General features: G+C 43.2%; 5 protein-coding genes across 5 annotated transcripts; all 5 read right to left on the bottom strand.

Moving 5' to 3' along the window:
- Window positions 1–53,533: 53,533 nt before the first annotated feature.
- On the bottom strand, window positions 53,534–54,332 carry LOC121404993 (GTP-binding nuclear protein ran-1-like). The gene is made up of 2 exons (XM_041595479.1): window positions 54,006–54,332; window positions 53,534–53,908 (listed from the first exon to the last, which is right to left on the bottom strand). Exons 1-2 carry the CDS (start codon window positions 54,330–54,332, stop codon window positions 53,534–53,536), a joined length of 702 nt encoding a protein of 233 aa, XP_041451413.1.
- Window positions 54,333–73,205: 18,873 nt separating this feature from the next.
- On the bottom strand, window positions 73,206–95,370 carry LOC121404989 (GTP-binding nuclear protein ran-1-like). The gene is made up of 2 exons (XM_041595472.1): window positions 95,109–95,370; window positions 73,206–73,881 (listed from the first exon to the last, which is right to left on the bottom strand). The coding sequence occupies exons 1-2, from the start codon at window positions 95,295–95,297 to the stop codon at window positions 73,273–73,275; spliced, it is 798 nt and encodes a 265-aa protein (XP_041451406.1). The 5' UTR covers window positions 95,298–95,370; the 3' UTR covers window positions 73,206–73,272.
- Window positions 95,371–123,800: 28,430 nt separating this feature from the next.
- Window positions 123,801–125,187, bottom strand: LOC121404992. The gene is made up of 2 exons (XM_041595478.1): window positions 124,841–125,187; window positions 123,801–124,774 (listed from the first exon to the last, which is right to left on the bottom strand). The coding sequence occupies exons 1-2, from the start codon at window positions 124,926–124,928 to the stop codon at window positions 123,801–123,803; spliced, it is 1,062 nt and encodes a 353-aa protein (XP_041451412.1). The 5' UTR covers window positions 124,929–125,187.
- Window positions 125,188–130,341: 5,154 nt separating this feature from the next.
- LOC121404991 (GTP-binding nuclear protein ran-1-like) lies at window positions 130,342–131,139 on the bottom strand. The gene has a single exon (XM_041595477.1). It carries the CDS (start codon window positions 131,137–131,139, stop codon window positions 130,342–130,344), a length of 798 nt encoding a protein of 265 aa, XP_041451411.1.
- A 5,348-nt stretch (window positions 131,140–136,487) lies between these two features.
- LOC121404990 (GTP-binding nuclear protein ran-1-like) lies at window positions 136,488–137,285 on the bottom strand. Its single transcript, XM_041595476.1, has one exon. It carries the CDS (start codon window positions 137,283–137,285, stop codon window positions 136,488–136,490), a length of 798 nt encoding a protein of 265 aa, XP_041451410.1.
- Between the last annotated feature and the right edge of the window lie 6,894 nt (window positions 137,286–144,179).

Here is a 144,179-nt window from a genome sequence, read left to right as displayed (position 1 = left end):
GAAGAAGACGATTGTGACGTGAACGAACACCTATATTTTTTGGTGGCGTGGCTGCTGCCGCAGCGTTGTGGATTTTTCGAGTGAAGATTTCTATGGCATCTTCAATATCTTCTCCAGAATTGATTTCGATGTTTAGCTGAATACTTCTCGACAAGTGATCTTGAAATTTCCTTACGTTTGCATTCTTCGGGAGTAGTCGATGTCTTGGTGTCAAGGCTATTTTTGAGCCTACAATTCCCAACTTGATGAACACTGGTGTGTGATCTGAATTCAGGTCGATTGCTGAAAATGTATGTAATCGTTCTTTATCTATGCCCGCATAGATTGCAAAATCAATTGCAGATGGTTTCTTTCTTCGATCATATGGGTAGTGTGTGGCTCCTCCTGTTGCCAGTACCTCGTAACGGCCTTTCGAATGAATAGCTTCCATAATAGCTCTGCCTCTCTTGCAGCTACGAACGCTGCCCCACCATTGATGCTTTGCGTTCCAGTCTCCGCAAGCTATGAATTTGGCGCCAGCACACTGTTTCTCAAGATGTATAAATAATTTTTTGAAATGTGTGCTCATCCAGTCAACAACAGGCGGGCAGTAGACAGGTGCTATAGCCACGACCTCGTGTGCTGTAGTTCATGGGGGCACCTGGATGGAGTTTTCAGATATTGGCTCAGTGCATTGCGTTTTCAAGGGGGGGGAAAAAAAACCAAGGGGAGATCAACATTTCAGGCGTGTTTCAATTATCATCATTACATCAATGTCATACCTTTTCATAAAAAGTTCCAGTTCTAGGGCTTTGTTACCCAGGCCACAAGCATTCCAATATGCTATTTTCAGGTAGTTGTGTGATGAATCTATGGTATTTAAAGTAGCGGCATTTATGTTAATATTATCTATAGAGGTGTGTGTGTTGTCTGTTATAATGGGATGAGTATTTGTAGTATTTATAATATGGCTAGACTTTTTTTTTTTCAGATTAAGTGCCGGCGATGCGTGCACATTAGGGCTTATGGTCAATGTGACCTTTCAGCTTTTCTTTATTTGCTCACAAGAAAATATACTGTTTATACAAATATTACTAAAAATACCGAATGTCACGGATGTATCACTCATATGGTGATTTACATAGTTTTTTTACATGGTAATAATAATATACAACACTGACAAAGCAGAAAAGTGGCAACACCTGTGCTTTGTTTACATTTAGTAATTTAACAATTAATACAAACAGTTTAACAGGCTTATTCTAAACAATATTATCATTACATTTTAGCGGGCGTGTCTTACGATGCGCCCCCCTCCACCATTGGACTAACAAACGCCTGGGAATTTGAAGTTGGCCCGACGTCAGTTCCAGCAGCCGCATCTCAATGGGAATAGGTGGCCGCAAGTGCTCGAGTGTCGGCAAATGGCCAACTTGTAGCCGCCTCGCCTGCAGTAATAGCGCATTGGATTGGATTAGTGATCGCCGCCTCCGCCTCTCAAGAGTGCCAGAAACCAGCGATCGTCGTTCTCGTTTAGCACATCTTCTAGAGGCATCAGCAGCTCCTCTAAGCGCAGCAGCAACGACCACAGGCAGTGCAGGCAACACGCCCACAGGCAGCATCTCTCCCAAAAGGGTGGCGGGCTCAATTGGGTCGTGTCCCAGCAAACCAAGAGGGGCCAGCAACGCGTTTGTAGGATCGATGTCATCCGTTTTGCCATCAATTAACATTCGTCTTTTTCCAGGTCCCGGACTACTAGCAGCCTCAGGATTTGTTGTCGTTTGGAGGGCAGTCAAACTCGAACCAGCATCCATGCGTACTGGTCCCGGTACAGGAATCCTGGTAATAGCAGCTGCAGGCGGCACAGCCTGCATAGGCAGAGCGCCCGTGTGTAGCGCAGTAGACATCTTCAAGTTTGTCCAACGGCCATCCATCAGCATGCCAAGTGACGTCTTCTTTGGTGGAGGTTCAAGCGGCCATTCATCGCAATCTACCAGTGGGGCGTCCATTGCCTGCCAGCAACGCTTCAGTACCGTCCGGGAGTTCTTCTCAGCATCGTAGTTGATCTGTGAAAGAGAGTTAGCAAAACCATTGCCAAGCAATGTAGCAGCAGTACACATGTCTTCATCTATATCATTTTCCAGCTGTCTTTGCAGGCGTTTTAGCTGCTCCTCAAGCAGTTGTTCTGGAGTTGGAGGAGGTAGCTCGTGTGGCTCCAGCGGGGTCATTATGAGTCCCTGGATGTAATCAGGCTCATATTGGATCTTCTGCGCCATATCCACTCTTGAGATTTCGCCATGTCTCAGCATCCATGCCATATGATTGACCCAAATCATAGACGGTCTTTCCTGTTGTATGCCAAGGGATATGGAGCGTTCTTTTACTAGCCTTTTCCTTTCATTCACAGCTTCCCTAGCCAGTGTTTCCTTGATAAGTCGCTCGCGCTTTGCCTCCAATTGCTCTTGGTTGATTAATGTCGGTAGCTGCTGCTGCTGTTGGGACGCCTGTTGTAAGAGCTGTTGTTGTATTGGTAGAATATGATTTTCTAACTGCTTCATGTATCTTGGTCTGTTCAGCCTCTGCGGAATGAAAGGATTAGTAATCAGTTTTCTTGCTTCCATGTTTGAGTGTTGAAGTAGGGAGGCAGCCATCCTGCCACTGGCATTGTTATAGCATTCTTCTGTAGAGCTTATGTTGTAAGCATCCCGTATAAACTGATTCCTGGTATATCTGCCAGCCATCGCAATTTTTCGTATTAGCTTGTTTTGTGCGCTACTTACTCTGTTGAACTTTGTATCACATACAAGAGCTCCCCACACTGGTAGGGCATATTGCCATATTGGTGCGATTAGCTGTTTGTAGATAGTCATTTTACAATCCTTAGATAGCCGACTCTTCGGTCCAATGATCCAGTTGAGTTTAACAGCCGCTCCTCTAACTTTTGCCACAAGCTGAGTAGTATGTGAGTGCAATACAAGCTTTCGATCCATGACCAGGCCCAGATAGCGTTGCCGAGGTTTATTAGTGATGGCTTTGTTATAGATTTTTGGGGAAAGTTCACTAATACCATTAACGGAACGGCGCGTATACAGGACGTGGACTGTTTTTCCCGCATTCAGGCTGATGCACCACTTATCTGCCCAGGTAGTGAAGTGCTTGAGGTATTGTTCGTTAGCATTTATCGCACTTCTAGCCAACGGTTTGGAGCATAATATGATTGAATCATCAGCATATGTCGATAGCATCATGTTTCTATATGTATCCGTGGTGAAGCTATGATTGGACTCCAGTAGTTGTGGTAGCGGCATATCAGAAGCGAAAATTGTATATAGTATGGGGCCAAGGACGCTACCTTGGGGCACCCCAGCGCAAATTTGACCAATCCTCGAGCGTGTTTCATCCTGTCCATTAACAAAGAACGTCCTGTTTGATAGGTAGCTTTCAAGAGTTTTGTAGTAGGGATATGTGAGTAGCTTGGCCAGTTTTAGTAGCAGTCCCTTATGCCATACTCTGTCAAACGCTTCACTGATGTCAATGAACACCGCAGAACAGTACATTTTCTTTTCAAATGCATCAAGGATGTATTGAGTAACTCTGGCTAGCTGTTGTTCTGTGCTATGTTCCCTCCTGAAACCGAATTGATGGAAGGGGACGGCCTTTTCAAAGTCTTCACATTCAAATAGTCTATTGCTTAACAGGGTTTCGAATATCTTTGAAATCCCTGAAAGCAAGCTAATTGGTCTGTAAGAGCTGACTTCTGCTGCATTCTTGGCTGGTTTTTTAATCATAGTTATGGCAGCACATTTCCACTGTTTAGGAAAGTGTCCATATCTTAGTATGCAATTATAGATGTTAGTCAGGAAAATAATGGCCGTCTGTGGAAGCGACTTAATAACTCTGTTGTTTATCTGATCCATTCCTGGGGCTTTTCGGTTCTGTAATGATTTGATTATTAGTATAACTTCATTAGGTGTTATAGCTCTAAACGGTGGTCTATTTTCTTTGTACTCATTTTTATTACCAGCCCCTTGTCTCTGTAGCCAAGCAGGAGTTACTAGTAGTTTTTTGGTCAGAATCGTTGCGTTGAGTTCCTCATCTACCGTTTTTCTGAACTCTTCGGTGTTGGTGTATTTTGGCATGAACCTTCCCTCAAGGTGCTCAACGAACGCATCTACCTTTTCTTCATTGCTTTTTGTCCATGTTATTGCTTCAGTTTCTCCATTACTGTTACATTTTTTCAGCGGCCAGTTTGGTTGCGGCTGTCTTTTAAAATTGTTTGTTAGCTGCCAAAGTTTTTGCATCCTGTACCTGTCGTTTGCGTCGATCTGTTTGAAGAGGTAGTTTGCTTGCTTATTCTTCGCTTCCCGAATGTATTTTTTGAGTCTAGCGTTCATGGTATTGTAGATTTTTCGAATACCTGGTAAAGGCCTGTGAATTAGTAGTTTTTTTATTATCTTTTTATATTCAATTAATTTTTTTGTTTTGTTATCTAGAAGAAGACGATTGTGACGTGAACGAACACCTATATTTTTTGGTGGCGTGGCTGCTGCCGCAGCGTTGTGGATTTTTCGAGTGAAGATTTCTATGGCATCTTCAATATCTTCTCCAGAATTGATTTCGATGTTTAGCTGAATACTTCTCGACAAGTGATCTTGAAATTTCCTTACGTTTGCATTCTTCGGGAGTAGTCGATGTCTTGGTGTCAAGGCTATTTTTGAGCCTACAATTCCCAACTTGATGAACACTGGTGTGTGATCTGAATTCAGGTCGATTGCTGAAAATGTATGTAATCGTTCTTTATCTATGCCCGCATAGATTGCAAAATCAATTGCAGATGGTTTCTTTCTTCGATCATATGGGTAGTGTGTGGCTCCTCCCGTTGCCAGTACCTCGTAACGGCCTTTCGAATGAATAGCTTCCATAATAGCTCTGCCTCTCTTGCAGCTACGAACGCTGCCCCACCATTGATGCTTTGCGTTCCAGTCTCCGCAAGCTATGAATTTGGCGCCAGCACACTGTTTCTCAAGATGTATAAATAATTTTTTGAAATGTGTGCTCATCCAGTCAACAACAGGCGGGCAATAGACAGGTGCTATAGCCACGACCTCGTTGTTGCTTGTAGTTATTGCAATGGGGGCACACTGGATGGAGTTTTCAGATATTGGCTCAAGTGCATTGTGTTTTAGACCCTCTCTAATGTACGTTGCTACTCCACCACTTCTTACAGAAGAAGGGTGAGAGGCAGCATATGAAACATACCCACGGAATTCAGGGATGTTTTTCCTTCTATGGTTTGTAGTGAGATTCAAATTTGAGTTCATGCGTGTTTCAATTATCATCATTACATCAATGTCATACCTTTTCATAAAAAGTTCCAGTTCTAGGGCTTTGTTACCCAGGCCACAAGCATTCCAATATGCTATTTTCAGGTAGTTGTGTGATGAATCTATGGTATTTAAAGTAGCGGCATTTATGTTAATATTATCTATAGAGGTGTGTGTGTTGTCTGTTATAATGGGATGAGTATTTGTAGTATTTATAATATGGCTAGACATTTGCAGAATCATTAGCAGTATTAGATGTATGTTTATTTGATGAGATGAGAACATGAATGAGGTTTATGAGTGTGTCTAATTTATTACCCATTTCATTTACAACAAGCAGATTTTGATGAACCACATGCATTAGCTGGTTTTCCATATGCGTGGCTTTCGGTGACTGATGTTGCTGCTGCTGATGGAGCTCACTTATCCTAGTCTCTGATTGTTGTTTGTGCTGCTTTTGTTCTCTGTAAGAAAGATTCTGTTTAATAATGTTTGGATGTAGATTAGGCGTATTAAAAAGAAAAAATTTGGGAGGGGGGGGTGGTTGTTGTTTTTTGTTTTTTGGTGGTTTTGTGGAGTGGGGGGGGGGAGGAGGGGGTGGGGGGGGGGGGGGGGGGTGGGGGTTTTTTGGGGGGGGGGGGGTTGGGGGGGGGGGGGGTGGGGGGGGGTGGGGTGGGGGGGGTGGGTGGGGGGGAGGGGAAGGGGGGGGGGGGGGGGGGGGGGGGGGGGGGGGGTTATTTTTTGTTCCCCCTTTCCCTCTAGCTCCAGATCGGAACCTAGTTGGCGGCAGAGTATGACACTAAACTCAAATACTCCAACAGGGCTGGAGTAGAGAGTAAGGATACCATCACCTGACGTTCTATTTATTTGTACTTTATACAGCACATCTTATAAATTAATTAACGTTACAGCTTACAAAGTTGCTTACTACGGATCAGTGGGACATAGGTAATTATATACAAGAGTGATAATACTAATATACGATAGTATCGAAAAAAGTTATCGAACATTCTGCGTCTCCATTGCAGTGAGATGTTCTTTTGTTTACATTAATTAATAATAATAATCTTTTCATTTCAGTGGACTCGATGCTTAAATATAGCCTTGCTGCCTAAATACAGCTGTGCGGCAGTGGTGGGCTCCATCCAGCTGCTGCAGTTTGCTTGCATCGCACAACTTTGGACAACATAATTGTCGAAAGAGTGCCGATGCTTGTGCCGCTGTTTGGAGTTCTTGTTGGAGTTGCGTGCTGTTGACATTCCCGTCGCTGGGCTTCAGGTATGTGAGTAATTTTCTTTTTCTTTCAGGTCCTAGGATCCAGTTGCTTCGCGGAGGTTATTGCGAGGGCGTCAGGCTGCGTCTCGTATGTGGAAATTGTGACAATAAGACTGTTGGACTGCGCAGTTTGAGGACGCTGTCGGATTGGAGATTTTTCGTGCTGCCATCTACTGTCGCTCAGCTTCAGATAAGTTTACTTCATTTGTTGTCTGTGGAAGAGAATAAGCTTGTGGAAAATTATCTCTTACAGGTGCCGCTGGGACATTGCTGCTGTTCCCGGTGGTGAAAGGATGACTTCGCCTGGAGTTGTGTAATGCCTGGAGGACGCTATTCTGGAGTTCTTGGAGGTTGGCCTGCTGGAGCTGGTCATCAACGTCGTCTGGATGGCGTGCTGTTGCTGTAGGTCGTTGCAAACCCGGGGGGGGGAATTTGGGGGGGGGGGGGGGGGGGGGGAAGGGCACCATCCGGGGCAGATGATAGCAGATCGCCTCGCTGATCTCGGCTGGTTGGGGGGGCGGGAAAACGCCCCACCCGGGGCAGAGAATAAGCAACCGCCTCGCTGTTCGTGGTCTGGAGGCTTCCCTTTTAGGAAGGAGGGGTTGATGACAAGTCTCCTTGCCAGGTAGTTGTCATGTTGGAGCAGCCTTTCATAATAGTTTCTTGTGAGATTAGGGGGGGGGGTTTTTTTTTCCGGGGGGAAGAAAGGGGGGGGGGGAAGAAAAAAAAAAAAAAAAAGGGGGGGGGGGGGGGAGAAGGAACCCACCGATATTATACCTTTCTTGTATACAGCACATCTTATAAATTAATTAACGTTACAGCTTACAAAGTTGCTTACTACGGATCAGTGGGACATAGGTAATTATATACAAGAGTGATAATACTAATATACGATAGTATCGAAAAAAGTTATCGAACATTCTGCGTCTCCATTGCAGTGAGATGTTCTTTTGTTTACATTAATTAATAATAATAATCTTTTCATTTCAGTGGACTCGATGCTTAAATATAGCCTTGCTGCCTAAATACAGCTGTGCGGCAGTGGTGGGCTCCATCCAGCTGCTGCAGTTTGCTTGCATCGCACAACTTTGGACAACATAATTGTCGAAAGAGTGCCGATGCTTGTGCCGCTGTTTGGAGTTCTTGTTGGAGTTGCGTGCTGTTGACATTCCCGTCGCTGGGCTTCAGGTATGTGAGTAATTTTCTTTTTCTTTCAGGTCCTAGGATCCAGTTGCTTCGCGGAGGTTATTGCGAGGGCGTCAGGCTGCGTCTCGTATGTGGAAATTGTGACAATAAGACTGTTGGACTGCGCAGTTTGAGGACGCTGTCGGATTGGAGATTTTTCGTGCTGCCATCTACTGTCGCTCAGCTTCAGATAAGTTTACTTCATTTGTTGTCTGTGGAAGAGAATAAGCTTGTGGAAAATTATCTCTTACAGGTGCCGCTGGGACATTGCTGCTGTTCCCGGTGGTGAAAGGATGACTTCGCCTGGAGTTGTGTAATGCCTGGAGGACGCTATTCTGGAGTTCTTGGAGGTTGGCCTGCTGGAGCTGGTCATCAACGTCGTCTGGATGGCGTGCTGTTGCTGTAGGTCGTTGCAGCAGATCGCTCGCTGAGGCATATTCGCCTGTCTGTTGGGCCGGCTGTAAGCGCATCATCCTGGGCAGATGATTAGCAATCGCCTCGCTGTATCGTGGTCTGGAGAGTCTTTGCAGGATGCAGGGGTTGATGACAAGTCTCCTTGCCAGGTAGTTGTCATGTTGGAGCAGCCTTTCATAATAGTTTCTTGTGAGATTATTATATGTTTCTTCCACTGTAGGCAACTGGAGATCTGCATGGATTAAGCTGTTCCTGACATACCAAGGCGCATCGACGATAGCTCGGATAGCTCTATTTTGAATAACCTGGATCTTGTTCATGTGCGTGTTGGATGCAAGAGAGCCCCAGATAGGAAGAGCGTACTGCCATATCGGAGCTACTAGCTGCCTGTACAGCAATGTTTTGGCGCGAGTGGATAATTTGCTCCTTCTTCCAATGAGCCATTCCAGTTTCTTAATCCGAGCTATTGTTTTTGTAATTACAGCTTGGATATGCTTATTGAAGTTGAGACCTCTGTCTAGTTGGACTCCCAGATACGGATACACATTTTTGTTGGCCAGGTGTTGCTCGGAAAGCCTTGGAGATGGATGCTGCAGCAGTGTAGATGTTGTTGAGAGCGTATGTAAGACATGAGCCGTTTTTGTGTTACTGATCGTAATTCCCCATTTTTTAGCCCATTTGGCAGCATCAGATAGCAGCTTCTCCATGTTGGTGATGCAGCTTTTTATGTTGTAATCCGACGCTAAGTAGACTGCATCGTCAGCGTATGTAGCAAGCATATTGCAGCTGTATCTGGGTGGCTTTGGTATGTCGCTAGTGTACACATTGTACAGCACAGGTCCAAGAACACTGCCCTGTGGTACTCCAGCTGCAATGTTCATTGTGGAAGAGGTGACGCCGTTGCAAACAACCCTGAAGGATCTGCCGGTTAGGTAGCTGGTGAGGATGCGGTGAAGGCTTTCCGGGATTAATCTCTTCAGTTTGCAGAGGAGACCTTCGTGCCACACTCTGTCAAAAGCTTCCTGAACGTCCATATAAACTGCTGAACAGTGCATTTTCTTCTCGTGTGCCTGTAGGATGAACTGGGTGACTCTGCCAATTTGCTGTTCTGCTGAGTGCTGTTCACGAAAACCAAACTGATGGTTTGGAATAGAACTAGCAAAGCTGCGTACCTCAAACAATCGACCCAGTAGGAGGCGCTCGAGAAGCTTAGATAGCCCAGAGAGAAGACTGATTGGCCTGTAGGATGCCAGCTGATCCGGTGGTTTGCCTGGCTTCGGTATCATGGTGACCGTGGCAGTCTTCCATGCTTTTGGATAATGGCCAAATTTGAGAGCAGCATTAAAGATGAGCGTCAAGTAAGTGATGGCAGAGATCGGCAGTGCCTTTATCGCTCGATTGCAAATGCGATCAAGCCCAGGTGACTTTTTTGACTCCAGTTTTTTAATTTCAGCTTCAACCTCGCTGATGGTGAACGGTCTGACCTGCTCTTGCTCTGTTGGACTGGGTAAAAGGAGACCTTCTTCAATTTCCCTTCTGTCTTCTGGTTCTGCTGTAATTCTTGGAGTGAAGCGTAGTTCCAAGTGCTGGGCGAAGGCTTCTGCTTTTTCTTCCGTGCTTTTGCACCAAGGGTCATCAAGAGCTGGACATCCGACTGGAACATGCTTGCGCACAGGCAGATTTGGGGCAGGTTGCCTTTTGATGTTGTTTGTGATGGCCCACAGCTTCTGCATTCTGTACCTGTCCGCCGGATCGATGCTTTGTAGTAGCCTGTCAAGCTTTTGTGCTTTAAGCAGCTTGACCTGTTTGCTGATGCGATTAGTAAGGCTGTTTAAGGTAAGTTTAATGACCGGATTCCGAGTTTTCTGGTACATTTTATTAACGATCTTTTTTGCTTCCAGCAGTTTGAGCGTACGGCGGTCTAGGTGCAAGAGATGAGGACTCTGTTGGCAACAAACAGGCTGGGCGGCATTTAAGGCAGCATTTTCGATGTTCCTTTGCAGGATATTGACCGCATCGTCGACATCATCTCCCGAGAGCAGCTCTGTTTCCAGGTGGACGTGTTGATCAAGTGAGTTTTGGTACCTTCTGATATTGGCACTTTTTGCTAATAAAACTTTTCCTTTTCCAGCTTCAGGTCTTTGGAGGAGTCTGATGATTTGAGTGACGTGGTCGGATCCTAGTTCTGGAGCCGCGACGATTTGAAGAAGGTTGGAGCGAATACCTTGGTACACGCCAAAGTCAATTGCAGATGGTGTATGCCTCCGATTGTTGGGAAAATGAGTTGGGGATCCAGTGGCCAGGATATTTCGACCGCTACCCTGAACGCTTCTCAGAAGCGCAGTGCCACGCCTGCAGGACCTAGCATTACCCCACCATTGGCTTTTGGCGTTCCAATCACCAGCAATAATAAAAACTCTACCCAAAGAATCAAACAGCTCTTTGAACTGGACCTCAGTCCACTCGTATGTGGGTGGGCAATATATGGCAGCAACTCTCAGTGGGCCACCCTTTGGTCTGGGCAGTGAGATGGCAGCTATCTGGAGACGATCTTCCGAGCAAGGGAGCAAGCTGGAGTGCGCAATGCACTTCCTTACGAGAACAGCTGCTCCACCTTGCCGGCGATTTGATGGGTGATTAGCGGTGTAAAGATGGTATCCGTCTATATTGATATCTGTGTTAGTATTTATATGTGTTTCGCACAACAAAAGTATATCAATACGCTGATTGGATAGAAAGGCTTCGACTTCCATGTGTTTATTGGACAGGCCTGCTGCATTCCAGAACGCTATCCTAATTTCCTGGGTCTTGTTAGGCATTTTGAGGGTCATTGACTCGTAACTCGGCAGGAAGGCGAGCAATGAGAACGCTTAGCATGTTCTCCAGCGATGCCATTCTTGCTTCAAAATTGGATCTAGGTTGCAGAGAGACAGAGGGGGATCTATTTTGCCCTTGATGTTTTGCAAGAAGGAGTGAGATAAGCTGATCCAATTTATGGCTGATGGTGTTTAAATTAGCATGGTTTGCTCTGCTTTGGCTACGATTAGTCGACTGCTGTCTATTGACTGACTGCTGTCTACGGGCAATGGATACATGTTGTGCTCTGGAGCGGGATCGACGTTGCTGCTGTTGGATTGCTGCTACATTTACTTGGCGACTTCCTCTGGCCACATCTGCATAGCTATGCTGGTTGACAGTTGGAGCAGGCCCTGCTTCAGAGCGCTGGCGACTTTTTTGGCGATGGCCACTAGGCTGGCGTTGTCGGCTTCTGTGGCGAGTTGAGGGCAGAGGTAGCACCGGCATGCCTAGTCCAGCCAGCAGCTTATTGGCGCGCTGTACCTCAGTTGGCGCTCTTCTGCTTTCTGCATTTTTGAAGGCAATGCAACCTCTGTAGCTGGCCGCATGGGCGCCTTTGCAGTTTGCACATTTGGCAGGCACAAGGGCAGATTTCTCACATAAAACCGTTTTATGACCCAGTCCGCACTTTACGCAGACAAACTCACTCCTGCAATATGCTTGCGTATGCCCTATACGCTGGCATCTATGGCATTGGACGACAACATTGGATCGTCTTTTAACTTCGACGCGTACCCGTTGTCCGCCCATATTGGTCAGCTTAAGAATCTCCACATTATTCTCCTTGGGAACCAACTCAACCTCAAACAGGTTCATTGCCTGACCAGTGTGTCTCCGCTTGAGCACATTTATGAACTTCACAGCGTGACCTGATGCTGTTAGTAGTTCTGTAATGTAAGCTGTGCCAGTGGAGTGATGAAGATCGCGAATGACGACCCTGTAGCCGCGTTCGGACCCAAGCTGGTAAGTGTATGACGGAATGTTCGTGCTTTCATCATCGAAGAATTTTCTCAGAGTTCTAAATGCATCAATGCTATTGCACATGATGCGTAATCCTCCTACACTTGTAGTTTTAGTGTAGAAGCTGCCTTCACCAATTACACTTCTTATTTTACTCATTGTTTCTAAGATGTTCTCCACTTTTGGAATAACAATCGGTGGAGGTTTTTCAGGGCGGATGACTCTAGCGGGAGGCACCACTGTGGGCTCAGTCTGAGCTGAAACACCGGCTCTAGCGTGAGCGGCTGCTTGAGAAACGGTTGCTGCAGGCATTGCTGGGAACTCACCGTGATTGGCGTCAGAGGTGTCCATCAAAATGTCGTCATCAAGCTGACCATCATCATCTGGAGCAAGGAGATTATAGTAGTTCTTCTGTGGGCTAGAAGCAGCTACTTTTTATACCCGTACTCAAAAAAGAGTTAAGGGGTATATTAGATTTGTGGTAAAAGTGGATGTGTGTAACGCAGAGAAGGAAACGTTTCCGACCCCATAAAGTATATATATTCTTGATCAGCATCAATAGCCGAGTCGATATAGCCATGTCTGTCTGTCCGTCTGTCCGTCTGTCTGTCCGTCTGTCCGTCTGTCTGTCTGTCCGTCTTGTTGAGCGCCTGGATCTCAGAGACTATCAAAGCTAGAGAAACCAAATTTGGTTTCCAGCCTCATGTGATATCACACTGCTACAAGTGTATTTCAAAATTTCGCCCCGCCCCCTTCCGCCCCCACAAAGAACGAAAATCTGTGGCAGGCACAGTTTTAAAGATACGATAAAACTAAAAACGCAGTATCGTAGAGAATGACCATATCTACCAGACTGCCGAATCTGAATCAGATCGGATTATAATTATAGCCAGAATGAAGAAATTAATTTTCAGTTGCTTCCCCTGTCCCCCCTCCCGCAAACGACAACACAAGTCATTTTCCTTCTCGCTCGCACACTCTGCCGCGTTCAGTGCGCGAGCAACCCCTAGCGGAGGAGATGTAGAATCTAAATGGTACATGTATAATCCACATGTTAGATGTAGAATATACATAATATATGTAATAAATGTAAATGTAAAATTTTGTTTAATTCTCAAATTTAAAAAAATCAGCGGCATGGCACATCCGTAAAGAACAGTGCAATGGTACATCCCGACAAACAGGAATCCCACCGTGCCAATTTTCTTCATTTGCGGTGACAAACTGGATGATCCCAGCCACGGTGTCGTCCGCTCTGGCGCCGGCCCATCATGATTTTCTCTGAACATTTGCGGCATGGCACCGCTTGAAGGGGCAGCCATCACGTGCCCGGGTTCAAGCCGGCGGACGACACGTTTGGCCCGGGCCAAAGGTGTCAGCGCGGCGCATGTTCAGTCATGATGTCTTGAACCTTGAACCGAGGCCCACGGGTACTTGGGTCGTTGGCTGTTCCTCTGTCTGTGTGCCGCATGGCACCTATGAAAGGGGAACAGCCATCAACAAGTGCCCGTGGGCCTCGGTTCAAGACCAAGAAGGACACGTTTGGCCGGGGACGGGCAAAGTCTGCCAGAAAGCTCACCAGTCACCACCATCGGCGAAGTCCATCCAGTGTCGGGAATTCCGTTTTCGGGCATTTCAGGTTCCACCGGGTGGCCATCGGAGGTCAGGCATGTCACCATCGAGTGCGTCGACTGGGCCGAGAGGATAGGGGGACTCAGGCAGGACTTCATCGACGGCGTTGCAGTGTCATTGAGGCTCAAGCAGGACCCCATCGACGGCGTTGCGGTAGCATCGGAGCTCAAGCAGGGCATCGTTGGCAGCCCGTTGGCGTTCGAGAAGCGGCCGAAACTCTGCAACCTGGGACGAGGCGTTACTCTCGAAACGTGCTCAACGTTCCGGAATCCGACCTGGCTGACGGTCTGCCGGTTCTGCTTGCGCTTGCGCCTGCAGTTGACACAGTAGCAAGGCTGCATGGAGGGACTGATGGATGTGAGGCTGTCGCATGACGTTGGTGCCGTTGGCGGGCCCCCTCCTTCAGTGCGGTCCCCCGGATTGATAATGGCCCGTATTTTGGCCTGCATCCGTTCGTTCATCAATCTCAAATTCTCCATCTTCCTTTTCAGAAATCTCTTCCTGTGCTCCTTTTTAGCAGCGGAGGACTCCGAGGGCCCCAGCTGCTTTGTCGTGGCCTCTTTTCGGCTTGGCCTGACCGTCTCAATGCCAACGACCGTCTCGTTCAGCAGCTGGTAGCTATCGTTTAACGCCTCCACGTCCCCTTGGTCCCAGGATAGTGCGCTCCAGCTCGCGACAGCGGACATCTGATTTTCATTCTGATTGATGAGAACATCGTAGGTCAGCTCGGTGATATGGGTGGCACGACTGTTCGTCGCCGACAGGTACACGAAGCTGGAAAGGTGCACCTCCCCCCTGCGCTGGGCATGTGCTTCTTTCTAGCTCCAGATCGGAACCTAGTATGGCGTCAGAATGGTATGACACTAAACTCAAATACTCCAACAGGGCTGGAGTAGAGAGTAAGGATACCAACACCTGACGTTCTATTTATTTGTACTTTATACAGCACATCTTATAAATTAATTAACGTTACAGCTTACAAAGTTGCTTACTACGGATCAGTGGGACATAGGTAATTATATACAAGAGTGATAATACTAATATACGATAGTATCGAAAAAAGTTATCGAACATTCTGCGTCTCCATTGCAGTGAGATGTTCTTTTGTTTACATTAATTAATAATAATAATCTTTTCATTTCAGTGGACTCGATGCTTAAATATAGCCTTGCTGCCTAAATACAGCTGTGCGGCAGTGGTGGGCTCCATCCAGCTGCTGCAGTTTGCTTGCATCGCACAACTTTGGACAACATAATTGTCGAAAGAGTGCCGATGCTTGTGCCGCTGTTTGGAGTTCTTGTTGGAGTTGCGTGCTGTTGACATTCCCGTCGCTGGGCTTCAGGTATGTGAGTAATTTTCTTTTTCTTTCAGGTCCTAGGATCCAGTTGCTTCGCGGAGGTTATTGCGAGGGCGTCAGGCTGCGTCTCGTATGTGGAAATTGTGACAATAAGACTGTTGGACTGCGCAGTTTGAGGACGCTGTCGTCGGATTGGAGATTTTTCGTGCTGCCATCTACTGTCGCTCAGCTTCAAAAAAAGGGGGAAAAAAAAAAAAAAAAAAAAAAAAAAAAAGGAGGGGGGGGGGGGGGGGGGGGGAAAAAAGGAAAGAAAGAAATTTTTTTTTTTTATAAGTAGGAAAAAAAAAAAAAAAAATAAATAAATTTTTTTTTTTTTTTGTTTTTTGGGGGGGGGGGGGGGGGGGGGGGGGGGGGGGGGGGGGGGGGAAGGGGGGGGGGGGGGGGGGGGGGGGGGGGGGGGGGGGTGGGGGGTGGTGGGGGGGGGGGGGGGGGGGGGAGAGGGGGGGGGGGGGGAGGAAAAAGTTTAAAAAAAAAAAAAAAAAAAAAAAAAAAAAAGGGGGGGGGGGGGGGAGGGGGGGGAAGAAAAAAAAAAAAAAAAAAAGAGGATGGGGGAGGGGGGGGGGGGGGGGGGGGAGGGGGAAAAGGGGGAGGGGAGAAAAAAAGGGGGGGTGCCCCAAAGGGCATCTCGGGGGGGACGGAGTAAACCCGGCCCAAAAAAAACCCAGGGTGTTTCGAATCACAACTCCAAATTAGCCTCATTAATAAATTTGGCCAATTCTCTAAAAAAAAGTGGCTCCCTTGTGAGCAATAGCTCCTTAAGATCTTTAAAGCGATGAAAAATCTTATATTTTTTCCTGATAATAGCATGTCGTTGGCAGGAGAAGATTGCATGTTCCGCATTGTCGAGAACGTTGCATACTTCGCAAATGTTGGTGTTTCTGGCTTTGATTTTGTGTAAAAAAACGTTATCATAGGTTCGATTAATTAACAGTCTATTTATGACCTTTATGTTTTTTGCACTCCAGTCGAGAGCCCAGTGCCATGGTTTGACTGGAATTTCATTGTAAATTGACGCAAAATAAATTCCTTTGGTTTTTGATATTTCCTTGTACTCATTGTTCCAATCCGTCTGAACTTTTATTTTAACTTTTCTTATTACTTCATCGAATGTTAGGGGTAAATTAAATAGTTTGCCTTCATTAGTGGCTGATTTGGCTAGTATATCAGTCTTTTCATTAATGGCAATGTTCTTGTGACCGGGTATCCAGTGCACAATAAAGTTGCTCGTGAAGGAATTGTCCATGTTGAGGTGGATTTCGTCTGTCAAGTATGAATTTGATTCATTTCTCTTCAGAGCCTTTAAGGCTCCTTGACTATCGCAGAGAATTACAGTTTTACTGTATCTTTTTATATTTGATATCTTAACTGCCGTTAATATACCAACAAGCTCTGCAAACACAGATGAGGAACTATTTTCAGTCCTAAACATATAGCTAAAGTTACTAGGGTAATCTAAGATACCTATGCCTGTCTTATCACCATTGATGGATGCATCAGTGGAAAGAATATTCCATCCACCTGACACCCATTCTTCAAGCTTAGCTTGATATATCACATTGCATTCTTCGTTTGAGATGTCAGTTTTTTTCCTGTCAAAGACTGACAGACAAATTAAGGCTTTGGGACTATGTTTGTAATTCTTGGCTTCATTATAATTGTCGAAAAGATCACTATATTCTTGGTACACAGCTGTGTAGGCAGTCTTTGCAGTGGATTTAATAACATCATTATACAAGGTCGGGTTTAGAGACTTTACTTTCAGTAGTTCTCTGACTGTGAGAATTTTAGCTCTGTGTTTGGGAGGTATAATACCGGCCAGAGCAAAAATCAGATGCGTAGATGTTTTTGGAGGCACACCCACGCAACGGCGAAGACAGTCCGTCTGTGCAGTGTTAAGAGACTTGCTGTTGCTAATGTTTAGATTCGAAAAACTAGTAATGGCATGTTCCTGCTAGATCTGATGAAGGATTTGAAGATGTTGGATGAAACCTTGGGTTTGAGTCCCGCTTTGATGGTAGTTACAGCATGCAACAAAAACTCACTTTTGTCTGATTTGTCCCTGATTTTTGCAATATGCAATTTGTCTGACATGTTGGCACTAATGATCCTGCCTAAAAAGGTAATTGACTCCTTTATTGGGAAAGTGATATTATTGCATGTAACTGCGATGTTATCACGTCTTCCCCTACTGCAAAACATAACTGAGGATTTGCTGGGGTTGAAATTAAGGCCTAGATCTTGACAGAGAAGGTGAAAGTCGTTGATCTTTACCTGTAAGTTTTTGCTAGCATCATTTATGTTGTTGCCTGTTGAGATGATGGCAAAGTCATCAGCAAATTGAATAATGGACGTATGTGAATCATTGATTTGATGAAGTCTTTTGGTGTACAGATTGAAAAGTAGAGGTGAGAGACAGGAGCCTTGAGGCAACCCACCATTGATTTCTTTACTGAAGTTACCCAGTTTTAGGAATCTAGACGAAAAGAAATTGACAATCCAGTCAGTATATTGCGTGGGAATGTGTTCATAATCCATTAGCATTTGTAGCGTTTGAAGATTAACGCAGTTATATGCATTATCAATGTCTACTACTACAATTGCAACGAATTTTCCCCTTTTCTTCTCACAGGCCGTGGTGTTGATGAGATCATTTATGCACATGGCTGCTGATTTACCCTTTTGGTAGGCATAAGATCGTCTGGGCATGCTGTTACATTTTTCTAAGAACATATCTAGGCGACTCTTGATCATAAGATTGAGAGTTTTAGCCAATACCGAGATGAGAGAAATAGGTCGATAGTTTTGGTAGATATGGAGATCCTTACCCCTCTTTGGGATGGGAATGACTTTGATTGTACGCCATTGATCAGGGACTCTACATTCTGTAAATAACCTGTTGTATTCTTGTAAAAGATTATTCAGTGCTGGGCTCCTGAGGGCTCTTATCATGTCATATGTAATTCTATCTATTCCTCCCGCAGTGTTTCTGCCCCTATTGAGAACAGCAGACAGGTCACTTAAGTTAAAGGGATTGATGTTGAGTGAAGCTGGCCTGACAGAGAAGGTATGAACTTTAGCCAACACAGAGACTTGGCTTTTAAGAAACTCAAGGTAAGGCAAGGACCATTCTACACTAAAGCTGGAATTAACGGGATCATTAAAGGACTTAATGTTTCTCAAGAAAAGCCAGGCTTTCCTTGAGTTTGGCTTTTGATTAAGTACATCGATCTTGCGGGCGTAAGCGTTTCTTTTCGCAATTATTACTGCCTTCTTCCATTCTACTCTCAGGTTAACCGCTTTTATGTAGCTTGCCAGACTTGGAGCTCTTTGAGCCTGGATCTGTGCTTCGGTATATTTAGTGTACAACAGTTGCAGTTCTGGATTCCACCAAGTCTTGGGGCATCTATTGTTGTTCAAGGAGTAGGTGGAGGCCCTAATGTTGTTTGTGAAGCTTTCTGTGATGTTTGAAATGTCTCCTGATGGCGTAGCACCTGTTAGCCTTCGAAGCAGTCTATTCTTAGCAAGAAAGAACTTGGGCTTCTCTTTGCACTCCGGAATTTCTATGGAAATAGGATGATGGTGACTGCCTCCAACAAAAATTGAATTGCAGCTCCAGGTGACATTATCGCTGCAGTTTGAAAAGGTCAAATCCAAAACTGAGCCACTTTGACTGTCGATGTGCCGTCTAAAGGTGCACTTTCCATCGTTCAAACAATTATAACCGGAGTTTCTCATATAGTTCTCTAGGAATCTACCTTTGGCATTGGTGACATTGTCACCAAAGCAAGTGTTTCTGGCGTTAAAATCCCCAGCAAAAATCACATTGCTCCTGCCGTCCAGTTTTTCAACTATGGTTTGAATAGCATCTTGAAAGGTGTTGGTTTTCATGGAGGGTTCAAAGTAGACTGAGACAATGGTGATATTTTTATTGAGGTTGGATGTCTTGGCGATGATAACATCGTGCTCTGAATTAAAGGCTTCCTTTTTAAGCTTAATACCTTTTTTAACAGCAATGGCTACACCTCCGTAGCCATCATCTCTATGTTTTTCCAATAGATCGTAGTTGATTAGATTTCTGTATGACATATCGTGGGAGAAAACTTCTGAGAAGATGGCTATGCCATATCCACCAGAGTTCAGAGTGTATTCTATGTCATTTTTGTTGTTTTTGAGTGATTGTACATTAAGCTGTAAAATCTTAATGGACATATTAGTGGATGAGGTTTGTATTGTTACCAACATCATGTTTTCTATGTTTCGAACTGCTCTGTAGGAATTTTCCTTTGATGTTTTGAATTATGTTAGTTCCGTTTGCTGACTTAAGCAGTATGGGAGTGACTAATTCAAGAATTTCCTGAACTATGCTACTACTGACACTGCTAATAGTGTCATGATTTTCTTTTCTTGGGAATTCATATGTATGATCACTAGAGTCATTTGTGTATGACTCCAGTGAGTAGTGCGGTTTTTGTTTCTCAAAGCCTACAGTGCGTTGAATCACTCTGCTGCTATATGAATGTTTTTTTAATACCTGGTTGGCTTGTTCGTTATTGCTCATAACTTGCGGTATTTGCTCACATGAATTGTTGTTGTTGTTGTTATTTTTATTTATCATTTGAGGAAAGTTTTTGTCATAGTCTCGAATCTGATCATAGTTTTGTTGAAAGGAAAATTGCTTTAGAGCTTCCTTTCTGGCCAGTTTCTTAATGGCCATGATTTTATTTATGTCGCCTTCTTTGGCCCACACCTGACACTTGTTCCTCTCAAACGCATTGTGCCCATCACCTTGACATAAGATGCACTTGTTGGTATTGCAATTTTCGTTGCACGTGTTATTGCCACATTTCTTGCATCGCTTTTGGGACTTACAACGCGAGGCTGTATGACCCAAGCGACCACAGTTATAGCACTGCCTAATCGCAGGAATGTAATGTGTAACCTTTAGCGAGCAAATGTCATAAATTTGAACGGACGATGGAATTTCGGTACCTGCAGATTCATTCATTTCGTTCTTTGTTTTTCTAAAAATTCTTTCAACTGTGTTTATCTTAATTATTGAATTAAGATTGTCCAGCAGTTTCATCTCTGAGATATTTGTTGGAATACCCCTGATGACACCCACAGACTCAGTGAAATTTTTCGGAATAAATATATCGATGTTTAATTTTTTAAATTCGTCGTTTAGAACCATCTCATTGGCTTCGTAAGGGCCACTGAAATAAAGTTTATAAAGAGTGGCAGCAAGAGGGGTTATGCGCTTGAGACCAACAAGATTGATGTGTCTGATTTTTTCAAATAAGTATAGGTCGCTTTTAATATTTTTGTTTTCGAACAAATTGCTTCTTTTGGTCGATAGAAGTACACTTGCCTCTCCTTTGAATGACTGCTCATACAAATTAATCTCCTTTTGTTTTTTATCGTCTGTTTGCACATCTCTACCAACATTTACATTAGTATTGGTGCTGGTGACGGAGACAGGAACATTCTTGTCCAAATCATCCTCCATTTTGTTTGTAGGTAGAATTTTATTTTCACCTTTTATTACATTATTCGATTCTGCCAGAAATCTTTTTGAATCAATTTTTCTGTCTGAAACGGATTCAGACAAACGCTTAGCGCCTGACGCCAACAGCTTGGCGTCAGCCATCTTCACTGGTGGCTTCACCAACCTGCCAACGACTTACCCTCTTCGTTTATTTAAAAATAGCTAAAGTCGCGCACAAAAAGAAAACGTATAAAAACAAGGCCCTTTATTACAAGAGCGATTGCACAAAGAAAAAACCCGAATGGAAGGAATGAAAACGAACACTGAAAGGGTGCCCCCTGATAGGTCTGTCACACACGGTTGCCAAAACGGAAGTGACGTTACAGCTTACAAAGTTGCTTACTACGGATCAGTGGGACATAGGTAATTATATACAAGAGTGATAATACTAATATACGATAGTATCGAAAAAAGTTATCGAACATTCTGCGTCTCCATTGCAGTGAGATGTTCTTTTGTTTACATTAATTAATAATAATAATCTTTTCATTTCAGTGGACTCGATGCTTAAATATAGCCTTGCTGCCTAAATACAGCTGTGCGGCAGTGGTGGGCTCCATCCAGCTGCTGCAGTTTGCTTGCATCGCACAACTTTGGACAACATAATTGTCGAAAGAGTGCCGATGCTTGTGCCGCTGTTTGGAGTTCTTGTTGGAGTTGCGTGCTGTTGACATTCCCGTCGCTGGGCTTCAGGTATGTGAGTAATTTTCTTTTTCTTTCAGGTCCTAGGATCCAGTTGCTTCGCGGAGGTTATTGCGAGGGCGTCAGGCTGCGTCTCGTATGTGGAAATTGTGACAATAAGACTGTTGGACTGCGCAGTTTGAGGACGCTGTCGGATTGGAGATTTTTCGTGCTGCCATCTACTGTCGCTCAGCTTCAGATAAGTTTACTTCATTTGTTGTCTGTGGAAGAGAATAAGCTTGTGGAAAATTATCTCTTACAGGTGCCGCTGGGACATTGCTGCTGTTCCCGGTGGTGAAAGGATGACTTCGCCTGGAGTTGTGTAATGCCTGGAGGACGCTATTCTGGAGTTCTTGGAGGTTGGCCTGCTGGAGCTGGTCATCAACGTCGTCTGGATGGCGTGCTGTTGCTGTAGGTCGTTGCAGCAGATCGCTCGCTGAGGCATATTCGCCTGTCTGTTGGGCCGGCTGTAAGCGCATCATCCTGGGCAGATGATTAGCAATCGCCTCGCTGTATCGTGGTCTGGAGAGTCTTTGCAGGATGCAGGGGTTGATGACAAGTCTCCTTGCCAGGTAGTTGTCATGTTGGAGCAGCCTTTCATAATAGTTTCTTGTGAGATTATTATATGTTTCTTCCACTGTAGGCAACTGGAGATCTGCATGGATTAAGCTGTTCCTGACATACCAAGGCGCATCGACGATAGCTCGGATAGCTCTATTTTGAATAACCTGGATCTTGTTCATGTGCGTGTTGGATGCAAGAGAGCCCCAGATAGGAAGAGCGTACTGCCATATCGGAGCTACTAGCTGCCTGTACAGCAATGTTTTGGCGCGAGTGGATAATTTGCTCCTTCTTCCAATGAGCCATTCCAGTTTCTTAATCCGAGCTATTGTTTTTGTAATTACAGCTTGGATATGCTTATTGAAGTTGAGACCTCTGTCTAGTTGGACTCCCAGATACGGATACACATTTTTGTTGGCCAGGTGTTGCTCGGAAAGCCTTGGAGATGGATGCTGCAGCAGTGTAGATGTTGTTGAGAGCGTATGAAAGACATGAGCCGTTTTTGTTTTACTGATCGTAATTCCCCATTTTTTAGCCCATTTGGCAGCATCAGATAGCAGCTTCTCCATGTTGGTGATGCAGCTTTTTATGTTGTAATCCGACGCTAAGTAGACTGCATCGTCAGCGTATGTAGCAAGCATATTGCAGCTGTATCTGGGTGGCTTTGGTATGTCGCTAGTGTACACATTGTACAGCACAGGTCCAAGAACACTGCCCTGTGGTACTCCAGCTGCAATGTTCATTGTGGAAGAGGTGACGCCGTTGCAAACAACCCTGAAGGATCTGCCGGTTAGGTAGCTGGTGAGTATGCGGTGAAGGCTTTCCGGGATTAATCTCTTCAGTTTGCAGAGGAGACCTTCGTGCCACACTCTGTCAAAAGCTTCCTGAACGTCCATATAAACTGCTGAACAGTGCATTTTCTTCTCGTGTGCCTGTAGGATGAACTGGGTGACTCTGCCAATTTGCTGTTCTGCTGAGTGCTGTTCACGAAAACCAAACTGATGGTTTGGAATAGAACTAGCAAAGCTGCGTACCTCAAACAATCGACCCAGTAGGAGGCGCTCGAGAAGCTTAGATAGCCCAGAGAGAAGACTGATTGGCCTGTAGGATGCCAGCTGATCCGGTGGTTTGCCTGGCTTCGGTATCATGGTGACCGTGGCAGTCTTCCATGCTTTTGGATAATGGCCAAATTTGAGAGCAGCATTAAAGATGAGCGTCAAGTAAGTGATGGCAGAGATCGGCAGTGCCTTTATCGCTCGATTGCAAATGCGATCAAGCCCAGGTGACTTTTTTGACTCCAGTTTTTTAATTTCAGCTTGAACCTCGCTGATGGTGAACGGTCTGACCTGCTCTTGCTCTGTTGGACTGGGTAAAAGGAGACCTTCTTCAATTTCCCTTCTGTCTTCTGGTTCTGCTGTAATTCTTGGAGTGAAGCGTAGTTCCAAGTGCTGGGCGAAGGCTTCTGCTTTTTCTTCCGTGCTTTTGCACCAAGGGTCATCAAGAGCTGGACATCCGACTGGAACATGCTTGCGCACAGGCAGATTTGGGGCAGGTTGCCTTTTGATGTTGTTTGTGATGGCCCACAGCTTCTGCATTCTGTACCTGTCCGCCGGATCGATGCTTTGTAGTAGCCTGTCAAGCTTTTGTGCTTTAAGCAGCTTGACCTGTTTGCTGATGCGATTAGTAAGGCTGTTTAAGGTAAGTTTAATGACCGGATTCCGAGTTTTCTGGTACATTTTATTAACGATCTTTTTTGCTTCCAGCAGTTTGAGCGTACGGCGGTCTAGGTGCAAGAGATGAGGACTCTGTTGGCAACAAACAGGCTGGGCGGCATTTAAGGCAGCATTTTCGATGTTCCTTTGCAGGATATTGACCGCATCGTCGACATCATCTCCCGAGAGCAGCTCTGTTTCCAGGTGGACGTGTTGATCAAGTGAGTTTTGGTACCTTCTGATATTGGCACTTTTTGCTAATAAAACTTTTCCTTTTCCAGCTTCAGGTCTTTGGAGGAGTCTGATGATTTGAGTGACGTGGTCGGATCCTAGTTCTGAAGCCGCGACGATTTGAAGAAGGTTGGAGCGAATACCTTGGTACACGCCAAAGTCAATTGCAGATGGTGTATGCCTCCGATTGTTGGGAAAATGAGTTGGGGATCCAGTGGCCAGGATATTTCGACCGCTACCCTGAACGCTTCTCAGAAGCGCAGTGCCACGCCTGCAGGACCTAGCATTACCCCACCATTGGCTTTTGGCGTTCCAATCACCAGCAATAATAAAAACTCTACCCAAAGAATCAAACCGCTCTTTGAACTGGACCTCAGTCCACTCGTATGTGGGTGGGCAATATATGGCAGCAACTCTCAGTGGGCCACCCTTTGGTCTGGGCAATGAGATGGCAGCTATCTGGAGACGATCTTCCGAGCAAGGGAGCAAGCTGGAGTGCGCAATGCACTTCCTTACGAGAACAGCTGCTCCACCTTGCCGGCGATTTGATGGGTGATTAGCGGTGTAAAGATGGTATCCGTCTATATTGATATCTGTGTTAGTATTTATATGTGTTTCGCACAACAAAAGTATATCAATGCGCTGATTGGATAGAAAGGCTTCGACTTCCATGTGTTTATTGGACAGGCCTGCTGCATTCCAGAACGCTATCCTAATTTCCTGGGTCTTGTTAGGCATTTCTCGTAACTCGGCAGGAAGGCGAGCAATGAGAACGCTTAGCATGTTCTCCAGCGATGCCATTCTTGCTTCCAAATTGGATCTAGGTTGCAGAGAGACAGAGGGGGATCTATTTTGCCCTTGATGTTTTGCAAGAAGGAGTGAGATAAGCTGATCCAATTTATGGCTGATGGTGTTTAAATTAGCATGGTTTGCCCTGCTTTGGCTACGATTAGTCGACTGCTGTCTATTGACTGACTGCTGTCTACGGGCAATGGATACATGTTGTGCTCTGGAGCGGGATCGACGTTGCTGCTGTTGGATTGCTGCTACATTTACTTGGCGACTTCCTCTGGCCACATCTGCATAGCTATGCTGGTTGACAGTTGGAGCAGGCCCTGCTTCAGAGCGCTGGCGACTTTTTTGGCGATGGCCACTAGGCTGGCGTTGTCGGCTTCTGTGGCGAGTTGAGGGCAGAGGTAGCACCGGCATGCCTAGTCCAGCCAGCAGCTTATTGGCGCGCTGTACCTCAGTTGGCGCTCTTCTGCTTTCTGCATTTTTGAAGGCAATGCAACCTCTGTAGCTGGCCGCATGGGCGCCTTTGCAGTTTGCACATTTGGCAGGCACAAGGGCAGATTTCTCACATAAAACCGTTTTATGACCCAGTCCGCACTTTTTTTTTCCAGTAATGTCTCTCTTTATTTATATTTTTTTTTTTTTCGTTTTCCTTTCTTCTTATCAAGTGATCAAGTGAGTTTTGGTACCTTCTGATATTGGCACTTTTTGCTAATAAAACTTTTCCTTTTCCAGCTTCAGGTCTTTGGAGGAGTCTGATGATTTGAGTGACGTGGTCGGATCCTAGTTCTGAAGCCGCGACGATTTGAAGAAGGTTGGAGCGAATACCTTGGTACACGCCAAAGTCAATTGCAGATGGTGTATGCCTCCGATTGTTGGGAAAATGAGTTGGGGATCCAGTGGCCAGGATATTTCGACCGCTACCCTGAACGCTTCTCAGAAGCGCAGTGCCACGCCTGCAGGACCTAGCATTACCCCACCATTGGCTTTTGGCGTTCCAATCACCAGCAATAATAAAAACTCTACCCAAAGAATCAAACCGCTCTTTGAACTGGACCTCAGTCCACTCGTATGTGGGTGGGCAATATATGGCAGCAACTCTCAGTGGGCCACCCTTTGGTCTGGACAATGAGATGGCAGCTATCTGGAGACGATCTTCCGAGCAAGGGAGCAAGCTGGAGTGCGCAATGCACTTCCTTACGAGAACAGCTGCTCCACCTTGCCGGCGATTTGATGGGTGATTAGCGGTGTAAAGATGGTATCCGTCTATATTGATATCTGTGTTAGTATTTATATGTGTTTCGCACAACAAAAGTATATCAATGCGCTGATTGGATAGAAAGGCTTCGACTTCCATGTGTTTATTGGACAGGCCTGCTGCATTCCAGAACGCTATCCTAATTTCCTGGGTCTTGTTAGGCATTTTGAGGGTCATTAACTCGTAACTCGGCAGGAAGGCGAGCAATGAGAACGCTTAGCATGTTCTCCAGCGATGCCATTCTTGCTTCCAAATTGGATCTAGGTTGCAGAGAGACAGAGGGGGATCTATTTTGCCCTTGATGTTTTGCAAGAAGGAGTGAGATAAGCTGATCCAATTTATGGCTGATGGTGTTTAAATTAGCATGGTTTGCCCTGCTTTGGCTACGATTAGTCGACTGCTGTCTATTGACTGACTGCTGTCTACGGGCAATGGATACATGTTGTGCTCTGGAGCGGGATCGACGTTGCTGCTGTTGGATTGCTGCTACATTTACTTGGCGACTTCCTCTGGCCACATCTGCATAGCTATGCTGGTTGACAGTTGGAGCAGGCCCTGCTTCAGAGCGCTGGCGACTTTTTTGGCGATGGCCACTAGGCTGGCGTTGTCGGCTTCTGTGGCGAGTTGAGGGCAGAGGTAGCACCGGCATGCCTAGTCCAGCCAGCAGCTTATTGGCGCGCTGTACCTCAGTTGGCGCTCTTCTGCTTTCTGCATTTTTGAAGGCAATGCAACCTCTGTAGCTGGCCGCATGGGCGCCTTTGCAGTTTGCACATTTGGCAGGCACAAGGGCAGATTTCTCACATAAAACCGTTTTATGACCCAGTCCGCACTTTTTTTTTTCAGTAATGTCTCTCTTTATTTATTTCGTTTTCCTTTCTTCTTATTTTCTAGCAAACTTGATGTAAATTTTATTCACACGGAACTTATTTAAACTTGGCGTGACACGGTGTTGGACAGCTTGGACCAGACTCTAATGAGGACGCGACACATCAAGCGACAAGGAATTACAACAAGCTACTACGAATAAGGAGGAAAAAGGAGACAGTTAAATTGCCCGCAAAAGGCTATGCCTATCGATAAGGTGGGACATTGCATAGCTGTAGAAATTTATCCAAATTCAAATTCAATTTTTTTTTGGCGGTATTGCGGACTTCGTGTGTTGTTCGACCCCTTCCTTACCCTTGCCACCTGCTGAGGGCAGGTGGCTAGGGATGCAGCATAGGTGCATGTGGGTCGGGCAATATAATATAATACTCGATGTCTTCGAGTATTGCATTATAATGGAAAAGAACAGCTTATACAATTCAAAAATGTTGAATATTATCCCCTTGAAATATGGTCACCAAAGGAAATTTCAATCTTAATTACCGACTCCCAAGGATATAAAGTTCCATTTGAATCGTCATCAGTTCCAATTTTTGTAACTCTCCACTTTAGAAAACGAAAAGAAATGTTATAAATAATGATGTAAGGATTGAAATTTAATCAGAGTAGAAATAGTCATCATGGCGAAATCGTATCAACAATATTATTTAAATCAATGTGGAGGAGGTCTTAATCAGATCGGAAGTCTATATGTTACACCCAGAGTTATTCAGCAAGGTAGAGGAGTCGGAAATTTTTTTAGTGGTCTTTTTAATTACATTAAACCACTATTTCTGTCGGGGATAAACGCTATTAAAAATCAAGCTTCTGAGACTGGAAAAGCTGTAATAAATGAGTTTGGTCGAAAACCTCTAAGAAACATTATCCAAGAACAAAGCAAAATTGCATTGCAAAATCTCTCAAATAAAGCCATTAATAAGTTTACACGATTCCAAAATGGTGACGGTAAAAAGAATAAAAAGAGAAGACCTAGGAAGAAACAATCTCATTTATCATCTAAGCGCAAACATACGCAGTCGAGACCAAAAAGGAAAAAATCCACAAAGAAATTAACTATAAAAGACATTTTTTCTAATTCAAAATGACCAATCATATCGAATGTATGAAAAGCGAACTGGATTTGTTTGAACCACATCCCACACAAAGCTCTATTCTGAGAACTGGAGAAGTTTCATACAATCCCATAGCTTCATTGGACAGTGCCTCTTCAATTGAATTCGTTTGTTTAGGAAATGGTGAAACATATCGAGATCTGTCAAGTGTTTACTTAAGACTTGTTGTACAACTAAGAAAAAATGATAATGGTAGCATTGAAGGAGACAATGTTGGAGTAGTGAATAATATTTTACATTCAATGTTCAGAAGTTCGTCTGTATATTTAAATAATATATTGGTTTCTCAGAGTGATAATAACTATCATTATAGATCGTATTTGCAAACGATTTTAAACTATGGTAGTGACGCCACTGAAAGTCACTTAACCACTCAAGGTTATTATCCTAACTATGGTAAATTATTATCTGGTAGATATGTTAATACCGATGGATCCGTTTTGCTTAAAAATATTTTTCAAAACAGTAATAAGGTTGAACTTTTTGGAAAAGTTAATGGAGATATATTTAATCAACCAAAACTGCTTATAAATAATGTTGATTTAAGAATAACTTTTAACATTGAAAAAACAGCATTTTATTTAATGGAATCTGAAACTGAATCAAATCTTAAGATATTGGAAGCACAACTCTTCATGAACCACATAACTATTAATCCAAGCATTTTATTGGCTCATCATCATGTTTTACAAACTAAAAATGCTATTTATCCGTATAGCAAAGCCCAAGTAAAATCATTTACAATATACCCAGGAAATAATACATTATCAATTGACAACGCAGTTATTGGACAGCTTCCTAATTTTTTGGATTTTTGCATGGTAAAAAACAAATCATATTCTGGCAATCGAACTTGGAATCCCTTCAATTTTGATCATTTTAAAATTCAACGCTTTAATCTATTGGTTAATGGTGTGCAAGTACCATCGCAGGCTCTTGAGTTTGATTTCTCGAACTCTGAAAATGCACAAAGCTCTAAAGGTTATAATATGCTATTCAGATCAACTGGAATAAAGCATTATGATCGAGGCTTGAAAATACAAAGGAAATGTTTGATACAAATAGTTTTATATTAGCATTTGACTTAGGTTAGGTTAGGTTGAAGCGGCTGTCGGGATTGTCAGAGACCCGACACACCTAGGCCGGTTTCGGCCCGTTGTGATACCGCATATTACGTTCCCTTCTCCCTCGTGAGACCCTATGTTATCCATTATCCCATCCGGATGCCCTTATGAAGCCTGCGATCCGTCTGGGACTGATTGTAGACATGTCCGAAATGTCAATTAGAAAAGGAGCGCCCAAGTATTGCAGTCTCCTTCTACTGAGAGCCGGACAGGAGCAGAACAGGTGTTCCACAGTCTCCTCCTCGTCCTCATCTCTACAGCTTCGACAGAAGTCGTTATATGGGGCGCCCAGCCTGCTTGCATGTGTGCCTATTAGCCAGTGTCCCGTGAGAGAGCGTATGACTGAACTGCACCTACTCCTACTGAGTTTGCAAAGCTCATCGGTGCGCTTCTTATTGATGTTAGGCCATGTTTGCCGAGTTATGCGACATAGTGACACGGTTTGCCATCTGTCATTTATTAATCGCTTAAAGTGTTCTTTTATTTTGAGCTTGCAGGTGGCCATTGGCATACGAATATCCTCCTTATCATGGAGAAGGGGGATTGTTGTGCCAGCTCTGGCCAGCTCGTCCGCTATGCAGTTGCTTCAATGTCCTGATGACCCGGGACCCATATTAGGCTGATGACGAACTGATAAGCCATCTCATGAAGAGATTTGCGACAGTTTGCCACGGTGGCCGAGCTTGATGTTATCGCATTCAGCGATTTGATCGCAGCTTGGCTATCACTATAGATATTTATATGAGTTGCCGCAGGGGCTATTTCCTAAAGACAGCTCAAAGCCTCCTTGATCGCTATGACTTCTGCTTGGAAGACACTGCAGTGATCCGGGAGCCTGAAGGACTGTCTTATGTTCAGCTGTTCGGAGTAGATTCCTCCTCCGACCTTGTTGTCCAGCTTTGAGCCATCAGTAAAGATTCGAATGGCTCCCTTTGGACCAGGTGGTCCCTCAAGCCAGATGTTTCTGTGAGGGATAATTGTCTCGAAGGGGGTATCTCTATGCTCTATCGGAACGCAGTAGTCCGTTTTTGTGGGGACGATTTTGTTTCCATTTAGGATGGACGCATGACCGGTGTGATGTGACACCCATTGGTCAGAGTCTCTAAGACGGATTGCTGCCATTTCTGCCTGCTCCTTACCTGCAAGGTCAAGGCTCTGCAAGCATAGGATAGCATTTAGCGCATCCGTTGGTGTTGTGCTGAGAGCTCCACTGATGCATAGGGCTGCAGTGCGCTGCACCTTGCCCAGTTGTTTAGTGATGGTCCCCTTCGATAGGGCTGGCCACCACACTGCGACTCCGTAGAGTAGTATTGGTCTGACTATTGCCAGGTAAATCCATTGGACTATTCTTGGGTTCATGCCCCATCTTAGCCCAATGGCTTTCTTTGCAAGTGTAGAGTGCTATCGTAGCCTTCTTCACTCTGTCTTTGATGCTCAGGTTCCAGCTAAGTTTTTTGTCAATTACCAACCCTAAGTAACTGGCACTGTCACTGAATGAGAGCCTACATCCGTTTAGTATTGGGGGTTGAGGGACGGGATTTTGTATTTGGTTGTAAACAATACAAGTTCCGTTTTAGAGGGATTGATTCCCAGTCCACGCGACTCTGTCCATTCTGAGAGTCGCGCGAGCTTTGCGGTCATTAGATCGCAGAGTGTTTGAGGGAATTTTCCCGAGAAATAATGGCAACGTCGTCCGCGTATGCTACCACCTTGCAGCCCCCCCCTTCCAGGTCACACAGTATCTTATTGACTGCTATGTTCCATAGAAGGGAGACAGGACACCACCTTGCGGGGTGCCTCTGTTGACATACCCTAGACTGAGTGGACGATCCCATTGATGATGTCACTGTCCTGCATGTGAGCAATTGATCTATGAGCATCATCAAGTGACGATCCACTCCCAGGTCAGTCAGGGCCTCTGTGATGGCTCCCGGTATGACGTTGTTAAAAGCTCCCTCAATGTCTAGGAAAGCGATTAAGGAGTATTCTTTGACGTGTAGAGATTTCTCTACCGTCGAGATTACTTCATGGAGTGCCGTTTCCGTGGATTTTCCTTTTCGGTAGGCATGTTGAGCGCCTGACAGCCACTGAGGATTTATAGTTGTCCTCAGCTGCAGCCCTACTAGTCTCTCAAAGGTTTTGAGAAGAAAGGACGATAGACTTATTGGTCTGAAGTCTTTTGGGGTTGTGTGTGAGGGTTTCCCTGCTTTGGGGATAAAGACTATTTTAGCCTTTAACCAAGCTCGGGGGATTTTTCCCACTGTCAGTATCTTCCTGAAGATACTTTGCAGCCAGTTGATGGCCATATCCCCGGCTTTTTGCAACTGAGCCGGAATGACTTGGTCCGGGCCAGGCGATTTGTAGGATTTGAAGCTGTTTACTGCCCAGCTAATATTCCGTTTTGTGAGGATGTGCCCCATCGAGGTTTCCGGACCTTCACTTGGGGTGTCTGCCGGCTCGATGGTCGTACACCCAGGAAAATGAGTATCGAGTAGAATGTGTAGGGAGTCCTCACTAGAGTTAGTCCACGTACCATCCGTTCTCTTGAGGTATCCCACCGAGGGGGATGTTTTTGACAGGATCTTGCGTAGCCTTGAGGCTTCTGACGTGTCCTCAATTTCGGAGCAAAATTTGTGCCAAGAGGCCCTTTTTGCTCTCCTTGTTTCTTTTTTGTATAGGGTTAGCTTACTTTTGTAATTTTCCCAGTGCGCTTCCTCGCTGCTGCTTTTGGCTCTGTTAAAGAGAGTCCTGCAGTCTTTCCGGAGGGTATCTATATGTTTAGACCACCAGGGGGGTTTCTTTTTCCCTCTTGGTTTAGTTGGGGAGCAAGCTGCCATGAAGGCCTTGTTGCAAGCTTCCGTGAAATTGTCCACAAGACGATTGAGATCGTCCTTGAGTGTCAGGGCATTTTGGGGCTAGGGGGGGGGAATTCCTCCATTTTTGCACTATACATATCCCAGTTGGCTTTCCTTGGGTTAGTATAGCTAGTGGGTATGGTGCTTTCGAGCGATAGGATTGTCTCGATGTACCTGTGGTCGGAGAAGGAGTGGTCCTCTAGGACTCTCCAACTTTTCATTATGTCTGACAGTTTGTGAGACAATAGAGTGAGGTCAATAACCTCTTGACGGTTTTTTATGATAAAAGTGGGGTCATTACCCCGATTACCGATAATTAGGTTGGAGTTCAGGATGAAGCTGAAAAGTGACTCACCCCTTGCATTTGTATCCGAGCTCCCCCATTGGGTGTGATGAGCGTTGGCATCGCAGCCTATTAGTAGGCTTGTATCCGACCTCTCGCTGTCTCTGGCAATCTTGCGCACGAGGTCACTGGGAGGATCGCTTTCCTCGTGAGCCATGTAGGACGACACCAGGTTTAGGCGTGTCCCTTGTAGCTCTAGGCTAGCTGCCGTATTGTCGCCATTGCTAAAATTGTGGAGCAGAAAGATATTTAGGTGCTTCCTTGCTAATATGCAGGTTCTAATTTTACCTTCAGTTTGGGCTACAATCAGCTTGTAGTCCTTCGTCGCTAATCCACAGACCCTGCCTCCTACCACCCAGGGCTCTTGGATTAGGACTATGTCCCCTCCGCTTGCGACCAAGCGGAGTATCAGGGCAGCGGATGCTGCTTTACAGTGGTGGAGATTTATCTGCAGAAGCCTCAGAGACTTCATTAGAAACGTTCTCCACCACTGTTATGTCGGCGTCAGAGTCGTCGAGTATCTCGTCCCGACACAACGCCTCAAAATCGAGCATCAGCTCCGTCTCCGAGGAGTAGCTCTCCAGGGCCGGCTCCGGCTCCGGGCTCACTTCGGGTGCCTCGATCTCCAAGGCAACGTCCTGCTCAACTGGGTTGTTGACAGAACGCGCCTCGGTCGCTGCGTCCGACTTGTAGACCTTCATGGTCACCGAGCTGAACCCGAAGTTAAGCTCTCCTCTGGCTGCCTCGATCGGGGCTAGCGATTCCTTATTTAGGACTACCACTGCCTGATTTGTGGGGCCCTTTGATGCCTCCACTTTGACCACCCTCCAGTCTGAGGTTGGCAGTGTGGGGTTGCATCTCTGCAGCATCGTGAGGATCCGCTCGGGCTCCTTGAAAGTGGCCGGTACCCATATACGGGCCCTTGGCCTACTGGGCACCTCGCTCCAGTCCACAGCGACGAGCTTTGCCCCGGCGTAGACCTCACCGATTTGCGCCACCGCAGCTTTGTATAGCTTTACGGAGCGCTCATCCTCGCAGGCTACTACCTTGATGTTCCCCTGGAACCATCCCATGTCTTTGCAGACTGGGGGTGGCCCGGGATCCTTTTCAAGAAGCTCGAAGCAGCGGTCGGCCAGTGCCGCTTCCACCCACTTCCACTGGCTTCTGGGTATTTTCCCCTCCGCGCTGCCTTTGTCGAGAACGCCTATCAGCGTCCTCTCCTTGGCAATCTGCGCGAAGGATACATTTGGTGCAACCCTGGATCGCTTCGCGACAGGTCCGGGCGTCTCTTGAGAGCGCTGCCTCTTCGGTTGGGCGGCCACCTTCTGTGGCTCCATACTGAAGTTGGGCAACACCACCGAGGCCCATTCCACTTTCTTCAGCCAGTCTGCTGTTGGACTGACTTCTTGGCTTGCGTTCTGCCGACGGAGTATGTGCCCAGCACTCCTCTTTTCGGCATAACTAAATCTTTTGGTTTGGACGCTGGTTGATGGCAAGCCATCACCCGCCGCTTCACCAGAAGGTTGAGCAGCCGCAATATTGCTTAGCTGCCCTACCATGGTATCAGTTTTGGGTGTTGTCTTTCCACCCATCCCAGGTTTGGGATGGGACCCACCCGGATTCATACCCGCGTCCTTCACCGTGCAGGTCTTTCCTGCGTCTGAGCGGATCGGGCCAGGCCTTTGGGCCGCTGCCTTCTCCCGCTTGGGATTTCTCCCTGCAGGCATTTGGGGAGTGCCTCTCTCGTTTTTGTTTTTGTTGTTGTTTATATTTTCGTTTTTATCCATATAGTTCCCACGAGCTGCAGAGAAGGGGAACGGTCCACCCGGCAGAGCTCTGCGTTACCCGGGTAAGGCATAATTAGAACAGGGGGCTGCCAAGTCCCTGAGCTCTCCGTTCACGACTGGGCTAGTTTTTATACCGGGCCCCCAGCCAGGCTGACTCTTGGCACGGGTCGAGTGACACCTTAGTCCGGCCCGGTGTGAGGTGAGTGTTGGGGCTGGGATGTGGGTAGGTGTTGTGTAGGGATGGGATTGTGTGAGCTACTTAATGAGAGGCGGCACCACAAGCGCATCGTCAGTGTTGCTGCGTCGCGAACACCCGCTGGCTGTCCGGGACTGCTTATTTCGGTACTCTCCCTCAGAGCCAACTTAGTTGATACTCTTTAGGATGCCCGCTTATTCGCAGCTGACCTACCCACTAGGGTAGGCCGTTCGCTATCCGCAACCTGCGACCCGTCCGGTGGCCTCAGCTAGGCCCCCTCTGAGCCACCTCAAAGCCCAATAGGATCATCGGATCATCGCCTACAAAGTTCCTCATGGGAAAATTTCCGCCAGGAATTCTTAACGTTGTTCTTGCCACAACGGTATTTTGAACAATTGGAAGACCGGATCCGAGCCCGCAAGCAAGTGGCGGGGGAACTGTTCAAAGATTTCCTCATCGAGATACGTCTACTCATGTACCACGCTGGGTACGACGCAACCAAGGAGCTAACCAGGATCTACGACAACGCCCTCCCAGCCTACCAGATGTACGTGCGCCGCCACGAACTGCAAGACTTGTCACATACCGGGAGGACGTGCCTGATCACCAAAGGTTATGTGTGCGTATTTGTATGTTTTTCCACGAAGGCCATTCACTTTGAGGCCACTTCCGACCTGACCACCGAGAAGTTTCTAGCAGCTTTCGCTCGCTTCGTCACTAGACGAGGTTGTCCGCAGCGTATCCATTCCGACAATGGAAAAACTTTCGTGGGAGCAGCAACTGTACTTTCTCGGGACTTTCTAGAGGCGTTCCAGGATTCGGTGGCTGAGGCATATAGCCATCAACGGGTTGCATGGCGTTTCATCCCGCCAGGAGCTCCACATATGGGGGGCCTGTGGGAAGCCGGCGTAAAGAGTTTTAAAACGCTCTTCTACAAAGCCACGTCCACCCGGAAATATACCTTTGAGGAGCTCTCGACGCTGCTCGCTAAGATTGAAGCATGCCTAAATTTCAGGCCACTCTCACCTATGTCCGAAAGTCCAACGGAGTTGCTGGCCCTCACTCCAAGGCACTTCCTTATCGGAGGACCGTTAATGGCGACCTCAGAGCCCGAAATAAAGGAGAACCTCCAGTCGATCATTAATCGGTGGCAGCATTTGAAGGCCCTCAACCAGCAGTTCTGCCAGAGGTGGAAGGATGAGTACCTCAAGGAACTCCACAAGCGCAACAAGTGGCAGACGGATATGCCAAATCTTCAGATCGGCGATATGATTATCGTGAAAGAAGATAACCTGCCTTCTAACGACTGGCGACTCGGAAGAGTACAGTCCGTGTATCCCGGCGCCGATAACAGGGTTCGAGTGGTAGACATTCTTACTGCCCGCGGTGTGCTCAAACGCCCGGTCGCAAAAGTCGTTCTCCTTCCGGGGGAACTCTCATCCCGTACAACAATAACGGAAGGTGTCCTGTGCCTAGCCCGTTTAATAATGCCTCTCCTTGTCTACTTTTCCATCCAAATTATTTTCGCCTCCAAAACGCCCTCGTTTGTTCGTCCAACAGTACTTAGAGAAGTGCCTGTCACCTGTTCCTAGCACGCTACTAATGCTTCTCCGATTCTTCTTTTCCAAACCAGTTCATTTTGCATCAATTATGGAGGCAAGCATGCTCCAAAACGCAGCATATTGCGCGTAGCCCCCGCTGAATTCGGGAAGCTTTAATTCCGGCAGGCGAGGCCGACTCTGCACTATGACTGTAGCTGGGGCCTCTCCAACATGATCCGTCCGCATTGTTGAGCATGGGAGCATTGTGGGCTGCCGCTTGTTCAACTCACGCTTCATGCGAATTTCCAGCATGACCACGCATTCGTCACACCGGGGGCCCACGAACCCGGGACTGCTGTGTACGCTTGGATGTTATAATTGTTATGATTGATTTTTATTTAAATGAAGCTTATATTTATACAAAATCGTTGGGGCGAGTTGCCTCCATGCAGGTGGGAAACAAAGCCCTGTTGCGTAAGGTTCCCACCGTCAATATGCAATATGAGGCGTCAGCTTTCGGTCAGCGGTGGTACCTGCCCAATGCCCGTTACGTAAGGTTCTCACGGTTTAGATGCAGACGCATCACTTTTGGGCAGTGACAATGACCGCCGCCGAAACTGCATCATATTGCAACTTGGCCTTGGTGGTGCTTAAATTGGTTAGGCCAAGCACACTGCATGAATACACTACACCTCCCTTTTTATAGGAATAACGTAATATAGTAATGGAGTTATTCTAAGGTGTTACAAGGTTTTACAAAGTGTGTTTGTGTGTGTTTAAATATATTTGTGTATGTATAAGTAATTTTATATAATTATTATTACATTTTTTTTTTTTCTATGCCCATGAAATGGTGAAAAAGAACCAATTGTTTATATTTTATTTTCTTTATATACTTTTAATCTATTTTTGTTTACGTTTGTGGTTTTATTTCTATCCTTTAATATGTAGTTATTCCTATCGTCTATTCCTATTACCTTATATGGGCCCCTATATTGGTTATGTAGTTTATGACCTGTGTCATTTTTAACTAATACTAAATCTCCTATATTTATTTGTATGCTATTTAGGTTCCTGTCATAATATGCTTTTTGTTTGGTTTTTGCTTTTTCTAATAATAATTTGGATCTATTCGTAGCTATCTGTAATCTATATTTTACTTCCTTATCGTATGCTTCATGGTTGTATACTGGACTAACCTTACCTTCTTCTAGAAAGTCATACGTTTGTGGTTTTTTACCAAAAACCAGTTCAAATGGGCAATACCCATGTACTGTTGATGGTGTTGTATTGTAGCAATATGTAAAGTACTTTAGCCATTCGTCCCAATCATTCTTTTCCCTAGAGATGTACGAGCGAACATACTCGTTGAATGTTCGGTGTGTACGTTCTACTGCACCGAGTGTCTGATGGTGATGGGCTGTCGATGTTCTATGTTTAATTTTTAATAACTGGCATAATTCGGAAAAAATGCTGTTTTTATATTCTGTACCCATATCCGTTATGAGCGTCCTCATAGGACCATAGATAAGAATAAAGTTATTAAAGATACTACTGGCTACGACTTTAGCATGCTTGCTAGGGATCGGTATTGTAATAAGGTATTTAGTCAAATCGCATAGAATTGTAACGGCGTATTCATTATTATTTTCTGACCTTGGTAGGGGTCCTATTGTGTCGATCTAAACCGTATCGAATGCTTTCGCTGGCGTTGCAGTTAATTGCATTTCTTCTTTGTTGTGTTTGAGAGTTTTGTTCTTCAAACATTTGTCACAATGTTTGATATACTTTTTTATATCCCTTGTCATGTTTTTCCAGTTGTATTTTTCTCTAATCTTGGTAATTGTACGATTGACTCCCTGGTGGCCTCCAGTAATTGGGTCGTCGTGGAATTGTTTTAATATTTTATCGATCGATTTTTTGTCTTGCAAGTATGTTGTTTTTGGCGTTAACGCAATTGTTATGTCTGTAAGGTTTTTATTTCCCATTTCTTTAAATTCTTCTACCCGGGTATATTTAAATATTCTGTCTTCTAAGGACAGTTGTAATTTAGTGACGCCTAGATTACCGGCTTCTAAAGTAAGCCTCTTGAAGAATTGTCCTAAGTCAATTTTCTCGTTAATAATCAGGTCATTCACTATAAATTGGCTACAAATTCGTTTTCCCTTTTTGAAAAGTAAATTCGGAAGGGTCAGAATGAGCTCGACATGTCGTTTTACTTCTTTTTTATATAGCGCTTCATATATTTTTGGGACCTTAAGACTTTCTTTACCAGTCGTATTAAGAGTGTTTTTTGTTTTTACTTTTTCGGCTTCTGACCGTGTTGTTACTTTAAGTATTTGGGCTGCCTTGGCAGTTAAGTTTTTTAAATCTGATATTTCTATGCGGGATAGCGCATCCGCTACATAGTTTTCTTTTCCTGCTATGTACTCCACCACAAAATCATATTCTTCTAAATCTAATCGCATTCGTGTTAACTTAGACGACGGGTTTTTCATTGAAAATAGGTATGTTAATGGGCGATGATCTGTTTTCACCAGGAATTTTGTACCGTATAGGTATGGTCTGAAATATGTTATAGCCCAGTGAATTGCTGCTAATTCTTTTTCTATTGTTGATTTATTGGATTCGCCTTTTGTGAATGCCTTAGATGCATATGCAACTGGTAATTGCTTACCATCGTACTCTTGGCTTAGTACTGCTCCACATGCGAAACCGCTGGCATCTGTTGTTAAGCAAAATGATTTTTTGAAATCTGGGTATTGTAAGATTTGAGGGCTTATAAGAGCATTTTTAAGAAAATTGAAAGCTGTGTTGCACTCTTTCGTCCATATAAAGGGTGTATTTTTTCTACTTAATCTTGTTAAATTACGAGCTTGCTCTGCAAAATTTGGAATAAATCTTCTATAGTAGTTACAAAATGCAACAAACCTTTTTGTTTCGTCTGCTGATGTTGGTGTTGGGTAGTTTTGAATTAATGTGAACTTTGTGTCGTCTGGCAATATTCCTTTGTCTGTGCATTTATGGCCTAAGTATGTTACTTCGTGACTAAAAAATAAACATTTGTCTGGGTGCAACTTTAGATTGTATTTTCTGCAGATAGTGAACACATCTCTAAGGTTTTTTAACATGTGTTCTTCGGAACAGCCTAATACGACCAAGTCGTCCATGTATAGGAATGCCTGTGCAGGTGATAATCCTGCAAATGCCATGGTCATCATTCTTTGGAATGAGTTTGGGGCTATTTTGAGGCCGTAAGGCAATCTTTTGAATCTATATGTTCCGTTATCTGCCGTAAAAGATGTGACATTTCTTGACTTTTTCTCTAGTTCAATTTGGTGGAAACCAGATGTTAAATCTAAACAGGAGAAATATTTTGATCTTCCCAACTGGTCCAAAATATCATCTATTCTGGGCAGTGGGAACTTATCGGCTATTAGTTTTTTATTTATGCCCCTATAATCAACTACCATTCTCCATCGTTTTTGAGTTTTTCCTGGTAGTGATTTTTTTGGTACTAATAGCAATGGGCTGTTGTATGCTGATACTGAGGGCTCTATTATGTCATCTTTTATAAGTTTCTTTATTTGAATATTTATTTCGTCTTTTTGGCTATGGGGTATTCGATAGTTTTTTATGTAAACCGGCTCATCGTTTAATAGTTTTAATTCCTGTTTGTAAAAGTTGTTTACTGTTATTGGTTCACTCTCCAATGCAAATATATCAACGTATTCAGAACAGAGGGTATTCATTTCCTTTTTTATAAATTTCGGAAAATTCGTATTAAGTTTTTCCATAATTTCTTTATTTTTGTTTATTTTTATGTTTTTATTGTTAATTAGTTCATAATCCTCAAGGTTTTCCGTTTGAATATTTGCATCGGATACTGTGCAATTATTATCAGTTGTATTGATGATTCGGACAAAAGCTTGTTTGCTTGTGGTAATTGTATTTGCAATGAAGATGCCTTTGTGAATTTCCTGGTTCGGTATGAGAACTTCTTTGTGTTCTGAGCATATTTTCATTAAACGGACAACTTCGGACCTAGCTGGAATTGTTATTGTATTTATATGTTGTGAATTTCGCATAGGAATGGCTATGTCTTCGTGAAAGTCGTGTGGTCTCAAAGTTAACCAATCTTGATTATCTTCGTAATCTAGAATGCAATTATATTTTTTAATGAAGTCTAAACCAATAATTCCAGTACAATTGATTGGAAAGTCATCTTTGACAAGATGAAAAGTATGTTTTATTAAAATATTGCCGCATATCAAGTCCGCCTCCACTATTCCTAGTGTATTAATTGTTCCTTTCCCTATACCATTGAGGTTCGTTGTAATTGAATTATTTATTTGTATATTATTTGTAATTTCGCCAATTTTGAAAATTGAAATATCAGCCCCTGTGTCTACCAAAAACGTTGATACCGCATTGTTTAGTGAAGTTTTTGTTGATATAAAACTATTGAAATGTAAATTGAACACGAATATGGATTTTTTAGCGCTATTTATTTTTGTGGGGGAGTTTATGCGTTTTCCGCATTTTCTGTACTATCTACAACGCGGACATTTTGGTGGCCTCCTCGTCTATTATTTTGTTGATTATTTCCGTTTCGGTAATAGCCACCGTTATTGTACCGACCGTTGTAGTTTCCGCGGAACTGGTTATTACCACGACCTCGGGTACCCTGGAAACGGCCTCTGTTTCCACGATACCCCCTATTTGAATAGTACATTACGGTATCTGCTCGTCCAGTTGCTTCGGTGCAACTGGTAACGATTTTTGCTACCGCTTCGCTCATGGTCGAGAAAGTTCCAGCCTGCATGATAAGTTTGACCTTATCATTGGTGCAGTTTTGAATCATTGCCTTGACCGCCTGCTGGGTACTATATTTTTCTGCCTGCTCATGTGTCATGAAATAAAAGCGCATTCCAGAGTTTTTGTTAATTGCTCAATTTCTTTTGTGTACTGGTTAGCGGTCTTACTCATCTGACGGATGTTCATTATTTTGGCAGTTATTGAATCTATTGATTCGCCTTTTACGTTTGTTTTAAGTCTATTTATAATGGATACAAGTGTGCATTCTGTACTAATTAAATTCCTAACAGCACCTTTAAGTTTGGTTTTTACCAATGACACTGCTGTGGCGTCATGTTCACCTTTGATGGTGTTAACCAAAGATAAGGCATCCAGAAAACTTTGTAGGTTTTCTGCCCTACCGTCAAACTCTGGGATGAGTTTGCTGGCTGTATTAAGAAATTCTATTATAGTTTGAGGCATATTTGAACCTGAAGGTTTTTCACCTTCTGAACTATCGTCGCTATCTGAACTATTTTGCAGCAGTTCTCGTGTGAAAACTGCTGGGTTATTTAGCGCGATTGGTATCACTAAATGCAAATGGTGTCTTTTGTTAATGTTCTCAAGGCACTCTGTTAGCCGTTTGAGAACATCTGTGACCTGGCCGTTATGGAGTTCAGAAAGGTTATGGTGGGCTGCTTTTATTAAGCATTTGATTTCGTTGTAATTGTGAACAACGATCTCAGTATGCTTAATTAGCGTTTGTCGCTTAATGCGCTTTGTCTTATTTAGACATTTATATGATTTATCAAATTCCACCCTGAAGTCTCTAATTTTTTGTCTTAATGTTTCCCATTCCATTCCGAGTGGTAGCTGGGTTGCAGAATTTTTATCAAGAGTTAAACTAGATTTTATCTAGTGCATCAGCGCGAGACATATACCTTTTTTTCAGGCTTCTATGATGCATGTTGTAAATTTTGATTATTAGATTTATTGCTGCCATGATTACTAATATTAACAGAAGAAACCACAATTCATTGATGCTATTTGTGTGATCGACAATTTGTATCTTGTTCACCACATTGGCATTGGGGTTTTCTACTTTTGATTGCGTTTTCCCCATTGTAATTATTAATATTTAGTATTTAAAAAAAATATTTTTTTTTTTCTTAATTAAAATTTTTTTTTTTTAATTTGTTTAATTGTTTAATTTTAGAAATATTTTTATTTTATCATTTTATTTAATACTTATACATATAAAAAGGAAAAATATTATATATATATATATATAATTTAAGAATTAATTTGGGGTGCTGGTTTGTTTGGCCAGCAGCCGTTTCTTCGCATCGCGAAGCGCCAGTTTGGTGGCGTCCAGCAGCTCTTTGTAGCGCCTCTGGTCATCCGGTGATCCTCGTGCGGCCTTTTCGCACTCGATTAGTAGGCGACGAGTGCGGATCAGGCGAGCCTGTTTTCCTCCTCTCCTTGCCTTCGGAACTGTTTTACTCGGGGTTGCTTCCTCGCTCCTTTGCTGCTTGGCTGTCTTCTGCCTTGCTTTGTATTCCTCGATGGTGAGTCTTTTTGGTCCTGACTCCGGGTACTGCTCCAGTACCTCCTCTATTCCTGGTGGGTCCTTCTGGATAGAAGGCTCCCCTGTCAAGAATTGTATCTCTCCTTCCGATGTCATGAATTTTTATTTATTGGTTAGACCTCGAGTCTTTTTAAGCAAAATGTAGAATGTAACCAAATTCCACCAAGGAGACTATGGACTCGTCTGTGAAGAGCTGCAGCTCCTTGAAGCGGCACAAAATATCCTTCAGGCAGAGGGTTTATGACTTCTTGTCGCCGTAGACGATGGTTCAGCACCTCATCGACACAGGACTCCACATTGATTTTTCTGCTGTTATCGACCTCCCCGGCAGATGCATTGGCACCCTTGAGATTGGTTTCTATATCTGTTATAAACGGTTTGGCTGATATTATTATATTATATATTATTATATTATATATCTGGCGCTATAACGCCGCTGATATATATATAATAATGGCAGGATCGCCATGTAGTAGACAGAGGACAGAAGAACCCGGGTAGTGTAGTACGCTTGGATGTTATAATTGTTATGATTGATTTTTATTTAAATGAAATTTATATATATTTATACAAAATCGTTGGGGCGAGTTGCCTCCATGCAGGTGGGAAACAAAGCCCTGTTGCGTAAGGTTCCCACCGTCAATATGCAATATGAGGCGTCAGCTTTCGGTCAGCGGTGGTACCTGCCCAATGCCCGTTACGTAAGGTTCTCACGGTTTAGATGCAGACGCATCACTTTTGGGCAGTGACAATGACCGCCGCCGAAACTGCATCATATTGCAACTTGGCCTTGGGGTGGTGCTTAAATTGGTTAGGCCAAGCACACTGCATGAATACACTACACTGCCAATCTCATCGAGATCAATCCTCTCCAGGGCATTATGGTGCTCGTTGAACGAAGCGACCAGATCCGCTAGCAACTTTAATCGCACATTTAACACCTCCTCACTGAGTTCGCCAATCCTCTCCTTGCCGACGGCAGTTTCCATTCTCCGTGCTACTCCTACCATGGATTGCACCTTGCGCTTGTTGAATGCAGCTTCCGAATCGACGAACAAAGGTAAGGGGGGCGAGATGGAAGGGGTGCTATTAGAAGCCATCGTGTATGCTCAGTAGAAAGCTGGGTTTAGAGTCACTGAGCGAGTGTAGAGGTTAATAGCCGGTGAATAACCTCGAGCAGTTTAACATGAACTGTACAATCGATCGCAGCGTTCAAAACACACGGTCTTGCAGTTTTACAGATCAGCAGCGTGAGCTAACAGTTTGAAACGCACTGCACTTGTGCATCCGACAACAACAAAGGCATGCACACTGAGAGCACGAAACCGAAACGAAACAGCAGCAAGCAAGCAGACCGCAAAGCAGATGACGCGAGAACCGTTTCTGTTGCTTGTGCACATACGACAAACCGAAAAACCGTGGTTCAAAGCAAATTTATCCAACGAAAATGTTATGTTTTTTGTGATAAAATTTAACGAGTTTCTATCACGTCGGGGTCACCAAATGTTGAGCTACTGAGCTTCTTCAGTAGCGTTGTTTTGCCAGATTATTTAAGAGACGACGATTGTTCAGTTAATATATTCACAGTTTATTGTACTTAAGTTAATATATATGTTTTATCCAAAACTAGCGAAAGGTGTGCGTATTTGATAACGAGAGTTAACGATGGGTCGATTGAAGACGCGGGGGCCGGTTCAAGACTGTTGAAGTTGTTAGGTTTATGTAAGGTTTAGTTCAGAACTCTGTGGCAGGCAGGTCACTGTGCCAGACAGCAAAACGTTTTACTACGGTGATGATCGAATCTGAAGTGTCTGCTGCTTTCTCTGACGAGCCTCCCCCACAGCGGCTGTCGAACGCCGACAGAGAGCAAAGCACCAGATAGAGCATAAGCAAAGCAAACAAAACGGTAATAAAGAGAGACGTTACATTTAAGAGATGTTACATATGGTCTCATTGCTCATTGTGCTGCCATGGGCCGGCGCTTAGCCGAACAATATGTTTTGACAAAAAGTGGCAACGCCATCCCGCTGTTTTGATTCTGCACTGTGCACTGCATATTTATTGCTAATTGCTTTTATTCGAAGTATAAGGCAAAATGTACTGTAATGGAGGGAAGAAAAAACGTGGGCTGCTGCACAATTCTGTTCCGGGAGTCTGTCTTTCTCCTCGTGATCGTCAAAGAGTTCAGTAGTGCGATATTCTGGTGCTCTGTATAATAGATGAATCTTAACCCTATATACAGCCAGACACCACGCGGATTAATTGAGATAGTTGTGCTCGCCAGTTAAAAGACAAATTTTCCAACCAATCATATTCGGGCTATATCTGTGAGTATGCTCATATTTCACCGATATCCAGTGGTCTAAAAAAGTGAATTGTCGCAAAATTTTTCGATGCAGCGTGAGGTGTACCTAACCCCAAGACCACGGCAGCACCTGCGTGGTCAGCCACAACGCTCGTATCATCCCTCCTGGAGAAGAAATCCACGTTTTCGATTAAAGTGGTGCATTTCCCATTGGGGTAAATATCTAGCCGCTCATTTCCAATATTTGGTTTTAAAGTGTTCCTCTGTATATATAGGACTTAGCACCACTAATTGCGTTTTGCAAGTAACGTCGCCGAAGGGTGTTCCTCGGGCTTTGCCCTTGAACCACTCTCCACGCCCGGCTGTACCGATAGGCTTGCCACTACATTGAGCAGCCTCCTATAGGAGATCATAGCCACCTGGTGAACTGTGCGCCCTCACGATCTGAGACGCCAAGCGAGGCTTTCATGTCGCAGTGAAGGGTTTTGCTGGATCCGTTAGGTGCCGTGCCGCAGCACCATCTATGTCCGCCCCATAGTGCCAGCCTCGACGGAGTGCCTGCAGGTTACTGACCTCAACGCCTCGACGCCTTCACTTAGCATTATCTGGATTCACCCCCTCGGAGAACTACCATCTTGCCGCGATGAGGGGGCTTAGTAAGCGTAAGGAACCCAAGAGCTTTACTGGCGGTAGCGTAATGCTGCCAGAAGGGCCACCCAAGCCAGGCAGGTCTTGGGGGAGCGCCGAAGCTAAAAGTAGTTCACCCTGGCGGTAGGGATAAAACGCATCCGTTATGGGGGAATGTCCAGTAACGAAGAACCAGTTAAGGTGCAGGGAGTCGGAGACCCAGTACCGGCGGTGATTGGGGGTGCGAGCGCAGGCCCCCCGGCGTCGATATCCTGTGACTGCAGGAAACCCGAGATGGCAGTGGAGTGCTTGGCTGCCAAATCGTGTAATGCCACAAGCAACAGAAGGATCCGCAGGCAGAAAGGGACGATAGAGGATCTGGAACCGGGAACCACAGACGGAAGCTTCGTCTTCACTGGTCCCTCAGTGTCAGAGGCAGAGTTGGCTACCGCCTTCTCTCGACTCGGATACAACGAGGAGCCGCAGAAGGCGGAGCCACAAGTCACGGCTCCCAATATCCAGGTCGACTCGGGTCCACTACCTGTGACGGATGAGAAGACGGAGGCTGAGACCCTACGCAAACGGCTGTCGGGATACAGGGCATCGGCAAAATACCTCCGTGGTATTAGCCAAAGACCCCCCGATACGCTGACGGCGAGGGAAAGGAGCCTCAAGAAGAAGCACGAGCAAGTACGAGGTACGGAGGTACGAGCGGCTTAACGGAGTCGCTCCTACCAACGGAGACAAAGCCCCCCCAAGCGCACACGCGGCGGTGACTGAGGACCCCAAACCGTCGACTTCAGCGTCAGCATCAGCTGGCACGAAGACGAAGGTGGACCAACCCTCAACGTCATCGTCTGCGAACGCGCGAGGGAGAAAGGGGAAAAAGTTGTCCGGGAAGCAGAGGGGGAAGACCACACCTCTGACGCAGAACACGGCGAGTGCCAAGGCACCACCAACGCCCTCTGTACAGAAGGCACCGGTGGAACCGACTGGTCGAGAGCCAAGGTTCAAGCGACAGAGAACGGACGACTCCACAAAAGCTTCCGAGTCGAAGAAGGCGAAACCAGAGGACATTCTGGCCAGCCTAGGATCGCCAGCCGAGCTGCAGGTAGCCATTATCGACCAAAGTCACCCAGAGGGGAAGATATCGGACGTAAATTGGCTGAAGGCAGAATCGGAGATCCTGACCACCATGAAGGATGCCATTATGCGCGCAGATAACCCGTTTGTCTGCGAGTTCAAGGGTATCAAGTGGTATAAGGGAGCCAAAGCAGTGGCCTGTGGCAATGCAGAAACTCTTGAGTTTCTCAAAACCACGGTCCAGGGTTTTGGTGAACTTTGGCCAGGAGCGGCACTCCGCGTGGTCCCGACGGATCAGATTCCCAGGAGAACGATCATGAAGGTGTGGATTCCTCCCCCGATTAAGGCGGATGAGGACACACTCGTTCTGATCAAGGCACAGAACCGGATCCTGGAGACATCGGACTGGACCATCACAAGAGCGATAGCGCGAGACAAGGGGAACGGCAAGGAACTCTGGATCAGCATTGGTCAAGAAAGCCTGGCCAAACTCCTTGCAACGGACTGCCGCATATCCTTTGGTATGGGCACCCTGGCGGTAGCAGTACCGCGACACCCCAGGTTCGCTGAACAGCATGAAGGTGGTGCAGATTAATCTGCATCACTCAAGTGTACCATCGGCGGACCTGCTGCGGTTTATGGAGGAGAAGGCGGTGGACGTGGCCCTCATCCAAGAGCCCTGGATCGTAAGTGAAAGGGTTCGGGACTGAACGGTCGCGGATACCGCCTTCTCACGCCACACCCCGTGGGTAAGCCAAGAACCTGTATCGTGGTAAGGAACGAGCTTAATGTTCTGTTTTCTTCCAGGTACAGCACTCCGGACCTAACGGTGGCACTATGTGAGAGGGAGGACGGGAAAAACCTATACCTAGCCTCTGCATACCTGCCGTACGAAGAGGAAGACCCACCCTCGGAGGATGTCAGGGCCCTGATCCACCAAGCGCGGAGGGAGGGACTTGATATTGTCTTAGGCTGTGACGCGAATGCCCATCACTCCCTCTGGGGAAGTACGGGCACAAATTCTAGAGGAGAGTCGCTGTTCGAGTACATTCTGTCCACAAATCTTGTTGTGTGCAACCGGGGAGACCACCCCACCTTCCGCAACAGGAACCGTGCAGAGGTTATAGATATAACACTGGCCTCGAATAGCGACTCCCTTACCATCGATGACTGGCACGTGTCCAGTGAGTGTTCCTTTTCGGACCACTACAGGATAGTGTACAGCATCAAATGGAACAAGGAGAGGCCCAAGGCCTACCGCAACCCCAAGCGGACAGACTGGAACCGCTTCTCCGCAACCGTACAGAAGGTGCTGCCTAACCCACCGGAAGGGGACATAATTCAAACGGAAGCACTAGAGAAAGCTACGCAGACCGTCACTAATGCTCTACAGATGGCGTTTCTCAAATCCTGCCCGATCAGCCGACCCCCAAAGTCCAATCACAACCCGTGGTGGACACGGGAGTTGAGCGAAGTCAGAAAGAAATCGAGGAAACTCTTCAATAAAGCAAAAGTGACAAACACACAGGAAAGTTGGGACGAGTATCGCCGCAGCTTCAATACCTACAAAAACACCTGTAGGAGGGCGAAAAGGGAATCATGGGCAGCCTTCTGCGATGCCATAGATGGTACCACTGAGGCCTCAAGGCTTCGACGCGTACTGTCGAAGGCACCCACCACACCAGGCCTGCTCCGCAGCCAGGACGGTACCTTCGCAGAGAGCAGCCAAGAATCCCTGGAGCTCCTCATGAGTACTCACTTCCCGGGTTGCTCAGATGTCACCGGTGACGAATCCAACGCCACCAACGACACTGAGGATCATCCAGGAGAGGAAATCGAGGATCTCATACGAAGTATAATGGCACCAGACAAGATTATCTGGGCCATTAAATCATTCAGTCCCTACAAGTCACCGGGACCGGATGATATCCGACCGGCCATGCTGCAAGCAACTTGCCTGCACCTACTACCATGGCTGAAGAAAATATTCGAAGGATGCCTCCTAACTGGGTACGTCCCCCATGGGTGGAGGGAGGTGAGAGTGGTCTTCATCCCCAAGGCCGGGAAGATAAACCACATCTCCCCAAAGGACTACAGACCCATCAGTCTGTCGTCATTTTTGCTTAAAACGATGGAGCGACTGATGGATCTATATATAAGAACCAAGCTAGACAAACAAGTGTTCAGTGGAGCTCAGCACGCCTACCTCAAAGGTAGATCAGTTGAGACCGCACTACACGAAGTTGTTGGGCATATCGAAAAGAGTCTAAGCTATAAGGAATATGCCTTGGCGGCCTTTCTAGATATAGAAGGGGCCTTCAACAACGTCAGGATCGAGTCAATAACGGCCGCACTGGCCAAGATTGGCACACACCCGACGGTAACCGGATGGCTAGACAGCGTTCTCAGAAGCAGAACGATAAGCGCCAATCTAGGCTCCTCCTCGTCAAGAAAGACGGTCACACGAGGTACTCCGCAAGGGGGAGTTATATCCCCTCTACTGTGGAACCTGGTCCTCAACGACCTCCTTCTTCAGCTGGGGAGGAGCGGATATAAGGTTACGGCCTATGCAGACGATTTAGTAATACTGGTAACGGGTAAATTTCTGCCCACAATCAGTGACCTTCTGGTATCTGCACTGGGCACTACCGCCAGCTGGGCACACCAGAACGGTTTGGGGGTCAATCCTCAAAAAACAGAACTGGTGCTGTTCTCACGAAGATATAAGATACCGAGTTTCAAACTACCAGCAATCGGTGGAACGACACTCGAGCTATCGAGCGAAGCCAAGTATCTTGGTGTCATCCTTGACTCCAAACTCTCCTGGAAGAGAAACACGGAGGAAAGGAAGAAAAAGGCAATGGCAGCTTTCTAAACCTGTAGGAAGACTTTTGGACGAACATGGGGCTTACAGCCGCACATCATCCAATGGATGTATACAGCGGTAATAAGACCCATCCTGACATACACCTTGGAGATACCTCCGAGGAACATAGCAATCTGCGTTGACAGTCAAGCTGCCATCAAAGCCCTGGTATCCTGCAAGACCACAAGCAGACTCGTACGTGATACGGTGGACGCACTAAACCAGATCAGCGCGCACTCAATCACACTCACGTGGGTTCCGGGTCACACCGACATAGCGGGCAACGAGAGTGCGGACGAGTGTGCCAGAAATGGATCGGCCAAGCCAATGGCGGACGCAGTCAGCGACATAAGGAGACCACTACGAGACATCATCTCGCAGATGATGGGCCGATCCAGAACGAGATCGGACAGGAGGTGGAACACCACACCAAACTGTGAGATCTCTCGCTCGCTCTGGCCCCACTACGACCTTAAACGCACCAAGACTCTCCTAAGCTTCAGGAAGAGTCGGGTGCGAACACTACGGGAGTTATAACGGGGCACTGTGTCATCGGCCGCATGGCCACAAGGTACAGACTGCCCCACCATGACTTCTGCCGCAGCTGCGGGGACGAGGAGGAAATAGAGAGCATCCAGCACCTTCTCTGCAACTGTCCTGCACTCATGGGGAGACGTCACCGAATACTCGGTGGCGCCTTCTACGAAGATCTGGACAGCCTGGCAAACATGCCTCTAGAGAAACTGGTGCTCTTTATAGAGGCCTCGGGATGGTTCGCGAAACCTCCCTAGGCACCGGACAATATCCCGTGACGAGTGTGGGCATCACAATGGGCAGACTTGCCTCCGAGTGACCTCGACTTCAGTCGAGCAGCCCTATAAACCTAACCTAACCTATCTGGATTCTGCACCCTAAGCTGAAGCAACTGTTTCTGCTGCCTTGGTATTAGATTATATGGGTATAATTAGGACCTGATATAACCATATTTGAGTTTAATTTTGAATTTTTATTTAATGAAAGAATATCCATGTCAAGGTCTAAGTGTATTTGAATATTTTTGGGAACTCGTATTAACACTATTATATTTCACAGAGACCATCATTCATCTAATCGCTCATCTAACCATTCATTTACTCATCCCAGCACAGCTAACACAAGGAAAGATCTTTCTGCGTGGAGCAACGTAACTAATATCATAAGTGATGAACTAAAAATTGAAATCAAGCCCTGAGATTAATGAAGGTGGTACCCGTTTGCTTTGCATTGGCCTTTAGCCATTAATGAGTTCCCTAATATTTACATCTGCACCTTGCCATTGTGCATGTTCTCCACTGACCTTCTGTCATGAAGCTTTCCTGGTTATTTCTTGAAATTTTGAAATCAGTCGAAAAAAGAAAAGAAATGAATTTACTTATTGATAAGGTTCCTCATACTACATACTTAATCTAAATATTTAATATTTTTGTATCATATATTCCTTTTTATATCTCTATACTATCATTACATTCTTCTCTAAATTTCGTATTAGGAGCCATGCGAGTGCCTGGTCGGAGGAATATGGTGTAAACCTAAATGAAAAGGGATCATTCCACACTCCTTAGACATGGTTGCAGTCCCATTCCGCAGACCCATTCTTAAGACCCATTCGCCATTATATTTTTTTACTATCAGTCGTCTTCAGTCGACCACCTTATCAACTTTGCAACAACATCGTCGAAGCATTGCACAGGCAACATGCGGGGAAACTATGCCATCTACGATCGTTTGTATTGTATGTACTACATATATGGTCTCTATATCTAATCGGCCCCTGACTACATAAACTCTATGTGCCCACTATACATTGTGGAGTATTTCTCCCCCAAAGATATCTCGTGGGAACACACGCACACATTCTCATTAATTTTTTCCTTTCCTATTCTTTCCCTTGTTTCTGTTGCTGTTTCGTTAATTAGTTTAAATTGTTTTCGGCCATGCAATTAAATGGAGATAAAAACACCAAAAGAAAATTTAATAGAAATGGAAAAAGAAACAGAACATAACAAGAGAACCGATCCTCCATTCATTCATTCATTTATTGAGTGTCCAAGAAGTCAGTGGAACATCTACAGAAGAGCATTGCTGCTATGTGTGAATTGCCATAATCTATGGATTTGATGGATAAATAATCGATAAATGATATAATAGGATTGGCAAATGGATCTCTTCATTATCTTTAATTATTCGAATTATCGTTCAGCGCACCACTTGATAGAACTACTAGTGCAATGCGATTATCCCAAGCCTGTATTTGTATGATTGATCATCTTGGAAAAAAGTAATTTTGGTCACAAAGTCTCTTTTGTTAATCGAAAACCATTACCAGTGATCAAATCGAAACGAAATCGAATTTTGCGATTGGTTTTTGTTTCCATAGGACAGGAAATAGGACATTTGCAAGACGCGTAGAGCCGTAGACATGGCTTCAGATGGCCGCTAACTCGATGGAAAACGAGAAGGAACGTGCGAGTCGCTTCTGGGGACGCGACTCTACTTATACCCGTACTCAGTCAGCATATACATTTTTGAGCATATACATAATTATTTAGAATTAAAAAAAAAAAAAATTTTACATTTTACATTTTTTTGCTACATCTGTTATCTACATCTACATATACTATTTATATTATACATCTAACATGTAGATTGTACATGTTCCATTCATATTCTACATCTCCTCCGCTAGGGGTTGCTCGCGCACTGAACGCGGCAGAGTGTGCGAGCGAGAAGGAAAATGAGTTGTGTTGTCTCTGCGGGAGGGGGAGGGGAAGCAACTGAAAATTAATTTCTTCTTTCTGGCTATAATTATGATCCGATCTGATTCAGATTCGGCAATCTGGTAGATATTGGCATTTTCAACGATACTGCGTTTTTAGTTTTATCGTATCTTTAAAATTGTGCCTGCCACAGATTTTCGTCCTTTGTGGGGGCGGAAGGGGGCGGGGCAAAATTTTGAAATACACTTGTAGCAGTGTGATATCACATGAGTCTGGAAACCAAATTTGGTTAGCCTTACTCTTATAGTCTCTGAGATCCAGGCGCTCAACAAGACGGACAGACGGACGGACGGACGGACGGACGGACGGACGGACAGACAGACATGGCTATATCGACTCGGCTATTGATGCTGATCAAGAATATATATACTTTATGGGGTCGGAAACGTTTCCTTCTCTGCGTTACACACATCCACTTTTACCATAAATCTAATATACCCCTTAACTCTTTTTTGTTAAGAATGAAGAAATTAATTTTCTGTTGCTTCCCCTGCCACCTCCTGCCAACGACAACGCAACTCATTTTCCTTCTCGCTCGCACACTCTGCCGCGTTCAGTGCGCGAGCAACCCCTAGCGGAGGAGATGTAGAATATGAATGGAACATGTACAATCTACATGTTAGATGTAGAATAGACATTGTATATGTAGATGTAGATATCAGATGTAGCAAAAAAATGTAAAATGTAAAATTTTTTTTTTTTTTAGTTCTATAAAATCATAATCTCAAAAATGGATATACTGACTGAGTACGGGTATAAGTAGAGTCGTGTCCGCAGAAACGACTCACACGTTCCTTCTCGTTTAATGCTAAAATTCTTAAAAATCATATGCTCAAAAATGTATATACTGACTGAGTACGGGTATAAGTAGAGTCGCGTCCCCAGAAGCGACTCGCACGTTCCTTCTCGTTTGAATTCTAAAATTCTAAAAAATCATATGCTCAAAAATGTATATACTGACTGAGTACGGGTATAAGTAGCACGTTCCTTCTCGTTATATATGTATATCCGCTCATTATTATCGAATATACCATGTTAAAAGAAATTATCATTGGAGGGATATACAATATAAGAGTTTTTTAAAATTGGGGTGGTAAGCGCTGTAAAAAAACTTATGCATGTGCACACATACAGTCGTCGCGACGACGCGGCTCGGCTGTCGCAGCGGCAAAGAACCAACTTCGTGTGCCTTCGTATGCTGTATGCATACAAGAGAGCGGCTGGCTCTAGAGCGCTCTCTCTCTCTAAAAAAAGAGAGGCTCAAGAGAGCCTGGAGCCAGCTCTAAAGCCAGCCTGTGTGGCGTGTGGCGGTATGTATCTTATTCTTATATTGTCTTTGGTCATAGCCTCTGATGCCTAATGCAGTCGTCGCTGTCAACAAGGTACATTTTAATATAAGGTAGGGCAATGCCTTAGCAAGTGGCCGCAACTCATTTGGCAGCTTACCGCTCTTCGTGATATACCTTTGCTGCCCCACTGCGACGCGACTGACAATAGATCAATGACTGCCAAACCGATTCCATGAAGGCGGAATGGGCGAGGGGTCCAAAGTGCAAGGTTTTTGACTCTATGCCTACAACTTCAGGTGTTCCACTGTATATGGGCTCATACACACAATAATAGTTAGCAGCCGCTGGGGCCAAAGGGCAACCCCACAAATTGACAGAATATGACATAACTATATATGCACCTGCCAGCTACACCGCAAGAGAGAGCATTAGAGTATGAAAACTTCTCATATCGCACCGAATTCTAGTGGTCTCGAAACAACAACAAAAGTAGTCAATAAACTTTTTCTTTTTGCACAGAAACTAAAACAATTTTGGGAAAACAATCAAATTGAAACTTATTCATTGTTTACGATCTGCTCCTCAAGATCGTCGCTGTCTTTCTTCAGTGTCTCGTTGTACTCCTCGCAGTGGGCTTTGTCCATCCCGAGGGCCCAGTTCTTCTCCTTAAGAAACTTCTTAACTTTCTCTATGATAGCATTCTTCTTGTCAAGATCATCTTTTTCTTTCTTATGCGTCTCGTTATCGCAATCGCAATCGCGATCGTCTTTCTGTTGGGGCTCGTCCGCCTCCTGAATGGCTGCAAGCCCGTTTGGCGGCAACAAAGTAACAAAATGGAAACGCTCGCCCATCAGCTGATAGTAAAGATGAATGAAGGGCTCCGAGCAGCAGTAGTTGCTGCTAACCGAGATGTCAAAGTACTGCATATTCGACTTGCGGATTGTTGGATCAAATTTGAAAACGGTGCGGTTGGGGTCGCCCGCCTTGTTGCCACAAATGACAGTGGGAATGCGGCCGCAATCGTTCCACAGTTGGGTGTTCCAGCAGGACCACATTGTCACAGGTCTCCTCGTCGGTCAGATCGCACATAATGATGGCACAGTCACTGCCTCTATGGTACATGCGGCCCAGTACGGGATGCTTGTGCTCACCGGTGGTGTCAAAAACATTGAAGCGAACAGGTCCACGTTTGGTCTGGAACACGAGATCCTGTTCAGTGTGCATTATTGTCGGCCAATAGTAGGAATTCGCATTGAAACGGCCTGTGAGGAGTCGATTTATCAATGAGGTCTTGCCCGTTTTACAATCGCCCACAACGACCAGCTTGTAAGTGGGCAAATTATCCATGTAGTACATGGTTGAAAGCAGTTTTAATAGCAATAGAATTTATTGTACAAAGTATACTTTTTGGGAGGAGAGAGCAAAGTGAGTGCCTGCTGTGCCTTATCCAAGGGAAAATCTACAATGGGATTGGCTTTGAAGGGTTTGTTACATTATTGATGGTTTGGACTATTATTATTATGCTCTCTTTTCAAATGTGGCTTAGCAGGCTGCAGGCGTGCATTTATTGCCATATTTTGTGATTGAAGATTTTAAAATTAATTTAAAAACGTAAAATAAGTTCTCTCTCTGTCAAACTCTTTATCTGTCCTTATCTGTATCTCTATTTATCTATCATTCTTCCGTCTAACTACTAAAACGTCCTTCAAGATCAAGTTTCTGCTATTACTGCCTTTTTTCTTTGGGAATCAAGAGCCAAGAAATTCATTCGTTTGCCAAAGTCTAAAGTTATTTGTTTTTCTTTTTGAATTTTTTTTTCGATTCCAGGCTTTTTGTTTCTTCTTCCACTCTTTTTTGGCGGCACGTTTCATTTGCAACACTCACAGATACACAGGTACATTAGCTAAAGCTAAAGCTACAGATACAGGAATTAAATCAAGTTTGGCTTTTGGTCAAAAGTCGTCGGTTGTCGTCGGTTGTCGTCGTCGTCGTTGTTGTCGCGTGTGGGGGCTTCTGTGCGGGGGCAAAAATTTGTCTTTTTACAGCTAATGGGCTCATTTACAGATGGCCACTGAAGGCGGGGAGGCACACGGGTGCAGGGTCCAAGCGTCAAGCAGTCTGTTGTTTACCTTACCCAATCCCAATCCTCAATCGAATCTCGGAATCTGAATATCGAAATCAAAGCGAAACGAATCGCAAAACAGTCACATACCTGCAAAGAGAGTGACAGAGACAGAGGGAGAGGGAGAGAAACGCTTGTTAATTGAATTATTAATCCATAAATCAATATCTGGCAAATGCTTAATGGGATCGTAGATGATGATCCGGCATTAATGAGTTTCCTAGTTTCCTCTGAAAGTGTGTCATCCGCATTGTTGAGCATGGGAGCATTGTGGGCTGCCGCTTGTTCAACTCACGCTTCATGCGAATTTCCAGCATGACCACGCATTCGTCAAACTCCTCCCTCAAGGGACTGCCAATCTCATCGAGATCAATCCTCTCCAGGGCATTATGGTGCTCGTTGAACGAAGCGACCAGATCCGCTAGCAACTTTAATCGCACATTTAACTCCTCCTCACTGAGTTCGCCAATCCTCTCCTTGCCGACGGCAGTTTCCATTCTCCGTGCTACTCCTACCATGGATTGCACCTTGCGCTTGTTGAATGCAGCTTCCGAATCGACGAACAAAGGTAAGGGGGGCGAGATTGAGCTAACAGTTTGAAACGCACTGCACTTGTGCATCCGAAAACAACAAAGGCATGCACACTGAGAGCACGAAACAGAAACGAAACAGCAGCAAGCAAGCAGACCGCAAAGCAGATGACGCGAGAACCGTTTCTGTTGCTTGTGCACATACGACAAACCGAAAAACCGTGGTTCAAAGAAAATTTATCCAACGAAAATGTTATGTTTTTTGTGATAAAATTTAACGAGTTTCTATCACGTCGGGGTCACCAAATGTTGAGCTACTGAGCTTCTTCAGTAGCGTTGTTTTGCCAGATTATTTAAGAGACGACGATTGTTCAGTTAATATATTCACAGTTTATTGTACTTAAGTTAATATATATGTTTTATCCAAAACTAGCGAAAGGTGTGCGTATTTGATAACGAGAGTTAACGATGGGTCGATTGAAGACGCGGGGGCCGGTTCAAGACTGTTGAAGTTGTTAGGTTTATGTAAGGTTTAGTTCAGAACTCTGTGGCAGGCAGGTCACTGTGCCAGACAGCAAAACGTTTTACTACGGTGATGATCGAATCTGAAGTGTCTGCTGCTTTCTCTGACGAGCCTCCCCCACAGCGGCTGTCGAACGCCGACAGAGAGCAAAGCACCAGATAGAGCATAAGCAAAGCAAACAAAACGGTAATAAAGAGAGACGTTACATTTAAGAGATGTTACATATGGTCACATTGCTCATTGTGCTGCCATGGGCCGGCGCTTAGCCGAACAATATGTTTTGACAAAAAGTGGCAACGCCATCCCGCTGTTTTGATTCTGCACTGTGCTTATATTTATTGCTAATTGCTTTTATTCGAAGTACAAGGCAAAATGTACTGTAATGGAGGGAAGAAAAAACGTGGGCTGCTGCACAATTCTGTTCCGGGAGTCTGTCTTTCTCCTCGTGATCGTCAAAGAGTTCAGTAGTGCGATATTCTGGTGCTCTGTATAATAGATGAATCTTAACCCTATATACAGCCAGACACCACGCTGATTAATTGAGATAGTTGTGCTCGCCAGTTAAAAGACAAATTTTCCAACCATTCATATTCGGGCTACATCTGTGAGTATACTCATATTTCAACCGATATCCAGTGGTCTAAAAAAGTGAATTGTCGCAAAATTTTTCGATGCAGCGTGAGGTGTACCTAACCCCAAGACCACGGCAGCACCTGCGTGGTCAGCCACAACGCTCGTATCATCCCTCCTGGAGAAGAAATCCACGTTTTCGATTAAAGTGGTGCATTTCCCATTGGGGTAAATATCAAGCCGCTCATTTCCAATATTTGGTTTTAAAGTGTTCCTCTGTATATATAGGACTTAGCACCACTAATTGCGTTTTGCAAGTAACGTCGCCGAAGGGTGTTCCTCGGGCTTTGCCCTTGAACCACTCTCCACGCCCGGCTGTACCGATAGGCTTGCCACTACATTGAGCAGCCTCCTATAGGAGATCATAGCCACCTGGTGAACTGTGCGCCCTCACGGTCTGAGACGCCAAGCGAGGCTTTCATGTCGCAGTGAAGGGTTTTGCTGGATCCGTTAGGTGCCGTGCCGCAGCACCATCTATGTCCGCCCCATAGTGCCAGCCTCGACGGAGTGCCTGCAGGTTACTGACCTCAACGCCTCGACGTCTTCACTTGGCATTATCTGGATTCTGCACCCTAAGCTGAAGCAACTGTTTCTGCTGCCTTGGTATTAGATTATATGGGTATAATTAGGACCTGATATGACCATATTTGAGTTTAATTTTGAATTTTTATTTAATGAAAGAATATCCATGTCAAGGTCTAAGTGTATTTGAATATTTTTGGGAACTCGTATTAACACTATTATATTTCACAGAGACCATCATTCATCTAATCGCTCATCTAACCATTCATTTACTCATCCCAGCACAGCTAACACAAGGAAAGATCTTTCTGCGTGGAGCAACGTAACTAATATCGGAAGTGATGAACTAAAAATTGAAATCAAGCCCTGAGATTAATGAAGGTGGTACCCGTTTGCTTTGCATTGGCCTTTAGCCATTAATGAGTTCCCTAATATTTACATCTGCACCTTGCCATTGTGCATGTTCTCCACTGACCTTCTGTCACGAAGCTTTCCTGATTATTTCTTGAAATTTTGAAATCAGTCGAAAAAAGAAAAGAAATGAATTTACTTATTGATAAGATTCCTCATACTACATACTTAATCTAAATATTTAATATTTTTGTATCATATATTCCTTTTTATATCTCTATACTATCATTACATTATTTTTCTCTTTACTTAACTGATTCGTCAGTCACTGATTATAACTTATATACATTTACCCATTTATTATTTATACAATATACAATAATATATATTGTATAATATACAACTATACAATAAATGCATAATTCTGAATTTCTGAAAGTATCTTAGTGTTGCCATGAATACATGCTAAATTTCGTATTAGGAGCCATGCGAGTGCCTGGTCGGAGGAATATGGTGTAAACCTAAATGAAAAGGGATCATTCCACACTCCTTAGACATGGTTGCAGGCCCATTCCGCAGACCTATTCTTAAGACCCATTCGCCATTATATTTTTTTACTATCAGTCGTCTTCAGTCGACCACCTTATCAACTTTGCAACAACATCGTCGAAGCATTGCACAGGCAACATGCGGGGAAACTATGCCATCTACGATCGTTTGTATTGTATGTACTACATATATGGTCTCTATATCTAATCGGCCCCTGACTACATAAACTCTATGCCCACTATACATTGTGGAGTATTTCTCCCCCAAAGATATCTCGTGCGTCTGTCTATGCGTTTTGGGAACACACGCACACATTCTCATTAATTTTTTCCTTTCCTATTCTTTCCCTTGTTTCTGTTGCTGTTTTGTTAATTAGTTTAATTTTTTTGCGGCCATGCAATTAAATGGAGATAAAAACACCAAAAGAAAATTCAATAGAAATGGAAAAAGAAACAGAACACAACAAGAGAACCGATCCTCCATTCATTCATTCATTTATTGAGTGTCCAAGAAGTCAGTGGAACATCTACAGAAGAGCATTGCTGCTATGTGTGAATTGCCATAATCTATGGATTTGATGGATAAATAATCGATAAATGATACAATAGGATTGGCAAATGGATCTCTTCATTATCTTTAATTATTCGAATTATCGTTCAGCGCACCACTTGATAGAACTACTAGTGCAATGCGATTATCCCAAGCCTGTATTTGTATGATTGATCATCTTGGAAAAAAGTAATTTTGGTCACAAAGTCTCTTTTGTTAATCGAAAACCATTACCAGTGATCAAATCGAAACGAAATCGAATTTTGCGATTGTTTTTTGTTTCCATAGGACAGGACATAGGACATTTGCAAGACGCGTAGAGCCGTAGACATGGCTTCAGATGGCCGCTAACTCGATGGAAAATTAATTAAATTTGCATAATTATGCATCGCATTTTGATTCGTGTTTGTTTCTGCCCTCTGCCTGCTTTTTGCTTTGTTTTTCTGTTTTTATACTGTAACGAACCATGGATCCCATGGTTCGTCACAAGCAGATGAAGCAGCCAACGCTACTCCCAGGTGAAGCGATCAACACCCAGCAAAAATGCAACCTCAGCACACGGCAAAAGACAGGAGACCAGCAGAAGGGGTTTACGCAATAAGAACCTAAAATAATATTAAATAAATAAATATTCCTAACAATATATATTCCCGAAGCGTCAACGAAATTCCTTTCCCACGGTACTGGTGCACACCGATCACCTTACCTGGGACATTTGGAGGCGAGTGCTTAGGTAACCATCGATTATTGGATATTGGACACTGACTGCAGGGAATGATTTGGTAACCATCTGGTACCGATCAGTCCGTCTGCACGCGCAGGCTATACTTCGGCCAGAGAGATTTATGTAAGAACCCTTCCCACGGTCTGGAGTAGAAATAAGATATCTATAAGACATTCATGGAAGGCCGGCCGATCTATAAAAAGAGGCAGTCCACCAGCCATCGTCGGGAGTCAGTCAATCAGCCATCGCGAGAGGCAGTCAAAATCACCATCCGCGTCGTAGTACAAGAAAAACCTAACATAACCGGGTAGAATAATCATACGGAAGAATAAAGAAAACTATTGAAATTAAAAGAACCAAAAAGTGTTGTGATTTCTATTTCAGTTTTTCTGGCAAAGTTCCTGGTTTCCCGATAAAGTCCTCGTGAATTATAAATATCTTGTAATTCAGGACCCTGGACAGGCTGATGCATACCTCAGCCTGAAATAGGACATTACAAGTGGCGCCCGAGCAGGGACTTTAAAGGATTTTTCGTGGAAACTTCAAGAAAACCGAAATCAGGGACTTCGTGGATTAAAGACCCACTGCCATCAAAAAGGAAATTGAATCGATAACAAGTCCGCGCACTTACATAATCCGGGCGCGAAAAATAAACGCGAAAGTATACGCAGTGCCGATCCTAAAAGTGCCGTTCAACAGTGACTCAGTGCCAAAAATCAACAGAAATCAACATGGAACATCACGACGATGAACAACCAGAGGAGGTATACCTGCGGGACACTTTTCCAACCCAGGGGTCAGCACCGGCTGGATCCACAAACTCCGTCGGGACGAACTAGAAGTCCTCGCCGAAGAATTCGGATTCGGCAGCGAAGGAACGGTCGATGAACGCCGAAGGAAATTTGCCGCTCTAGTCGCCGGGCCACTCGCGCAAGAAGCCTGGGTCCGCCTAGGAGAGTTCGAGAGGCACTATGCCAAGCCAGCCTCACGCTCTCGTTCCAAGTCACCACGGCCCACTACTCCTGGACCATCCGACACTCTCCAAATGGATCCTAAGACCGGACTACGAGTCCCCGCAGCCACCGAATACCGCACTCCTGCCGCCCCGTTTCCAAGGCCCCTAGCTACAGAGACCCACTCAGCACCCGTGCCGAGGATCTTGCCAGCGATCGACCGACCCATGGAAGGGCACCACTACAACCACGCTGCACCAATGGCGGAACGCATCCGAAAGTGGGGAATCCAGTTTGACGGCCAAGATGACCCTCTATCATTCATCGAACTGCTCGAAGAACGCGCGCTCTCGTATGGGGTGGACACAAACCATCTGCCGCGGGCCATGGCCGAACTTCTCACAGACCGTGCCAGTCGCTGGTTCCGCACCAGCCGCCTACAAAGTTCCTCATGGGAAAATTTCCGCCAGGAATTCTTAACGTTCTTCTTGCCACCACGGTATTTTGAACAATTGGAAGACCGGATCCGAGCCCGAAAGCAATTGGCTGGGGAACTGTTCAAAGATTTCCTCATCGAGATACGTCTACTTATGCACCACGCTGGGTACGACGCAACCAAGGAGCTAACCAGGATCTACGACAACGCCCTCCCAGCCTACCAGATGTACGTGCGCCGCCACGAACTGCAGGACTTGTCACAGCTAACACTGCTGGCCACAGAGTTTGAGAGTATTCAAGAGCGGACCATCCCGAGCACTCTCGCACCATCCCGACACACGCCCAGATACGCACGGCCTACTACAGATCAGAGGAGCGACGATTCCAATCGGACACCATTCCGGAAGCCTCATTGGGACTCGGCAGACTCACCAAGAAGACAGCCATCCAACCCAGTGAGTACGGCAAAGCCCGAGGTAGCACATCGCATGATTACGACCCCCATCGCCAACCCACGCGCAGCCTGTCGCCGGTGTGGTGAAGCAGGGCATGCGGCATATGAATGCCAAAATCCCTCGATCCTGTTCTGTTGGGAATGTGGCAAACGCGGCACCCGGACCATCGATTGCTGTCGCCAGAACACGTCGGGAAACGACTCGCGTCCTCGACTGACACGGGATCAGCCGGGAACGACGTCTGCCCCGACCCACGAATAAAAACCCCGCTACACATGAACGAGAACCGCATAGTGGCAATGGTAACCATAGGAGGACAGGCAACGGAAGCCACCGTCGACACAGGGGCATCCCGAAGCTTTATCAGTGCAAACCTCGCCCGACAACTAAACAACAACACCAACCTACAAGATGCATGCGTCCGCATACGCCTGGCCGACGGCTCGGTCAGAGAGATCACCCAAATTCTACTGGCGCACATCAGACTGGATCAAAGAGAAGTTCAAATACCCCTCCTGGTCCTACCAAACATGTTGGATCAAGTTATCGTCGGCATGGACTTCCTATGCGCCATTGAAACAACGATCCAGTGCGGTACCACACTTCTACAATTACGAGATCAGTGCCACACACCACATATCCACACCGTTCCGACCAACAGAGTACAAGGCAACGAACCCCGACACCAGAAACTGAAGCCAACGGCGGCCGTCATACGTCCGCAACCTATCCCAACAATTTCGGCACCCAGCCACGCCAACATGACACCCATACAAACCTCAGCGAACACACGACCACGACCTACCCCAATGAACAAAACGACCCAGATCGCCACGAAGAACACGACACCCAGCCCAGCCCCAGCAGAGGCAAAGCGCCGGCCCACGAACATGAAGCCGAAACCAACAACACGAAACAACAATCAAGCAAACGGGAAAACGAGTCCCACGGTCACTACGGAGCAACCGCGTCCTAGGCCAACCACAGGGGACACATACCCCAAAGAAACTACGAGAATCTCACCCACGAGACAAGCACTAACGCACTGGAACCCGGCGCTCGACACAGGAAGCCCAGGTCCAAGTCCAGCAACAGAGCATGTAAGTACCCTCTCCTCCCAGGAGAAAGTGAACATAGAAACACCCTCAGAGACGACAATCAGCCCTGAACCAAGACAACAACATCGACACCGACAACGGCAGCAACAGATCAACAGCCCAGCAACAAGGGAAACAGCCACGCTGACCCCACCCTGGTCGGGGCCCATAATTGAACTGATATCCACAGAGCCCCTCAACGCGGGCCCGGAAACCAGTACGATGGCCCCACGATACACCGACCGCAGCCCTGTCGTACCCACGGCCGACGCCACACCGATCCTCGCCCACACAATGGAGTACCTTCCGCGTACTGACATGATTTTTAGCGTCATGCACCGAGCCATGCCTAGAGCCATGTCCGAGATCTTCGTCGCCCATACAAGTCGTTGTTGTGATACCAGAGGCGTCATCGCGACTCACCTGTTCACGTACCAGTCTGGCTGTAGTATAACACGAGTACTACACCCGGCGTACCAAAACATCGTACCCATGGTCGACTCCACACCCATCGTCGCCCACATAAGCGACTACCAACGGAGGATCGAACCGCCCAGCGCCTTCGATACAACCCTCTTACCCGAAGACCCACGCCAACCACTTGACTCCGAAGCCGCCGACCCAACAGAACATGAGCCTGAACCAGTCCCGGAGCCGTGGCCGCCAGATTTAGCGCCGCAGATCCAAGCATTTCTAGAGGAGGAGTTACCAAAATTTGATGGCCTCCACGGAACGTCGGACATCGCCAAGCACACTATTGTCATGAGGGATAACCGGCCCATAAAACAGCGGTACTATCCTAAGAACCCAGCAATGATGCGAATAATTGATGAACAAGTGGACCAATTGATTTCGGAAGGCCTCATCGAGCCCTCCCGGAGCCCCCACAGTGCCCCAATTGTACTCGTCCGTAAAAAGAATGGGAAATGGCGCATGTGCGTGGACTACCGGCAACTCAACACGCATTCCATCCCCGACGCATACCCGCTGCCGAGGATCAACTATATTCTGGAACGGTTACAAAACGCGCGGTTCATCACCACCCTCGACCTGAAAAACGGATACTGGCAGATCCCCATGGCCGACGGAAGTAGAGAAGCAACAGCTTTCACCGTACCGGGCCGGGGCCTCTACCAATGGAAGGTTATGCCTTTTGGACTGCACTCGGCACCGGCAACATTTCAGCGGGCATTCGCGTACCTAGATGACATTGTCATCGTGGGCGAGATTTCAATGAACATCTACGCAACTTGAAAGTGGTTTTGTCCCGACTCCGGAAAGCAAACCTAAGGATAAATGCAGAAAAATGCGCATTCTTTCAAACCCAAATCAAGTATCTCGGCCATATGATCAGCAATGAGGGAATCCACACCGACCCCGACAAAATTGCTGCCGTCAAAGAACTCCGGCCGCCCACCAACCTAAAAGAGCTTCGCCAATGCATCGGGATGGCGTCCTGGTACCGAAGATTTGTACCAAACTTCGCGACGGTCGTCCAACCGATGTCTCGCCTATTAAAGAAGGACCAACCATGGGTATGGTCCGAAGCACAACAGGCTGCTTTTGACCTACTGAAGACACTTCTCACGACCGCCCCCGTCCTTGCGTGCCCAGATTTCAACGTCAAGTTCTCGCTGCAAACAGATGCGAGCAATCTAGGAGTTGGCGCAGTTCTCACCCAAGAAATCGAAGGCAAAGAACGAGTCATAGCATATGTCAGCCGACGACTGAACCAGGCGGAAGAAAACTACTCCGCTACTGACAAGGAGTGCCTAGCGGTCATTTGGGCCATTCGGAAACTACGCTGCTAACTGGAAGGGTACCGATTCGATGTAATCACCGATCATCTAGCGCTAAAATGGCTAAATACGCTTGACAGCCCATACGGTAGAGTAGCGAGATGGGCCCTCGAACTTCAGCAATACCAATATGACGTGCATTATCGAGCGGGCAAACAGAACGTAGTCGCAGATGCACTATCCAGGCAGCCATTAGGAACACTCGCACGGATCGAAGAGGAGAAGACAGCCTGCCCCTGGCTCCAGCACCGGATAAAACAAGTCCAAGACGAGCCTCAGAAATACCCCGACTACACCTATGCTAACGGGGAACTATATCGACATCTGGGCCATGGCGCCGACGACGACGACCATATAGCATGGAAACTCTGCGTAGCAAAAGATCAACGAGCCAGAATACTTCACGAATGCCACGACCAACCCACAGCCGGCCACCTAGGGGTCAGGAAAACCATCACCCGAATATCCCAACGGTACTATTGGCCAGGTTTCTACCGAGACGTGAGGAAATATGTCCGCGGCTGCGTAAGCTGCCAGAAGTTCAAAGCTCAACAGCGCAAGCCGGTGGGACGGATGCTTACTCGCAAAACCGAAGAGCTATTCGCTACACTATGCGCTGACTTCGTTGGACCACTACCTCGATCAAAGAAAGGAAACACGATGCTGCTCGTCTTCTTTGACACTTTCACGAAATGGGTCGAATTGGTACCACCGCTACCCTAGAACTGGCTTTCCGAGAACGAATCCTGAGCCATTTCGGCATACCCAAACGCTTCGTATGCGACAACGGCACGCAATTCACAAATCGATCGTTTCGGTCATTTCTACAGACAGCAGGAGTAGAACTGCAACATACCGCACCCTACTGCCCCCAGGAAAATCCAACGGAACGGGCAAATCGGACGGTCAAGACCATGATTGCCCAATTCGTAGGGGATCGTCAAAATACCTGGGATGAGCTACTACCGGAAATATCCCTCGCAATAAATTCCAGCGTTTCGGAGACAACGGGATTCAGCCCAGCTTTCCTACTGCATGGAAGAGAGCCCCGTTTGCCTGGAGCCCTCTACGACGAAGTCACGACCGGCACCGGAAGCCCCCCAGAGACCGCTCTCGGCAAGGCAACCAAACTCAGCGAAGTATTCACCATTGTCAGAAATAACATCCAGAGGGCAAGCCAAGAACAAGGAAGGCATTACAACCTCCGCCGCCGGCAATGGCGCCCCACTATTGGATCCCTAGTACTTCTACGACAACACCACCTCTCCAACGCGGCCGACGGATTCGCCGCTAAGCTGGCACCGAAATACGATGGACCATACCGAGTCAAAGGTTTTGCATCACCGAACATTGTAAAACTACAGCATCCGGGCAGCCGAAAAGCGAAGGTGGCTAACATCACATGAACGAGAACCGCATAGTGGCAATGGTAACCATAGGAGGACAGGCAACGGAAGCCACCGTCGACACAGGGGCATCCCGAAGCTTTATCAGTGCAAACCTCGCCCGACAACTAAACAACAACACCAACCTACAAGATGCATGCGTCCGCATACGCCTGGCCGACGGCTCGGTCAGAGAGATCACCCAAATTCTACTGGCGCACATCAGACTGGATCAAAGAGAAGTTCAAATACCCCTCCTGGTCCTACCAAACATGTTGGATCAAGTTATCGTCGGCATGGACTTCCTATGCGCCATTGAAACAACGATCCAGTGCGGTACCACACTTCTACAATTACGAGATCAGTGCCACACACCACATATCCACACCGTTCCGACCAACAGAGTACAAGGCAACGAACCCCGACACCAGAAACTGAAGCCAACGGCGGCCGTCATACGTCCGCAACCTATCCCAACAATTTCGGCACCCAGCCACGCCAACATGACACCCATACAAACCTCAGCGAACACACGACCACGACCTACCCCAATGAACAAAACGACCCAGATCGCCACGAAGAACACGACACCCAGCCCCAGCAGAGGCAAAGCGCCGGCCCACGAACATGAAGCCGAAACCAACAACACGAAACAACAATCAAGCAAACGGGAAAACGAGTCCCACGGTCACTACGGAGCAACCGCGTCCTAGGCCAACCACAGGGGACACATACCCCAAAGAAACTACGAGAATCTCACCCACGAGACAAGCACTAACGCACTGGAACCCGGCGCTCGACACAGGAAGCCCAGGTCCAAGTCCAGCAACAGAGCATGTAAGTACCCTCTCCTCCCAGGAGAAAGTGAACATAGAAACACCCTCAGAGACGACAATCAGCCCTGAACCAAGACAACAACATCGACACCGACAACGGCAGCAACAGATCAACAGCCCAGCAACAAGGGAAACAGCCACGCTGACCCCACCCTGGTCGGGGCCCATAATTGAACTGATATCCACAGAGCCCCTCAACGCGGGCCCGGAAACCAGTACGATGGCCCCACGATACACCGACCGCAGCCCTGTCGTACCCACGGCCGACGCCACACCGATCCTCGCCCACACAATGGAGTACCTTCCGCGTACTGACATGATTTTTAGCGTCATGCACCGAGCCATGCCTAGAGCCATGTCCGAGATCTTCGTCGCCCATACAAGTCGTTGTTGTGATACCAGAGGCGTCATCGCGACTCACCTGTTCACGTACCAGTCTGGCTGTAGTATAACACGAGTACTACACCCGGCGTACCAAAATATCGTACCCATGGTCGACTCCACACCCATCGTCGCCCACATAAGCGACTACCAACGGAGGATCGAACCGCCCAGCGCCTTCGATACAACCCTCTTACCCGAAGACCCACGCCAACCACTTGACTCCGAAGCCGCCGACCCAACAGAACATGAGCCTGAACCAGTCCCGGAGCCGTGGCCGCCAGATTTAGCGCCGCAGATCCAAGCATTTCTAGAGGAGGAGTTACCAAAATTTGATGGCCTCCACGGAACGTCGGACATCGCCAAGCACACTATTGTCATGAGGGATAACCGGCCCATAAAACAGCGGTACTATCCTAAGAACCCAGCAATGATGCGAATAATTGATGAACAAGTGGACCAATTGATTTCGGAAGGCCTCATCGAGCCCTCCCGGAGCCCCCACAGTGCCCCAATTGTACTCGTCCGTAAAAAGAATGGGAAATGGCGCATGTGCGTGGACTACCGGCAACTCAACACGCATTCCATCCCCGACGCATACCCGCTGCCGAGGATCAACTATATTCTGGAACGGTTACAAAACGCGCGGTTCATCACCACCCTCGACCTGAAAAACGGATACTGGCAGATCCCCATGGCCGACGGAAGTAGAGAAGCAACAGCTTTCACCGTACCGGGCCGGGGCCTCTACCAATGGAAGGTTATGCCTTTTGGTCTGCACTCGGCACCGGCAACATTTCAGCGGGCATTCGCGTACCTAGATGACATTGTCATCGTGGGGCGAGATTTCAATGAACATCTACGCAACTTGAAAGTGGTTTTGTCCCGACTCCGGAAAGCAAACCTAAGGATAAATGCAGAAAAATGCGCATTCTTTCAAACCCAAATCAAGTATCTCGGCCATATGATCAGCAATGAGGGAATCCACACCGACCCCGACAAAATTGCTGCCGTCAAAGAACTCCGGCCGCCCACCAACCTAAAAGAGCTTCGCCAATGCATCGGGATGGCGTCCTGGTACCGAAGATTTGTACCAAACTTCGCGACGGTCGTCCAACCGATGTCTCGCCTACTCAAGAAGGACCAACCATGGGTATGGTCCGAAGCACAACAGGCTGCTTTTGACCTACTGAAGACACTTCTCACGACCGCCCCCGTCCTTGCGTGCCCAGATTTCAACGTCAAGTTCTCGCTGCAAACAGATGCGAGCAATCTAGGAGTTGGCGCAGTTCTCACCCAAGAAATCGAAGGCAAAGAACGAGTCATAGCATATGTCAGCCGACGACTGAACCAGGCGGAAGAAAACTACTCCGCTACTGACAAGGAGTGCCTAGCGGTCATTTGGGCCATTCGGAAACTACGCTGCTAACTGGAAGGGTACCGATTCGATGTAATCACCGATCATCTAGCGCTAAAATGGCTAAATACGCTTGACAGCCCATACGGTAGAGTAGCGAGATGGGCCCTCGAACTTCAGCAATACCAATATGACGTGCATTATCGAGCGGGCAAACAGAACGTAGTCGCAGATGCACTATCCAGGCAGCCATTAGGAACACTCGCACGGATCGAAGAGGAGAAGACAGCCTGCCCCTGGCTCCAGCACCGGATAAAACAAGTCCAAGACGAGCCTCAGAAATACCCCGACTACACCTATGCTAACGGGGAACTATATCGACATCTGGGCCATGGCGCCGACGACGACGACCATATAGCATGGAAACTCTGCGTAGCAAAAGATCAACGAGCCAGAATACTTCACGAATGCCACGACCAACCCACAGCCGGCCACCTAGGGGTCAGGAAAACCATCACCCGAATATCCCAACGGTACTATTGGCCAGGTTTCTACCGAGACGTGAGGAAATATGTCCGCGGCTGCGTAAGCTGCCAGAAGTTCAAAGCTCAACAGCGCAAGCCGGTGGGACGGATGCTTACTCGCAAAACCGAAGAGCTATTCGCTACACTATGCGCTGACTTCGTTGGACCACTACCTCGATCAAAGAAAGGAAACACGATGCTGCTCGTCTTCTTTGACACTTTCACGAAATGGGTCGAATTGGTACCACTCAAAAAGGCCACCACCGCTACCCTAGAACTGGCTTTCCGAGAACGAATCCTGAGCCATTTCGGCATACCCAAACGCTTCGTATGCGACAACGGCACGCAATTCACAAATCGATCGTTTCGGTCATTTCTACAGACAGCAGGAGTAGAACTGCAACATACCGCACCCTACTGCCCCCAGGAAAATCCAACGGAACGGGCAAATCGGACGGTCAAGACCATGATTGCCCAATTCGTAGGGGATCGTCAAAATACCTGGGATGAGCTACTACCGGAAATATCCCTCGCAATAAATTCCAGCGTTTCGGAGACAACGGGATTCAGCCCAGCTTTCCTACTGCATGGAAGAGAGCCCCGTTTGCCTGGAGCCCTCTACGACGAAGTCACGACCGGCACCGGAAGCCCCCCAGAGACCGCTCTCGGCAAGGCAACCAAACTCAGCGAAGTATTCACCATTGTCAGAAATAACATCCAGAGGGCAAGCCAAGAACAAGGAAGGCATTACAACCTCCGCCGCCGGCAATGGCGCCCCACTATTGGATCCCTAGTACTTCTACGACAACACCACCTCTCCAACGCGGCCGACGGATTCGCCGCTAAGCTGGCACCGAAATACGATGGACCATACCGAGTCAAAGGTTTTGCATCACCGAACATTGTAAAACTACAGCATCCGGGCAGCCGAAAAGCGAAGGTGGCTAACATCAGCGACCTGAAGGAATTCCACGAGGACAGTGATGCCCCCGACGAGGCAAATACTACCACCAGCCCCCCGCAATCCCCCTAGCCCCGACTCTGGTTTCCATATATCGGCAGCTGACCAGCCAAAGCCAACGAACCCAAAGACGAGAACGCAGCACACGCGCAGCCAAGAACGAAAAAAACCCGCGGGCTCAGAATACGTAACCAACCCCCACTACCACGGAAGTAACGAACGCTCTCAAATGACGAGTTCAACACCCAAAGAAATGAAAACTCAGCACATGCGCCACCACAATCCACAGCAAGAGACGAGACAAAGCAAGGAAATATCAACCTCAGCACACGCGCGGCCAACAGACAGAAAAGTCGAAGACTCAGCACACGTGACATCGAACGGCGATCACCCTCCAAAGCGAAATACCACCAATAACCTGGAAAAGTGTCGCTCCACCCGCTAAGACGAAACCTGAGCCCGGTTCGGAGAAAATACATAGCCGCAACGGCTCTATCAAGAAAGGGAAAACGCCATATATAGCTGAGTTCTCCCGGTACTAAATCAGTTCGCTTCTTAACTCGAGCAAAAGACAGTTCTACAAGTTACTCACCGTTAACTCATCGCCCCTCGAAATACCCAACCAACACCTACGTCTACCGCAGCCAAAACAGTATGGACACTACATTAATTCTGTTCACCATGCTCACGACGACCCAGGCACTAGTCAAGTTACATGACTATACGAACGCCGACTACATCCCCATAGTGGATGGAGATGCTGTCATCTGGGATAACTACGGATCCTTGGCCACCCGACATAGCCCCGCAGATTCGAGAATGCCTGGACAAATAACGACCAAAGAAAACCGCCGAGAAAACCATCGTCATATGGGATAATCGACCCACCAAGCACCAACTACACCAACTACAAAGCACCCAGAACAGCAGAAAGGCCACGATCACAACCGCAGTAGAAAATATAGCGTTACCGACGCCACGCTAAAGTGACGAGATTAACAGCGACGAATCCGGAGACTCGGCACAAGCCAAAGGACAGGATAACCCGGAAAAAAAAGGCGAACCCCAGCACCCGCCAAGCGACGCCACAAATCTCTCCATCACCCACCCGGAAGAAAGGGGGGGGTGTAACGAACCATGGATCCCATGGTTCGTCACAAGCAGATGAAGCAGCCAACGCTACTCCCAGGTGAAGCGATCAACACCCAGCAAAAATGCAACCTCAGCACACGGCAAAAGACAGGAGACCAGCAGAAGGGGTTTACGCAATAAGAACCTAAAATAATATTAAATAAATAAATATTCCTAACAATATATATTCCCGAAGCGTCAACGAAATTCCTTTCCCACGGTACTGGTGCACACCGATCACCTTACCTGGGACATTGGAGGCGAGTGCTTAGGTAACCATCGATTATTGGATATTGGACACTGACTGCAGGGAATGATTTGGTAACCATCTGGTACCGATCAGTCCGTCTGCACGCGCAGGCTATACTTCGGCCAGAGAGATTTATGTAAGAACCCTTCCCACGGTCTGGAGTAGAAATAAGATATCTATAAGACATTCATGGAAGGCCGGCCGATCTATAAAAAGAGGCAGTCCACCAGCCATCGTCGGGAGTCAGTCAATCAGCCATCGCGAGAGGCAGTCAAAATCACCATCCGCGTCGTAGTACAAGAAAAACCTAACATAACCGGGTAGAATAATCATACGGAAGAATAAAGAAAACTATTAAAATTAAAAGAACCAAAAAGTGTTGTGATTTCTATTTCAGTTTTCTGGCAAAGTTCCTGGTTTCCCGATAAAGTCCTCGTGAATTATAAATATCTTGTAATTCAGGACCCTAAACAGGCTGATGCATACCTCAGCCTGAAATAGGACATTACAATACCCGTACTCAAAAAAGAGTTAAGGGGTATATTAGATTTGTGGTAAAAGTGGATGTGTGTAACGCAGAGAAGGAACATTTTCCGACCCCATAAAGTATATATATTCTTGATCAGCATCAATAGCCGAGTCTATATAGCCATGTCTGTCTGTCCGTCCGTCCGTCCGTCTTGTTGAGCGCCTGGATCTCAGAGACTATAAAAGTTACGGTAACCAAATTTGGTTTCCAGACTCATGTGATATCACACTGCTACAAGTGTGTTTCAAAATTTCGCCCCGCCCCCTTCCGCCCACGCAAAAGACGAAAATCTGTGGCAGCCACAATTTTAAAGATACGATAAAACTAAAAACGCAGTATCGTAGAGAATGCCCATATCTACCAGACTGCTGAATCTGAATCAGATCGGATCATAATTATAGCCAGAATGAAGAAATTAATTTTCTGTTGCTTCCCCTGCCACCTCCTGCCAACAACAACGCAACTCATTTTCCTTCTCGCTCGCACACTCTGCCGCATTCAGTGCGCGAGCAACCCCTAGCGGAGGAGTTGTAGAATCTAAAAGGTACATGTAGAATACATGTTAGATGTATAATATAAATAGTATATGTAGATGTAGATAACAGATGTAGCAAAAAAATTTAATATGTAAAATTTTTTTTTTTAATGCTAAAATTCTAAAAAATCATATGCTCAAAAATGTATATACTGACTGAGTACGGGTATAAGTAGAGTCGCGTCCCCAGAAGCGACTCGCACGTTCCTTCTCGTTTGAATTCTAAAATTCTAAAAAATCATATGCTCAAAAATGTATATACTGACTGAGTACGGGTATAAGTAGCACGTTCCTTCTCGTTATATATGTATATCCGCTCATTATTATCGAATATACCATGTTAAAAGAAATTATCATTGGAGGGATATACAATATAAGAGTTTTTTAAAATTGGGGTGGTAAGCGCTGTAAAAAAACTTATGCATGTGCACACATACAGTCGTCGCGACGACGCGGCTCGGCTGTCGCAGCGGCAAAGAACCAACTTCGTGTGCCTTCGTATGCTGCATGCATACAAGAGAGCGGCTGGCTCTAGAGCGCTCTCTCTCTCTAAAAAAAGAGAGGCTCAAGAGAGCCTGGAGCCAGCTCTAAAGCCAGCCTGCAAAATTCGTGTGGCGGTATGTATCTTATTCTTATATTGTCTTTGGTCATAGCCTCTGATGCCTAATGCAGTCGTCGCTGTCAACAAGGTACATTTTAATATAAGGTAAGGCAATTCCTTAGCAAGTGGCCGCAACTCATTTGGCAGCTTACCGCTCTTCGTGATATACCTTTGCTGTTCACTTTGCTGCCCCACTGCGACGCGACTGACAATAGATCAATGACTGCCAAGCCGATTCCATGAAGGCGGAATGGGCGAGGGGTCCAAAGTGCAAGGTTTTTGACTCTATGCCTACAACTTCAGGTGTTCCACTGTATATGGGCTCATACACACAATAATAGTTAGCAGCCGCTGGGGCCAAAGGGCAACCCCACAAATTGACAGAATAAGACATAACTATATATGCACCTACCAGCTACACCGCAAGAGAGAGCATTAGAGTATGAAAACTTCTCATATCGCACCGAATTCTAGTGGTCTCGAAACAACAACAAAAGTAGTCAATAAACTTTTTCTTTTTGCACAGAAACTAAAACAATTTTGGGAAAACAATCAAATTGAAACTTATTCATTGTTTACGATCTGCTCCTCAAGATCGTCGCTGTCTTTCTTCAGTGTCTCGTTGTCCTCCTCGCAGTGGGCTTTGTCCATCCCGAGGGCGCAGTTCTTCTCCTTAAGAAACTTCTTAACTTTCTCTATGATAGCATTCTTCTTGTCAAGATCATCTTTTTCTTTCTTATGCGTCTCGTTATCGCAATCGCAATCGCGATCGTCTTTCTGTTGGGGCTCGTCCGCCTCCTGAATGGCTGCAAGCCCGTTTGGCGGCAACAAAGTAACAAAATGGAAACGCTCGCCCATCAGCTGATAGTAAAGATGAATGAAGGGCTCCGAGCAGCAGTAGTTGCTGCTAACCGAGATGTCAAAGTACTGCATATTCGACTTGCGGATTGTTGGATCAAATTTGAAAACGGTGCGGTTGGGGTCGCCCGCCTTGTTGCCACAAATGACAGTGGGAATGCGGCCGCAATCGTTCCACAGTTGGGTGTTCCACAGGACCACATTGTCACAGGTCTCCTCGTCGGTCAGATCGCACATAATGATGGCACAGTCACTGCCTCTATGGTACATGCGGCCCAGTACGGGATGCTTGTGCTCACCGGTGGTGTCAAAAACATTGAAGCGAACACGAGATCCTGTTCAGTGTGCATTATTGTCGGCCAATAGTAGGAATTCGCATTGAAACGGCCTGTGAGGAGTCGATTTATCAATGAGGTCTTGCCCGTTTTACAATCGCCCACAACGACCAGCTTGTAAGTGGGCAAATTATCCATGTAGTACATGGTTGAAAGCAGTTTTAATAGCAATAGAATTTATTTTACAAAGTATACTTTTTGGGAGGAGAGAGCAAAGTGAGTGCCTGCTGTGCCTTATCCAAGGGAAAATCTACAATGGGATTGGCTTTGAAGGGTTTGTTTCATTATTGATGGTTTGGACTATTATTATTATGCTCTCTTTTCCAATGTGGCTTAGCAGGCTGCAGGCGTGAATTTATTGCCATATATTGTGATTGAAGATTTTAAAATTAATTTAAAAACGTAAAATAAGTTCTCTCTCTGTCAAACTCTTTATCTGTCCTTATCTGTATCTCTATTTATCTATCATTCTTCCGTCTAACTACTAAAACGTCCTTCAAGATCAAGTTTCTGCTATTACTGCCTTTTTTCTTTGGGAATCAAGAGCCAAGAAATTCATTCGTTTGCCAAAGTCTAAAGCTATTTGTTTTTCTTTTTGAATTTTTTTTTCGATTCCAGGCTTTTTGTTTCTTCTTCCACTCTTTTTTGGCGGCACGTTTCATTTGCAACACTCACAGATACACAGGTACATTAGCTAAAGCTAAAGCTACAGATACAGGAATTAAATCAAGTTTGGCTTTTGGTCAAAAGTCGTCGGTTGTCGTCGGTTGTCGTCGTCGTCGTTGTTGTTGTCGTGTGGGGGCTTCTGTGCGGGGGCAAAAATTTGTCTTTTTACAGCTAATGGGCTCATTTAGAGATGGCCACTGAAGGCGGGGAGGCACACGGGTGCAGGGTCCAAGCGTCAAGCAGTCTGTTGTTTACCTTACCCAATCCCAATCCTCAATCGAATCTCGGAATCTGAATATCGAAATCAAAGCGAAACGAATCGCAAAACAGTCACATACCTGCAAAGAGAGTGACAGAGACAGAGGGAGAGGGAGAGAAACGCTTGTTAATTGAATTATTAATCCATAAATCAATATCTGGCAAATGCTTAATGGGATCGTAGATGATGATCCGGCATTAATGAGTTTCCTAGTTTCCTCTGAAAGTGTGTCATCCGCATTGTTGAGCATGGGAGCATTGTGGGCTGCCGCTTGTTCAACTCACGCTTCATGCGAATTTCCAGCATGACCACGCATTCGTCAAACTCCTCCCTCAAGGGACTGCCAATCTCATCGAGATCAATCCTCTCCAGGGCATTATGGTGCTCGTTGAACGAAGCGACCAGATCCGCTAGCAACTTTAATCGCACATTTAACTCCTCCTCACTGAGTTCGCCAATCCTCTCCTTGCCGACGGCAGTTTCCATTTTCCGTGCTACTCCTACCATGGATTGCACCTTGCGCTTGTTGAATGCAGCTTCCGAATCGACGAACAAAGGTAAGGGGGGCGAGATTGAGCTAACAGTTTGAAACGCACTGCACTTGTGCATCCGAAAACAACAAAGGCATGCACACTGAGAGCACGAAACCGAAACGAAACAGCAGCAAGCAAGCAGACCGCAAAGCAGATGACGCGAGAACCGTTTCTGTTGCTTGTGCACATACGACAAACCGAAAAACCGTGGTTCAAAGCAAATTTATCCAACGAAAATGTTATGTTTTTTGTGATAAAATTTAACGAGTTTCTATCACGTCGGGGTCACCAAATGTTGAGCTACTGAGCTTCTTCTGTAGCGTTGTTTTGCCAGATTATTTAAGAGACGACGATTGTTCAGTTAATATATTCACAGTTTATTGTACTTAAGTTAATATATATGTTTTATCCAAAACTAGCGAAAGGTGTGCGTATTTGATAACGAGAGTTAACGATGGGTCGATTGAAGACGCGGGGCCGGTTCAAGACTGTTGAAGTTGTTAGGTTTATGTAAGGTTTAGTTCAGAACTCTGTGGCAGGCAGGTCACTGTGCCAGACAGCAAAACGTTTTACTACGGTGATGATCGAATCTGAAGTGTCTGCTGCTTTCTCTGACGAGCCTCCCCCACAGCGGCTGTCGAACGCCGACAGAGAGCAAAGCACCAGATAGAGCATAAGCAAAGCAAACAAAACGGTAATAAAGAGAGACGTTTCATTTAAGAGATGTTACATATGGTCTCATTGCTCATTGTGCTGCCATGGGCCGGCGCTTAGCCGAACAATATGTTTTGACAAAAAGTGGCAACGCCATCCCGCTGTTTTGATTCTGCACTGTGCTTATATTTATTGCTAATTGCTTTTATTCGAAGTATAAGGCAAAATGTACTGTAATGGAGGGAAGAAAAAACGTGGGCTGCTACACAATTCTGTTCCGGGAGTCTGTCTTTCTCCTCGTGATCGTCAAAGAGTTCAGTAGTGCGATATTCTGGTGCTCTGTATAATAGATGAATCTTAACCCTATATACAGCCAGACACCACGCGGATTAATTGAGATAGTTGTGCTCGCCAGTTAAAAGACAAATTTTCCAACCATTCATATTCGGGCTATATCTGTGAGTATGCTCATATTTCAACCGATATCCAGTGGTCTAAAAAAGTGAATTGTCGCAAAATTTTTCGATGCAGCGTGAGGTGTACCTAACCCCAAGACCACGGCAGCACCTGCGTGGTCAGCCACAACGCTCGTATCATCCCTCCTGGAGAAGAAATCCACGTTTTCGATTAAAGTGGTGCATTTCCCATTGGTGTAAATATCTAGCCGCTCATTTCCAATATTTGGTTTTAAAGTGTTCCTCTGTATATATAGGACTTAGCACCACTAATTGCGTTTTGCAAGTAACGTCGCCGAAGGGTGTTCCTCGGGCTTTGCCCTTGAACCACTCTCCACGCCCGGCTGTACCGATAGGCTTGCCACTACATTGAGCAGCCTCCTATAGGAGATCATAGCCACCTGGTGAACTGTGCGCCCTCACGATCTGAGACGCCAAGCGAGGCTTTCATGTCGCAGTGAAGGGTTTTGCTGGATCCGTTAGGTGCCGTGCCGCAGCACCATCTATGTCCGCCCCATAGTGCCAGCCTCGACGGAGTGCCTGCAGGTTACTGACCTCAACGCCTCGACGCCTTCACTTGGCATTATCTGGATTCTGCACCCTAAGCTGCAGCAACTGTTTCTGCTGCCTTGGTATTAGATTATATGGGTATAATTAGGACCTGATATGACCATATTTGAGTTTAATTTTGAATTTTTATTTAATGAAAGAATATCCATGTCAAGGTCTAAGTGTATTTGAATATTTTTGGGAACTCGTATTAACACTATTATATTTCACAGAGACCATCATTCATCTAATCGCTCATCTAACCATTCATTTACTCATCCCAGCACAGCTAACACAAGGAAAGATCTTTCTGCGTGGAGCAACGTAACTTATATCATAAGTGATGAACTAAAAATTGAAATCAAGCCATGAGATTATTGAAGGTGGTACCCGTTTGCTTTGCATTGGCCTTTAGCCATTAATGAGTTCCCTAATATTTACATCTGCACCTTGCCATTGTGCATGTTCTCCACTGACCTTCTGTCATGAAGCTTTCCTGGTTATTTCTTGAAATTTTGAAATCAGTCGAAAAAAGAAAAGAAATGAATTTACTTATTGATAAGGTTCCTCATACTACATACTTAATCTAAATATTTAATATTTTTGTATCATATATTCCTTTTTATATCTCTATACTATCATTACATTCTTTTTATACCCGTACTCAAAAAAGAGTTAAGGGGTATATTAGATTTGTGGTAAAAGTGGATGTGTGCAACGCAGAGAAGGAAACGTTTCCGACCCCATAAAGTATATATATTCTTGATCAGCATCAATAGCCGAGTCTATATAGCCATGTCCGTCTGTCCGTCCGTCTGTCCGTCCGTCCGTCTTGATGAGCGCCTGGATCTCAGAGACTATAAGAGCTAGAGAAACCAAATTTGGTTTCCAGACTCATGTGATAACACACTGCTACAAGTGTATTTCAAAATTTCGCCCCGCCCCCTTCCGCCCACACAAAGGACGAAAATCTGTGGCAGGCACAGTTTTAAAGATACGATAAAACTAAAAACGCAGTATCGTAGAAAATGCCCATATCTACCAGATTGCCGAATCTGAATCAGATAGGATCATAATTATAGCCAGAATGAAGAAATTAATTTTCAGTTGCTTCCCCTCCCCCTCCTGCAAACGACAACATTCATCTCATCTCATTTTCCTTCTCGCTCGCACATTCTGCCGCGTTCAGTGCGCGAGCAACCCTTACATTGTAGATGTAGATGTAGATATCATATGTAGCAAAAAAATGTAAAATGTAAAATTTTTTTTTTTCTAAAATTCTTAAAAATCATAAGCTCAAAAATGTATATACTGACTGAGTACGGGTAGAGTTGTAAGTAGAGTTGCGTCCCCAGAAGCGACTCACACGTTCCTTCTCGTTCTCTTTGCTTAACTGATTTGTCAGTCACTGATTATAACTTATATACATTTACCCATTTATTATTTAAGTTCGTTATTTTAGTTCGTTTTTTAGTATAATAAATGCATAATTCTGAATTTCTGAAAGTATCTTAGTGTTGCCATGAATACATGCTAAATTTCGTATTAGGAGCCATGCGAGTGCCTGGTCGGAGGAATATGGTGTAAACCTAAATGAAAAGGGATCATTCCACACTCCTTAGACATGGTTGCAGGCCCATTCCGCAGACCCATTCTTAAGACCCATTCGCCATTATATTTTTTTACTATCAGTCGTCTTCAGTCGACCACCTTATCAACTTTGCAACAACATCGTCGAAGCATTGCACAGGCAACATGCGGGGAATGTATTGTATGTACTACATATATGGTCTCTATATCTAATCGGCCCCTGACTACATAAACTTGTGAGGTCCTATTCCAGGCTGAGGTGAGCATTCAGTCCGTCCAGGGTCCACTACAAGAAATTTGTAGATCGCAGGTGACTTTTAGGTTTCGAGCTGGCCTTGAAAAGCAGTAGGCAAGGGAAGAAATTACGACGCAGTGGTTTTTGCTTGTGTGGTTTTTTTTGCTTTATTCTTTTTCTCTTTCATTCACTAAATTGTTGACACTTGAGATTTGTTGTTCGGTGATTGACTATGAGGTGCGCTGGTGGACTGCGTGTATCTTGTGTCCGGGCTGATGGACTGCCTCCTCTTTCAGCCGATCTTGGCCCTTTTATGCAGCTGGCGATCGCACCTGAGACCCGGAAATAATTGATTCTTGCTGACGTAAGGTTATTGGGTAACAATAATTGTGGAGCGCGGTAGCTAGGTCGAAGCTTGGTGCTTCGTTGACAATGGTTAGTGGGTCAGTGTGTTCTGCTGATGCTGCATCCCGGAAAGTGCAGTTGGGAATTGGGTATTTGGTTTTCAAAAGAAATGAGTTTTTGCTAACTCTGCATCGCGGAGGTGATATCTGTGATTCGGGGCTGAGTGGTTGCGAAATATCGCCAAGAAGTGGGTGACCGAGAATTTCGTGCTGTGCTTTTCGCGGAGTGCTGACACACCGCTATTTGTGGGGAACCGTGGCTAGAGCCATGGTTCGCTAGCTCGGTGTATATCAGTTAGATTATTGTCTCCCGCCAGCGTGGATGTGCTGACCCTCCGCCGTTTGTGACGAGCCATGGCTAGAACCATGGTTCGTTACACCCCCCCCTTTCTTCCGGGTGGGTGATGGAGAGATTAGTGGCGTCGCTTGGCGGGTGCTGAGGATCGCCTTTTTACCGGGTTATCCTGTCCTTTGGCTTGTGCCGAGTCTTTGGATTCGTCGGTGTTAATCTCGTCGCTTTAGCGTGGCGTCGGTAGCGTTATATTTTCTACTGCTGCTGTGATCGTGGAAGTTTTTTCTTCGGTTCTGGGTGCTTTGTAGTTGGTGTCTGCTTGGTGGGTCGATTATCCCATATGACGATGGTTTTCTCGGCGGTTTTCTTCGGTCGTGCCTTGTCCAGGCATTCTTGAATCGGCGGTGCTATGTCGGGTGGCCAAGGATCCGTCGGTAGTTCTGGGTCGTCTTCGGTGACTCCGGGGTCAAAGGTTTGATTCGGGTCTTTCGGTAGGATGGGTCTGTCGAATGTAAATGCTTGGATCTGCGGAGCCAAGTCCGGCGGCCATGGCTCCGGGACTGGTTCGGGCTCATTTTCGGTTGGATCGGCTGCTTCGGAGTCAAATGGCTGGCTGGGGTCTTCGGGTAAGAGGGTTGTATCGAAGGCGCTGGGCGGTTCGATCCGCCGTTGGTAGTCGCTTATGTGGGCGACGATGGGTGTGGTGTCGACCATGGGTATGATGTTTTGGTACGCCGGGTGTAGTACTCGTGTTATACTACAGCCAGACTGGTACGTGAACAGGCGAGTCTCGGTGATGCCTCTTGTGTCGCAGCGACGACTTGCGTGGGCGACGAAAATCTCGGACATGGCTCTAGGCATGGCTCGTTGCATGGCGCTAGGAATCATATCAGTACGCGGAAGGTACTCCATTGTGTTGGCGAGGATCGGTGTGGCGTCGGCCGTGGGTCGGACAGGACGGCTGTCTGGGCATCGTGGGGGCATCGTGCTGGTTTCCGGGCCCTCGTTGAGGGGCTCTGTGGAGATCAGTTCGATTATGGGCCCCGTCCAGCGTGGGGTTAGCGTGGCTGTTTCCCGTGTTGCTGGGCTGTCGGATGGTGGTGGCCGTTGTCCTTTTTCGCTGCTGGCGGTCGGTTTTGAGGGTGTCCGTGCGTTCCCTGCTTCCGATGCGGTTTCTCTGCGTGCTTGCTCTGTTGCTTGTCTTGGACCTGGGCTTCCTGTGTCGAGCGCCGGGTTCAAGTGTGTTTGTCTCGTGTGTGAGATCCTCGTGGTTTGTTTGGGGTATGTGTCCCCTGTGGTTGGCCTAGGACGCGGTTGCTCCGTAGTGACCGTGGGACTCGTTTTCCCGATTGCTTGATTGCGGTTTTCTGGTGTTGACCTTGGATTCGTGTTCTCCGCAGTGTGCCGTTGCTTCGTATTCGTTGCGAGTGGTTTGGGTGTCAAGTGCTGCGTTGCGTTATTCGGTGCCGTGTGCGTTGTGGTAGGTCGTGGACGTAGGTTCGTTGCGATTTGTTGAGGTTTCTGGCATTGGGGTTCGGCGTCTTGTACGTGGATGGTAGTAAGCACGGGTTCAGTGGGCATGGGGCGATGGTCTCGTAGCTGTAGCAGCGTGGAGCCGCATTGGATCGTCGTTTCGGTGGCACCTAGAAAGTCCATGCCGACAATGACTTGTCCCAACATGTTTGGCAGGACCAGGAGCGGGATTTGAACCTCTCGTTGATCCAGCTTGATGTGCGCCAGTAGAACTTGTGAGATCTCTCTGACCGAGCCATCGGCCAGGCGTATGCGGACGCATGCATCTTGCAGGTTGGTGTTGTTGTCTAGTTGTCGGGCGAGGTTTGCGCTGATGAAGCTTCTGGATGCCCCGGTGTCGATTGTGGCTTCCGTTGCGTGTCCTCCTATGGTTACCGTTGCCACTATCCGACCGTTGCTTACGTGTAGAGAGTTATTTAGTCGCGGGTTGGAGGAGGCGTCGTTCCCGGCTGATCCCGTGTCAGTTGGGGACGCATGTCGTTTCCCGACGTGTTTTGGCGGCAGCAATTTACGGTCCGTGTGCCGCGTTTGCCACATTCCCAGCAGAATAGGATGGAGGGATTATGGCAGTCGTATGCCGCATGCCCGGCTTCACCACACCGGCGACAGGCTGCGCGTGGGTTGATGATGGGGGTCGTGATCATGTGATGGGCTACTTCGGGATTCGCCGTACTGTTTGGATGAGCTGGTGGTCTCCCTGGTGTGTCTGTCGATTCCCAATGGGGACTCAGAAATGGCGGCTGGTGCGAGTCGCAATTTCCTCTGCTCTGAAGCCGGCCTTGCGTATCTTGGAGTGTTCCGCGGGGGTGCGAAGGTGGTCGGGATGGTCCGCTCTTGGATGCTCTCGAACTCGGTGGCCAACATTGTGAGCTGTGCTAAGCTTTGTAGTTCGTGTCGCCGCACATACATCTGGTATGCTGGCAGGGCGTTATCGTAGATCCTGTTTAGTTCCTTGGCTGCGTCGTACCTGGCGTGGTGCATGAGAAGGCGTATCTCGATGAGGTAATCCTTGAAAAATTCTCCTACCGCTTGCTTGCGGGCTCGGATCTGGTCTTCCAATTGTTCAAAATACCGTGGTGGCAAGAAGAAAGTCAAGAATTCTTGGCGGAAATATGCCCATGAGCTGCCTTGTAGTTGGCTGGTGCGGTACCAGCGACTGGCCCGATCGGTGAGAAGCTCTGTCATGGCCCGAGGTAGCTGATTTGTGTCCACCCCATATGAGAGAGCGCGTTCCTCTAGTAGTTCTAGGAACGCGAGTTGGTCGTCCTGTCCGTCGAACCTGATTCCCCATTTCCGAATCTGTTCCGCGATGTGGGCGGTGGAAGAGTCCATGGCTGGCACGATCCTCTGGGTGGGCGAGCGGCTGGTCTCCGTAACTGGAGGTCTGGGCAGATCGGCTGGCGTTACGAGGCGTGGTGGGCAGGGTGTGCTGTATTCGGCCGCTGTGGGGACTTGTAACCCGGCTTTTGGGTCGGTTTTCCGCTGGTCAGACGGCCCAGGAGTGGTGGGCATGGGCGACTTGGAGCGTCCTGCTGGTCTGGCGTATTGCCGTTCGAGGTCGGCCAGTCGAACCCAGGCCTCCTGCGAGAGTGTTCCGGCGACTAGTGCGGCGAATCTCTTTCGTCGTTCCTCGACTGTTCCGTCGTTTCCAAATCCGAATTCCTCGGCCAGGGTTTCCAGCTCATCCCGCCGGAGTTTGTAGATCCAGCCGGTGGTGACTCCTGGATTGGTATGGTGTCCCTCCGGGCAAAATTCGTCGGGTTGACCGGCTCCGTGGGCTTCCATGGTGTGTTTCGGCGGTTAGTAGCACTGACTTACGTGTTGTTTGTGGTATTTCTGCTTGTAGCACTTTTGCTCGCGACTGGATTTTGCGTTTTGGGCTTGACGGTTCTTGATCCTTGCTAGCCTAGTCTCTTTCAGTGGCCGTGGGTCTTTACTCCACAAAGCTCTGTATTAAGGTGTTAGTCTCCTTAAAGTCACCAAAAAGTCCCTGCTCGGGCGCCACTTGTGAGGTCCTATTCCAGGCTGAGGTGAGCATTCAGTCCGTCCAGGGTCCACTACAAGAAATTTGTAGATCGCAGGTGACTTTTAGGTTTCGAGCTGGCCTTGAAAAGCAGTAGGCAAGGGAAGAAATTACGACGCAGTGGTTTTTGCTTGTGTGGTTTTTTTTGCTTTATTCTTTTTCTCTTTCATTCACTAAATTGTTGACACTTGAGATTTGTTGTTCGGTGATTGACTATGAGGTGCGCTGGTGGACTGCGTGTATCTTGTGTCCGGGCTGATGGACTGCCTCCTCTTTCAGCCGATCTTGGCCCTTTTATGCAGCTGGCGATCGCACCTGAGACCCGGAAATAATTGATTCTTGCTGACGTAAGGTTATTGGGTAACAATAATTGTGGAGCGCGGTAGCTAGGTCGAAGCTTGGTGCTTCGTTGACAATGGTTAGTGGGTCAGTGTGTTTTGCTGATGCTGCATCCCGGAAAGTGCAGTTGGGAATTGGGTATTTGGTTTTCAAAAGAAATGAGTTTTTGCTAACTCTGCATCGCGGAGGTGATATCTGTGATTCGGGGCTGAGTGGTTGCGAAATATCGCCAAGAAGTGGGTGACCGAGAATTTCGTGCTGTGCTTTTCGCGGGAGTGCTGACACACCGCTATTTGTGGGGAACCGTGGCTAGAGCCATGGTTCGCTAGCTCGGTGTATATCAGTTAGATTATTGTCTCCCGCCAGCGTGGATGTGCTGACCCTCCGCCGTTTGTGACGAGCCATGGCTAGAACCATGGTTCGTTACAAACTCTATGTGCCCACTATACATTGTGGAGTATTTCTCCCCCCAAAGATATCTCGTGCGTCTGTCTATGCGTTTTGGGAACACACGCACACATTCTCATTAATTTTTTCCTTTCCTATTCTTTCCCTTGTTTCTGTTGCTGTTTCGTTAATTAGTTTAATTTGTTTGCGGCCATGCAATTAAATGGAGATAAAAACACCAAAAGAAAATTCAATAGAAATGGAAAACGAAACAGAACACAACAAGAGAACCGATCCTCCATTCATTCATTCATTTATTGAGTGTCCAAGAAGTCAGTGGAACATCTACAGAAGAGCATTGCTGCTATGTGTGAATTGCCATAATCTATGGATTTGATGGATAAATAATCGATAAATGATATAATAGGATTGGCAAATGGATCTCTTCATTATCTTTAATTATTCGAATTATCGCTCAGCGCACCACTTGATAGAACTACTAGTGCAATGCGATTATCCCAAGCCTGTATTTGTATGATTGATCATCTTGGAAAAAAGTAATTTTGGTCACAAAGTCTCTTTTGTTAATCGAAAACCATTACCAGTGATCAAATCGAAACGAAATCGAATTTTGCGATTGGTTTTTGTTTCCATAGGACAGGACATAGGACATTTGCAAGACGCGTAGAGCCGTAGACATGGCTTCAGATGGCCGCTAACTCGATGGAAAATTAATTAAATTTGCATAATTATGCATCGCATTTTGATTCGTGTTTGTTTCTGCCCTCTGCCTGCTTTTTGCTTTGTTTTTCTGTTTTTATACCCGTACTCAAAAAAGAGTTAAGGGGTATATTAGATTTGTGGTAAAAGTGGATGTGTGTAACGCAGAGAAGGAACATTTTCCGACCCCATAAAGTATATATATTCTTGATCAGCATCAATAGCCGAGTCTATATAGCCATGTCTGTCTGTCCGTCCGTCCGTCCGTCTTGTTGAGCGCCTGGATCTCAGAGACTATAAAAGTTAGGGTAACCAAATTTGGTTTCCAGACTCATGTGATATCACACTGCTACAAGTGTGTTTCAAAATTTCGCCCCGCCCCCTTCCGCCCACGCAAAAGACGAAAATCTGTGGCAGCCACAATTTTAAAGATACGATAAAACTAAAAACGCAGTATCGTAGAGAATGCCCATATCTACCAGACTGCTGAATCTGAATCAGATCGGATCATAATTATAGCCAGAATGAAGAAATTAATTTTCTGTTGCTTCCCCTGCCACCTCCTGCCAACAACAACGCAACTCATTTTCCTTCTCGCTCGCACACTCTGCCGCATTCAGTGCGCGAGCAACCCCTAGCGGAGGAGTTGTAGAATCTAAAAGGTACATGTAGAATACATGTTAGATGTATAATATAAATAGTATATGTAGATGTAGATAACAGATGTAGCAAAAAAATTTAATATGTAAAATTTTTTTTTTTTATTCTAAAATTCTAAAAAATCATATGCTAAAAATGTATATACTGACTGAGTACGGGTATAAGTAGAGTCGCGTCCCCAGAAGCGACTCGCACGTTCCTTCTCGTTTGAATTCTAAAATTCTAAAAAATCATATGCTCAAAAATGTATATACTGACTGAGTACGGGTATAAGTAGCACGTTCCTTCTCGTTATATATGTATATCCGCTCATTATTATCGAATATACCATGTTAAAAGAAATTATCATTGGAGGGATATACAATATAAGAGTTTTTTAAAATTGGGGTGGTAAGCGCTGTAAAAAAACTTATGCATGTGCACACATACAGTCGTCGCGACGACGCGGCTCGGCTGTCGCAGCGGCAAAGAACCAACTTCGTGTGCCTTCGTATGCTGTATGCATACAAGAGAGCGGCTGGCGCTAGAGCGCTCTCTCTCTCTAAAAAAGAGGCTCAAGAGAGCCTGGAGCCAGCTCTAAAGCCAGCCTGCAAAATTCGTGTGGCGGTATGTATCTTATTCTTATATTGTCTTTGGTCATAGCCTCTGATGCCTAATGCAGTCGTCGCTGTCAACAAGGTACATTTTAATATAAGGTAAGGCAATTCCTTAGCAAGTGGCCGCAACTCATTTGGCAGCTTACCGCTCTTCGTGATATACCTTTGCTGTTCACTTTGCTGCCCCACTGCGACGCGACTGACAATAGATCAATGACTGCCAAACCGATTCCATGAAGGCGGAATGGGCGAGGGGTCCAAAGTGCAAGGTTTTTGACTCTATGCCTACAACTTCAGGTGTTCCACTGTATATGGGCTCATACACACAATAATAGTTAGCAGCCGCTGGGGCCAAAGGGCAACCCCACAAATTGACAGAATAAGACATAACTATATATGCACCTACCAGCTACACCGCAAGAGAGAGCATTAGAGTATGAAAACTTCTCATATCGCACCGAATTCTAGTGGTCTCGAAACAACAACAAAAGTAGTCAATAAACTTTTTCTTTTTGCACAGAAACTAAAACAATTTTGGGAAAACAATCAAATTGAAACTTATTCATTGTTTACGATCTGCTCCTCAAGATCGTCGCTGTCTTTCTTCAGTGTCTCGTTGTCCTCCTCGCAGTGGGCTTTGTCCATCCCGAGGGCGCAGTTCTTCTCCTTAAGAAACTTCTTAACTTTCTCTATGATAGCATTCTTCTTGTCAAGATCATCTTTTTCTTTCTTATGCGTCTCGTTATCGCAATCGCAATCGCGATCGTCTTTCTGTTGGGGCTCGTCCGCCTCCTGAATGGCTGCAAGCCCGTTTGGCGGCAACAAAGTAACAAAATGGAAACGCTCGCCCATCAGCTGATAGTAAAGATGAATGAAGGGCTCCGAGCAGCAGTAGTTGCTGCTAACCGAGATGTCAAAGTACTGCATATTCGACTTGCGGATTGTTGGATCAAATTTGAAAACGGTGCGGTTGGGGTCGCCCGCCTTGTTGCCACAAATGACAGTGGGAATGCGGCCGCAATCGTTCCACAGTTGGGTGTTCCACAGGACCACATTGTCACAGGTCTCCTCGTCGGTCAGATCGCACATAATGATGGCACAGTCACTGCCTCTATGGTACATGCGGCCCAGTACGGGATGCTTGTGCTCACCGGTGGTGTCAAAAACATTGAAGCGAACGGGTCCACGTTTGGTCTGGAACACGAGATCCTGTTCAGTGTGCATTATTGTCGGCCAATAGTAGGAATTCGCATTGAAACGGCCTGTGAGGAGTCGATTTATCAATGAGGTCTTGCCCGTTTTACAATCGCCCACAACGACCAGCTTGTAAGTGGGCAAATTATCCATGTAGTACATGGTTGAAAGCAGTTTTAATAGCAATAGAATTTATTGTACAAAGTATACTTTTTGGGAGGAGAGAGCAAAGTGAGTGCCTGCTGTGCCTTATCCAAGGGAAAATCTACAATGGGATTGGCTTTGAAGGGTTTGTTTCATTATTGATGGTTTGGACTATTATTATTATGCTCTCTTTTCCAATGTGGCTTAGCAGGCTGCAGGCGTGAATTTATTGCCATATTTTGTGATTGAAGATTTTAAAATTAATTTAAAAACGTAAAATAAGTTCTCTCTCTGTCAAACTCTTTATCTGTCCTTATCTGTATCTCTATTTATCTATCATTCTTCCGTCTAACTACTAAAACGTCCTTCAAGATCAAGTTTCTGCTATTACTGCCTTTTTCTTTGGGAATCAAGAGCCAAGAAATTCATTCGTTTGCCAAAGTCTAAAGTTATTTGTTTTTCTTTTTGAATTTTTTTTTCGATTCCAGGCTTTTTGTTTCTTCTTCCACTCTTTTTTGGCGGCACGTTTCATTTGCAACACTCACAGATACACAGGTACATTAGCTAAAGCTAAAGCTACAGATACAGGAATTAAATCAAGTTTGGCTTTTGGTCAAAAGTCGTCGGTTGTCGTCGGTTGTCGTCGTCGTCGTTGTTGTCGCGTGTGGGGGCTTCTGTGCGGGGGCAAAAATTTGTCTTTTTACAGCTAATGGGCTCATTTACAGATGGCCACTGAAGGCGGGGAGGCACACGGGTGCAGGGTCCAAGCGTCAAGCAGTCTGTTGTTTACCTTACCCAATCCCAATCCTCAATCGAATCTCGGAATCTGAATATCGAAATCAAAGCGAAACGAATCGCAAAACAGTCACATACCTGCAAAGAGAGTGACAGAGACAGAGGGAGAGGGAGAGAAACGCTTGTTAATTGAATTATTAATCCATAAATCAATATCTGGCAAATGCTTAATGGGATCGTAGATGATGATCCGGCATTAATGAGTTTCCTAGTTTCCTCTGAAAGTGTGTCATCCGCATTGTTGAGCATGGGAGCATTGTGGGCTGCCGCTTGTTCAACTCACGCTTCATGCGAATTTCCAGCATGACCACGCATTCGTCAAACTCCTCCTCAAGGGACTGCCAATCTCATCGAGATCAATCCTCTCCAGGGCATTATGGTGCTCGTTGAACGAAGCGACCAGATCCGCTAGCAACTTTAATCGCACATTTAACTCCTCCTCACTGAGTTCGCCAATCCTCTCCTTGCCGACGGCAGTTTCCATTTCCGTGCTACTCCTACCATGGATTGCACCTTGCGCTTGTTGAATGCAGCTTCCGAATCGACGAACAAAGGTAAGGGGGCGAGATTGAGCTAACAGTTTGAAACGCACTGCACTTGTGCATCCGACAACAACAAAGGCATGCACACTGAGAGCACGAAACCGAAACGAAACAGCAGCAAGCAAGCAGACCGCAAAGCAGATGACGCGAGAACCGTTTCTGTTGCTTGTGCACATACGACAAACCGAAAAACCGTGGTTCAAAGCAAATTTATCCAACGAAAATGTTATGTTTTTTGTGATAAAATTTAACGAGTTTCTATCACGTCGGGGTCACCAAATGTTGAGCTACTGAGCTTCTTCAGTAGCGTTGTTTTGCCAGATTATTTAAGAGACGACGATTGTTCAGTTAATATATTCACAGTTTATTGTACTTAAGTTAATATATATGTTTTATCCAAAACTAGCGAAAGGTGTGCGTATTTGATAACGAGAGTTAACGATGGGTCGATTGAAGACGCGGGGGCCGGTTCAAGACTGTTGAAGTTGTTAGGTTTATGTAAGGTTTAGTTCAGAACTCTGCGGCAGGCAGGTCACTGTGCCAGACAGCAAAACGTTTTACTACGGTGATGATCGAATCTGAAGTGTCTGCTGCTTTCTCTGACGAGCCTCCCCCACAGCGGCTGTCGAACGCCGACAGAGAGCAAAGCACCAGATAGAGCATAAGCAAAGCAAACAAAACGGTAATAAAGAGAGACGTTTCATTTAAGAGATGTTACATATGGTCTCATTGCTCATTGTGCTGCCATGGGCCGGCGCTTAGCCGAACAATATGTTTTGACAAAAAGTGGCAACGCCATCCCGCTGTTTTGATTCTGCACTGTGCTTATATTTATTGCTAATTGCTTTTATTCGAAGTATAAGGCAAAATGTACTGTAATGGAGGGAAGAAAAAACGTGGGCTGCTGCACAATTCTGTTCCGGGAGTCTGTCTTTCTCCTCGTGATCGTCAAAGAGTTCAGTAGTGCGATATTCTGGTGCTATGTATAATAGATGAATCTTAACCCTATATACAGCCAGACACCACGCGGATTAATTGAGATAGTTGTGCTCGCCAGTTAAAAGACAAATTTTCCAACCATTCATATTCGGGCTATATCTGTGAGTATGCTCATATTTCAACCGATATCCAGTGGTCTAAAAAAGTGAATTGTCGCAAAATTTTTCGATGCAGCGTGAGGTGTACCTAACCCCAAGACCACGGCAGCACCTGCGTGGTCAGCCACAACGCTCGTATCATCCCTCCTGGAGAAGAAATCCACGTTTTCGATTAAAGTGGTGCATTTCCCATTGGGGTAAATATCAAGCCGCTCATTTCCAATATTTGGTTTTAAAGTGTTCCTCTGTATATATAGGACTTAGCACCACTAATTGCGTTTTGCAAGTAACGTCGCCGAAGGGTGTTCCTCGGGCTTTGCCCTTGAACCACTCTCCACGCCCGGCTGTACCGATAGGCTTGCCACTACATTGAGCAGCCTCCTATAGGAGATCATAGCCACCTGGTGAACTGTGCGCCCTCACGATCTGAGACGCCAAGCGAGGCTTTCATGTCGCAGTGAAGGGTTTTGCTGGATCCGTTAGGTGCCGTGCCGCAGCACCATCTATGTCCGCCCCATAGTGCCAGCCTCGACGGAGTGCCTGCAGGTTACTGACCTCAACGCCTCGACACCTTCACTTGGCATTATCTGGATTCTGCACCCTAAGCTGCAGCAACTGTTTCTGCTGCCTTGGTATTAGATTATATGGGTATAATTAGGACCTGATATGACCATATTTGAGTTTAATTTTGAATTTTTATTTAATGAAAGAATATCCATGTCAAGGTCTAAGTGTATTTGAATATTTTTGGGAACTCGTATTAACACTATTATATTTCACAGAGACCATCATTCATCTAATCGCTCATCTAACCATTCATTTACTCATCCCAGCACAGCTAACACAAGGAAAGATCTTTCTGCGTGGAGCAACGTAACTTATATCATAAGTGATGAACTAAAAATTGAAATCAAGCCATGAGATTATTGAAGGTGGTACCCATTTGCTTTGCATTGGCCTTTAGCCATTAATGAGTTCCCTAATATTTACATCTGCACCTTGCCATTGTGCATGTTCTCCACTGACCTTCTGTCATGAAGCTTTCCTGGTTATTTCTTGAAATTTTGAAATCAGTCGAAAAAAGAAAAGAAATGAATTTACTTATTGATAAGGTTCCTCATACTACATACTTAATCTAAATATTTATTATTTTTGTATCATATATTCCTTTTTATATCTCTATACTATCATTACATTCTTTTTCTCTTTGCTTAACTGATTTGTCAGTCACTGATTATAACTTATATACATTTACCCATTTATTATTTAAGTTCGTTATTTTAGTTCGTTTTTTAGTATAATAAATGCATAATTCTGAATTTCTGAAAGTATCTTAGTGTTGCCATGAATACATGCTAAATTTCGTATTAGGAGCCATGCGAGTGCCTGGTCGGAGGAATATGGTGTAAACCTAAATGAAAAGGGATCATTCCACACTCCTTAGACATGGTTGCAGGCCCATTCCGCAGACCCATTCTTAAGACCCATTCGCCATTATATTTTTTTACTATCAGTCGTCTTCAGTCGACCACCTTATCAACTTTGCAACAACATCGTCGAAGCATTGCACAGGCAACATGCGGGGAATGTATTGTATGTACTACATATATGGTCTCTATATCTAATCGGCCCCTGACTACATAAACTCTATGTGCCCACTATACATTGTGGAGTATTTCTCCCCCAAAGATATCTCGTGCGTCTGTCTATGCGTTTTGGGAACACACGCACACATTCTCATTAATTTTTTCCTTTCCTATTCTTTCCCTTGTTTCTGTTGCTGTTTCGTTAATTAGTTTAATTTGTTTGCGGCCATGCAATTAAATGGAGATAAAAACACCAAAAGAAAATTCAATAGAAATGGAAAAAGAAACAGAACACAACAAGAGAACCGATCCTCCATTCATTCATTCATTTATTGAGTGTCCAAGAAGTCAGTGGAACATCTACAGAAGAGCATTGCTGCTATGTGTGAATTGCCATAATCTATGGATTTGATGGATAAATAATCGATAAATGATATAATAGGATTGGCAAATGGATCTCTTCATTATCTTTAATTATTCGAATTATCGTTCAGCGCACCACTTGATAGAACTACTAGTGCAATGCGATTATCCCAAGCCTGTATTTGTATGATTGATCATCTTGGAAAAAAGTAATTTTGGTCACAAAGTCTCTTTTGTTAATCGAAAACCATTACCAGTGATCAAATCGAAACGAAATCGAATTTTGCGATTGGTTTTTGTTTCCATAGGACAGGACATAGGACATTTGCAAGACGCGTAGAGCCGTAGACATGGCTTCAGATGGCCGCTAACTCGATGGAAAATTAATTAAATTTGCATAATTATGCATCGCATTTTGATTCGTGTTTGTTTCTGCCCTCTGCCTGCTTTTTGCTTTGTTTTTCTGTTTTTATACCCGTACTCAAAAAAGAGTTAAGGGGTATATTAGATTTGTGGTAAAAGTGGATGTGTGTAACGCAGAGAAGGAACATTTTCCGACCCCATAAAGTATATATATTCTTGATCAGCATCAATAGCCGAGTCTATATAGCCATGTCTGTCTGTCCGTCCGTCCGTCCGTCTTGTTGAGCGCCTGGATCTCAGAGACTATAAAAGTTAGGGTAACCAAATTTGGTTTCCAGACTCATGTGATATCACACTGCTACAAGTGTGTTTCAAAATTTCGCCCCGCCTCCTTCCGCCCACGCAAAAGACGAAAATCTGTGGCAGCCATAATTTTAAAGATACGATAAAACTAAAAACGCAGTATCGTAGAGAATGCCCATATCTACCAGACTGCTGAATCTGAATCAGATCGGATCATAATTATAGCCAGAATGAAGAAATTAATTTTCTGTTGCTTCCCCTGCCACCTCCTGCCAACAACAACGCAACTCATTTTCCTTCTCGCTCGCACACTCTGCCGCATTCAGTGCGCGAGCAACCCCTAGCGGAGGAGTTGTAGAATCTAAAAGGTACATGTAGAATACATGTTAGATGTATAATATAAATAGTATATGTAGATGTAGATAACAGATGTAGCAAAAAAATTTAATATGTAAAATTTTTTTTTTTTTAATTCTAAAATTCTAAAAAATCATATGCTCAAAAATGTATATACTGACTGAGTACGGGTATAAGTAGAGTCGCGTCCCCAGAAGCGACTCGCACGTTCCTTCTCGTTTGAATTCTAAAATTCTAAAAAATCATATGCTCAAAATTGTATATACTGACTGAGTACGGGTATAAGTAGCACGTTCCTTCTCGTTATATATGTATATCCGCTCATTATTATCGAATATACCATGTTAAAAGAAATTATCATTGGAGGGATATACAATATAAGAGTTTTTTAAAATTGGGGTGGTAAGCGCTGTAAAAAAACTTATGCATGTGCACACATACAGTCGTCGCGACGACGCGGCTCGGCTGTCGCAGCGGCAAAGAACCAACTTCGTGTGCCTTCGTATGCTGTATGCATACAAGAGAGCGGCTGGCTCTAGAGCGCTCTCTCTCTCTAAAAAAAGAGAGGCTCAAGAGAGCCTGGAGCCAGCTCTAAAGCCAGCCTGTGTGGCGTGTGGCGGTATGTATCTTATTATACCCGTACTCAAAAAAGAGTTAAGGGGTATATTAGATTTGTGGTAAAAGTGGATGTGTGTAACGCAGAGAAGGAAAATTTTCCGACCCCATAAAGTATATATATTCTTGATCAGCATCGATAGCCGAGTCGATATAGCCATGTCTGTCTGTCCGTCCGTCCGTCCGTCCGTCCGTCCGTCCGTCTGTCCGTCTGTCCGTCTCGATGAGCGCCTGGATCTCAGAGACTATAAGAGCTAGCGAAACCAAATTTGGTTTCCAGACTTATGTGATATCACACTGCTACAAGTGTATTTCAGAATTTCGCCCCGCCCCCTTCCGCCCCCACAAAGAACGAAAATCTGTGGCAGGCACAATTTTAAAGATACGATAAAACTAAAAACGCAGTATCGTAGAGAATGCCCATATCTACCAGATTGCCAAATCTGAACTAGATCGAATCATAATTATAGCCAGAATGAAGAAATTAATTTTCTGTTCCTTCCCTGCCCCCTCCCTGAACACAATAACACAACTCATTTTCCTTCTCGCTCGCACACTCTGCCGCGTTCAGTGCGCGAGCAACCCCTAGTGGAGGAGATGTAGAATCTAAATGGTACATGTAGAATATACATGTTAGATGTATAATATAAATAGTATATGTAGATGTAGATAACAGATGTAGCAAAAAAATGTAAAATTTCTTTTTTTTTAAGTTCTAAATAATTATATGCTTAAAAATGTATATGCTGACTGAGTACGGGTATAAGTAGAGTCGCGTCCCCAGAAGCGACTCACACGTTCCTTCTCGTTCTTATATTGTCTTTGGTCATAGCCTCTGATGCCTAATGCAGTCGTCGCTGTCAACAAGGTACATTTTAATATAAGGTAGGGCAATGCCTTAGCAAGTGGCCGCAACTCATTTGGCAGCTTACCGCTCTTCGTGATATACCTTTGCTGTTCACTTTGCTGCCCCACTGCGACGCGACTGACAATAGATCAATGACTGCCAAACCGATTCCATGAAGGCGGAATGGGCGAGGGGTCCAAAGTGCAAGGTTTTTGACTCTATGCCTACAACTTCAGGTGTTCCACTGTATATGGGCTCATACACACAATAATAGTTAGCAGCCGCTGGGGCCAAAGGGCAACCCCACAAATTGACAGAATAAGACATAACTATATATGCACCTACCAGCTACACCGCAAGAGAGAGCATTAGAGTATGAAAACTTCTCATATCGCACCGAATTCTAGTGGTCTCGAAACAACAACAAAAGTAGTCAATAAACTTTTTCTTTTTGCACAGAAACTAAAACAATTTTGGGAAAACAATCAAATTGAAACTTATTCATTGTTTACGATCTGCTCCTCAAGATCGTCGCTGTCTTCTTTCAGTGTCTCGTTGTCCTCCTCGCAGTGGGCTTTGTCCATCCCGAGGGCGCAGTTCTTCTCCTTAAGAAACTTCTTAACTTTCTCTATGATAGCATTCTTCTTGTCAAGATCATCTTTTTCTTTCTTATGCGTCTCGTTATCGCAATCGCAATCGCGATCGTCTTTCTGTTGGGGCTCGTCCGCCTCCTGAATGGCTGCAAGCCCGTTTGGCGGCAACAAAGTAACAAAATGGAAACGCTCGCCCATCAGCTGATAGTAAAGATGAATGAAGGGCTCCGAGCAGCAGTAGTTGCTGCTAACCGAGATGTCAAAGTACTGCATATTCGACTTGCGGATTGTTGGATCAAATTTGAAAACGGTGCGGTTGGGGTCGCCCGCCTTGTTGCCACAAATGACAGTGGGAATGCGGCCGCAATCGTTCCACAGTTGGGTGTTCCACAGGACCACATTGTCACAGGTCTCCTCGTCGGTCAGATCGCACATAATGATGGCACAGTCACTGCCTCTATGGTACATGCGGCCCAGTACGGGATGCTTGTGCTCACCGGTGGTGTCAAAAACATTGAAGCGAACGGGTCCACGTTTGGTCTGGAACACGAGATCCTGTTCAGTGTGCATTATTGTCGGCCAATAGTAGGAATTCGCATTGAAACGGCCTGTGAGGAGTCGATTTATCAATGAGGTCTTGCCCGTTTTACAATCGCCCACAACGACCAGCTTGTAAGTGGGCAAATTATCCATGTAGTACATGGTTGAAAGCAGTTTTAATAGCAATAGAATTTATTGTACAAAGTATACTTTTTGGGAGGAGAGAGCAAAGTGAGTGCCTGCTGTGCCTTATCCAAGGGAAAATCTACAATGGGATTGGCTTTGAAGGGTTTGTTTCATTATTGATGGTTTGGACTATTATTATTATGCTCTCTTTTCAAATGTGGCTTAGCAGGCTGCAGGCGTGCATTTATTGCCATATTTTGTGATTGAAGATTTTAAAATTAATTTAAAAACGTAAAATAAGTTCTCTCTCTGTCAAACTCTTTATCTGTCCTTATCTGTATCTCTATTTATCTATCATTCTTCCGTCTAACTACTAAAACGTCCTTCAAGATCAAGTTTCTGCTATTACTGCCTTTTTTCTTTGGGAATCAAGAGCCAAGAAATTCATTCGTTTTTGGCAAAAGTCTAAAGTTATTTGTTTTTCTTTTTGAATTTGTTTTGTATTCCAGGCTTTTTGTTTCTTCTTCCACTCTTTTTTGGCGGCACGTTTCATTTGCAACACTCACAGATACACAGGTACATTAGCTAAAGCTAAAGCTACAGATACAGGAATTAAATCAAGTTTGGCTTTTGGTCAAAAGTCGTCGGGTGTCGTCGTCGTAGTTGTTGTCGCGTGTGGGGACTGCTGTGCGGTGTCAAAAATTTGTCTTTTTACAGCTAATGGGCTCATTTACAGATGGCCACTGAAGGCGGGGAGGCACACGGGTGCAGGGTCCAAGCGTCAAGCAGTCTGTTGTTTACCTTACCCAATCCCAATCCTCAATCGAATCTCGGAATCTGAATATCGAAATCAAAGCGAAACGAATCGCAAAACAGTCACATACCTGCAAAGAGAGTGACAGAGACAGAGGGAGAGAAACGCTTGTTAATTGAATTATTAATCCATAAATCAATATCTGGCAAATGCTTAATGGGATCGTAGATGATGATCCGGCATTAATGAGTTTCCTAGTTTCCTCTGAAAGTGTGTCATCCGCATTGTTGAGCATGGGAGCATTGTGGGCTGCCGCTTGTTCAACTCACGCTTCATGCGAATTTCCAGCATGACCACGCATTCGTCAAACTCCTCCCTCAAGGGACTGCCAATCTCATCGAGATCAATCCTCTCCAGGGCATTATGGTGCTCGTTGAACGAAGCGACCAGATCCGCTAGCAACTTTAATCGCACATTTAACTCCTCCTCACTGAGTTCGCCAATCCTCTCCTTGCCGACGGCAGTTTCCATTCTCCGTGCTACTCCCTACCATGGATTGCACCTTGCGCTTGTTGAATGCAGCTTCCGAATCGACGAACAAAGGTAAGGGGGGCGAGATTGAGCTAACAGTTTGAAACGCACTGCACTTGTGCATCCGACAACAACAAAGGCATGCACACTGAGAGCACGAAACCGAAACGAAACAGCAGCAAGCAAGCAGACCGCAAAGCAGATGACGCGAGAACCGTTTCTGTTGCTTGTGCACATACGACAAACCGAAAAACCGTGGTTCAAAGCAAATTTATCCAACGAAAATGTTATGTTTTTTGTGATAAAATTTAACGAGTTTCTATCACGTCGGGGTCACCAAATGTTGAGCTACTGAGCTTCTTCAGTAGCGTTGTTTTGCCAGATTATTTAAGAGACGACGATTGTTCAGTTAATATATTCACAGTTTATTGTACTTAAGTTAATATATATGTTTTCTCCAAAACTAGCGAAAGGTGTGCGTATTTGATAACGAGAGTTAACGATGGGTCGATTGAAGACGCGGGGGCCGGTTCAAGACTGTTGAAGTTGTTAGGTTTATGTAAGGTTTAGTTCAGAACTCTGTGGCAGGCAGGTCACTGTGCCAGACAGCAAAACGTTTTACTACGGTGATGATCGAATCTGAAGTGTCTGCTGCTTTCTCTGACGAGCCTCCCCCACAGCGGCTGTCGAACGCCGACAGAGAGCAAAGCACCAGATAGAGCATAAGCAAAGCAAACAAAACGGTAATAAAGAGAGACGTTACATTTAAGAGATGTTACATATGGTCTCATTGCTCATTGTGCTGCCATGGGCCGGCGCTTAGCCGAACAATATGTTTTGACAAAAAGTGGCAACGCCATCCCGCTGTTTTGATTCTGCACTGTGCTTATATTTATTGCTAATTGCTTTTATTCGAAGTATAAGGCAAAATGTACTGTAATGGAGGGAAGAAAAAACGTGGGCTGCTGCACAATTCTGTTCCGGGAGTCTGTCTTTCTCCTCGTGATCGTCAAAGAGTTCAGTAGTGCGATATTCTGGTGCTATGTATAATAGATGAATCTTAACCCTATATACAGCCAGACACCACGCGGATTAATTGAGATAGTTGTGCTCGCCAGTTAAAAGACAAATTTTCCAACCATTCATATTCGGGCTATATCTGTGAGTATGCTCATATTTCAACCGATATCCAGTGGTCTAAAAAAGTGAATTGTCGCAAAATTTTTCGATGCAGCGTGAGGTGTACCTAACCCCAAGACCACGGCAGCACCTGCGTGGTCAGCCACAACGCTCGTATCATCCCTCCTGGAGAAGAAATCCACGTTTTCGATTAAAGTGGTGCATTTCCCATTGGGGTAAATATCAAGCCGCTCATTTCCAATATTTGGTTTTAAAGTGTTCCTCTGTATATATAGGACTTAGCACCACTAATTGCGTTTTGCAAGTAACGTCGCCGAAGGGTGTTCCTCGGGCTTTGCCCTTGAACCACTCTCCACGCCCGGCTGTACCGATAGGCTTGCCACTACATTGAGCAGCCTCCTATAGGAGATCATAGCCACCTGGTGAACTGTGCGCCCTCACGATCTGAGACGCCAAGCGAGGCTTTCATGTCGCAGTGAAGGGTTTTGCTGGATCCGTTAGGTGCCGTGCCGCAGCACCATCTATGTCCGCCCCATAGTGCCAGCCTCGACGGAGTGCCTGCAGGTTACTGACCTCAACGCCTCGACGCCTTCACTTGGCATTATCTGGATTCTGCACCCTAAGCTGCAGCAACTGTTTCTGCTGCCTTGGTATTAGATTATATGGGTATAATTAGGACCTGATATGACCATATTTGAGTTTAATTTTGAATTTTTATTTAATGAAAGAATATCCATGTCAAGGTCTAAGTGTATTTGAATATTTTTGGGAACTCGTATTAACACTATTATATTTCACAGAGACCATCATTCATCTAATCGCTCATCTAACCATTCATTTACTCATCCCAGCACAGCTAACACAAGGAAAGATCTTTCTGCGTGGAGCAACGTAACTTATATCATAAGTGATGAACTAAAAATTGAAATCAAGCCATGAGATTATTGAAGGTGGTACCCGTTTGCTTTGCATTGGCCTTTAGCCATTAATGAGTTCCCTAATATTTACATCTGCACCTTGCCATTGTGCATGTTCTCCACTGACCTTCTGTCATGAAGCTTTCCTGGTTATTTCTTGAAATTTTGAAATCAGTCGAAAAAAGAAAAGAAATGAATTTACTTATTGATAAGGTTCCTCATACTACATACTTAATCTAAATATTTATTATTTTTGTATCATATATTCCTTTTTATATCTCTATACTATCATTACATTCTTTTTCTCTTTGCTTAACTGATTTGTCAGTCACTGATTATAACTTATATACATTTACCCATTTATTATTTAAGTTCGTTATTTTAGTTCGTTTTTTAGTATAATAAATGCATAATTCTGAATTTCTGAAAGTATCTTAGTGTTGCCATGAATACATGCTAAATTTCGTATTAGGAGCCATGCGAGTGCCTGGTCGGAGGAATATGGTGTAAACCTAAATGAAAAGGGATCATTCCACACTCCTTAGACATGGTTGCAGGCCCATTCCGCAGACCCATTCTTAAGACCCATTCGCCATTATATTTTTTTACTATCAGTCGTCTTCAGTCGACCACCTTATCAACTTTGCAACAACATCGTCGAAGCATTGCACAGGCAACATGCGGGGAATGTATTGTATGTACTACATATATGGTCTCTATATCTAATCGGCCCCTGACTACATAAACTCTATGTGGAGTATTTCTCCCCCAAAGATATCTCGTGCGTCTGTCTATGCGTTTTGGGAACACACGCACACATTCTCATTAATTTTTTCCTTTCCTATTCTTTCCCTTGTTTCTGTTGCTGTTTCGTTAATTAGTTTAATTTGTTTGCGGCCATGCAATTAAATGGAGATAAAAACACCAAAAGAAAATTCAATAGAAATGGAAAAAGAAAGAGAACACAACAAGAGAACCGATCCTCCATTCATTCATTCATTTATTGAGTGTCCAAGAAGTCAGTGGAACATCTACAGAAGAGCATTGCTGCTATGTGTGAATTGCCATAATCTATGGATTTGATGGATAAATAATCGATAAATGATATAATAGGATTGGCAAATGGATCTCTTCATTATCTTTAATTATTCGAATTATCGTTCAGCGCACCACTTGATAGAACTACTAGTGCAATGCGATTATCCCAAGCCTGTATTTGTATGATTGATCATCTTGGAAAAAAGTAATTTTGGTCACAAAGTCTCTTTTGTTAATCGAAAACCATTACCAGTGATCAAATCGAAACGAAATCGAATTTTGCGATTGGTTTTTGTTTCCATAGGACAGGACATAGGACATTTGCAAGACGCGTAGAGCCGTAGACATGGCTTCAGATGGCCGCTAACTCGATGGAAAATGAATTAAATTTGCATAATTATGCATCGCATTTTGATTCGTGTTTGTTTCTGCCCTCTGCCTGCTTTCTGCTTTGTTTTTCTGTTTTTATACCCGTACTCAAAAAAGAGTTGTGAGAGTAAAACAGGGGTATGCACTTTTGTATCTCTTTATTACGCCGCACACGTCTTATTTTTCTTAATGCCCCTTTTCGAATGCGCGAGCGTCTTTTCTGGAGGCCGTATATTCTGTCCTTTTCCAGTGTGACCTTATATTTAGGGGTTATTCATATGCGATAGTGATGCCGTATTGGCAGTGGGTTAATCTTATAGAGAGGGGCTGATAGGGGTTATCCTACCACAACTCGGCCATCCTGACTGTTGGATCACCTGATTCACTTAGATATACGGGAGTTTTACAATAGTCTACAGTTTTTCCTTGTACTTAGTATATTACAGTTTTACTTATATATTAACATTTGTTTTTATTGCCTATCCAGTGTTTTATGTTTTGAATACTCCAAACACCTTGATACGGGTTACGGGATACTTGAAAACCTTCTACGTCTTTTAACAAAAACCTGTCATTTCTTAATACTTTTTCGATTACGTAAGGCCCTTTGTTTTTGGGAATTAATTTTTTAGATGCTCCTACTGTGCAATCAAAATTTTTTACCATCACATAGTCTCCTTCTTTATATTCTTTCGGTTTCTTTAGGCCCTTGTCATGTTGCTTTTTGTTGTATGCTTGGGCTATTTCTATATTTTTCGCCGCTTCCTCTCTTAGTTCTGTTAAATCTTTGCTTTCTTGTACATCATTCAACTGTTCTAGTTTTTCTTTTAATTCGTCTACTATTTTTCCTCTCTGTTCTATGCCGAATAATAGTTTACACGGAACTTGTTTTGTGCTTCGATGCTGCGTGTTATTTAATGCATGTTCTACTTTGTCTATCACTACATCCCAATGTATACCCTTTTCTGGCTCTACTAATTTCGCTATCATTGGTGCAATGCTTCTGTTGAATCGTTCCACCTGACCATTCGCTTGTGGCGATCCTGTTGCGATTTTAATGTGTTTAATATCAGTCTCTGTCAAGAACTCATCGAACTCGTTTGATGTGAAACAACTTCCTCGATCTGAAATTATGCATTTGGGTTTGCTGTATGCTCTAAAATAGTCTTTTAACGAAGCGATGACCTCCCGTGTATTCGTTGTTTTTGTTGCATATAAGCGCACAAACTTTGTGAAAGCATCAATTACTACTAAGATGTGCTTTTTTGATCTTCCTGAATCAACCGGACCGTAGTGATCGATGTGGATTAGTTCAAATGGCTTATTTCCTTTTGGAGTGGAGTGTAAAAATCCTTCTTTTCCTGTTTTAGGCGAAAACGCTACGCATTTCAAACAATTTTCAATATGACCGGAGCATTTTTCTTTTACGTTTGGAAACCAATAGCTTTTGCCTATTAAATTCATCATTTTGTCTCTGCCTATATGTCCTAATTCGTTATGATATTTGTATAACACGTGATCTTCCATTTCGGTTGGAACATAGAATAACAATCTTCCGTCATTGCTTTTCCTGTAAACTACACCATTTCTCATTTCAAAAAACTTGTGTTCATTTTCTTCTAACTGTTGCTTGATATTTCTAACTATTTGGTCCTTGGCTTGGCAAATAACTAAGTTGTCTTCAAACGTGTTTGTTTCTACAATGAGAATGTTTGTGCATCTACTTAGCGAATCTACGTGCTGCATCCTGCTGCCTTCTCTATGGCTCAGCTCATAATCATAACTTTGCAGCTCTAAAGCCCATCTAGCAATACGTGGGTTGAGCTCAATTTTGTTGAGCGTTAGCGTTAGTGAATTACAGTCAGTAACGATCTTGAAACGTTTTCCATATAAATATATGCGAAACCTGCGTAGTGCGTAAATAATTGCCATTGTCTCCAGCTCAAAGCTGTGATATTTTGATTCCGCTGCAGTTGTACGCTTAGAAAAATAAAAGATTGGATGCAGTTTTCCGTCGTCTTTCTTCTGAAGTAGCACTGCCCCGAAACCAAGAGCGCTTGCATCACAATGCAATTCTATCTCGTCTTTATGATTATAAAGTGCTAAAATGGGTGCTTGCATTAGCATTTCCTTAAGCGATGAAAAGCAATTTAATTCGTCTTCACCAAATTTAAACTCTGTATATTTTCTCAGAAGATCGTAAAGAGGTTTGGCAGCAGTTGAGAAATCTTTTATAAATCTCCTGAAATAGGAGCATAAGCCAAGAAAACTTTGTACCACCTGTATCTTATTCGGGATTGGAAAGTTTTTGATTGCTTCTAATCCTTTTTCATCTGCCCTTATACCTTGTCCGTTGATTGTGAACCCCAGATATGTGATATTAGATTGTAAAAACTCACATTTGTCTATACGCAATTCTAATTTGTTTTGAGCCAACCTAATAAAGACTTCTTTTAGCGTTTCTAAGTGTTCCTGCGTATCTTTGCTGGCTACCATGATGTCGTCCATATATACAATAACTTTGTCATCCCTAATTAAATCATCGAATATTTTATTAACAAACCTCTGAAACACTGCTGATGCCGTTTTCAGTCCCTGTGGCATTCTAAGGAACTCGAACTGTCCTAAAGGTGTCACGAACGATGTATATCTAATCGATTCCTCATTAACGAATACATGGAAATAACCATTTTTGAGATCAAGTTTCGTAAAGACTCTTTTGTTGGCTAATTTGTCCAGCAGATCATCGATGAGGGGTATGGGATAGTTGTCCTTAATCAAGGTCTTGTTGAGTTTTCTAAAGTCTATACACAACCTTAAATCCCCCGTTTTCTTTTTGACTAGTACGATAGGTGAAGCGTATTCAGACTCGCTGGGTCATATTATTCCTTTTCTTAAATATTCATCTAACAATGTTTGCAGTTTATCTTTCTCGGTACATGATAGGCGCCTTGGAGCACAACTAAAAGGTTTTGATTTCTCTAAGTTAAGTTTTATCTCGCATTTGACTAAAGGTTCTTTTGGTTTTACCGTCTTTACGTAATAGTCTTCGATTATTTGCCTTAGTTGACACTTAAGCCTACGACTTATGTTCTCCCCCGCAGATGTAATCAACTTTTTCATCTTCCATATAATTGATATTAAAGATGTCTGGAACAATAATATCATTGTATGTGTCATCAGCTTTGTTGTTAAGGATTTCATTCATAACCATCGCATCGTTATTTATCGAATTGACTGTTTTCTTTTTAGAATTTTTTGGTCTGGTGGAATCGCTAAACTCTTCAGCAAACATTTCATTAGTTACTCCTGTTTCTCTAACAACGTTACTAACGGTTTTACTAACAATTTCGTTTACCTCTTTACTAATAGTATCACTTACAATTTCACTAACTCCTTCACTAACGGTTTCACTAACAATTGCACTAACTTCCTCACTAACGGTATCACTAACAATTTCATTACCATTATCTATTTTGATTACCTCATCTATAACTATTTTATCTAAATTTTCTCTACTCTTTGTACTACTTATTATACTAGTATGTTTTCCAACCGTTTTGATTTGCATTTTATCATTTTCAATCGGAATTGCTGGATTTTCACTTAAATGATCATTGGCTTCCGAATTCAAAGCGTCTAACGTAACCATTTTTAAAGTACTTAAGTCCAAGTTTAAGTCGCATGCATTCATAAAATTTCTGCCAAGAACCACACCATGACTCATAGACTCGTTCGACACTACGTTCAAATAAATGTAGCATTTTATTCTTCCTTTCAAAACATAACATAAAATTTTTCCAAGTGTTTTCAATTGGCTTTTATTAAGCCCAAAATATAATTCCAAAACTGGTTCCAAACGAATTTCTCTAGAGATTAAACTTTTCTTGATGAACGATATGAGACTGCCAGAGTCTATGAGGCACGCTGAAATTAATGGTGTTACGATATTGTTGCAAAAGAAAATCTTACAGTATCTTACATAATTATTGTATGTTACGCTCTTTCTCTCCGGGCATTGTCCGACCAGATGTCCAAATACCCCACAGGCGTAGCAGGATCCAGGCTCCCTTTTTGGTTTGAGACAGTCCTTGGCGAAATGACCTCGCGAGTTGCAGTTGGCGCAACGTAGGTCCTTGGTCGCCGAAGAATTGCCAGGCCTTGTGATGATGTGGCATGCTGCATACGCTCCGGAAGGCGAATCTCCGAAAAAGCACGCAAAATCTGCTTCGGATCGGAGAAGCACTGAATGCGAGCCTGATCTCGCAAGCCCGGGGACGGAATTCCCTCGATTATCTTCTCTTTCAATTCTTCTGTGTCTATGTTGATGTTCCTGGCCAACATCATTTTTTCTTCGTAGTATGTGGCAAAATTTTCTCCATAAAGCCATTGGCGCTTATGGAACCTGTCTCTGAGTTCTCCTTTGGTGATGGTTGCCCCGAATGCCACGATCAATTGCTCGCACAGGTGATCAGCTGATTCCAAGATGCGCGAGGAATCTGCATGGAGCCAGCGCTGAGCGTTTCCTTTGAGCTTGGCAATCAGCAGCATTCGTTTAGTAATGTTGTCCAGTTTGTAGATTTGGGCAATGTTCTTCACCTGTATGACCCAGTTTTTGGCGCACTGTGTCCCGTCGTATTCCATAGTCACTTCCTTTGCTAACGTAAGCGATGCTGTCGGAGATTCGCATATGTTGTTTACATTTGTGTCTTGACGTTTTGCAACACCGTCTGAATTGTCGTCTTTTCCATTACTGCTGTCAGGGCCGCTATTAACATTGGTGCTGTTAGCGCAAACGGTGTTGTTAACTTCGGGGCTGTTAACTGTAGCACTGTTATCGTTGTCGCTGTTAACTGAGTCGTTGTCTTCGTCGATGACGTCATTGGATTGGCCGACGTGAACGATCTTGTTTATTTCGTCATGGATTTGCCGCAGCATGTTTTTTCCTGCTTCAATGTCTGCGCGCAATTTCATCAGAGCGACGTACTCGGCTTCCACCGTGCTCCACTGTCCCATGCTTGGAATATTTTTCTCCTGCATGCCTCGAGTTGATGGTGCTGCCTCTTCCTCGACCGACGACGCTAAAACTGGTGCTTCGCCTGCCGCCTGTTGATGTTCCACTTGGTCGATCGAACCTTCTGGTGGGCCGCCGCGTGCGTTTGGTGAAATTGCGCTTACGCGTGCGATCAGTTCGGCTTTGGAGCCTTGAGTTGGTAGCCCCAGTCCAGCCAGCCACCTTTTTAGTTGCGCTGACGAGAATTGATTTGGTTCGAAGTCGCACATTGTGAGTAAGGCCCACTTCTGAGATTGTGAGAGTAAAACAGGGTGTGTGTGCACTTTTGTATCTCTTTATTACGCCGCACACGTCTTATTTTTCTTAAGGCCCCTTTTCGAATGCGCGAGCGTCTTTTCTGGAGGCCGTATATTCCGTCCTTTTCCAGTGTGACTTTATATTTAGGGGTTATTCATATGCGATACTGCTGCCGTATTGGCAGTGGGTTAATCTTATAGAGAGGGGCTGATAGGGGTTATCCTACCACAGAGTTAAGGGGTATATTAGATTTGTGGTAAAAGTGGATGTGTGTAACGCAGAGAAGGAACATTTTCCGACCCCATAAAGTATATATATTCTTGATCATCATCAATAGCCGAGTCCGTCCGTCCGTCCGTCTTGTTGAGCGCCTGGATCTCAGAGACTATAAGAGTTAGGGCACTAACCATACAGTATACTGTATACTGTATACTGTACTGTATACTTCTACGTGTTGCGAGTAAATCCTAAATTCGCAGCATGTTGCTTAAGGATGTGAAACATGATATTTGATTCAACAACCCTATTCTCAGCAACATGTGGTTTTCAAATAAATGGTTTCAGTTTCTGATATTTACCATGATCATGTTCAAATAAATATTTTTTCATATTGATTTGGGAATATATATGGTTTTAGTTTCTGATATTTACCATAATCATATCCTTTAAGAGTAGAGTTACCTATATTTATATATAGGAGGTGCAATCAATGAATAAAAGTATAAGATGAATGCAAAGAGAACTTATTATAGTAAATATACGAAGAAGGTCCCTTTTCATTACTACTTGGTGGCGCCACCTATCGGTGAAAATGTAAACTAAGTTATTTTCTCCTCTGGAAATTCTGTAAAATCAATATCGATTTTTTATACCCGTACTCAAAAAAGAGTTAAGGGGTATATTAGATTTGTGGTAAAAGTGGATGTGTGCAACGCAGAGAAGGAAACGTTTCCGACCCCATAAAGTATATATATTCTTGATCAGCATTAATAGCCGAGTCTATATAGCCATGTCCGTCTGTCCGTCCGTCTGTCCGTCTGTCCGTCTTGATGAGCGCCTGGATCTCAGAGACTATAAGAGCTAGAGAAACCAAATTTGGTTTCCAGACTCATGTGATATCACACTGCTACAAGTGTATTTCAAAATTTCGCCCCGCCCCGCCCCCTTCCGCCCACACAAAAGACGAAAATCTGTGGCAGGCACAGTTTTAAAGATACGATAAAACTAAAAACGCAGTATCGTTGAAAATGCCAATATCTACCAGATTGCCGAATCTGAATCAGATCGGATCATAATTATAGCCAGAAAGAAGAAATTAATTTTCAGTTGCTTCCCCTCCCCCTCCCGCAGAGACAACACAACTCATTTTCCTTCTCGCTCGCACACTCTGCCGCGTTCAGTGCGCGAGCAACCCCTAGCGGAGGAGATGTAGAATATGAATGGAACATGTACAATCTACATGTTAGATGTATAATAGACATTTTATATGTAGATGTAGATAGCATATGTAGCAAAAAAATGTAAAATGTAAAATTTTTTTTTTTCTAAAGTTCTAAAAAATCATAAGCTCAAAAGTGTATGTACATATATACTGACTGAGTACGGGTATAAGTAGAGTCGTGTCCCCAGAAGCGACTCACACGTTCCTTCTCGTTTTTACCTGAAAATTCACTATCGGTGAAAATGTGAACTAAGTTCTTTTCTCCTCTGGAAATTCTGTAAAATCAATATCGATTTTTTTTACCTGAAAATTGTGACAAATCAAAATCAATCCTTACATTCTCCCTCTCTCTCTCTCTAAACGAGTTCTACCCTTTGATCCTTCCTCTCACTCAGGCTCTTCGAAAACACTGTCAAACAGGTTTTTCATCTCCTTGAACTATATCTGATGTGATAGTTTAGAGGTAGTTTTTTTCCAAAGCATTTACCTGTAAAAGGATCTCGTTGACCTTAAACCTTTTTTTACTATTCTGTTTAAATTCCTTCTCTGTATTGTATTCCCAACACTGTCCTATAGTTGAGTGCCTATATAATAGCTACTCACAGCTATAAGCTATTACAGAAACTAGTAAACTGTATACAAAGATGGATAACCTAGAGGTCATTTTTATTGAGTCGCAACCGGAGGAAACCATAAATCTGGATTCTCAGCCAGACTCCGTGGACCTGTCACTGATTTTTGGAATTAAAACCCAAAATTATCTCGAGAGGAATTGGGATCCTATTAATGAGATTAAATGGGATGATGATAGTGAGGATGATGACCTCATGATATCATCACAATACATTTTTGAGGAATATGTCGGTGAGGACTCCATGACTGAAACGCCATTCGTTTGGCCGGATGATGATCATATTTTCGATTTGGTCGATGATCAAGACTGCGGCGAAAGGGATCGACTCAGGGATCTACTTCGGGATGAAGATGACGCTGAGTTAATAGCGGCGTTGGAAAGAACTGAGGCTGGATTTAAATAAGGCGAGAAAGCATATGTATAATAAAAATATTCGATGTATTTTTCTAATCATAATATTATATACATACATACATAGGTATAATAAATAGAATACTACATTTAAGAAATTTATTTTCAATGTTTCCTTACTTCTGATTGGGTGAATTTCACTTCCTACTATTACATGTTACATCCCCCCAGAGAATCATAGGATTCCGTTTGAAACAGGTTTTCCAAGCGAGGATTACACAAAAGAATAAGTGCATTTCAGGTATAGGTACCTGGTATTGAATGTATTTATTGGTTGAATTTCACATCCTATTAATCTAGGTACAATCGTGTAAATTCACTTATATTTAAAGATATATGTACATTTACTGGATAATTTATTTTTTAATATTTTTTAGTTTTTCATTTATTTGCTTTAATTCTTTGTTATGATTTAATAAAATATGCATATTGAAGTCAAATTTCAACCAAAACATCTTAGGTCCAGGACATAAGTAACATCGATAAAATGATGATTTTGATTTTGAATAACTGAAGTTGTGAATTTTTAGGGTGTGATATTTCAGTCCATTGCGGGAACTAAACGATGTTTCAAAATAACACAGCTCGCAATGAAATGCTCTCATTTCGAATTGAAAGTTAACTAAATTATCTTAAGAACATGAAGTTATTATATAGGTTTTCAAGTGGTTTCATTTCACTCTATTTATATATTGCACCATATTGACTGGTACATATAAAGACATACATGTATGTATAATATTTTGAAAATCATATACTAAAGTGGTATAGACTCAACAACCAATCAGATTGAAGACATCTGGCTTTTAAAGCATTAGAACCATTTACTTATTATTACTCAACTGCCAATCAGCATAGATATTTTTTATATCAAATTTTCCTAACGAGAGTATAAAAGATCATGCTATCTTGGTTAAATAATTTAGTATACAACAGTGTCTTTTTTGAATAGTTTATATTCCTATAATGGTATGTAAACAATTTATTGTTATTATTATTATTATTATTTTTTTTTTTTGTATATAAAAGGATAAACTCTTAATAAAATATATACACAGGCTTTCCTGGAAATACTTAACGAGATAAAGCCGGTGCTTGGATACACCAAGGTTGAGGATCTATGTATAGGATTTGAGTACGAGATCATTGGATGTAAACTCAAAAAAACATCATTTGGAAATAAAGTAGTCCTTTATTTAACTGATAAGGACAACAAGCATCTTTGGATATTTTTACCAAAAAGTTATGTAGCCAAATTTTCCTCAAAAACACCCTTTAAGATGTTAAAGGAGCATGGAATTTCACATCTTATATATAAAGGAAAAGAGATGACTAGGTATAGCACTGCCCAATTCCAATTTATATGTAAAGAAGAAATAAATAATTAAAGGTAATACTTCTGATATATGTAAGAGAACAAGAGACAACAATACATTTCAAGAATAAAAAAAAGGGAATAAATGGATGTAAATAAACATATTTCAATATACATAGGTAAAAAGAGATGGATAGATGTGGCACTGCTTATTTACAATATATACATAGGCAAAGAAAAAACATAAGTTTAAAAGAACAACATCGTGGATATAAAGGATCACGCTCTTTAAACCAACATCAGTATTCGATTCAAGAAGCCAGTTGAAGCATGTACGCCAAGCAGATAAAACTATTCCTTATTCAATTCGAAGAGATGATCTTCGAGGAACATCTGAAAACGCTGGAAAACCTAATGATAATTTTGGAGGATCTGGAGGAAAAGGAACTCCATTACTCAAAGTTCGGCTTTCACTATAAGCTGTGCCCCTGGAGCGATGACGATGCTACCGATGGACCTGATACATGCCTATGTCATACATTACCGGCAAAGAAAGCTCAAGCTGTAGACTTAATGATAAAATATTATAATTTAAATAAGCGAATGAATCCCAGTTCAAAACATCAATAAAAATGTACTCTAAAACAATATTATGTTTTTTTATTTTAAAAAACTTTTCTTAAACATTTTTATTATTAGCTTATCATTATAACTAAAATCATTTTTCCTAAATTGTTTTAAAAAACAATTTAATGTTTTATTGTTGCTCCTAAAAATTCCATAAAGAATACAGTAATGACCACAAGTACTTGAAAAATATCCTTGCAGTGGTTGTTTATTAAATGTAAACTTCATTGAATTTTTTCTTAATAATTTTGAAAATTCTTTCTTCTGAGGATATTGACCATATGAATCAAAAAATTCAGCTGAATTTTTGCTTTCAAAGTAAAAAGCAACCCAATGAGTTCCTGGATTTTGTGACGAATCTGTGTTTGCTATTATTAGAGCAGGATATTTATAAATTACTTTAGGAAGCTTATCAGAGGGATAAACTCCTTTAAAAAACTTTTTTGTTTTTGAATGCTTGGAAAGCAAATTACTGATTTGCAATGTGTTCATTTTTACAATAAGACCCGAATATTTCTATGTTTATCAATATCAATCATTGAATCATATTCACAGTATACCAAACAAGTAACTGCTTCAGTAAGAGGTTCCGAAAATCGTCCTTCAATTCGAATGGCTCCTTGAGAAATTAAGTTTGAGCAAACAGTTGAATTATAATGGTCTGCAGTTAAGTCAAATGCTAATATAAAACTATTTGTATCAAACATTTCCTTTGTAATTTTCAAGCCTCGATCATAATGCTTTATTCCAGTTGATCTGAATAGCATATTATAACCTCTAGAGCTTTGTGCATTTTCAGAGTTCGAGAAATCAAACTCAAGAGCCTGCGATGGTACTTGCACACCATTAACCAATAGATTAAAGCGTTGAATTTTAAAATGATCAAAATTGAAGGGATTCAAAGTTCGATTGCCAGAATATGATTTGTTTTTTACCATGCAAAAAGCCAAAAAATTAGGAAGCTGTCCAATAACTGCGTTGTCAATTGATAATGTATTATTTCCTGGGTATATTGTAAATGATTTTACTTGGGCTTTGCTATACGGATAAATAGCATTTTTAGTTTGTAAAACATGATGATGAGCCAATAAAATGCTTGGATTAATAGTTATGTGGTTCATGAAGAGTTGTGCTTCCAATATCTTAAGATTTGATTCAGTTTCAGATTCCATTAAATAAAATGCTGTTTTTTCAATGTTAAAAGTTATTCTTAAATCAACATTATTTATAAGCAGTTTTGGTTGATTAAATATATCTCCATTAACTTTTCCAAAAAGTTCAACCTTATTACTGTTTTGAAAAATATTTTTAAGCAAAACGGATCCATCGGTATTAACATATCTACCAGATAATAATTTACCATAGTTAGGATAATAACCTTGAGTGGTTAAGTGACTTTCAGTGGCGTCACTACCATAGTTTAAAATCGTTTGCAAATACGATCTATAATGATAGTTATTATCACTCTGAGAAACCAATATATTATTTAAATATACAGACGAACTTCTGAACATTGAATGTAAAATATTATTCACTACTCCAACATTGTCTCCTTCAATGCTACCATTATCATTTTTTCTTAGTTGTACAACAAGTCTTAAGTAAACACTTGACAGATCTCGATATGTTTCACCATTTCCTAAACAAACGAATTCAATTGAAGAGGCACTGTCCAATGAAGCTATGGGATTGTATGAAACTTCTTCAGTTCTCAGAATAGAGCTTTGTGTGGGATGTGGTTCAAACAAATCCAGTTCGCTTTTCATACATTCGATATGATTGGTCATTTTGAATTAGAAAAAATGTCTTTTATAGTTAATTTCTTTGTGGATTTTTTCCTTTTTGGTCTCGACTGCGTATGTTTGCGCTTAGATGATAAATGAGATTGTTTCTTCCTAGGTCTTCTCTTTTTATTCTTTTTACCGTCACCATTTTGGAATCGTGTAAACTTATTAATGGCTTTATTTGAGAGATTTTGCAATGCAATTTTGCTTTGTTCTTGGATAATGTTTCTTAGAGGTTTTCGACCAAACTCATTTATTACAGCTTTTCCAGTCTCAGAAGCTTGATTTTTAATAGCGTTTATCCCCGACAGAAATAGTGGTTTAATGTAATTAAAAAGACCACTAAAAAAATTTCCGACTCCTCTACCTTGCTGAATAACTCTGGGTGTAACATATAGACTTCCGATCTGATTAAGACCTCCTCCACATTGATTTAAATAATATTGTTGATACGATTTCGCCATGATGACTATTTCTACTCTGATTAAATTTCAATCCTTACAGCATTATTTATAACATTTCTTTTCGTTTTCTAAAGTGGAGAGTTACAAAAATTGGAACTGATGACGATTCAAATGGAACTTTATATCCTTGGGAGTCGGTAATTAAGATTGAAATTTCCTTTGGTGACCATATTTCAAGGGGATAATATTCAACATTTTTGAATTGTATAAGCTGTTCTTTTCCATTATAATGCAATACTCGAAGACATCGAGGTCTTTTGTTTCCAACACACCTAGGTTTGATAATGTCAGTATAAATAAAAATCAATCCATTTTCAAATTGTTCTGTCTCTATTGATCCATTTTCATATCTAAATGTTTCTCCATTTACTAAGCTAATAACGAATTCTGTTGTTTGTTCAGCTACAACCGGGATATTCTCAGAGATGCTTTTTATACATTTATTAAGATATAAGTCTGTAATTCCTACTTCCCATTCATCATTCATGTTTTCAGGAATATTTAAATTGTTTGTAAATGCGCACTTAACGTTATCCTGATAAACATTCAACGAATCATTACTGAGTAATGTCACGAAAAACTCTGTTAGATACGACATTTTTAGTTTAATGTTATTTGTGATTCATTAATTATATGAAAACCAATTAATTTTGTTTTTCCCTATTTGCACTGGTTCTCTGTTTCTAACAGACCTACTCAACTTTTCCCGACCATTTACGTATTTCAAGTCTTGAAATGGATATGGTTCACTTTTATACCTCTTAAGTTTTACTCTTAGCTTTCGCTGCTTATCAGTAAGCTTCACTTTAGTCAATGAGGGTTTTTTTGCTGTGTGAGTTTCTAAAAATGAAGTATCCTTAACTTTACGTTTATTATGCTTTGAGCTGAAAGATTTTTCAGACTTCAAATCTTCACCATCGCTGTCGATAGGTGAATCATAAAGCTTATTATCGATAGAGAGTTCCTTTTTTAAGGTATCATTATTTGGCTTACATCTAACCAAACTGAATCGTCTTGCGTTTGTATTCCAATGCTTTGGGATGAAAGAGGTGTTTTCTGCCTAGGTCTTATATCCATTGTCTTATTTCTTTTTTTATTTTGATAGTAACACAGCTCTTGACGTATTTTGATCCATTTATTAAAGACACTAGTTTTATTATCATTTAAAATAGGTAAAAATGTAATATTAATTAAATCATTTTCCTTTTCACTATTTATCAATTTTTGATATTCATTAGGATGCATTAAAATTACTCTGTTTAATTGGTGCTTATTTCTAATCATTGTTCAATATTTTTCCACAAATTCCCGAGAGCAATGAACTGATTAGAATTGGTAAGAATCCTCCTTTTTGGATGAGAACTTTTCTCTTGGAATTTATGGAACGTTTTGGAGATGAAATATAACGTAATGCATTTTTATACTTTTTCAGAGCAAATAATTGCGTTTTTGATAACTTATGATTTCCCTGTAATGTATTCAACACTATCTCCACTAATGCTTTTACCAACTCAATATCACAATTACCTATAATTGCATTTCGAAGTTTATTATTTGCCCTTTTGAGCACATATAATAAATGTTTGTTCGCTTTCAGTCGATTTAGATTCTTTTTGTAAACCATTTTCATCAGAAAAGCAAACTGTATACGCAGAATTAAAAATATCTGTTCGAAATCTAAGGAGATCATTTATTCCCTGAGTAAGATCAATCAGTAAATAACCATGCGGTTCATCTGTCACCTCCTTATATATTCTGAAGAGCTCCTTGGAATTTTCGGGATAAATTTGTCTTGCTAAGCACTGAAATTGTAATTTATCTCTAGGATTTTTGAACGCAACGATGTATTTTGTGTTTAGTGAAATATCTCGGGTATGTGTTGATTTATGAAATATATTTTGTGTAACTACGATTACAGATAAATTCCTGTGGTGCGATCCTTTTGTAAATAGCTCACATACATTTTTATTAAATGCACCCATCATCAAGTCATCTAATATTAAAAGAATGGGTTCGTTATCATAATTTTCAATTGTTTCTGGAACTCCTTTATGGTATTCTATGTTATTGAAATTTGGTTTAGCATGATCCTCTCCATAACACCAAAGTATTCGATCAATTGAAATGTTTAGTAAGTCATTCCTTTTGTTTATTAAATTTTCTAAAAACGTTGTTTTACCAGACCCTGAAGGCCCGCAAACTAGCATCGTAAAAGGATGTATAAATTGCTTAAACATTTTTTAGTAATTTTTATTTATTAATCATTTATAAATGTTTTCTATAATTTAATTAGGTTTCTCCTGATCGCGTTTTTTGTGACAGTTTTTTTCAAAATGAGTATCAGATCCGCAATAATTACAATAAACAACTTGGGAGTATCCTTTTTTGCGTGGATCATTTTCAAACAAACGCTTAAATGTATCCATTTTAATCAACTAGTTAATTCCAATGCTTAATACATACTGAAATTCTATACATATGAATCAACCATTACAGTATACATTATAATTTGAATTTTCCAAGATAACAAAAAGCTTAAATAAATTATTTAGAGCACATCTAAGAGGCATTCTTTTGTGAATTCTACAGTTGGTAAAAAAATTTGGATATAAGGTCAGACTTTTTCCAATATCGATATCAATAATGTTATTTGTTAAATACTTTGATAAAAACTTTTTTTTAATTTCACCTCTTACAATGACAGTGTTAAATCTGTTTAGTGGTGAAAGTATTTCACCTAAACTTAAATATGATATTTCACCGTCTGACCATTCCAATCCATTTATGGTGTGATGATGTATGTTTTGTTGTTTAATCATTTCATTATCCAATTCATTTAGGTTGTATGGTGGTTTGAAATGAAAGAAGTTTGGAGTTACTGTACCGGTTTGCATAAACGCTAATTCCTTAATAAAAATTTGTTTGTTATTTCCAAAGAGATATTGAAAATCAACAATAACGCTTGATTTCCTGTCGATTGTGTTCATGTTGGCTTGAGATTTTGTAATAAACTAAATGAGTCGGTGATAGCTTTCTCCTTTATATACAGCTCATTTCAGTAATAGTTCTCAGTTTAAAAAAAGCATTCAACTATAATGGACACGCTTCAATCAAAAAGAATTAGGTCTACTAGAAAGAAGCAGGATCACGAAGTCATATTCGGACTCGAATATTATGTAATACATAATTTAAAGTTAAAGTGTGGGTTTTCAACTTCAAGAAAATTCACTCCCATGATCTGGATGCAGCAAAGCAAAAACAATTTCGTTGGATTAGATAAAGATGACTGGATGAAATTGGTTACATACAAGGAGTATATTCAATTAAAACTTGATCAGTATGATTTCTTGATGCCTGATACAATTATAGACCATCCATTATTAGGTACTATAAAATGTAATTTTAGATTTCGAAAATCCGATAAGCAGTATGTTTTTATAATAAATCAGTTTGGAAATAAAATTGAATTTGATAGTGAGTCCTGGAGATCATTTTTAAGATTAGGCATTTTTTTTACTACATTTTTATGTTGGAATACGATACTTAAACAACAAATTACATTTCTTACTATAATAACATTATTCCTAAGTGTGCAGAATTGCAAAAATTTGATGTTCAACTATCTGATTTAGACGGAACTTATGATAGAAATGTTGAAATAGATTTAACCCGGTTATGTTTCGAAATTTCCAAAAAAATGTGTAATGAATTAATGAAATACATAAGCCTGCTAGAAAAAACTTTACTCGTCGCAAATTCGTTCAAAAGGGCATTAATGACACGTGGCAAATAGACTTAGTTGAAATGATCCCCTTTTATAAGGAAAATAAAGGATTTAGATATTTGATAACAGTGATTGATACGTTCTCGAAGTTTTCATATGCAGCTCCCGTTAAGTCTAAAACAGCTTCAGATGTGTCATCAGCAATGAAGAGAATATTTAATATATCTAAACATATCCCTAAAAATATTCAATCCGATCAAGGAATGGAGTTTTTCAATAGTTCCTTTGGAGAGTTAATGCGAATAAACAACATAAACCATTACCATACATATACACACCTCAAGGCATCTATTTGTGAACGTTTTAATAGAACATTAAAAAATCGTATGTGGAAAATGTTTAGTATGCAGGGTAATCATGTATGGATTCATGCCTTGCAGGACTTAGTAAATGATTATAATAATTCATATCACAGAACCATAAAAATGAGTCCTATAGATGTAGACAAGCAAAATGAAGAGTTTATTTTAAAAACAGTTTATAATATTTGCAAGGTATTCCCCAAAAATAAGTTTTCCATTGGTGATCCTGTTAGAATAAGTAAATATTGTAGCAGTACTATCCCCTAATACCACTGTACATACATTTAATACTAGCCATTAAGCCCACTGTAATCGTGTTCTCAGCACCAACACATATAGAGACACTCTCAATGTAAAGAGAGCGCAAAGAATACGAAGGAGAAAAGGAGAAGAATAAAATGAGAGCGAGATGAGTTTTGGATCGAGCAGAGACGAGAAAGCACGCGTTGTGAATTGCTGCCCAGACTACAATTTCAGAAGTGGTTCAGAAGCCCACTAAAGTTAGAACTCCCACTCAATTAAAAGCTACTGACTAAAACAATAAAAATGGATAATCTCGACATCAACAACTATACACTTATCGGATTGAAGACTTGGTGTGCTCGATAAAATCTGCCCACAGAGGGTAGTAAGGCCAGCTTGATTGCAATGCTGAATGAAATTCCTGCATTTGAGCGTGGACCTGGACCAATAATCGACAATCAAGGCGCAATTCCAAAACACAAAGAAAATAACGAAATCAACTACGCATTAAAAGGCACTGGCGAAATTTCTGGAGACTCCGACAACGGCACTGTACCCACAGCTTCAGCTAGCAGTGTATCAGACAAGGACGGATATACTGACCTGCTCGTTGAGTTCGACGCACACAATGAAACGTTGAGGAAAGAAGAAACGCCGATTGAAGCAATAGTGCAGACCACAAAAAAGATGTCGTTGGTATTCGAAAAAGACAACAAAGAAGAAATCGGAACATTAATAGAAGTTGGCAGCTCCAGCCCCACTCCGATAAATAGTAATTTTGCAACACTAGAACAAACCATCGAAAACCTGCAACACGAAAACGAACAGCTGCGCAAAAAATCAGCTGTCCCATTTAATGTAATAAAAGAATGCGTTCCTGAGTTCAATGGCGAAGGTGATATTGATGTTTGGCTAACCTGCATAAAAAATGTTCAAGCCATTTTCAAAGTTGAAGATGACATTATGCGCTCACTCATTTGCGCACGCATTAAAGGCAAAGCCAGTGCTTGGTTCTTCGCAAACTACTCGCCTCTCTCCGCGGGCATTGATCAAATTCTACATCAACTTCGTGTCATGTTTGGAAACAAGGACAACATTCTGGAAACTCGTCGCAAGTTTGAACAACGAAAATGGATATTTGATGAAAAGTTCGTGGTGTACTATCACGAAAAGTTGCTACTTGCCAAAGATCTAAATATGAACGACGCTGAGACCATACAATACTTGATTGATGGAATCCCGGATCAACAGTTACGCAATCAAGCATTGCTTCAATGTTTTGTCTCGACAGAGGCTATGCTTATGGCTTTCCAGCACCTGAACAGACCTCGTCCACCACCCACCAAGATGCGTCCTTTCTTGGCTGACGTTAAGAACTACACAGGACCCAAGTCAGATGTAAGCCAACCAGGGACCACAACTACATCGTCACAGGCCATGAAATGTTACAATTGCCATAGCTTGGGCCATTCCGCAGCCGAATGCCGCAAGCCTGTACGCCCAGATGGAGCTTGCTATGCCTGTGGTGAATACGGGCATGTGGCCAGAGATTGCAAGCTGTATAAGAAGAAAATCAAAGAAACTAAAAACGATTACGTAAGATATTATAATATAAGATTTCCTCATTTTTCTGACAAAGTATATTACATAGAGTGCCTTCTAGACTCGGGAAGTCCGATCTCATTTGTTAAACAATCAATAGTTCCTGAAGGACTTAAAATTCGTAACACTGAAGACCATGAAGATTATGTTGGAATAAATAATAGTAAATTAGTCATTTTTGGAAAAATATTTTGTAACATTATAACTTCAAATAAAACTGTTAATATTGAAACAATGGTCGTGAACAATGAGTCTACAAGGTACAATATGGTACTAGGTAGAGATTTCTTAGAGCTATGCAATTTACAATTAATTTCAGTGAACGATACTAAGACCAGATTGATCGATGTAAAATGGTATGATAACTATGAACAGCCTGTAAGGGTAGGCATCACAGAAACAACAAAGAGTATAAGACAACGTAAAGTCTCAACAGAAGAGTCAAAAGTAGAGCCAAAAGTAGAGTCAATAGTAGCGGAAGTAGTAGAGCCAAAAGTAGAGTCAATAGTAGCGGAAATAGTGGAGCCAAAAGAAAAAATCAACGTAGCGAGCTATCACAAAGTTAAGTCAAACAATAAAATTAATATTACAAATTCAAAGCCAGAAGTAGTGAAATCGAATCCTTTTAAAAACAATGTACATATACAAGGCAAAGAAAACATAGACGTCAACGTAGAAGGCGAGCCAAACGATTTTGATAAAGAAATGTTAGCCATCAATGTTGTGCAAGAAGGCAACGCTACTTTCAAGGTGGGGGAAGAAATTAATTATAAAGTAAGAGAACAATTCAAACGTATCTTCGAAGAACAATATTTGCTAGCCAATAGATCACTAGAACCCAAAGTAAAAACTGTAATGAAAATCACGGTAGAGAGTGATAAACCATTCAATTGTCCACCACGGAGATTATCATACATGGAAAAAACAGAAGTACAAAAAATTCTAGATGAAAACCTAGAATTAGGTTATATACGTCCCAGCGAATCAGAGTTCGTATCACCAATAGTTCTAATTAAAAAGAAGACTGGTGAGCTAAGATTATGTGTAGATTATCGTAGGCTGAACAAAGTAACTATAAAAGACAACTATCCAATCCCCCTGATAGATGATCTGTTAGAAAGGTTAGCGAACAAGAAGTTATTTTCCAAACTAGATCTAAAAAATGGGTTTCATCATGTATTCATGCATGAGGATTCTATCAAATACACCTCGTTTACAACGCCTTTAGGACAATTTGAATACACAAGAATGCCATTTGGGCTAAAGAATGCATCTCCTACGTTTCAAAGATACATAAATAAAATTTTTTCTGATATGGTCAAAGATGGTAGAGTAATCATTTATTTAGATGACATAATGATTGCTTCAGAAGATATCAACACCCACTTTAAGATACTTAAAGAAGTTTTTAAAAGAGTAGTAGACAACAGTTTAAATCTTCGACTTGATAAATGCGAATTTTTGCAATCGTCTGTAAACTATCTAGGGTATACAGTAACAGGAAATGGCATATGTGCAAATGAGACGGGTATAGACGCCATAAATAGTTTCCCGGTACCCAAAAAAGTGCACGAAATTCAAAGCTTCATTGGTCTATGTTCTTACTTTAGGAGGTTCATCAAAGATTTCGCATTAATAGCAAAACCATTATATGATGCAACAAGAAAGGATAAAAAATTTGAGTTTGGAGAAGTAGAGATAGAAGCATTTCAAGCGCTAAAAAATAAGCTGATAGAAACTCCGATTTTAGCAATTTATAATCCACACGACGAAACCGAGCTGCACTGTGATGCAAGCTCTTTAGGTTATGGAGCCATTCTTCTTCAAAGAAAGAATGATAGTAAATTCCATCCAATATTTTACTTCTCCAAGAGAACTACAGATGTCGAGTCGAGATATCATAGCTTCGAGCTAGAAACATTAGCGATCATAAACGCACTCAAAAGATTTCGTGTCTATCTACAAGGTATTAAATTCAAAATAGTGACCGACTGTAATTCATTAACATTAACGTTAAATAAAAAAGAGCTAAACCCTCGTATAGCGAGATGGGCACTCGAATTGCAAAATTATGATTTTGATCTCGAACACAGATCTGGAAAAAGGATGCAGCATGTAGATGCACTCAGTCGTAACAATAATATTTTAATATTAGAAACAAATACTTTCGAAGATAATTTAATAATATCACAAAGTAGAGATGAAAAGTTAAGAAAAGTCAAAGACATGTTATTAGAAAGGGAAAATGAATATTATGAAATGCGCAACGGTGTAATTTATAAAAAGCACAACGAAGGACTCTTATTTTGTGTACCAGAGTCAATGATCGAAAGTGTTTTATACAAGTATCACGATGAAATGGGACATGTAGGTGTTGACAAAGTAACAGATTTAATAAACAAAAGCTATTGGTTTCCGCAAATAAGAAAAAAAGTCGATGTACATATCAAGAATTGTGTGAAGTGTATAGCCTTTTCATCTAAAACCGGAAAAAAAGAAGGATATCTACACTCAATACCCAAAGGTACAACGCCGTTCAATGTCATCCACATTGACCACTATGGTCCCATCAAGAGTAGTGAATCTAAGAAAAAGCACATACTATTGGTTATAGATGCCTGCACAAAATTCATAAGGCTTTATCCTACAAAAACAACAAGTTCAAAAGAAGCAATAGATGCTTTGCAAAATTATTTTAAAGCGTACAGTCGCCCTAAGCACCTAGTTTCCGACAGAGGCTCTTGCTTCACCTCCCACGAATTTCAATCATTCATAGAATCACAGAACATCAATCACATAAAAATAGCAACAGGGTCTCCGCAAGCTAACGGGCAAGTGGAAAGAATTAATAGAGATTTAGGACCAATGATTGCCAAGATTCGAGACGTAGAAAAAAATGAGCAATGGCATAAAGTTTTGGACAAAGTGGAGTTTGCAATGAATAACACAAAAAATAGAAGCATAGACGAATACCCGAGCGTAATGCTCTTTGGTGTATTACAAAAGGGCAATAGTATAGATAGTTTAAAAGAAAACATAGTCGAAGAAAATCAAAGTAGCGACCAAAGAGACTTAGAGTATACAAGATGCAAAGCAGCAATAGTTCAACAGAAAGTTCAAGAGTACAATAAAAGTTACGTTGATACAAAGCGACAGAGACCCAGACTATATTCTATTGATGATTATATTATGATTAGAAATTTCAACTCACAACCAGGAACGTCCAGTAAACTAGCTCCAAAGTTCAAGGGACCGTATAGAATTTCAAAAGTTTTAGATAACGATAGGTATGTTGTGCAAGATATAGAAGGATTCCAACAAACTCAAATCCCCTATTCAGGAATATGGGCTGTCCACAATATTAAACCATGGGTTTATGATCAAAATGTAAACAAAGAGTTAAATGATGAAGAAAATGTAAGCAATGAGTTAAATGATGAAGAAAATGTAAATAATGAATTAAATGATGAAGAAAATGTAAATAATGAATTAAATGATGAAGAAATGTAAATAATGAATTAGATGATGAAGAAAATGTAAATAATGAATTAGATGATGAAGAAAATGTAAATAATGAATTAGATGATGAAGAAAATGTAAACAATGAATTAAATGATGAAGAAAATGTAAATAATGAATTAGATGATGAAGAAAATGTAAATAATGAATTAGATGATGAAGAAGATGTAAATAATGAACAAAATGTAAATACTAAATTAGAAAATGAAAATGTAAATGAACACGAAAGCAATTTAAATAAGAATGAAGAGGATGTAACTGATTCAAGGAATAAGATCATAGCAAGCGAAATGCAAAGAAAAAATGTAAGAAAGAAAAATGTTAGAAAAATGGCTGAGAGCAGCATAATAACAAGAAACATGGCAAAGAGAATCAGGAGATCCTCACTGTCAGGATAGGCCGAATTGTAGCAGTACTATCCCCTAATACCACTGTACATACATTTAATACTAGCCATTAAGCCCACTGTAATCGTGTTCTCAGCACCAACACATATAGAGACACTCTCAATGTAAAGAGAGCGCAAAGAATACGAAGGAGAAAAGGAGAAGAATAAAAGAAACCAGGAGGGTTTTGGAACGGGCAGAGACGAGAAAGCACACTGAGATTGCTGCCCAGACTACAATATAAAGGTATTTTTACGAAGGGATATGAACCAAACTGGACAACCGAAGTTTTTAAAATTTTAAAAGTCAAGTCTACCAATCCTGTAACATATGAACTGGAGGACTATCAAGAACTCCAAAAAGTGAAAGATGAAAATGCTTTCTTAGTTGAAAAAATAATCCGAAGAAAACATGATAAAGTTTTTGTTAAATGGTTAGGGTTTGATGAAACACACAATTCATGGATAGATAAAAAGAATTTATTAAAATAATTAAACATCAAACAATTTTTGATGTTGTTTTTTTTTATTTTTTATATACATACATTTTTCATTAAAAGTTATACAAAATATATACAAAATATACAATTACTTATCATATTTTTATACTAAATCTAAATATATTCAATTCAGATTACTTATACAATATTTTGTGTATCATTACTAGAATATAAAATATTTTGAATTTCAAAGTGATTATGAGCTAATGTTGAAATATTATCAGGCAATATAAATCTCTTGTCATCCTTATAATTAAGACTTATCTTATTTACAATTTCAGTATATATTTTATGACCTCTACTTCGAATAACTCTCTGCTGACCATAATAAGTTTTTTTATGTTTAATGCATTCAATATAATGATCATGCGATAATCTTTTCACTACTGACTTTTTGACTCCTTTAACCTTTTTTACGTTATCAAAGTCAGAGCTATCATCTTTTGCAACTAAATATGAGTATGCTTTTGCTTTTAATCCTGCAAAAGAGGTCATTATCCGACCTGCATTTTCGTCTTTCATTAAACCTAGTTCCTTGTTATTAGCACGATGTATACCGAATCTGTTTGAGGTTTGATAGTTTGATTTGTCAAAGCGACTAGGATTGTCTTTAATTAGTTCATAAAAATCTTCTTCTGATGATATAATAAATGAATCTGTATCCATATAAAGTATTTTTGATGATGGACATTTTACAGAATGGAAATTATAGAAATAGTCGTACATTAACCATTTTGAAAGTTCTAATACACTAACTCCAATGTATATGGGTTTATCATAATAAATTTTTGATTTAGTTGATTCAATTGCAGCTAAATTATCTCCAAAGACTTCAACACTGTGAAAATTATGTCTAGCTATGCGTTGTCTAAACCCTGCGGAATTCTGTCTGGATTCATAATTTTTGACTAATGCAACCTCACGACGCTTTTCTACATTTTCCATCGTTTTGCCGTATACGGCATTGACCATTAATTTAAAAAAGTTTATCTCAAACTCATTTACAGCTAATTTTCTTAGTGTTGTATTTAGGTCAATATAAGGCTTTAACCAACAGGACTGTTTAAAAGATAGTATTCGAGATATTTTTTCTACAATCATACCTTGCTCTATACATAACTGCAGCTGTTTTAAATGTATTATATAATTCTTTTTATCTGATAAATCAGCTATTAATTTGGGCTGCTTTCCTCCTGGCGGAATTTTATTTTCGGGGCAGAATGGTAAACTATTATGTTTATTATGAACATTTTTAGGATATTTCAGATCTACTTCTAATATGTATCCTATATTACCTCTGGCTGATATATTAAGAGCGTTGAAAGATAAAATTTCATTATTACTTAGAAATTTAAAATTGGAATATGGAAGTGGTTGACTCATAGCCCATCCATATAAATTGTTGGCGTCAATATATGTCAGGTAGTTTATAGGATCGCTAGACTTGAATTTGTCATTTAAGTATTTGTTATTTGCTGTAGCGATCCTTTGGGTACATTTGAGTCAACCCTCCCCGGACTGCAGTTTTTAAAAAGTTATAAATATCAGGATCACTTATAAGTTCCAATTCTATCTTTGTGTATTTAAGCATTGCATCCCATGAAACTGAAGGAGCAGTAACATAATTAATGGGATCTAGTCTGTATACTCGTGAACAAAGAGTTCTAAAATTTTCGAATACATCGGCAAGAATTAGAACATCGCTTTCCAAGTATAATTTTAAGTAATCTCTAATACTAGTACAGTTAAACATTCTCCACACGCTCTGAGCAAAGTTATAATCTTCCACGCTACATTCCTCATCATTCAGAGAATTATAAAAATATTCCCTTGAAGGGAGCTGGGATTCCTCAAATTTTTGAAAACTATCTAAATAGTCATAGGGAAATACTCCTTTTCTTCGTAGCATGTCAAATTTTTCGTTTTGATATTTGCTGTTCAATATTTTGAAATTGGATACATCCATATAGCTAGCAAGTTTTTCTAAGCTCGAATTTAAAAATCTATTTGAATCTATGTATCTTATTTTATATTGATGAAGATGTGAATCAAGCTTGCAAGTTTGAGTTAACGCAATATATAACTCTTTATTGCAAGGAATGGGTTTCAATTCATCTCTTATCGATGTTACAAATAAGTGGATGTCATATCGAGACAAGTTGTGACACACTACAGGGAAAAAGGGATCGCTTAATCTAAATGTTTGTTTACAGACCTTATGAATAGGCCCTACATATTGGCCCGTGAATTGATTGAAGTATTTTTCACGATCATCAACCAAAATTTGCTCATCGCAGGCACAGCACGCTTCGTGTTCCTGACAGTCTTCATCCCAAATATTGAATTCATATATGGGCTTTTTACTAGATTTCCAGTACTTCTCATAAAGGCCATCAGTTTTAGCCCTAAGCACTTGACAGAATTTTTCAATACAATCAGGTCCTGAAATAACGAAGTCGTAATGCTTAGAGTTTATTTATATTTATTTATTTATTTTATAATATTTACCTTCATATGTCCACATCTCATTTAGATGAGGATTGTATTTATGTGCAACATAAAATGAAACTGCACATGCTGTATGCCTCTGCGCCATAGTAGTCGATGATTTGGAGGGATCATTAAGATTTCTATGGAAATTTTCCAAAACAGCCTCGATGTCAGCATAAATTACGACTGGGGGTGAAAGTTTTTTCGACCAACTTTTAAATATGGTTTTAGTATTGGGTTCTGGATATAGAGCCGCAACTTTTCCACACTCCTTAGTGTCGTGAATAGTATTTGTAGTACTATAAAATTGCAAACAGTTATCGCAAAAATATGCTGCACTATGAGATTTACTATGTTGGGAATAGCATAACTTCTTCATGCACGTTATATAGGCATAGTGCATCATTTGCATATCACTATTGATGCCTAGCAAGTTTATATGATTAGGACGAATTTTATTAGTCCTCACTGTGGGTCCCACAACGTTTTTACCATTATCATCAATTTCATATATATTGATGCTGAAATCCTCATTGGCTTTTTCGAATCGCTTTATTCCTTTGCTTGTTATTGGAAACTCAATCTCAGAAAAATCGAGTCTAAAACCGTTATAATGAATTATTTCCTGGTTTATGTTTAAAATGCGATAGCTTGATGGGATTGCTAATTTGTCTCGAGCCAACCTTTTTTCAACTGATCTTGTAAATGTAGTTTCTGCATGTCTTTTATATGCTAATGATGCTAAAATACACCACTTGAAACAAAAATCATCTACATTTTTAACATTGATGATAGCATTTCGTGATTTAATTTTTTTAGGAGCTTCTATATACCCCCTTGCAGGGATGTGTTCCAGTTTAATTATTGTTAACTCAAAATATTTAAAATTTTTTATAGCCCAACCTGAATCCTTCTCCTGGAATTCGCTGCTTAAAGTTATAAGGTTTTCCAGAGCGTTATTTAAGTGTTCATCAATGAACTCTTGCTCATATATGGGTTTGTATGAAGTTATGAAATGCTTCATTGTTTCTGTCAAGGTTTCATCATCAGTTTGCTTGACATACAGACCATATACTTTTAAATTGAACTTTACGGCTCTGTACTCGCTCAAACAACAATTAAGTAAATTGATTATATCATTTTTACAATCATTATAAAAATCTTTTAAGTCAATCCGATTACTTTTACTGGATTGAATCCGATATGATTTTATGGGAAATTTCGAGTTTGATGCCAGGTTGATAATATTAGGATTGTTATGTATTTGGTCTGCAGCGGCATTCTTATGCTTTTCAGACATAATATGGCGCTTTTCCTTCGAGGGAGTGTAACTCTCACCGCATATTGCACAGTCAATGTTTTCCGCTGGTGCATTCATTCTAGGCCGTTTTGAAGATCTTGAAGTTGACTGTTCTCGGAGGTCAGTTGTCGAAGAAGATTTCCTCATTAGCACGTTGAAAGCATTTCTTTGAGCAGAACATACCTCATAATGAGAGTCTAGCTCTGCTAAGTCGAGGAAATTCAAACATAGATCGCACTCAACTTTTTTCTGGGGACCTAAGCAACTCTCATAATGAGAGTCGATCTCTGTTCCCTCTAAGGATTTATAGCATAGATTGCACTCAATCGGAATCCGCGGTCCTACGCAACTGTCGTAGTGAGAGGCGAACTCTGTTAATTTAACAAACTCTGAACACATAGTGCACGCGATTTCGGGATTCATTTTGAAATTTTTATATTTTGTTTGATCACTTTCACTATTAGAAGAGAACTAAGAGTTTTTCATAAAAAGCGTTCTATTTATCTGCCTAACGCCTACTCAGTCTTTTGTATTCAACAGGTTCAGTACTCGTTTAAAACCGGTTTCAAAACGATTTCTTCTGCTGACTATGTAATAATAGAATGTGAAATTCAACCAATAAATACATTCAATACCAGGTACCTATACCTGAAATGCACTTATTCTTTTGTGTAATCCTCGCTTGGAAAACCTGTTTCAAACGAATCCTATGATTCTCTGGGGGGATGTAACATGTAATAGTAGGAAGTGAAATTCACCCAATCAGAAGTAAGGAAACATTGAAAATAAATTTCTTAAATGTAGTATTCTATTTATTATACCTATGTATGTATGTATATAATATTATGATTAGAAAAATACATCGAATATTTTTATTATACATATGCTTTCTCGCCTTATTTAAATCCAGCCTCAGTTCTTTCCAACGCCGCTATTAACTCAGCGTCATCTTCATCCCGAAGTAGATCCCTGAGTCGATCCCTTTCGCCGCAGTCTTGATCATCGACCAAATCGAAAATATGATCATCATCCGGCAAAACGAATGGCGTTTCAGTCATGGAATCCTCACCGACATATTCCTCAAAAATGTATTTGATGATATCATGAGGTCATCATCCTCACTATCATCATCCCATTTAATCTCATTAATAGGATCCCAATTCCTCTCGAGATAATTTTGGGTTTTAATTCCAAAAATCAGTGACAGGTCCACGGAGTCTGGCTGAGAATCCAGATTTATGGTTTCCTCCGGTTGCGACTCAATAAAAATGACCTCTAGGTTATCCATCTTTGTATACAGTTTACTAGTTTCTGTAATAGCTTATAGCTGTGAGTAGCTATTATATAGGCACTCAACTATAGGACAGTGTTGGGAATACAATACAGAGAAGGAATTTAAACAGAATAGTAAAAAAAGGTTTAAGGTCAACGAGATCCTTTTACAGGTAAATGCTTTGGAAAAAAACTACCTCTAAACTATCACATCAGATATAGTTCAAGGAGATGAAAAACCTGTTTGACAGTGTTTTCGAAGAGCCTGAGTGAGAGGAAGGATCAAAGGGTAGAACTCGTTTAGAGAGAGAGAGAGGGAGAATGTAAGGATTGATTTTGATTTGTCACAATTTTCAGGTAAAAAAAATCGATATTGATTTTACAGAATTTCCAGAGGAGAAAAGAACTTAGTTCACATTTTCACCGATAGTGAATTTTCAGGTAAAAACGAGAAGGAACGTGTGAGTCGCTTCTGGGGACACGACTCTACTTATACCCGTACTCAGTCAGTATATATGTACATACACTTTTGAGCTTATGATTTTTTAGAACTTTAGAAAAAAAAAAAAAATTTTACATTTTACATTTTTTTGCTACATATGCTATCTACATCTACATATAAAATGTCTATTATACATCTAACATGTAGATTGTACATGTTCCATTCATATTCTACATCTCCTCCGCTAGGGGTTGCTCGCGCACTGAACGCGGCAGAGTGTGCGAGCGAGAAGGAAAATGAGTTGTGTTGTCTCTGCGGGAGGGGGAGGGGAAGCCACTGAAAATTAATTTCTTCTTTCTGGCTATAATTATGATCCGATCTGATTCAGATTCGGCAATCTGGTAGATATTGGCATTTTCAACGATACTGCGTTTTTAGTTTTATCGTATCTTTAAAACTGTGCCTGCCACAGATTTTCGTCTTTTGTGTGGGCGGAAGGGGGCGGGGCGAAATTTTGAAATACACTTGTAGCAGTGTGATATCACATGAGTCTGGAAACCAAATTTGGTTTCTCTAGCTCTTATAGTCTCTGAGATCCAGGCGCTCATCAAGACGGACAGACGGACAGACGGACGGACAGACGGACATGGCTATATAGACTCGGCTATTGATGCTGATCAAGAATATATATACTTTATGGGGTCGGAAACGTTTCCTTCTCTGCGTTGCACACATCCACTTTTACCACAAATCTAATATACCCCTTAACTCTTTTTTGAGTACGGGTATAAAAAATCGATATTGATTTTACAGAATTTCCAGAGGAGAAAATAACTTAGTTCACATTTTCACCGATAGGTGGCGCCACCAAGTAGTAATGAAAAGGGACCTTCTTCGTATATTTACTTTAATAAGTTCTCTTTGCATTCATCTTATACTTTTATTCATTGATTGCACCTCCTATATATAAATATAGGTAACTCTACTCTTAAAGGATATGATTATGGTAAATATCAGAAACTAAAACCATATATATTCCCAAATCAATATGAAAAAATATTTATTTGAACATGATCATGGTAAATATCAGAAACTGAAACCATTTATTTGAAAACCACATGTTGCTGAGAATAGGGTTGTTGAATCAAATATCATGTTTCACATCCTTAAGCAACATGTTGCGAATTTAGGATTTACTCGCAACACGTAGAAGGTCCCTTTTCATTACTACTTGGTGGCGCCACCTATCGGTGAATATGTGAACTAAGTTATTTTCTCCTCTGGAAATTCTGTAAAATCAATATCGATTTTTTTTTACCTGAAAATTCACTATCGGTGAAAATGTGAACTAAGTTCTTTTCTCCTCTGGAAATTCTGTAAAATCAATATCGATTTTTTTTACCTGAAAATTGTGACAAATCAAAATCAATCCTTGCATTCTCCCTCTCTCTCTCTCTAAACGAGTTCTACCCTTTGATCCTTCCTCTCACTCAGGCTCTTCGAAAACACTGTCAAACAGGGTTTTCATCTCCTTGAACTATATCTGATGTGATAGTTTAGAGGTAGTTTTTTTCCAAAGCATTTACCTGTAAAAGGATCTCGTTGACCTTAAACCTTTTTTTACTATTCTGTTTAAATTCCTTCTCTGTATTGTATTCCCAACACTGTCCTATAGTTGAGTGCCTATATAATAGCTACTGAGGGATATACAATATAAGAGTTTTTTAAAATTGGGGTGGTAAGCGCTGTAAAAAAACTTATGCATGTGCACACATACAGTCGTCGCGACGACTCGGCTCGGCTGTCGCAGCGGCAAAGAACCAACTTCGTGTGCCTTCGTATGCTGTATGCATACAAGAGAGCGGCTGGCTCTAGAGCGCTCTCTCTCTCTAAAAAAAGAGAGGCTCAAGAGAGCCTGGAGCCAGCTCTAAAGCCAGCCTGCCAAATTCGTGTGGCGTTATGTATCTTATTCTTATATTGTCTTTGGTCATAGCCTCTGATGCCGAATGCAGTCGTCGCTGTCAACAAGGTACATTTTAATATAAGGTAAGGCAATTCCTTAGCAAGTGGCCGCAACTCATTTGGCAGCTTACCGCTCTTCGTGATATACCTTTGCTGTTCACTTTGCTGCCCCACTGCGACGCGACTGACAATAGATCAATGACTGCCAAACCGATTCCATGAAGGCGGAATGGGCGAGGGGTCCAAAGTGCAAGGTTTTTGACTCTATGCCTACAACTTCAGGTGTTCCACTGTATATGGGCTCATACACACAATAATAGTTAGCAGCCGCTGGGGCCAAAGGGCAACCCCACAAATTGACAGAATAAGACATAACTATATATGCACCTACCAGCTACACCGCAAGAGAGAGCATTAGAGTATGAAAACTTCTCATATCGCACCGAATTCTAGTGGTCTCGAAACAACAACAAAAGTAGTCAATAAACTTTTTCTTTTTGCACAGAAACTAAAACAATTTTGGGAAAACAATCAAATTGAAACTTATTCATTGTTTACGATCTGCTCCTCAAGATCGTCGCTGTCTTTCTTCAGTGTCTCGTTGTCCTCCTCGCAGTGGGCTTTGTCCATCCCGAGGGCGCAGTTCTTCTCCTTAAGAAACTTCTTAACTTTCTCTATGATAGCATTCTTCTTGTCAAGATCATCTTTTTCTTTCTTATGCGTCTCGTTATCGCAATCGCAATCGCGATCGTCTTTCTGTTGGGGCTCGTCCGCCTCCTGAATGGCTGCAAGCCCGTTTGGCGGCAACAAAGTAACAAAATGGAAACGCTCGCCCATCAGCTGATAGTAAAGATGAATGAAGGGCTCCGAGCAGCAGTAGTTGCTGCTAACCGAGATGTCAAAGTACTGCATATTCGACTTGCGGATTGTTGGATCAAATTTGAAAACGGTGCGGTTGGGGTCGCCCGCCTTGTTGCCACAAATGACAGTGGGAATGCGGCCGCAATCGTTCCACAGTTGGGTGTTCCACAGGACCACATTGTCACAGGTCTCCTCGTCGGTCAGATCGCACATAATGATGGCACAGTCACTGCCTCTATGGTACATGCGGCCCAGTACGGGATGCTTGTGCTCACCGGTGGTGTCAAAAACATTGAAGCGAACGGGTCCACGTTTGGTCTGGAACACGAGATCCTGTTCAGTGTGCATTATTGTCGGCCAATAGTAGGAATTCGCATTGAAACGGCCTGTGAGGAGTCGATTTATCAATGAGGTCTTGCCCGTTTTACAATCGCCCACAACGACCAGCTTGTAAGTGGGCAAATTATCCATGTAGTACATGGTTGAAAGCAGTTTTAATAGCAATAGAATTTATTGTACAAAGTATACTTTTTGGGAGGAGAGAGCAAAGTGAGTGCCTGCTGTGCCTTATCCAAGGGAAAATCTACAATGGGATTGGCTTTGAAGGGTTTGTTTCATTATTGATGGTTTGGACTATTATTATTATGCTCTCTTTTCAAATGTGGCTTAGCAGGCTGCAGGCGTGCATTTATTGCCATATTTTGTGATTGAAGATTTTAAAATTAATTTAAAAACGTAAAATAAGTTCTCTCTCTGTCAAACTCTTTATCTGTCCTTATCTGTATCTCTATTTATCTATCATTCTTCCGTCTAACTACTAAAACGTCCTTCAAGATCAAGTTTCTGCTATTACTGCCTTTTTCTTTTGGGAATCAAGAGCCAAGAAATTCATTCGTTTTTGGCAAAAGTCTAAAGTTATTTGTTTTTCTTTTTGAATTTGTTTTGTATTCCAGGCTTTTTGTTTCTTCTTCCACTCTTTTTTGGCGGCACGTTTCATTTGCAACACTCACAGATACACAGGTACATTAGCTAAAGCTAAAGCTACAGATACAGGAATTAAATCAAGTTTGGCTTTTGGTCAAAAGTCGTCGGGTGTCGTCGTCGTAGTTGTTGTCGCGTGTGGGGACTGCTGTGCGGTGTCAAAAATTTGTCTTTTTACAGCTAATGGGCTCATTTAGAGATGGCCACTGAAGGCGGGGAGGCACACGGGTGCAGGGTCCAAGCGTCAAGCAGTCTGTTGTTTACCTTACCCAATCCCAATCCTCAATCGAATCTCGGAATCTGAATATCGAAATCAAAGCGAAACGAATCGCAAAACAGTCACATACCTGCAAAGAGAGTAACAGAGACAGAGGGAGAGGGAGAGAAACGCTTGTTAATTGAATTATGAATCCATAAATCAATATCTGGCAAATGCTTTTTTGGGATCGTAGATGATGATCCAGCATTAATGAGTTTCCTAGTTTCCTCTGAAAGTGTGTCTCAAAATGATATCTGTAGACATGGCTTCAGATGGCCGCTAACGTGTTTCGTGTTTGTTGCTGCCCGCTGCCTGCTTTCTGCTTTGTTCTGCTTTGTTTTTCTCTTTTTTTTTGTGTGGTGGTGTTTCATGCTTTGTTTGTTAATTAATTGGCCATCGTTGGGCCATTTTTTTTGTGTTCAATTGAGATGAAAAACAATTGAGAATTTCCATGGAATTTTAAGGTCCACCTGCTCCTTCATCAAAGATTGTCATGCTCCAGATGCTGTCTGCCTCACGCCTCATGCCCCATGCCGCCCACCCCATTGCCATGGATGATGCAACTCCCATTCCCCGATCGATGTTGATGGGGAATTTTTTAATTTCCACCGAAATAATAATTTATGAAAAGACACAGAAGGCAGACCCAAAGAAGCACAGCCATAGGCTGACGTCACCCGCAATTTTCAATCAATTAAAATGATTTCCCCATCGGATCCATCCATCGATTAATAAATGTATCTGTAGCTGTATCTTTGGCTGTGGCCAAAATTGAATTCCAAAAGCGCGCTTCAAAGAGCAGCGACAAACCAGTTTTCATTTATTTATCGAAAGATCCACCACTGTGGATTGTGTTGGTAGTGCGCCATTCATTATCCGATCCATACCGATAGATATGGCAGACGGAAACCAATTTGAAAGCTGGAATATCCATGTCTGGGGGGAGTCTTCCCTTGGAAATGGGGTAGGAGATTCGCCATAAAAGAATAGCCAAAGATGGAAAATAAATCCATGCGTGTATCAGTAATGTAATAATTCGGGTTCTGAGCCAAGAGGTGTTGACAGGTAGGGGTGGGGGTGATTGATGGATCATTAATTACAATTAATGGGGGTGGGGGATGATCAATGGGCCATTAATCAAAATTTAAGGGGTGGGAGGGTAATTAAGGGGTAATAAATCATAAAAAGGGGGGGGTGAGAGTTGACCTAGTTACGTTAATGAGGGTGAAATTGAGGGGTGTGAGCTCATGCGTGAGGAGTGGTTGAATTTGATTGGTCGGGTAGGTTGGACATGCGTACATTGCTGGTGGTGTTATAGGGTGAGGGAGTGATCCTAGGAAGGGTGAGTTCTCGTTAACCGTAATGAAGTTGTATACACCCTCCCTACTCTCTGACACCTGTTTAAGTCGGGGGGTGGGAAGTGCGTGCGTTTTGCGTACAGCTGAATCCGAGGTTAATTGTTAATTGTCTGTATTGTTAACTTCTACTAATTTTAGGGTCGCTGCCAACAACAACAGCAACAAGTCAGATCATGGCAGTTGACATAGTTACCTTAATGGGGGTGCTACTTAGGGGTGTGCTCTCATGCGTGAGGGGTGGTGGTGGTGGTGGTGGTGATACTAATTTAAGGGTCGCTGCCAACAAAAACTAGTCAGATCATATCTGTTCTGTTCTGATCTGTTCTGTTCTTCTTGTTAATGACCTGTGACCCGTTGACCTAGTGACCTAGTAGCAGGTGCTAAGGTGTACAGTTGACATATGTATGTATGGTACATACCGGTACCGCACCTCAAACACCACCCGAATATGAACCCTAATATATTATATTTGAGTCTAAGGGTCTGTGTGTGCGTGTGTGCTAACAAGGATCTACTAATCAGTCAGTATTTACATTTTTGAACATATGATTTTTTAGAATTTTAGCATTAAAAAAAAATTTTAAATTTTTTTTGCTACAGCCAAAAAATGTAAAATGTTAAATTTTTTTTTATTTTTAAATTCTAAAAAATCATAAGCTCAAAAATGTATATACTGACTGAGTACGGGTATAAGTAGAGTCGCGTCCCCAGAACCGACTCACACGTTCCTTCTCGTTTTTTATGTGGTGGTGTTTCATGCTTTCTTTGTTAATTAACTGGCCATCGTTGGGCCATTTTTTTTGTGTTAATTTTTTTTTGGGAGTTTCGGGTGTTGATTGCTGAATTTATTGTTAAATTAAAAACAATTGAGAATTTCCATGGAATTTTAAGGTCCATCTGCTCCTTCATCAGAGATTGTCATGCTCCAGATGCTGTCTACCTCACGCCTCATGCCCCATACCGCCCGCCCCATTACCATGGATAATGCAACTCCCATTCCCCGATCGATCTTGATGGGGAATTTTTTAATTTCCACCGAAATAATAATTTATAAAGAAGACACAGAAGGCAGACCCAAAGAAGCACAGCCATACGCTGATGTCATTCGCATCATCAATGTGTCGCCAGACAGTGTGCCACACCCTCGGGATCCATTCCCCATGGCCCCCATCCTCATCCTCGATCCATTTCTATGAAACGGAAAAAATTTTCAACTTTGATTGCTCATATCTCTTCAACATGAATACCGAATATTTTGAAAATTACATTTTCGAAAGCTCTGGAAAATATAGATGAGTTTATTCATTTTATCCAAAGCGCCCTTTCCGCTAAGGCTCCTTTGTGCGATCAAAGACAATATAAGTATAAGATGCGTAACGCCCATATATTTCAATTACCATATGCATGCCAATTTTTCAGCAAGCAACGAAATTCGCTCCATCTCGCTCGCATGTGTGAGTACACACAGAACCAGTAATTGCGAATGTGTGCGTACTTGTGCGAAGCGGACGATCTTCGAGACGAAAACCTTTTTATGAGTTGAGAAATGAATTTATTTACAGTCGTTGAATACGTCGCATGCTGAATACCCTAATGACAATTATTCCAACGTGAAGTCATGTATTAAATATATTACATATGTGTTTGGTTAATATTTTCCTGGGTTGGATCTGCCATTTTAACTACGGTTCTACGTCAATAGAGAATTACTCCGCTTGGCTCGTGGTGTGGGCAAACTCTCTAACGCAACTACTTTCTCAATATTGCAAACCAGAGCTCCGAGACAATTATTACTCGTTACGCAAATTCCCTATCTCTATATCTGCCTCCCTCACACTCACCACCGCAGAGGAACACGCTCGACGTGCGTCCCTTTCTCTCGCTCCTTTTATGCTCTCCGAGCGAGTTTCTCAGAATACACTCGCTAATGAACACCTGGCCGACATAGAAACAACTGCAACTCGGCCAAGGAGATATTATTATGATCCGACATATGTATTTTTATACCCGTACTCAAAAAAGAGTTAAGGGGTATATTAGATTTGTTGTAAAAGTGGATGTGTGTAACTCAGAGAAGGAAACGTTTCCGACCCCATAAAGTATATATATTCTTGATCAGCATCAATAGCCGATTCGATATAGCCATGTCTGTTTGTCCGTCTGTCTGTCTGTCTGTCCGTCTGTCTGTTTGTCCGTCTTGTTGAGCCCCTAGATCTCAGTGACTATAAGAGCTAGGGCAACCAAATTTAGTTTTCAGACTCATGTGATATCACACTGCTACAAGTGTATTTCAAAATTTCGCCCCGCCCCCTTCCGCCCCCGCAAAAGACGAAAATCTGTGGCAGGCACATTTTTAAAGATACGATAAAACTTAAAACGCATTATCGTAGAGAATATCTACCAGACTGCTGAATCTGAATCAGATCGAATCATAATTATAGCCAGAATGAAGAAATGAATTTTCAGTTGCTTCCCCTGCCACTTATGCATGAGCACACATACAGTCGTCGCGACGACGCGGCTCGGCTGTCGCAGCGGCAAAGAACCAACTTCGTGTGCCTTCGTATGCTGTATGCATACAAGAGAGCGGCTGGCTCTAGAGCGCTCTCTCTCTCTAAAAAAAGAGAGGCTCAAGAGAGCCTGGAGCCAGCTCTAAAGCCAGCCTGCAAAATTCGTGTGGCGGTATGTATCTTATTCTTATATTGTCTTTGGTCATAGCCTCTGATGCCGAATGCAGTCGTCGCTGTCAACAAGGTACATTTTAATATAAGGTAAGGCAATTCCTTAGCAAGTGGCCGCAACTCATTTGGCAGCTTACCGCTCTTCGTGATATACCTTTGCTGTTCACTTTGCTGCCCCACTGCGGCGCGACTGACAATAGATCAATGACTGCCAAACCGATTCCATGAAGGCGGAATGGGCGAGGGGTCCAAAGTGCAAGGTTTTTGACTCTATGCCTACAACTTCAGGTGTTCCACTTTATATGGGCTCATACACACAATAATAGTTAGCAGCCGCTGGGGCCAAAGGGCAACCCCACAAATTGACAGAATAAGACATAACTATATATGCACCTGCCAGCTACACCGCAAGAGAGAGCATTAGAGTATGAAAACTTCTCATATCACACCGAATTCTAGTGGTCTCGAAACAACAACAAAAGTAGTCAATAAACTTTTTCTTTTTGCACAGAAACTAAAACAATTTTGGGAAAACAATCAAATTGAAACTTATTCATTGTTTACGATCTGCTCCTCAAGATCGTCGCTGTCTTTCTTCAGTGTCTTGTTGTCCTCCTCGCAGTGGGCTTTGTCCATCCCGAGGGCCCAGTTCTTCTCCTTAAGAAACTTCTTAACTTTCTCTATGATAGCATTCTTCTTGTCAAGATTATCTTTTTCTTTCTTATGCGTCTCGTTATCGCAATCGCAATCGCGATCGTCTTTCTGTTGGGGCTCGTCCGCCTCCTGAATGGCTGCAAGCCCGTTTGGCGGCAACAAAGTAACAAAATGGAAACGTTCGCCCATCAGCTGATAGTAAAGATGAATGAAGGGCTCCGAGCAGCAGTAGTTGCTGCTAACCGAGATGTCAAAGTACTGCATATTCGACTTGCAGATTGTTGGATCAAATTTGAAAACGGTGCGGTTGGGGTCGCCCGCCTTGTTGCCACAAATGACAGTGGGAATGCGGCCGCAATCGTTCCACAGTTGGGTGTTCCACAGGACCACATTGTCACAGGTCTCCTCGTCGGTCAGATCGCACATAATGATGGCACAGTCACTGCCTCTATGGTACATGCGGCCCAGTACGGGATGCTTGTGCTCACCGGTGGTGTCAAAAACATTGAAGCGAACGGGTCCACGTTTGGTCTGGAACACGAGATCCTGTTCAGTGTGCATTATTGTCGGCCAATAGTAGGAATTCGCATTGAAACGGCCTGTGAGGAGTCGCTTTATCAATGAGGTCTTGCCCGTTTTACAATCGCCCACAACGACCAGCTTGTAAGTGGGCAAATTATCCATGTAGTACATGGTTGAAAGCAGTTGTAATAGCAATATAATTTATTGTACAAAGTATACTTTTTGGGAGGAGAGTGCAAAGTGAGTGCCTGCTGTGCCTTATCCAAGGGAAAATCTACAATGGGATTGGCTTTGAAGGGTTTGTTTCATTATTGATGGTTTGGACTATTATTATTATGCTCTCTTTTCAAATGTGGCTTAGCAGGCTGCAGGCGTGCATTTATTGCCATATTTTGTGATTGAAGATTTTAAAATTAATTTAAAAACGTAAAATAAGTTCTCTCTCTGTCAAACTCTTTATCTGTCCTTATCTGTATCTCTATTTATCTATCATTCTTCCGTCTAACTACTAAAACGTCCTTCAAGATCAAGTTTCTGCTATTACTGCCTTTTTTCTTTGGGAATCAAGAGCCAAGAAATTCATTCGTTTTTGGCAAAAGTCTAAAGTTATTTGTTTTTCTTTTTGAATTTGTTTTGTATTCCAGGCTTTTTGTTTCTTCTTCCACTCTTTTTTGGCGGCACGTTTCATTTGCAACACTCACAGATACACAGGTACATTAGCTAAAGCTAAAGCTACAGATACAGGAATTAAATCAAGTTTGGCTTTTGGTCAAAAGTCGTCGGGTGTCGTCGTCGTAGTTGTTGTCGCGTGTGGGGACTGCTGTGCGGTGTCAAAAATTTGTCTTTTTACAGCTAATGGGCTCATTTAGAGATGGCCACTGAAGGCGGGGAGGCACACGGGTGCAGGGTCCAAGCGTCAAGCAGTCTGTTGTTTACCTTACCCAATCCCAATCCTCAATCGAATCTCGGAATCTGAATATCGAAATCAAAGCGAAACGAATCGCAAAACAGTCACATACCTGCAAAGAGAGTAACAGAGACAGAGGGAGAGGGAGAGAAACGCTTGTTAATTGAATTATGAATCCATAAATCAATATCTGGCAAATGCTTTTTTGGGATCGTAGATGATGATCCAGCATTAATTTTTTAATTTCCACCGAAATAATAATTTATGAAAAGACACAGAAGGCAGACCCAAAGAAGCACAGCCATAGGCTGACGTCACCCGCAATTTTCAATCAATTAAAATGATTTCCCCATCGGATCCATCCATCGATTAATAAATGTATCTGTAGCTGTATCTTTGGCTGTGGCCAAAATTGAATTCCAAAAGCGCGCTTCAAAGAGCAGCGACAAACCAGTTTTCATTTATTTATCGAAAGATCCACCACTGTGGATTGTGTTGGTAGTGCGCCATTCATTATCCGATCCATACCGATAGATATGGCAGACGGAAACCAATTTGAAAGCTGGAATATCCATGTCTGGGGGGAGTCTTCCCTTGGAAATGGGGTAGGAGATTCGCCATAAAAGAATAGCCAAAGATGGAAAATAAATCCATGCGTGTATCAGTAATGTAATAATTCGGGTTCTGAGCCAAGAGGTGTTGACAGGTAGGGGTGGGGGTGATTGATGGATCATTAATTACAATTAATGGGGGTGGGGGATGATCAATGGGCCATTAATCAAAATTTAAGGGGTGGGAGGGTAATTAAGGGGTAATAAATCATAAAAAGGGGGGTGAGAGTTGACCTAGTTACGTTAATGAGGGTGAAATTGAGGGGTGTGAGCTCATGCGTGAGGAGTGGTTGAATTTGATTGGTCGGGTAGGTTGGACATGCGTACATTGCTGGTGGTGTTATAGGGTGAGGGAGTGATCCTAGGAAGGGTGAGTTCTCGTTAACCGTAATGAAGTTGTATACACCCTCCCTACTCTCTGACACCTGTTTAAGTCGGGGGGTGGGAAGTGCGTGCGTTTTGCGTACAGCTGAATCCGAGGTTAATTGTTAATTGTCTGTATTGTTAACTTCTACTAATTTTAGGGTCGCTGCCAACAACAACAGCAACAAGTCAGATCATGGCAGTTGACATAGTTACCTTAATGGGGGTGCTACTTAGGGGTGTGCTCTCATGCGTGAGGGGTGGTGGTGGTGGTGGTGGTGATATACTAATTTAAGGGTCGCTGCCAACAAAAACTAGTCAGATCATATCTGTTCTGTTCTGATCTGTTCTGTTCTTCTTGTTAATGACCTGTGACCCGTTGACCTAGTGACCTAGTAGCAGGTGCTAAGGTGTACAGTTGACATATGTATGTATGGTACATACCGGTACCGCACCTCAAACACCACCCGAATATGAACCCTAATATATTATATTTGAGTCTAAGGGTCTGTGTGTGCGTGTGTGCTAACAAGGATCTACTAATTTTAGGGTCACTGCTAGCAAATCGCAGCATGTTTTTTTTGTTAGGGGCGGGATTTTACCTGTTTCATTTATAAACGAACAACGTTAGAACTACAAATTAAAAAATATGAAAAATATTTTTCAGTGAAAACGAAATTTAAACGAGAAGGAACGTGTGAGTCGCTGCTAAAGACGCGACTCTACTTATACCCGTACTCAGTCAGTGTTGAGCTATTGAGATTTTTCAATAGCGTAGAGTTAAATCGACAATTTGTACTTTGATTAATTCACAACACAGTTTGTTTGATTTTGTTAGTTTCTTTATTTGCCATGCAAGGCGAGTGGGAATAAAATGGGCAAGAGTTAGCAACAGGCGGACCCGTGGTGGACCGGGTTGAAGCGAGAACAATAATGGGTTTTTGTATAAAGGGTAATAACGATGTAGCAGGTCACTGTGCCAACCGACGATATGTTGTACGTTTGATGATGCTAGATTTCGAAGTGTCTCTGCTGCGCAGACGAGCCTCCCTCACAGATTTCGTCGGCTGACGATTTTCGGGAAGGGGAAAATGACTCAAGAGCGCAGAGTCAGGTAGGCAATGTTGTGCATAAGAGCTTAGCTCTGCTCTCTTTGCGCTGCCATGGGCCGGCGCTTAGCCGAACATTCTCCCCCCGTTGAAGAGCACGGGTCTTCACAGCTTTGCGATAGCCCTCGTGGTGCTCCCATTAGCCGTTTTGAGCTCAGCTACCCTGGAAACGCCATCTCTGCCGGCGATCAGTTTCGTCACCCTTCCCAGCGGCCACTTAAGTGGAGGCAAGTTCTCGTTCTTTACGAGGACCACGTCGCCGACGCTGAGGTTAGGGAGGGTCCTCCATTTTGCCCTCTCCTGCAGAAGCGTGAGGTACTCCTCTCGCCAGCGGGACCAGAAAGTCTGCTGCAGGAAGTTGACCTGCTGCCAGCGATCAAGACGATTGAAGTTGAGTCCGGTCACATCTGGTTTTGCGAAGGTACGGATTGGAGCAGTACCTAAGAAATGCGCAGGTGTTAGCATGTCTAAATCGTCAGGATGCTCTGAAATGGGAAGCAATGGCCTTGAGTTTATTATGGCAGTGATATGGCACACAAGCGTTCTCAGGTCATCAAAGCACAGCAAGGAGCTGGAAGCGGAACGGTAGAAATGATGTTTGGCTGTTTTAACCGCAGCCTCCCAGAGTCCGCCAAAGTGGGGAGAGCGAGGGGGAATAAACCGCCAGTCAATATGATCCGCAACGCAAAACTCCTGAACTTCCTTCATATGCCTTTCTGCCAGGAACAGCTTCTTCAACTCTGCCAACTCGTTCTTTGCTCCCACAAAGTTGGTTGCGTTATCGGACCAAATTTCCCTGGGCCGACCGCGAGTTAAAATTAATCGCTTTAGAGCGCTTATGAACGCTTATGAAGCTCCAAGTGAACGGCCTTGGTGGCAAAGCATATGAAGAGGCATATGTAGCATTTGATGGGTGGTCTGGTCCGCACCTCACTCTTATAAAAGAACGGACCACAAAAATCCACACCGGTGACTGCAAAAACGTACGACGCATTCACACGATCCTTCGGCAAGTCGGCCATAATATGCTGCAGCAGGCGCGGCTTGGCCTTAAAACATCTGGTGCAGCGATTTACGACGCTGGCCACTGTCTTGCGCCCTCCAATCGGCCAATACTCATGCCGAATAAGTGCGAGCAATGACCGAGGCCCAGCGCGCAAATTCTGCTCATGGACATGCACAATTACAGCAGATGTGACGGGATGATGCCTTGGAAGAATGACTGGGTGCCGTGCGTTGAAATCAAGTGATGAATTTTCCAACCGCCCACCGACGCGTAACAAGCCATGGTCATCCAGGAACGGCGCGAGTGACGAGATAGAGCTAGACGACTGCACCTGCTGTTCGTCACGCAGAGTCTTGTAGTCAGGCCACAAATGCACTCGCTGAATCGAACGAAGAAGTATCCGCGTACCACCAACGATGTCAGCTACTGTTAATCCGGACGACCTTTTGCGCTGCAGAAACTTGAATACGTATCCAAATGTGCGCTGGATCTTTCCGAAGGAATTGGAGAACTTTTGGCCGTCAGATAAGTCTACGAATGGTCAAACTGCAATCAGGACTCTCTTGCGCAACTCCAGTGTTGGCGCGGATTGAATAGACGCTGCCGGCCACAGAGGTTGCTCATCTTGAAGAAAGGGTGGCCCGTGGGCCCAAAGATGCGATTCCAGAAGCTCTGACGGCGAAGCGCCTCTGGACAATATGTCAGCAGGGTTCTGGGCGGTGGGCACGTAGCGCCATCTCCATCTGAGCAGTCCGCTCCTGAATGGCTGAGACCCGATTTGCAACTAATACGTTAAAGCTTGATGAGTCATGGCGCACCCAAGACAAGGCAGTTGTGGAGTCCGAACAGCAATAGAAGCTTCCAGTGAACAATTTAAGTTTCTGTATCTCACTGATCAATTAAGAAAGCAAGTCAGCGCCACATAACTCCAACTTGGGCACCGTCAATACCTTAAGAGGGGCGACACGAGACTTCGCACACAGAAGTTGCACGTGCGCGCGATTATTTGTCCTTGACACAACGTAAATACATGCTCCATAGGCGTCTAGGCTGGCGTCACAAAACCCGTGAACTTCCACTGTTGAATTGTGGAGAACTGACAGACGAGAAAATCTAAACAGTTGAGGGGTGGACAAACTCTCGCAGAAAATGGTCCACGCTGATGAAAGAGACTCTGGCAGACTCTCATCCCATTAGAGCTGCTCCTTCCATACCAACTGAAGGAAAATCTTTGCCTTTGCGATGACAGGCTTAATCAGTCCTAAAGGATCATAAAAACGAGCAATCGTTGACAACATTGAACTTTTCGTCGGCTTTGATGGCAGCTGCGTGGGTACTACCGAAAAGAGAAAATTATCAGATGAAGGCTCCCAAACCAATCCAAGAGCCTTTGTGAAGTCGGTGCCATCGTCGAACCTTAGCAGCGTTTCCTTATCCTTGTCAGGAATTCCCTCAAGTACGCCAGGGACGTTGGAGCACCATTTCCGAATTGGGAACCTTCCGCCAATAACTGGGATGTCTGCCTCATCTTTTCGCGCACTTCCTCTACAGATCCTCCTCCAGTCATCAAATCGTCGACATAGAAGTTGGAGGTCAACACTTCCGAGCCAATGGGAAATGCAGTCCTCTCTTCTTCTGCCAATTGGAGCATGGAACGAATTGCAAGATAGGAAGCCGGTTTGGTTCCATATGTTACTGTGTCGAGCTTGAACGCCTTCACATTCTCGTGAGGGGAATCCCTCCATAAGATGCACTGCAGGTAATTGTCCGGCTCAGATACTCGGACACACCTGTACATCTTGCAAATGTCACCAGTCAGCGCAATGAGGAACGTACGAAAACGAAGCAGCGTATGTAGCAGCTTTGGCTGGATAGTAGGCCCCGCCATTAGGACCTCGTTTAACGAAAAACCTGTTGATGTTGTGGCAGATCCATCGAACACGACCCGCAATTTGGTGGTCGTGCTGTCCTCCTTAAACACGCAATGATGATTCCACCAACGACATATGATTAAGCTCTTGGTACTCCCTAATGAAAGATGCGTACTGAGCCTTCAGCTGCGGACGACGCTCAAGTTTCCGCTCCAAGTTGAGGAACCGCCGATATGCTTGCGTGTATGAGTCGCCCAAGATCTCCAAACTTTTCTTGATGGGCAGCTTCACGGCAAACTCTCCAGATGACAGGCGCGAGAAATTTGCTTTGAAGTGATCTTCAAAATCGACATCCTCCTGCTTGACCATCACCGAATCTTCAGTGGAACTTTCAACCTCCCAGAAACGCCTCAGTAACAGTTCCACTTGATCAAAAGACTCCTGCCTGGCGTCAGATGAGGCCTGAGCCCCAAGTAAGTCTGTCCTACGCGATTGCTGACCACCTCCTGAAACCACCCATCCAAGGCGAGTCTTCTGAAGCGATGGCAAGCCAACATCCAATTTGATTTGGCCAATGCACAGCAGCTCGAAGAATAGGCTAGCCCCAATGAGCAGGTCAATACGCTGTGGCCTGAAGAACTGCGGATCTGCCAATGGTAAGTTCGGCGGAATTTTCCAACCAGAAACGTCAACTGAAAAGCTGGGCTGCTGCTCGGTGATTGTGGGAGCTACCAACGCGACGAAACTGGTACTGTAGTCAGAGGCTTGGGACTGCAAGTTGAGTCCCACAGTATAGCCCTCCGATACAAAACTGGAATCCCCAAGACCCGATACTGCGGCCGACGACATGGTCCTTTTCAGTCTAAGTTGTTGGGCAAGGCTGGAGGTTATAAGGTGCATTTGTGATCCGGAGTCCAAGAGTGCCCGACATGGTACGAGCGATCCAGCACGATCCCTCAGCAGAACAACTGCAGTGGCTAAGAGCACAACATCCCTGCAAGAGTTCTGTGCAACCAGAGAGGCAGCTGAGGACTGTGGCTGCGCTTCAGGGTGCGGGAATGAAGAGACAACGGGTTCCGTGGGCGAGGGTCTGGCGTTTAAATGCAATAAAGTGTGATGTTTGCTACCACAGTGACGACAAGTTGATGACCTGCAAGTGCGCAATTGATGGCCAGCCTTCAGGCAATTCAGGCAAAGA

The sequence above is a fragment of the Drosophila obscura genome, unplaced genomic scaffold (assembly GCF_018151105.1).
Source record: "Drosophila obscura isolate BZ-5 IFL unplaced genomic scaffold, ASM1815110v1 contig_73, whole genome shotgun sequence".
NCBI classification, from domain to species: domain Eukaryota; kingdom Metazoa; phylum Arthropoda; class Insecta; order Diptera; family Drosophilidae; genus Drosophila; species Drosophila obscura.
This window is presented reverse-complemented; position numbering and strand designations above follow the sequence as displayed.

Bases quoted from the DNA above. Each gene is read 5' to 3' on its own strand.
- LOC121404990 (XM_041595476.1), bottom strand. From the start codon at position 137,285: ATGTACTACATGGATAATTTGCCCACTTACAAGCTGGTCGTTGTGGGC.
- LOC121404989 (XM_041595472.1), bottom strand. From the start codon at position 95,297: ATGTACTACATGGATAATTTGCCCACTTACAAGCTGGTCGTTGTGGGC. The intron at 73,882-95,108 runs GTTTTTGACACC...GTTCGCTTCAAT, and splicing joins GTGGACCCGTTCGCTTCAAT to GTTTTTGACACCACCGGTGA.
- LOC121404992 (XM_041595478.1), bottom strand. From the start codon at position 124,928: ATGGCGCAGAGGCATACAGCATGTGCAGTTTCATTTTATGTTGCACAT. The intron at 124,775-124,840 runs GTAAATATTATA...TCGTTATTTCAG, and splicing joins TGAGATGTGGACATATGAAG to GACCTGATTGTATTGAAAAA.
- LOC121404993 (XM_041595479.1), bottom strand. From the start codon at position 54,332: ATGTACTACATGGATAATTTGCCCACTTACAAGCTGGTCGTTGTGGGC. The intron at 53,909-54,005 runs GTGGAACGATTG...ACAATCCGCAAG, and splicing joins TCCTGCTGGAACACCCAACT to TCGAATATGCAGTACTTTGA.
- LOC121404991 (XM_041595477.1), bottom strand. From the start codon at position 131,139: ATGTACTACATGGATAATTTGCCCACTTACAAGCTGGTCGTTGTGGGC.